The sequence below is a fragment of the Apus apus genome, chromosome 26, assembly GCF_020740795.1.
Source record: "Apus apus isolate bApuApu2 chromosome 26, bApuApu2.pri.cur, whole genome shotgun sequence".
In the NCBI taxonomy this organism is placed as follows: Eukaryota; Metazoa; Chordata; class Aves; order Apodiformes; family Apodidae; genus Apus; species Apus apus.
The window spans coordinates 3,481,582-3,588,188 of NC_067307.1; the positions used below are offsets into that span (position 1 = coordinate 3,481,582).

Here is a 106,607-nt window from a genome sequence, read left to right on the forward strand (position 1 = left end):
CAGGTTTCACACTAGGCAAGAGAACATAGGCCGAACAACAAAACCCCCAAAATATCGTATATCTCAAAGTCTACGCGGCAACATCAAGTCATAATACAGTAATGCCCCGTGGAACATGGCCAGGGAAATTGAACACTACTTCGTTAGTGTCAAGAGCTTCTAGTCAACCTCCAAAAACTCTTAGATATCGACTTCAGTGAATATTGATGCTTTGCTATTAAAGACTCGAGTGATTTCATTAAAATAACATTTCACAGAATCTACAAAGTTTGTTACAGATAAACGAAGTCTACGGAAGTAACGACTCTACAAAGGTCATCCCTACAGATTAGAGTACATGGGAATGGAAACGGAATCCGCAGGGATCTGTGTTGTGCAACGTCACTCGCCTGGAAACACGCGGGTTTCGCTTCCCCAGCAGCCCCTGGAATGCACCAACAAACCCTCATCACCTTCTTGTCTGTGGTTTGTTTGGGAAGGAAAAGTGGCACCAGACAGCTTTGACCAGGGAAGCAGGCAGCAGTTTTCCCATCCGGTCTGTTTCTGACCCCAAAAACGAGGAGGGGCTGCTGAGGACCCACCAACCCACCAGCTCTCCCAGCTGGAGACGCGGCGCTGGGAGAGGCCGCTCGCCCCTCTCTCTGCACAGCCCCCCGGGGACACAGAGAAGGGGTGAGCGAATGGCTTTGGCAAATTCATACGTGTTTTCCCTTTTTGATTTCACATTAATTACACAAGTCTTCCAGGCAAAGCTCAGACAGCTTCAGCTTACCAACTCCCCTCTCCAGAGCAGTGAGACAGCCCCTCACAGGGGTAACACGGACCTGAGCTCGCCACTCAGGAATAGAATATAAGAACAAACAGCCTTTCATTATTATTTTTTTTTGCCCTTTTTTTTTTTTGCCTTTTTTTTTTTCTTCTTTTTTTTCTTTCCTCAGAACAACACTGTGAATACATCCAAAGTGTAGGAGTGTATCGTTAAGTGCAAATGTTTTTGCTACACAAAGATAAATGGAAGGGGAAAGTTGATGGAAAACTGAAAGCAAAAGGGACAGCATCACTCCGAGGTGGCTGTTTCTGGTGCAACAGACTCCTGGAACACACACACATCTGAGACAGCTGCTTGGAAAGACTCTCCCATTTGCCATAAATCACTGTACAGTGGGAGCAGAAAGTAACTTCAGGGAAGTCGACGACATTTTCCATGTAGTATACAAAAAAAGTTACGTATAAATTAAAAAAAAAAAAAAAGCTGTATAAGGAACCGCAGAGCTTCAAGTACATTAAACCCTGAATTCAATGAGGCAGAGGTTTCCATGTTAAAGTGACAACTTCGTACCAGCGCTGGACACCCCCCTCCCACCCTCCTCCCCACCCCACCCACATAGTTCTGTAAAGTTTCAATATATACAGATTTTTATGCTCACTGATAATTACGCCTAAGAATTGTGTCTTTCCTGTTCTCTCCTGAAATTAAGATACAAGAAGCTTTTTAGAAGAAAGGCCAAAATTCAACATTCCAGCCCTATTACTCCATTTTAACCCATTCTCCCAGACCCTGGTGGTGACCAGAGCAGGTCATTTGCCCACACAATTGCCTTTAATGTTATCCTTCCTGAGCTGCAAACGCCTTCAACAGTCTATTGATAGGACAAGTCTACACTAACCATCTGAAAGCTACAAAAGCTAATGCTTGCACCATGTGTTTAAAAAATGGTAGTGAGCAGCCACCGCACCGTCTGGCCACGTCTGCACAGGCCTGTGCTGTGCTGAGGTGCGAAGGGCAGAGAAGAAGCTCCAGTAAACAACAAAATCCTGTTAACTTTGCAGAGCAGCTGGGACGCCGGGGCAGCAGGGCCTTCGCCAGAACGTGGTGCTACCCCCAAAAAACTGACAACAAAAGGAAAAGTGTGACGGTGCATTCCAGTTCAGGAACAAGGGACACTCTTCAACAGCAGATTTCAGTTCAGGGCTGAAATCACCAGCAGTTCTGTGGATTTCTTCCAGGAAATCAGCACGAAACGGCCCAACTACCCAATTTTACCTCATTTTACAGACTGCACAAATTTAATTCAGCAGCTGACTCCCCCTCTGCTGATGCCAGTTATGAAAAACAGCTGTTAAAATCTTTCTCCTTACAAAATAATTCCATTATTGTTCTGTTCAGCTTGCAAAAAAAGTGGGTAGAATGCACACTTCAACATTTTCTGTTTGGCATATAGAGCAAAGCCCCTACAGTTACCAAGATGCTCTGAATTAGATAACTCTCTTATCTCAGAATGTTACAGTTTTTCTGAAGGACTCACTTTCTCTCCAATGCATGAAATCCAGTTCAGACTTTTTGTTCACAGGTATGTACAAGTTATATACCAGTCTTCTACTTTCCCTTTTTTTAAGTCCAAGCCCTGCTGTTGGCTATTACTCTTCTTTTTTTTTTTTTTTTTTTTTTTTAGTGGACAAAAGGAGCACCTGTAAGAAGTTTGAAAACAAAGTTAACCAAGACATCAAGTGGCATGGCACAGGAGTAGCAGCAGGCCTCAATTCACAGCATTTTACAAGGTTTTTTTTTAAGCCTTCTGTGAACCTTCACGTGCTCCGTGACATTCAAGTCAGTTTGTCCCACGTGGTGACCAATGGTCCGTGGCTCCTCTCTGCTCCCAAGGGTGTCCTGGTGCCATCACACCACTTCCCTCTGGCCCACAAGTCACCACGGACACAGAATGAAGAGGAAAACAAAAAAAAAAGCACGTGGGTGCACTCAACCGGGAGCATTCCTGCAATATTCAGAATGCTCTGAGAGAAAATCATCTCAGCATCACCAAGCCTAATAAATAATATAAAGTAAACACATCGGGCCTCACAGACACTGTAGCAAGAGCCTTGTTTGGAATTTCTGAAAAGGTTAAACACCCCCAGTAAGAGCTTAAAAAGAGACATTTATCACACAAAATGTTAAGAAAAATAAAATCCTTTTTGTAAATTTTGTTTTGTAAAAAATACCAAAATAGAGCACTGCTTTCAAGCAAGAGTAGTGTTTCAGACATTCATTGCAGTACGGACCACAAGATGAAGTGCTTTGTAGGTCTGTACCACAAACTGACCCCCAAGATGTCTGCTCAGTTCTGCCACCCGGGACACCCCGAGTCTGTAGGGAAGGCATCTGCAGACCTGCAGAAGATGAACTGCCAGATCAGTTACGTGGCACAGAAGCTGCTTAAAGAGACTGTAGTGTATTCTGTAACTTTACAATTGCACACACAAAAAAGAAATTTCCCCCCTGCACATAAATTTGAGGATGAGAAGGACACCAGCCAGGGCAAGACAGGTTCTAAAATCCCACACCTAATTTTTCAGCCTACTGAGAAATCACCACGTTCCTGCAGTTTTCCAGAGAAAAGGTTCTTATTTCAAAGGCTTAACTTAGCCAGATGCAGCAACACTTGATATGAATTGCTTTCATTCAGGGTTATTTTCAACACCCATTAGCAAACATCTAGCATGAAGCTGGCTAAGACCAGTATGCAATCACAAGCACTCCAGCTACACTGGGGCAGGGGAGATGCAGGGTGCTGGGTCAGACTGGGGGTGAGGGCAGGAGGGTCACCAAAGCCTGACTTCAGCCTGGGGAAACCAGTCTCCTGATCCTCCTGACACAGGGGAAGGAGGGGGATAGGGTTTCAAAAGAAAAATCTGGAGCAGGAGCCTACCAAAGCCACTTCCAAAGCCTCACTGAGGGAGCCCGTGTCTCTGCTGATGAAGAGAGGAAATCCAAGAGAGAACTTCCTCAGGAAGCTGGAGCTGGCTGCTGGGAACACAGCCTGTTACCCAGACACAGAAAATACCCTGTTCACTGAAGAAGTGCTGAGATTCTTCTTAGCTCCATTAACAATGAAGATTAAAGTCAGAAGATCTCTCTCAGCAAAAAAAAAAATACTAACATTCAATCAAATCAGACATGCACATGGGTGGGATTCCTTAAACACTCAAACTTTCCTAGAAGCCAGTGGGAGCCTGAGAAGGCAGCACTGAAGAAACAAACTAATGGAACCACCGCAGGACACGTGCAGACTTGGGAGATGAACAAACACACATGGAATGATCCTCCATCTAAAGGAGCCACAGGCAGAGCTCCCATGGGCAGGTTAAGCCTGAGGTTCTGAGTGTGCTGCAGAACGTGACTGAGGCTGGGAGATCCCCCAGACTAGGAAGGTTTTCCAAATTAGGTGGGAGAAAGAAAGGACCGTTGAGCAATTAAGCTCCTTCTGAATTTCCACCTATCTGCAAACACCAATTATATCTCTTGAGCAAGGAACCATGATTTCTCCCCTCCTTAAACCATGCTAGGTCTCATGCTACAAGCACTTCTGAGGAATCATACACCTGATTTCTCATAGGAAAAGCTTTACAATAATATTCCTAAGTTACCATGATCTACAACCTTCCTTCTCAAAATGCCTTTGACAAGAAGTGCTGGAATGGAGGCATTTCAGTTTCACCTGGTCTGAAACCCACATCTGTTTTTATGGCATCTCAATGTTACACAGAGTGGGGAGGCTTTATTCTTTTCATAAATTAGAAATGAAACTTAATGTTGGCTTTGCTATTTTGTATTAAAAGACAAGTTGACTGATCAAAACCAGATCTTCAAAACCCTTTAAAAATTAAATAAATAAATATGTTGCTATGCTTCGCTTTCTACACTCAAAAGAACGTATTTTAAACAGAATATTCTTTTCACTATCAAAAGGGCTACGTTTTTCTTTGAAGGCCAAGACGTTTCTGGTTCCCAACATTAAGAGCTGCTGTAGCACATTCAAGGGTAAAAGAAAGACCAAACAATAAAAACAAAACCCAAACACCACTGCCTGCTTCTGCTTGCTAGGATTAAATGGTCCCGTTCCCAGCTCACACACGGCGGCTCCGATGACAAAGACTGAATGTGTCACAGCAGCCTCTTCAAGTTCATCACCTGTGTGCTCCTCTTCTCCCCCTCCCTTGTTTGTTTTTAACCAAAATTCACTCCTTTGCTTCTTCTCCAGGATTCTGTGGTTCCAATTTGCACTTTATCTTGCTCCAGTACTCAGGTGCCACAGGAGATTTGGGGTCATGTGCAGAGCAGCAGAGACGGCCATCCAGCGCCGACGCCACCAGGGCTCCCTTCTCGTGATCTTTGCAGAAGGAATGTGGGCAAAACTCACAGAATGAAACTGCAGGATTGCTACAGATGTCACACTGATGCCACGGGCATTCCCACTTTCCTGAGGATGGGAGGGGAAGAAAGAGGAGAGACACAGGAAGCTGAAATCAGCACATCTTAGGGGCAGCACTGGCCTTTAACTCCTACTCTGTGCTGTAACTGCTCAGATGAATGCAAAGAAAGTTCAGGAGAAGCAGCTCTTACTGCAGTTGCTGCTTCTCATGCTGCTGACTGGAAACAATTCTTAGTCGTTCTGCAATGTTTAGGCCTCACTTGGCTCAAAACGTGGCTGCAAGCATAACCAGAGCTTAAAATAGTCAGATCAACCTCCTCTGGCACTGAGACACCAGATGGAGGGTTTGTTTTGTGCATGTCTCTGATTTGTGACCATCTCATATTGATCTGGACGCAGTACTGGCTCAGACAGGTATTTGCAAATGAAGTTTCACTTCCACTGCTCTGTACTTTAATGTAGAAGACTGAATGCAGTGGTTTTGAAAAACAAGAAATGGCTCAGAGAAGAACAAGTTACATATGAATACGTTTTGAGCACAAAACCCCCCCAGCTCCCCAAACCATTCAGACACGTGTGTACGACCATGTGCTGAACTCTGAGTGCAAAGGTATGAACAGAGCAAAAAAGAAAACCCAAAAGCTTCTTGCTGCTGTGTCCAAGCCTCTCTGAACCCCTTTTTGGCTGAGATACTGCTGAGGAACAGCAAACACTCTCCTGCTCAGGGCCAGACCCATGTCCCACAGCAAGACCAGCACCAGCGTGGGACTGCAGAACTCCCAGGAAGTTGTAACCAGCCTGCAGGGCCAGGCTAAAAAAACCCTGAACTTAAGAAAAAAAAACAAACAAAGCCAAACAAAAGCCCTAACTCAAGTTGCTAGCATTGCTTTCTCCAACAAATAAGCTATTTTGGAACATGACAGATTTGACTGCACTCACAGCAGCCTTTTGGTTCATTGAAACAGACTAATCTGGACTTCCAAATATTTTCACTAAAGTCTTTGGAATTGGGACAATTAAAGACATAAGGACTTTTAAAAAAAATCCTACATTTGGATTAAGATGGAGCCCAAGCTACAAAAATATATGCCTTAATATGGAGAAAGTCAAATGGAAAGTGCTTGTCATCAGGATACAGCAGAGAATTTAAACACATTTACTGATTAATTGAGCCCTATACACCACACCACCTATGTCAGTGGTTTGAACAGTCATTTGATTTGCACTTGGTGACCTCGGGACATCAAGGTGATGCTTACATTTCAATTAAAATAAGTGGAGGAAATTTGATTCAAGAAAGAGATGCAACAAGAACAGCACTAAAGGTTTACATAAAGTGTCACATGCCTCTCTGTTCATTAGTTCTCATTAGGAATGGTGCAACCTGATGCATTTCTAAAAAATGAGTGCTTTTGCAAAAGCAAATAAGCTGCAATTACTGTAAATGAGCAATGCTCTTGAGCTCCAACACTGCCTGGCTGCAGGATGGAGGTGAACAGGAATCCACACAACTGCTCTTACCGAAAGGTGGTTGAGTCAGGTTAAGGCATAGGAGGTGGTAAGCTTTGGGACAGTCCTTTTTATCACACATGACTAGTTCTCCCCCATCTCCACACTGGAAACAATTGTCTTCATGCATCTGCTTCTGCTCTGTTTTTATTTTCCTTTTCTTCTGCTTTAACTTTGCATTCTTCACCTTCTCCTCGTTTGCTGTTGCAAATGCTGTCTAGCAATGACAAAGATCACAGCACACAGTCACTTCATAAACCCCCCACATTAAAATTTATCAACTTCAGGTTATCATTTGCATCAGCTGTATGCTTTAATTAAATCCACTCAAAAAAGTTTGGAAGCTGTAAGAGCCAGAAGCAGCCAGCCACGTGTGTCTGAATTAACACAACTTGGTGAATTCACCCCAGACACAACAGCACTTCAGAGCAGAACTGCAAAACCTTTAGAGACTTTCAAGGGTGGAAAATATTACACAGAACAAAGTGAAAAGTTAATAAATCAGAAACCTCTCTTTCCCCTGCTCTCACTACATCTTCAGATTTGGGAAGAGAAGCTTCAGTTTTCACCCATGTACCTTTGGACGTACTCCCAGGAAACCGCTGCAGTTTTCTGCTCCACAGTGACACTCAGTCCTGCCATTGCCCAGGCAATCCAAGTTGTAATTAAATGTTAACTCCATTCCTAAAATTTAAAGAAAAACAATTCACCCACACAGACACTGAGGAAAGACAGGCTGGTGACAATGACATTTCATTAGCATTTATCTCTTCATAGCCTTTGAGATCTAGCAGCAGTGTTTCAAAAGGGCAAGCCTGCAATAGTGCATTGATGTGATAAACTTTGAAAGGAGGAAATTCTGCCCAGAACAGACCCAAAGAGCAGCTAAATTATCATATGGACCCAGTTAAAATGACAGATCAGGTAAAACACTTAACACTGAAAGATAATAACCAAGCAAATATTGGTCAAAGCATCAAGGCTACAGGAGGTGTTTACATGACTCAGAACTAGCCCTGTACAGCAGCAACCCCTGCAGGCAGCTTTAAAACTATTTCTAACTATAAGATCACTGGCAAAACTGGAACTCAAATATTTGTCTTGACTCCAACGAATGACAAAGTTCCTATAAACATCACTGGTATTAAGTAGCTTCAGAGAAAAAAAAAAAGTATACATGCAAAATAGTGCCATCTTCTTACCTGCAGGAATATCACAAAGAGCAAACAGTCCAACTCTAATGTCACCATTCACTGTCCATTTCTGTGTTTCACAGTTTGGATTGCAACTATGGTTCATAAAACGAGAATAATTCCCCTTCGGGCCAGCGTCTATGATCCGGTCCTGCGAACAAGCAGACACACCTGGTGCTGACCAACAGACTGAGGTCTCCTGCTGACAAGTGACTGCTAATGGCTGAGGCAGCAAAACACCTGCTATTTTAAATGAGTTAAAAGTGCTAAGTTTTGCCTGCAGAGTTAAGTTTGTGAAAAAGAGTTAAGTTTGTGAAAAAGAGTTAAGTTTGTGAAAAAGTCTCTGAATGTTTGTGCTGGCAGAGGTGAAATGGGCAGAGTGCACAGCCCCAGGTACAGGCTGCCTCATCTGTTCCCCCCTTCCATTCAAGAGAAACACAGTAGCACCCTAACATCAACCACGCAGTGCTGCTCCTGCCAGCCTTTTGCCCCTAGTTTCAAGCATAAACAGTTGACATTGAAGCAGACGTAATATTTACCTTTGTTACAGTTAACATATAAAAATTGGTCACACTGTTTTCATGTGCACGTTTGATCCGCAGCCTGCACTCTTCCTCGTCGATCAACTCGCCAACATATTCATTCACAAATTCACCCTGAGAAGTGAAAAAAAAAAAAAACACACCACAAAAATAAGAACTCCAGGCTCGCTGCTGCTGACGGTGAGACCGGAGGCAGCGCAGAACAAGCCCTTTCCTATGGAAACGTACTTCTCTGCAAGGATCCCACCTTTTTGATGCTCCTTTTCGTCCTGAGCCCCCAGCCCCGCCGCTCGGTTTTGATGATCTCTGCGTCAGGGTAGAGCCTCTTGGTGAAGCACTGGTTCTGGCAGCGCTCGCCGGCCGGGCACACCTGGGGGTGGCACTCGTACTGCAGCATGCGGTTCAGGCACTGCGACTCCAGCCCGCAGGGGTTCTCATCAGAGGGCTTGCAGTTACAGCGGGGGATCTCCGACAGGTCGGCCACCTGGATCTGAACCTTCCCTATCACCTTGTTGGACTGTGGGATGAAGCGGGGAGGGAATCAGATGGTGCACAAAGAAGACAGTTGGCGGCTCTACTGGAGGGCAACCACCGCCAGAATATAACAAGTGTGTCATCACTTCTCCTCTAGACCCACTGTTCCTTGTCCTGTCACTGGGCACTGTGGAAAAGAGTGGCCCCATCCTCCTGACACCCCCTGTAGATATTGATCAGCACAATGAGACCCTCCTCTCCCCTCTTCCCCAGGCTGAACAGCCCCAGCTCTCCCAGCCTCTGTCACAAGCAGCAGCCCCGGCCACCAGCAGCAGACACACACGTGTGCTTCCACTGATGGCAGCTGTCACTCTGCTGCCAGCTTACCTGGGGACACAGACCCTCCAGACAGACCAACAGCAAGAGATTTAAGCAAGCAACATTACAACTCCTGACTGCAGCCAGTACAGCACCAGCCTCTCCTCAGTAAAATCACTGGTCCAGGAACTCAAAGCACACGATGTTTATCAAGTACATCACTGGGATTTTTTTTTCCATCTAAAACTAAAACCACTAAAGGAACAACACCAAGTCCTGTGTGTCCAAAATCACTGGCAAGAGCCAGACCCTGCAGTAGGATGTTGCTGACACTGAGCTCAGTGCTAACCAGGTTCAGCAAGTGGCAACAGCCAGCATGTGTCTACCACACAGGAGACTAGCTTGCAGTCAGCAAAACTCTTGGATGAAAGGTTCTTCAACCATTAACTGTCCTTCACAAATCCTCTGCTAAAAGATTGTTTTATGGTGCTATGAGACAGAACAAAAGACTCTTGAAAAGAACAGGAAAATTATTTATCTGAATTTCTTTATGCTTGAATTGTTGCAAATACTGGTTTAAATACCTAACTTACTCAAGCACAGAATAAAAACAGAAAAAGAGACCAACTCACTTTAATGTGTTTATAAGGTGGAGGTTTTCTTGAATTCCTTTCAATTTCTAATGCCTCTTTGCTTTCCCTTTGTGCTTTCAGCTCCTGGAAGCGCTTTGCTGCTTCTTCAAGTGCTGTGCAAGGGAGGTCAAAGTAGAAAGCAATTAGCACCAGCTGCTGTTAATCAAATACATACAACTATGTATTTAAATTATTTATTTAAAAAGGTAGGAACAGAACTCTATAAACAAAAACACAAGCTAAAAATGAGTTACTGAATATATCATGGAGGTATCAGCAGGTACCAAGATGCTGAGCAATGATCCCATGCAGCAGAGCCCCAAGTTCCATCTTAACATTTCCCAGTTTGTGGAAGAACCAATCTTGCCCAGAACAGTACACAATGAGTAGGCACTTAAACAAATATATTTTATCTGCAGTCAAGGGATCTACATAATGCTTGCAATTTTATGTGAACACAGAACACTAGTCACATAATATTCCCATGCAGGTTAAGTGGTGATGGAGACACAAACATGTGGAATTTTTGTCATAAGCCACTATAAACTTTGTTTGATTTTACCTTTCTTGAAGGTCTTGTTAATACTAGTTTGCCCCTCAGCAAAGCTTTTATCTCCTTCAACATAAGGGAAAACTCTGCCCTGGTGTACCCAATAGTAGTCATGTGAACCAAAGAAAAATACTGGGAAGTCCCCGATATCATGTTTGAGGCCCTGTATGTTGAGAGGCACAGACCTGGGATTGCAGATCTCTGCTGGCCACCACCTGGGAAGTAGAAGAAAAAAAAAAAAGAGAAGACTAAGTTCCCTGGAGCACAGAATTAGCTTCTGAGTTTGCCCAGCTGGCCTGGGAAATAAAAGCCAGCTTTGCTTTCTTACAGAAATCACCTCCTTCCTGATGCACTCAAGGCTCCCTCTGACAATACCATGTGAAACACAAGGGAAGTGACTCCTTATTTTGGAAAAGTCTTTTAAGAACACATGCCAAAGCGTAGGAGTGGATTTCTAAGATCACCTAGAAGGGCTTGTGTTCCTGCAGGTGACTAACAGCAAACACAAGCTGGGACATCTTGGTGCTAAATGACAACCCCTGGTTTTCCAGATCGCTGTCACTACAGAGTCAATGTAAGCACAAATATCCCTCCCTGGAAAAGCCAGGAAAACTTAATTTCAAGGGTGACATCAATGTCTGACATAAAGCAGATGAATTACTGTATTTCTACTTGTTGTTTAGGGAGACTGAGCTGCTTTGAGTTATCTTCGTGTAATTCTACAGTACATAATAAAGACCCAAAGCCTTAAAAAACAAGAGCAGTGAACTTGCCTGTAATTCCCAAGCTTGACCCAAACAATCTGCTTGTAACGAAGCTTCTTGCCAGCTTTACAGTCATTGCAATTCCAGCATCCTTCAGGCATTTCTATGTTGAGACACTCAGGGTGAAAGGAAGCTGGGCAGGATTCACAGCACAACAGTTTGCCACCTTTAAACAAAGAAACCCTGCTTGGTTTATAGAAGTAAGGATCTGCTTCCCCTGTGCATAGCAACCGAGCTTCATTTTACATCATCCACCCTGCATTCTTGTTTGCCCCACAGAGAAAAAAGGCAAAAGAAAGGGATCAAGTCAAACTTCACAATGTTGGTTAAAAAAGATTGTGCACTGCAACCACCTAGTGTGCAAGTTGTGACTCCTAACTGCACCAAAGGTATACAAAAAGCAGCTGAGTGGTTTTCAAACATGAGGTAGGTTGGCAGGAGAAGCAACATTCCCCACAGAAGCACTGCATCTGAAAGCAGTGCCCCAGGCTTCCCTCCTTTGTGATGGCCAAAGTTTTGCTTTATTTAATTGGTGATGGCTAAAGCAATGACAAATAAGTAAATTTTTAAGACCAACTTTTTCAATCAACATTGTTATGACTGAATCCCCCAGTACCCAGTTAGTGAGCATCAAAAACCCTGCAGCCTATAGGTTGATCAATGCTTTTCTGCACCAAGAACATTATAAAGTAATTGTAATGATAAGCATGTTTATTCCACAAAAACAAAAGTTGACCAGTATGAGCACAGTGCATAATGCAGAATGAGACTCCACACAAATTGTCCCCATCCCAAAAGTTCCTTTTGCACATGAAGGAAACCTCTGTGCAGTGGCTGACATGACTTGCTGAAGGTTGCACTTGGACAGAAGTTGTTTTGGCTGGCTTCTATTTTGGCAGATGTATGACGTGTGGAGAGCCACAGCACATCTGAGCCACCCTCAGCACACAAAGCAGCTCTTACAATCAGACTTTATACATTACACATTGTAATATTTTATATATGTAAGTATATAAAATATATGCACACATTTTTATGGATCTATATTTTTTTAATTAACAAATTTTTGTGTTCCAGATAGAAAATCTGGTAGAGACTTGAGTTTTAAAAAGCAATTTTCAAGCACAATACCAAAAGAAGGGTGAAGAGTAACTTTCAAACATTTACCAGAAAATCTTGTCCACCTATAGACTTTCAAAATATCACTGCATTAATTGTTGCATGTCACAATTAGCATTCCTTAAACAAACCAGGTGCATGACCAATACTGTATTTCCTCTGCTAAAAATAGCAAAATCCAACCACATGTTTTTTTTTACAGAAGTCCCCAAGCCCCTAATAATATTTTAACTTTTCAAATCTTTTTTTGTTGCAAATGTTATTTCAGAGGAAATACAGACCCAGTGTAGATTACTGAAACATTATCCAACATGGTAAAATGTCAAGAGATGCAAAAATCAAATGAAATCAAACGCAAAAATTCCAGTGCTAAGCAAGAAAAAAATAAACCAAGACTTTGCTCTCAGGATGCATTAGTGAGATATTGCTCAAGCTAAGCAGAGGGCTCAAAATAATTTTTGTTCTCAGGAATTACAGTAACTACTGAAAGCCATCAGTCTAGCAACATTCAAAACAACCTAACTTTGGAAGGGTTAATGGGGCACCATTTCTGAACGCTCTTGGGAAATCAAATTTCTGCAGGGAATAAAATATTAGATCTGAGTATTTCACAGAGACAAGAGGTATTGAGCTGCACAGCACCCCCTGCACTGCCTGGCCCGGAGGGGCCTCTCCTGCTGCTCCCAGCCCTGCTCCAGAGACCAGTGCCCTCCCAGTTTTCCAGGTGGGACACAAGGACTAATGGACACAGACACAAAACCTTGCTGCCTTCCCCCTTTCGATGGATACAGGACCCACCTGCCTTCAACCTGAAAAACCCTCTCTTCTCTCAGGCTCTGCATAAGCTGCCTAGAAGATCTGAAACAGAACATCTCCCCTCTTCTTCCATACATAAAACCAATTTAAGAAGCTGTTTCACACCACCCAGGTAGGTACTGAACTGCAAGAATGTCAAGCTCTACCTGCCACCTCTTCACGTTTGGGTGTCAATAGCTTCCCAGAAGCTAGAATAGCCTAGGCCAGGTACAAAGTGATTGGAAGAAGAATTTAGTGACAGCAATTATTTTAAGCCCTTTTGTAATAAACCGCCAACAACATGAACACACGCTCACAATAACCAATGAGTGAAGTTCACTGAAAAGCAATAAGTGGTGCTTGACAGGCAGACATTTCTCGTTTGATTTAGAGAGAGAGAAATAATAGAAAAAGCGAAAGTAAATTAAAGAGAAAGAAACTATTTTGGTTACCTTTCTCACATTTCTTTTTGGAAGCTGACGAAGGAGGAGGAATCATAGGTAATTTCATCAACTCAGCACGATTTGATTCATTCAGAAGGTAGTGGGACTTATAGGCATATGAACTGAACAGGGGGTCTGAATGATCCTGCACTACCAACCCTATACGAAACAAACAGAAAGAGATGAGTTGCAATGAAACTACCCATGATTCCATCAAGGAGAAAATAAAATAAATCAAATGAACACCTCTAATGCATATATGTGGGAATGGAAAAAAAGGATAAAATGAAGAAAAAGAAAAGTCTGACAGAAAGTTTCTTCACTAAGGAAGAGGTTGTGTTTGAAAGACTAAATTAAAATGGAACTGGGAAAACCCATCATGGATAAACTGTTTCTAAGTGGAATTTCAACTGTGCTTTTACCTTTAATTTGTACATTTACAGAAAAGCACAAGAAAAGCAACCAATTTAAGCGCTGTGTGACCCACCCTCCCCTCCCAAATTACAAAAGCAAGCTAATTTGAAGAGCTGGGAGGTGATGGTCACTACATCCAAGGTCATGCTGTTAGTCTGGGCTACAAACTGAAAAAGCAGACACTGTACACAAGAACTCACCATCCCACTTACTATAAATCTGTCTCTAGGATGTACCTATGAAAGCTTTTCCTTTACATTTGTGTAAAAAATAACCAGGGGGGTCAGTGATTCTGCAAGGCAGCAGAGAGGAAAGAACAGATGGAAGTTGTGCCCTACACCATTTGTTTGTAGCTGAAGCTTCACCAGTCCTGCCTTCCCACACTCCTGGAGCAGTCAAGCACTCTGCTCTCCCATGTGTCCTTATTTCTAACAATGTGTTTGCTTTTCTCTGTCTTTCTCCAGCAAGACAAGTTTCTCCTTGTTGCTCCAAAGGGCCAGGCAGCCCCGAGCTCCACAGCCACAGATCAGAAGCATCCAGCCAGTAACTCATGAGAAGAGCAGAGCAGCCCAGACCCAAAAGAGAAGGAAAGCTGAGCCAGCAAGACAGCCACCAATTCCTTCCCCTGGGACACAGGGAGCTGAGTGGTGTGGAGAAGCTTTCCAATGGGGTGCCTAAAGAACTGCTGTAAGGAGAATGGTGCCAGCCTACCTGGACAGTCCTCAGAGGATTCACCAAACAAGTCTGACCTACTTGTGCAGTCAGGTGAACTGTACCATGCCCAGTGAAGGTCATTCCAAGGAGGGTGAACAAGAAGTCTTAAAATATACCATATTTCAAGCACCTCATGATAAGCAGTTTGTATATTTTACAGATTGTCTCACATCTACGTTTTCCTCACTTCAGTGATGTTTTGCATCTAAATACAAAGTTTCTCCTTCTGCTATCAACTAAAACTAAGTAACTGCTCTCACATACAGGTACCCAAGTATCTCTAGAGCGTTCAGTTCGTCCTTCCCTTCTGAGCAGGCACTCCCAGTGCTCCTGCCAGAGGTGCTGTCCTCACCTGACATCCCTCATGCTGATCACTCATGACTAGACAGGACTCAATTCAACCCAGCTGGGGAGTTTGCTAAATTAAAACCTTGCACAGCCTCTGGTTGGTGCAGCACAGGGGCTCCTGACCCCAGCTGTGCCAGCAGAAACAAACCCCACAGACACTTTCTAGAAGAACAAGTACAGAATTGCTGTGAAACAGGGAGGATTCAGTCAGTTTGTAACTTCTCAAGTTCTGGTAACTAAGACTCGGAATACACAAGACAGGAAACACCATCTGTTGGGGTTCAGAGGTTACTTATATTGCCAGGAGAAAATAGACTGCTGCAGTTTCCCCTCTGATGAAGCCAGGTTCAGGTGTAAACAGAATTACTAAAGCAATGTGCAATGAAAAAAAAAAAAAAAGAAAAAAAAAAAGAAAAGCATGAGAATTCTCTTCTGCACTTCATTTATTTTTTTAGAAATAAATGCAGGTTTGCATCTTCAGCAAGCATAAGACTCCTTCACTGTAACTCAGTTTTTGAATTCTACTCCTCAATTCTGATTGCAGTGCTGTGTATACAAGATGGATGTCAAAGAGCAGGAATTCCTCTTCACAAAGCTTTTACACAGGGTCTACCCAAGAGAAGTTGGAGGCCTCTATTTTACACCTGTGTGTATCACACAGTAAGGAGCCAAAACTTGGAGAACAAATTCCCACAGAGACTCACCTTCACATGTATCTGTCACAAACCACCACAGATTTATAATCTAAGTAGGTTCCTCTATCTGATTTGGATCTTAAGGCAGCTTCTGGCACCTGCAGTAGCTGGTTTAATAAAGTCCAGCTTCAAAGACATTTATGTAGCTGTTTCGTAGCCTGCAGTGTGTTTTGAAATTACAGCTTAAAAGTGTTTTGAACTTGAGAGAAAACTAAATATTTAGGGTAAGGCCAGTGGCAGAAGCCTGCCATTGCTTTCCATCCACACCTTGGTACAAACCCAGCTGGAACTCAGATCAGCAGCAGCCCCATGGCCACCTCATGGAGCAGAGAACAGCAGGAGAAGACATCATCCCACTGCACAGAGTCCTTGACTTCAATGCTTGTAGGGGTAGAACAATGCCAAGAGACACTTCTAATCTGCCATTCGAGCCAGGAAAGATCCAAATAAATGCTTCTGTCATCAACCTAGATCTGACCCTGGTACCAGACTGACAACTGAGACAAAAACCAGAACACCAAAGTGCTGAAAATCTTCTGGAATGGCTCTACTAAGCACAGAACTGCTTTTTAATGCTTCTACTCTAGCTCTAGAAAACAAACTACTTATTTCTGTATATTTAGGTTGGGCTTTTGGACTTGGCCATTGGTTACACTGGCAATGCTCTGAGTTTGCATCCAATCTCAGTAAGCTTCATTCCACAGACACAGGCAACTGCCTTGGTTTTGCTGGTCAGAGTGGGCTTTTGTATGTATAATACTATCAACTGAAATGAAACACAAAAGACCCACAAGGCTACCTAAAATAAAAGAGCATAAAGACACACAGTGTCAGCCTGGCCTGTGTACATCTCTGCAGTGCTGGTGTGATTCACATCACACATATTCTGGCTTGGGGTGGCCCCAAAATGTTGAAATAAGCCCACAAAAGGAGAAACACTGGCTCACAACACATTCAGAGCAGCTTTTCTAAAGCTCATTCTAGAATTTATTGTTTCTCTCTGCACTTCTGGATTTTACTTTTTATATTTTATTTTAAACTTGATCCTTTGTGATAACTCCTCGATTACTTGAAAATGAGAAAAGGGGAAAAAAGGAAAAAGAGGCAGAAAGGAAATTATTCTGACAGCTTCTTTCTCCTATTCAAAGGTATTTAATTACTGCTCTGCTTGGAAATTCAAGGCAATCTTTCCCATACTAAACCTCCAAATGAATGAACACAAATGAAAACAAGTAACTTCAGGATTCATCTCCTTTTCACTTTCTTACTAGTGACTTTCAAAGCTGCTGAAAATAATATATCCAACAGAAACTTCTGAAACACTCTGTAAGGCATGTTACTATTATTAAACATCTAACCACATCAGTTTTGATTGATATTTTTTTTGCATCATGAGACTAAAGCAACTAATGCACTGAAACTTTTCAACCTGCTGTCTAGCAGAAGACTAGTGACCTGAGAACCACAAAAGTAACAAGTGGGGAAGAAAAAAAAAAAAAAAAAGGAAAATAAAAGAGAAAAGAAAACTTTGGCATATGGAAAATCCCAGCATGAAACCTGTTTATGCAGTATTACAAATATCTCTCCTTCTAAGTTCTCAAATATGATGGCAGTTATAAAGTAAAATTAATTTTTCTAGGTCATGAGTAAATCCCACCTTTTAGCCTTAAAAATGTAAACAGTTTAAAGTTTGTGAGTGGTGAAAGAATCCCCTTCTGCTTAATGGACAGTGAATAATAAATTACACAGCACCATTCCCAGCTTGCAGTGGCTGGAACTGGGGGGTCCACATCCACTTTCCCTATTGGCAAAACAAGCAGGCCTTCTGGAGACCTGTGGAGGTTCTGAACATCAAATACTACAGCCCAAAAGAGCAAGGGGAAGTCTCATGAGAACTGGTGACCAAAATAAAAATTAAAAAAAAATATAAAATCACAGGCAGTACTTAAATCCCAGAGAGCCCTAAGGGAGGAGTTCTCTATGAAATACATTATTTTTATCACTAAACTGCACAAGTGACCACAGGACTGTAAAACGGGAAGAAACAAGTGTGCTCACCTCTTGCACAAACGAAACAAAAGCCTACATTTACAGCTGATGAGGAGTGATTCCTTTTGGAATGGTTACTACAGATGAGAATGTGGGATGACACAAACAAGCTTCCTGCAGCAATACAGCCATCTCCTGAGTGATAGGCAATGGGACATCTGAAACATCTCACCATGCGACCTGTTCAATATAAATGCAGAAAAATGCACCATGTCACCCTGGAGCCAGGATATGGTAGAGAACACCACAGACAGAGGCAAGACTGACTTTGATTCCAATCTGAGTACTAGAGTAAAAAGAAACATTTACATCTTTAAAACAAAAAAAGGTTTCACAAATGTTAACTCATTTCAGAGTTTACTTGTTTTAAGTGTTTTGGTTCATTTCGAAAAGGATTCTTCTTTTCTTGAAAAACAGAATCATAGAATGCCAGGTTGGAAGGGACCTCAAGGGTCATCTGGTCCAACCTTTCTAGGTAGGAATACAGCTCAGATGAGGGCCCAGCACCATGTCAAGCTGAGTCTTAAAAGCATCTGGTGTTGGGGAATCCATCACTTCCCTGGAACGATTATGTCCATGTCCAACAGTTCTTTTAGAGAATTTTTTTTTTCTGGTGTCAATTCTGGATTTCCCCAGGAGTAACTTGCACCCATTACTCCTTTTCTTTCCCATGTAACTCCTTGTTAAAAGGGAGTCACGATCTTCTTAGGAGTCAACTTGAAGTACTGGAACATTTAAGTACTTTGAACATAATTGTTCTAAATATGTTCTAAATTATCAACTACCAACTGTCTTTGAAAAAAACCCATTCCTTGGCCTTGCACTACTAACCCGTGGCTTCCATTAAACCCAGCAACAAGAGACGATTTAATTGCTCTGGGTTTAGGTCTCTCTCAACAGTGGTCTCCAGGCCATTGGCTGTATTCCCACCCAACACAGATCATAGAATGGTTTGGGTTGGAAGGAACCTCAAAAATCATCTAGTTCCAACACTCCTGCATGAGGAGGGACACCACCCACCAGACCAGGTTGCTCCAAGCCCCATCCAACCTGCCCTTCAACACTTCCAGCAATGGGGCTGTAAGGTAACAACCTCATCAAGAGGAAAAGCCTTGCATTACGGCAGGCAGAGCTGCATTCATTGCGAGATGTCCGAGTCCCCCCTGCTGCTGGAGGCTGGCTCTGCTCTCACCTTTGCTGGCTTTGTGCATGTCCCTGTCCACGGAGCAGGCGGTGCAGCAGTGCTGGGGGCAGCGGAAGCCGCGCGGCTCGAAGAGCGCGGTGCCGAACTGCCGCACGCAGGCCTCGTGGTAGAACTTCCCACACGTGCTGACCGAGCAGCGCTTCACGTCCCTGCCGGGCAGCTTGCACGAGAAGCACGTGTGCTCTCCTGGGGAAAGGAGGAGGAAGGAAGCCCAGCTGTGACAGAAAATTCTTTGAGGTGCGGGTGATGTTAAAAAAATATTTGTATAGCCAAGAGTGATGCTGGTTTGAGCAACACAGGCTACTTCCCTGCACACAGTTCTGGTTGGAAAAGACCTTTAAGTTCATGGAGTCCAACCATAACCCAACTCTACCAACCATTAACTCAGCTCTACCAAGTCCAGTGCTTAAACCATGTTCCCAAGCACCACATCTACATGTCTCTTAAACACCTCTAGGGATGGAGACTTAACCACCTCCCTGGGCAAACGAACAGGCAGGTTGGTTACTATAACTCTCAGTAACTCTGTAATTGCTGTTAACAAAGCCCCTTATTCTGAGTACACCCTCTACAATAAATAATACCATAATAAAAACATACAAATAGAAAAACACCTTAAGCAGCTTATTTCTTGCAAAGTGAGAAATGAGAATCTGACTGCAGAGGTTAAACACAGTGATAGAACCCCAACCCCCTCCCAACAGGCACCCCATTTTTCAGGCAGGGGAACACACCGTTCTTGCACTCAGTGCAGATGAACTTCTCCTCGGGCATCACCTGGAGGCCCAGACATTCCATGTGGAAGACACTGCAGCACTCGCCCTCGCAGGACACCAAGGACTCGCCAGAGCTCTCACAGATCTGAAGGGGCAGACAGCTTGTCAGGGAACACAGGCTGCCTGACAGAGATGCTAACGACTACCTGGTGCTAATGAAGAACAGAAACTGGCTTAGAACCCTTCAGAGGTGAGACAAGGAAGGGGAATCATCCCGCATCCTGCAGCCGGCCTGGGAAGCCTCTGGGCTGAAGACAATCCCAGCTCCTTCTGTGTCCTGCTCTGCATGAGCCTGGACACAGGCAGGAAAGGCACCACAGGATCCATCCCACTCCTGGTTTTCTCACATATCTGAAGAGTGAGAGCAGCTTGTTCCCATAATGTTGACCAGGAAACTGGCCAGAAGATTCCAGGGTTTTCTCTCCAAAATATTGGAAACTTCTCACTCTGCCCTAACCTGAAAGGCCATCTGAAACCTTTGAAGGGCACAGAAAAAGGCATCTACTCGTTCTACTTAAGCCAGCAGGTTTTGCCTTGCTCAAAACCACTTCCTAGGTTTTGAGCTTTCAAGCACACAGGAGGGATTATGAATCATTTCCAGAGCAGAAAAGCTCCCAAAAGCCTTGATATTCTATCTGAGACATCATATCATGAGGCATGGTTAAAACAAAGTAGTGTAATTTGAAAAGTCTGTCAGCTCAAAGTAACAGAAGTGGACAATACATCTTCAGCATTCACTTCTTTCCAGCACCATCACTTACCTGACAAACTGTGTCTTTTTTATTCGTGCCAGTTCCTCTCCTGGATAAGCTGGAGTCTACAGACTGCACATCAGAAGCGTCAGCGTCGGCAGTAGCTGATGGGCTGTCTGAACGTTTTCCAAAACTACCCTACAAAGAGGAAAAATCCAAGGCACTCAAACAAGACACTTCCAAAGCACAGCTACATCCTGAAAAAAACAGTCAGGTCATCCCTGATTCAAACATCATTCAACACAAGAGATTCAAAGGTCCCTGGAAGCTGCTGCACTTCATTACACCGGCACAAGGAGTCCTGCCTTTTGACACATCTTTTACCTGTACAAGCAAAACCCACAGATTTCTATTTTACTTTTTCCAGGCACCTCTCAAATTTACATTGAAATGCAGCAGCATCCCCCAGTTCCCAAAGAATCCAACAACCTTCCAAAGAGCAAACAGAGCTGTTTTGCCAGACAAAGAAGCAGGATAATTTGTAAGGAGAGCATGTATCAATGCAATGGGGTGGGTTAGAAAGAAAAGGACTAGAGTTTATTTTTTACACAGTAACACATGAAATTTGCAGACTGTGCTTGTACATCTAGCAACCTGCAACTGAAAAGTCCATTCTACTAAGATGAAATGAACAAGCAGCTGTGAGAAACAAGAAGCCTTTACCTGCACATCATTGAGTCCTCGTGAATCTGAGTCAGATGTATCCCTGTAAGCTGAGCTGGTCAGTTCCACGTCAGTCGAGGCACGACTCCTTTTCTTCAGGGGTTTACAGGAATCTGAAATCTCGCTGGCACCTTAACACAACATACTGAAATTAGTTTTAATATATGTTCTCAGCTTTTTTCTTGAAATTAATAAAGGAAACAGGAAGATGAGAGGTAGCCTAAAACTGTACTTCGTTCGCTAGCCTTAATTTTCAGTTTGCAATTTTGCTACTAGTTTAATTCTCCCTGAAAAGCCAGTTAAATGAAAACCACCTTAGGAAGATCTTTTGACAAACTTCTGACAGTCCTAAAATAATGGGGGAAGCTACTGAACTGTCTGTAACAGAGGATAAACCTTTAGGTTACTGCTTCATCATTCATCTTTAAATGATGGCTAAGCAAAGACTTTTTATGTCCAGAAGAAGGACTTACAGTTTGTGCTCACAGCACGCTAACAAACACTATTTTTCCAACTAGCAATGCACAAATAAGCAAACAGCAACAAATCTTCAGAAAACCCTCCTCAGAAATTAAGACCAGCATCTAACATGTTCATCACCAAGACCTCTGCACTTTACACAGAACTAAAACCATGGCTGAAGTGTGATGAGCCAGGAACTCTTAATTCAGTTTATTTTCATATGTAACTCACCTTTCTGCAATCCTGTCTTCACTGCTGTCAGTGGAACCATTTCAACCTGTTTGAATAGGAAAATCCAGAGTTAAAACCAGAGGAATTTTTCTCCCTAGTATTAAAAAGAAAACATTCAAGTTTAAGCCATTAGCATCTCTGAACCCAGACGGAGTCTGCCATCCCCTCCTCAGGGTGAGCCTTCTTGTCCTGGGGATTCAGTCCTAGCTGCCTATGCTGAGTGCCAGCAGCCACAGCAGCCACCCGTGCACTGCCCAGGTCCTTCCACTGGCTCCCTTTGGGCACGAAGATGACAGGGAATCTTTATCCGTGTCCAGCAGGCAGGAGCGGGGCTTGTTTTGGCAGCCAACCCTGATCTTTTGCACAACCCCACAGCTCTGGACGCACGAGTTCCCCTCAACAGGCAGGACATGGAGGGTTTAGTGAGGTCCTGGATGGGTGGCCATGGTGGCACGGCCACCACCAAGCCCTGCAGCCCCTGGCCCAGCCTTCCCACTGTCTGGAGCCCTGCAAGGCACTGGGGGCTGTGCTCAGCCTTGCAGAGCTCCCGACAGCTGGAACTCCAGGGCAGGACACACTTAAGCAGACAAGTTTAGGATCTTGCAAAAGCACTTCAAGTTCTCCAGCCTACATCAGGAGGACAAGTTCAGAAACTGTTCTGCCAATGTACAGGTCACACCTGAGAACTTGGCGACTGGATGGTACTTAAGAGAAGAAAGTTGTTGCCTAAAATCCTGTTTTTAAGGTTAAGAATTACATTTCTTTACAATGTGGTTACATATGCATGTAGAAACACATTTAGTAAATATTTAAGGATTAATCTATAATTTTTTTAAAAAATATTTTATTTTGTTGTACAATAGGTAAAAACATACAATAGAAGGATTTGTATAGGATACATTTCGTAATACAAATATAAAATCTAAACAATCACTTTTATTTCTCCACTAGTCACTGTAACAGTAGCATTAACATTTTCTTTTTCCCATTAATTGTACTCGTTCCAGTTATAATTTTATACCAAGTTGTTGCAGACTAATTTGGGAATCAGTTGCAAGAAAACTTGACTTTGGGTAACAAATATTGTTGCATAATTGTAAGTTAGTAATTTTTTTTTCTCTTTTTAAATATAACTTAATACATTCAAGGTTATGTGCATTACAGTGCACCTGTGTTTAATTTTTAGTCCCATACTTTTCCTGAGAAAAGCACTTTAATGTTCATAGTCTTTGTCAGCTAGATAATGTAAGCAAGCAAAGCTAACTGGGATCCTTGAAGTTCATATTGTTGGTTCTTATACCTTTGTTAAATTACAAAACATTTACAAACATAAAATAACTCATTTGAAAACAGGGAGGTTGCAACACCTCCTGACAAGAGGCTGGAGGGACTATGTCAGGCCTCTTATGCCCAACATTTAAGTTGCTTTAAAGTTTCAACAAGAAACTTTTATCTAGAGTTGGAGCTTTCTTCTGCTGAATTCAGCTGTAGATGCTAGAGCATCAAAAAAAAGCCAGAGAAAAAAGAAACGCAACTGGAACTGGGTCCACTTTCAATCTCTGAAGTGAATGAAGTGCAAAACAAAGCATAAAGGGCAAAGAATAAATTAGAGAGATAAAAACAATTTTTCCCCTTCCCATATAAATCTTTAGCCTGACTGTCCCTTTTAAAAATTCTCACTGGTAAAATCTATACTATGAAACATTTTATATAAAAAAATCTCAGGTTTCAAGTGGAGAGGCCCCTGAAGGGTGAAAACCAACCATGTAAGGAAAAGAACCAACAACTTCGACCATCTTGTTAGAAAAGTGTATTCAGGTTTTAATACTAATGTCCATCCACTGAACTTCCCTGCTCATTTCCACACAGAATTTGTTATAATTTTTTTTTTTAAAGCAACAACATTTGTCTGCCTGACATCCAGATTAAAGGAATGCCCTGTACATGTTAGATCTACTTAAGGAAAAAAAAGAACCCTTGTATCCCAGAAGATCTGTTTTGCTGATGTCTGCCAACATAAAAGTCTGACTATTCATCCTTAAGTGAAATAATTCTTAAAGTCCATTTTCAAAAGTGGTCAGATTAATCAGTCTAACTTCATTTGAAAAACAAAACCTCAATACAAACCAGCAGCTAAATCAAGAGCAAAAGGAAGGAACCTGGTGGCAATTCCATCAAATAGAAATTACTGAAACAAGATCATTTTGCTCAGAACAGAAATCTCAGGGTAAACATGGCAGGTTCGTTAGGAGTCTTGCATCAGTGAGTTCCCATTTTCCATAGCCTGACTGACACTGTGAAGATGCCAGTAGCAGAGTCACAGCAATGGCATCGACAGGGGGATTTCATGGAGGATAGTCCAAAACGAAACCCGATGGGGAAAAATGGAGAAAAATAAAAAGGCACCAATATAAGCCACAACATTTATGAATACAATATATTTTAACTCTCTACATGGAGGAAGCCAACCTGCTCCTTTTTGATCTTCTTCTTTGGCACAACTTCAGTGGATTTCTCAGACTCTGAGCGGGTTCGAATCGATCTTCTCTGTTGCTTCTTTTCTACAGAACCTGAAGAAGGAAAAAGGTTTCCATTATATGATTCCTTGTATTTCTGAGGTACAGCAAGAAGCTCAACACCAAATCAACAGATAAATTAATGAAACCAAGACTTTTTCCTCTTTTGAATGTTTTATTTTTCAATTCAGTTCCAAGCTATTTGCCAACTGGTGCTGTGGCTGCAGACAACACGTTCTGATTCCATAGACAGATCAGCTTCAGAAAAAGACACCAGTAACAGAGTGAACAAAAAGCTGGGATCCAGTTTGTGGCAAACATTTCCATGACACACCTCTTAGGCACAGTCTTCACTTGGGTTAATATTTAACCACACAGTCCATCTTTGGTGTTTATGGGAAGGTATCCACAAGCAACTTCTTGAACTAAAACAAGCTAGAGATTTGAGACACAAAACACAGCTTCCACGTTTTCACTCAAAACCTCAGTCCTGTGTCCCTGCTGCAGGGAAAGAGCCTCTCTTAGAACTGACTGACACAAAAACTTACAGCAAGAACCAGGCTGTAGCATGTGCCATCAACATGAAATCTGGACGCTCAACTGAAGATTGCGAGAGGTGAAGAAAAACTCACAAACAGAAGCAGTGATTGTGATGTGTTAATATCATTAATGAAAGTGAAAAACAAGTTTTTGAAAATAATTACCATGGAAAACAAACTGATTAATGAAGGTTATTGTGACATTTCAAGAGATGAAGCTGGAGCTACTGCTTTTCTGACATCTAAGACTGGCAAAACCAGAAGTCCTTTCTAGGCTACAGTACATCCAGAAAGGGCACAATGAGAGACAAGATTGACCACCACGTGTCACTTGGGAAACACAACAAACACACAGAGTTGTGCTGACAGAAAACTGGGATTTGAAGACTATCTGTTGTGAAACATCCTCCTTGTTCTTCAGTTTTGATAGTTTCACTTAGACAACGTAAAATATTATTCTTCCAAGCAAAAATACAAATTCTTGGGGTCAGGAATTAGCTCGCAGTGCCAGAAAGATACACTGTTAGGAGCTGTAAACCTGTGCTGTCTTGTTAGGAGACCAAAATACCCCAAGAGATGGGCAGATGCTCATCAGACACTGAAAACAAGCCTTTCCCAAGGACTTCAGGAAAAAAACATATAACCAAAATTCCTCCCGATAAATGGGATGAGCATTTTTATCAAGGCTGCGTGGCTCAGGAATATCTCAGTAACTGAACTCTCCCTGAAGAAGCAATCGTTTTACAATAACTGTATTTCTGAGGGTGAAAAATTGTTTTTCTTCAAGGGAAAAAAGTTTTACAGCACATGAACCAGTTAATAATAGCAATGAGTTACTAATAATTGAAAATTACTAACTCAGGTCAACACCATCCATGTTAGCACTCAGATCCAGTGAGTCACATCCTCAGAGACACACACACAGCTATGAGGGATCTTGGCACTCAAGCCAGGCGCCATCTTTTATCACCTTTCTGTTTGCACAATATCCTCTGAAACAACTGCAAGTAAATTTCAGCAAGTATCACCAAACAGTTAATGAACCCAACAGTGGATATTCTCCCTGTGCTGCCCCGCTGTAGTAAGGGAAATAAGATGCCAGCCCTGTGCCAGAGGAGGAACTCCACAATCAAACACTGGCTGCAAGCAACACTGATCAATGCAACGGGCACTCCTCCTCTTCCCGCTCTCCAGGGATCCAGTGCATCACCTCCACAAAGCTCCTATCCCGTCTTCGTGCAAACTTTGGTCCAGAGTTTCAGGACAGATTCCAGAATCTACCTTGCTACTGGCCAGGCCAGGCCATTCCTGTTTCAGCTGCATGTGGAGACCAGAGGCACTAGGAATTCTCTCAGGTGCTGTCTTACTGTCAGATTTCAAGTTACAGGCTCATTTTCCCGGCATTATGGAACTCTGGATATCTAACTGCAGGATATCAGTAAGGACTCCCGGTCATTGTGTGAATACTTTACCGTGAAGGTACTCTGACGTTCCGGTCACCTTACATTTGAAAAAAGGGCTTCGCAGTTATGTTCCATGAGAGGGGACCAATAACTGTCTGGACTTTGGAAATGGCTTTGAAAGTGACTGTTTGGAGTGTATACGGAAGTAAAGCTCATGCACTCTATAGGGTGTTACCAGGTGGAGTTTTACGTATCCAAAAAACCTAAGAAAATGAAAAAAGAGAGGCTCAGAATTCTCACCCCCCTATATCTGAAGAGCCATTGTGAAGGTGAAGCCTTTAGTTCCCAGCTGAGAGAAAAAACACAGCGACCACCTCTGCTGCTGCAAGGCAATGCAAGGAGCAAATGCTGGAAAAAACTGAAGAAGCTACAGCAACTCACACTGGCAAGAAGAGCCACTGTCAACAGCAGCAGAGGAAACCCCACTGGCACCAGACTGTCCAAGTACTCAGCCTGCACTGCCAAGTCCCTAGATACAGTCCATAAGACTGTGCATATAAAAATAAATCATCCTAAAAACTATACAAGTCCAAAAAATGAAGAGTGTCTGCAGAGGACAGAGCTCCCAAGCGTGCTGACCACTGAGGTTTTTGATCTAGAGTCTCATTTATTATAAGTTTGGAAATGGAGAAATAACCAGACAGATGGAGAACTAAAGCAGAAGTGACACTTGGCAGCATTGTGAGACTGTCTCAAGAAGAGAGGAGGGGGTTTTAACATGTACTGTAAAAACTCTTCCATCTCTATTTGTTTCCACACCATGAGCATTTGTACATCCCACTGGGAGAGAAAATCAAGGTGTTCTGCTACAACCTAAAATTTACTTTTATAAACTCAATGTAAAAGTATGTTTGAGACTACACCAAGGGTATGATTACAAGCACAGTAACAAACACGCAATGCTGAGTGGATTGTACACGGCCTGTACAAAACCTGTGGCTGAAAAACAGAAGCCACTAGTGGGACTGGAGGAACTTGAAAAGCTCTTGGGTTCAGGATGACTCAAAACTGTCCCTTCTCAGGAACCTCTGTTGTTACACCAAAGGGCATCCAGCTCCTTTTGAGGATGATGAAAGGACACACAGCAGATAAGTTTCTGCTGGTGGGGAAAAATCCCTCAATCCCTTGGAAGAAGTCCCCTTAGCTGCTTCTCAAAAATCAAAACATAAAAAGAACGTTCCAAGTCTAGAAAGCACTCATCCCACTTATCCTCCTCATTCTTCTCTATGACTGTAGTACAAATTAAACTTCAAATAGTGTGTTCCAGGCTTTCCCTTTTCAGTCTCAAGCTCCACTGCTTGCTTCAACAGTTCCTCTCCCTCAGACATAACACTTCCAACCTTAGTGCTTTATGACAGGGCCCCTAAAATGCCTTCAGAAGGCAAGTGCCCTCTCATTTTGCTGATGGATTTAGATGAAGCACTTAAAAAAAAAAAAATCACTATCCTTTACAAAGGTCATGTAGGAACTTGACAACAAAGTCTAGGGAAGCAGCCATCCTGGTTCAGAGCCACTCCTTACTGAACTATGCCACTTCCAGACTCCTTGATCCCAGCTGTTGTATTTTACGCTGGGTGCCAAAATCCATTCCAATACTCTAACACACATCCAGTGTGTTGTCTTCTAAAACAAGTTGCCATCTGCTCTCCACCAGGCATCCGTCCTTCTAACATGGTGGCTTAGACACTGTGTGTTGCAGACACTAGAAGTTCAGAGGCCAAACAGCTAATCCCACCACAGAGACACCCTGCGCTTCTCAAGCACCTGGGCTCGGCGCGTGTGACATGAGCCACACCTGGTACAACTATCATGCAAACAGAAAGATGTTAATAATCATCTTTAGCTAACGAGACAAGATTTGGTATCTGAATTTAAATGCTAGATGGCAGAGAAGGATTCTGCAGTTCTGCCTACCTGTTGACCCAGAAGTTGTTTCAGGAGAGGACACGTTTTGCACTGCTGCTTTTTCGTTTCTCTGGTTTGATGAAGAATTAAGTTTCTCTTGCCCCTTGACGCTTATTTCTGTTTTGTTACCAACTCCCTTGAAATGAAAAAGAAGAAAATATTCTCTTAACCTACTCAGGTATGCATTGTTGCCAACAAGCATACTGATCTACTCTTAAGTCTAAGAGAAACATCCCATGCTCTTCAATGCAACACACACACAATGGTATCTACTACTCAGCTGCTTCCTTGCAGAACTTTCCATCCCTCTCAATCTCCCCTTACACACAAGTTAAAAAAAAAAAAATAATAAAAAAATCCAGACTTTTCTAAACATTACCTTCTCTCTAATGTTTAGGATGAAATAAATACCCTCCAGGTAGAGAGGCAGAAGGAGGCAGAGAAATAGTCCTAAACCTTTTCCTTACACTGACTGTGAGAAGCTGCTGTGCACCTGAAGGAAGCTAGGAGGCAGAACTCATTTTAAAAGTCTGTTACACAACACGTAGTTATTACTTTTTAACACATTATTAGCAGTTTTGTCATCTCATCCATTCCCCACAATTTTAAGATTTACAGAGAATTGCTGGATTGCTTCAACTCAGAAGCTGAGATTAATCAGCTTTAACATTTTGAATGTGTTACGAACAAAAACATGGAGAAGCTCCTCTGCCACCAGTCAAGTGGCGACTGCCAGAGACTTCTGGGAGCACTGAAACTAAGAGGTCAGTGCACTAAAGGATTCTGTTGTCACATCCATCTTTTGTTAGGTTTGGTCTCTCCAACAGAAGGAACATGAATGGTGGACACAAGTTTAAGCTCCACAGCAAGATATTTATGAACAAAAGAGGAGCTACTGCACAAGGGACATACCTTCGTGGAATAAACAAACTGATCGATGAGTTTTCCATCCCCAGCAGCATTCTGAAGGGCAAAAACCTGTTCAATTTTAACAACTGGAGACATGTTACATTTTTGAAGGTCCAAGTTGTGCATGGTGATTGAGGCAGGTAAGGATTTCCGAGCTGCAGCCGTTTTCCAGGCGATTTTGACGGGAGGTGGCTCCTCCTCCTCCAGGCTGGCCTGTCTCCGCTGGCTCTGCCTGCGCCCCTCGGCGCTGGAGGGTGACGCTGCCCCCGGCTCGGCGGGGTCCGGCTGGCTGCTCAGGGCTGGCTTGGGCCGGCGGCTCTTCTTGGTCTCCGATTTGGAAGCAGCAGTCTTTTTGGCTTTGGACAAAGCCTCCTCTGGCTCTTTGTCTATATAAATGAAGGTGTATTGTTCTATCCTTTCTTCCCGAGTCATTTTCAGTGCTTTCTCAGCATGGGCAATACCAATGTCCCACTGAGCGCGCTCCCTTTGTGGCCTTGGTTTGCGAATCTTAAGGAACAAAGACAAGCAGCTAATTACACTGAAGATTTTGCCACGTTTAGCACTTAAAATGCAACCCTGAGATCCTTTAAATCTCTCAGGCAGCAGATTTAAGTTTGCTCTCCATTTACAGGGTATTTTTGAAAGGTGGACAGTGAATCCCCTACGCAGAGCACAAGCAGATACTCCAGGCTGGAACATCACAATTAAAAAGCATCTGCCCTGAGTTACAACTTCAGTGGGGATACGAAAAGGCAGCATTCAAGCCTGTAATTCTATTATGAGACACATAATTAATCCTAGTTTATCTTCTTTTAAAATCCTCCTTAATTTTCTATAAACAGTTTTTTTCTTCCACATGACTATTTTGATTAGCATAAACATTGACTGAAGTACAGTCTGCACAGTAACTCCTGTAGGTAGCACTTCCTTTCCAATAAAACCATGGAAAAGAACATACCCACTAGTATCAGGGGCTCAAAGAATGTCCCGTATAAACCGTATTTTCCAAATAACAGGTTGATACTGAACACACTGTTGACTGTTTTTATTCAGTACGTGCAGGACGACTGCCATCATGAGGAGCTGGCAAAGTAGGGTCAGCTACCAAAAAGTCACAAGAGTATGGACACATTTTTGGTACCTTTGCAAAAAAACACTTCTGCCAGTGAAACACGGACAACCCTTTACAGGGTAAAGGACTCTGCAGTGTCAGAACTGCCCCACCAGAGTTCCACTTACATAGGCACTGCAAGCACCCTCTAGACACATAGTGCTCCCCATACCTTCTGTTTCTCAGAGTGGTTGCTGGCTTGCTTAGCAGCCTCAGCCAGTAACTGCTCATACTGTTTGTGTCCTTTGTACTCTCGGACCCGCTTCTCGTGCACCCACGCCCTCTCTGGCTGGTTGCTAAAGAACTGAACGTGGTATTCACGGGCACCTGGAAATGAAAAACTCTAGTGAGTGGTTTTACCAACATCCCTTTGCTGGCTTAGCTTCTGCTTTCGTCCTCCACATCACTCAATTCCTGCAGCTGGAAGTACCCAAGTAAAGTTTAGAACTAAGACAGGCCTAGGTTTAGAACAGTTTGAGGTGGGAAGAGAAGCACACCCTGCCCACACTGAACACCCTCACACGTATCAGAATCTTCTCATAAACACATTGACTAAAGAACAGTGGGAGTGTCTGTGCACAAGCCTAAATTGCACAGGCTCATCTGTAGAGGTAATTTAGTAAGTAGTTTGATGCTTTTTAGAAATCGTCCTGTTCAGCATCCACACAAGCAGAATTCCTCCCGCAAAGGCCATTCAAAGACAAAGTATTCTCCATAAAGGAACAACTACAAACACTTGATGCATTCTGGCAAAGACCTTCCCCTCTTACCTCTTGTATTAATTTTGGTATGAACATCAAGCTGTGGATCACATGAAACCATGCAAGGCCACCACGGGTACGTTCCCACCTTGGACCAAACCAGATCGCCAACCTGAAACTTGACATCATGGGTGACTTGAGTTGGAAGGGAGGGCAGGAGCTGCTGGACCTACAAAGAAGTGCAAGCTTCAAGCCACAGAAGAGAACTCAGTGCATGGAGAGACACGAACACCATCCATGGGACTTGTTCTTTCAGGTATCCCTGAGGTTTTATAATGCAACACGAGATAAATGTTTCTTAGAAACATGACAGCAAGGAGCTCCATGCAGCTGGGATTCACACACCGTGGTCACTGACTAACCAAGAGACACAACAGCAGCCTCCACCACCCCCCCAGAGTGTCTCTGTTGATGGAGAATGTTGGTTTTGGGATAAAGCAAAAGCAATAAAGTAAATGCAGTACAACAAGAGATGCTCTGGTGCAGTAATGATTATTAAGAATTCAAAGAATTGGCAATTGATTTATCTGACAAATTAAAGAGTCCATGTAATAATTAGCCCCAAAATAGTAACAAACTAGAAGTTCAAAGTGTTAATCAGTACAAGTACTAACCGGGGCTTCCTCCAACACTGTATCTTCTCTTGGCCTTTCTGACAGCATGCCAAGCCTCTCATTTGGTCTCTAGGAAATGGGTAACAATGAAGAGAAAAAAGGAAAACAAACACAAACAAGGTAAGGGGACAATAAAACAAACAAATAAAAAGCATAATAATGAAACCAGGCAGAAAAAAATAATTCACCGAGAGAAAGGCAACCATGAACCCAGAAAATATGAACATGACAACTCCTCATGCCCAGTTCAAAACACTGTAGCATCACAACCAATAAATGACTTTTTTCCCCCTACACTGTTTACATCACCATCATACCCATGGAAAACAATCTTCTCCTGTAACAGGTAATGGAAGAAACAAACTTAGGGACATTAAACCCAAATAACTTTCTACTCAATTAATACACAACTTCAGAGAAACAGAGAAGAACATGTGAATGGTACCCACAGTGACATGATGAGTGTCACTGCAGACCAGTTATTTGCAAAAACTGCATTGCAAGAATCACATTAAGAACACAATATGAAAACTGTAAAATCAGTGTTAAATTGCGTACAGTTGACAATTATACTTGGAGGATCAAAAGTCAACAACATAAATCCTACAGGACATTTGAAAGCCAGGCTGAGGCACGCAGTCTCTCTTGGCAGAGTAGGATAAGGGAAGGTTTTGAGAGAAGAGGGATCATCATTGAGCAGAAGCCACCAGTGGAATGGCTGTGATAGGGAGTGTGATGGCAGCAGGTGGGAAGATAAGAGCTGGGCCCATCTAAACTTGTGCCTATCTTCTGAGACAGAGGCAGACACTTGCTCTTACTAGAGCGGAGGAAAAGTCTTTAGTTAGAGGAGCAGCTTATTCTTCAAACAAGTACTGAGAGCTAAAATTCAATGTTTTCATAACATTTCCATTTCAGATCAGTCTTACAAGTACGAATGTCCCCCCACAGCCAGTGGGTTTCCACAGATTAGTGTGGGAATGATCACCCTGCTTTCTAACAGTCCTGCTGAGTCTACTTGTAAACCAACTGTTATACCACAGATTTTGTTTGTTCCTGTAAGGTGATCCCAAGTGACAAGTCTCCCACCATTCATATCAAGGATGACAAAGTGCACGCAATGAATGTACATAAAGATGAAACCATGCAGTGGAAAGCCAAGAGGTGGGAGGATGAACCTGCAACTGCCCTGGACAAATCATAACAAAAACCACTAACACTGCTCATGTCAGAGGGCTCTACTGTCTGAAACAAGGGTTATTAACATGACGGACTGTATTGCGACATCATCTTTGGAAAAGGAAACTGAAGCTACAGGACAAAAGCCAGACAAAGCTTCCTGGTGAATTCTGGATGACACAAATGAGCTGGAGCTTGGAATCTGCAAGGCAAGATTTTAGTTCAATCTGGGAAAGACAGACAGAAGATTAAGTTCTCATAACAGCCAAGTAACACCAATTAAACAGAGGGAGAGGGACAGAGTAGAACCAGAGTCCCTGGTAAGAAGGACAAAAGGGAAAGGCAAAGCTGACAGCTTGATGTGGGGATGAGGAAAGACAGGCAAAGAGGCCAGAAAACTTGGATAAAGACCATGTCCTTAGCTGAACTCTGAAAGAACCAAAGGTTCTTTCACTAAGGTTTGATTTCAGTTAAACTTGGGGGATAAGTGCATGATGACAGCAGCAAACAAAGGACAGGTGGACAAACAACACAGGAGCAGCAGAGGCATCCTAATTGGATAGTCTGTTTCAAGTTTGCACTACAATGTTTATTAAACTCTTACTGAGCTTTATGAGTCAACCATGGTGATCAAGTTTAGTAGAAGCTCAAAATCTTGATACATCACCACCCTGACCTCTGGAAGAGGTCCATTTACCAGAAGGGAGATAGATGTAACAGTTACAAAACTTGTAAATATTCCTGGTCAGGGCTTTTTTTGTGCGAGTTTGTGTGAAAAATCAGCAAGTCTTCCATTAAAAATAACAACAACTTTATCAAGGGTAAGATCCTGCTGTACCAGATCAGAGTCCTTATCCCTACAGGACAGGATCTTCTCGAGACCTACCAAGAGTAGCAGGTATCAAGGGCTGTCACAGGGACTTACATGAAACTCAGCCAGATACTGGAACAGCCCAGCCATGTCTGGCCTGGCCTGATATGGCAACTTCCCCGTCCCTGGCACTCACCACTCCTCTCTCTGCTACCCTTCCCCTCAGACTGGAACACACAGAAACCAGCAGCTCAGAGCTGGCAGGAAGAAGCAAGAGAAAAGGAAACAGAAGTACTGAAGTGACTTAAAGACCGGAAGAAAAGAGTGGCTGAGAGCACCACAGCCCAGTGATCTGTTTCTGCTTCCTGGAATCCAAGTTAAAACACCACCCCAGATACACACCCTGTGTGGTACAACCATGCTACAAAACCTGACAGAAACAGTAACAAACATCAATACTGAATTTTCCCAAAGTTTTCCAGGTCAAATGGTACTTCTAATTTGCCTATTGGTTTGGGAATACTCATTTCTACTGGCTCCTATATATGCTACACAGCTCTTGGGTTTTATACATCGTCATGGTAATTGGAATATTTTTCAAAAAGGAATTAAAAGCTGCAGTGCTGAACACTCCAAGTAACCTGACTCTCCACTGACCAGCCCAGCCTTATTTTGAGAGGCACTCTGAGGAATGTGGACGCTTGGATGCTTTTGGCCAAAAGCTTCACGTTCAACACTATCTGAAAGAAGTAAACTCTGAACATGTCAGGCACTAAACAATATTAAAACATAATATAGAACCTTTTCTAACATTTATTTTTTACCTGCAGTCTTTTCACCAAAACTGGGTTATCCCAGAAATGCAGCTCCTAGCAACCTAATATCTGACAAGTAAAATCAACCCTTGTGACCTTAAGCATGTACAAAATGACAGGTGAGGGGAAACCAGTGCTGGAGACGCATACTCCACCAACAACATCAGGTAGACAGATGGCTGAAACCGTTATTCCACTTACATTTTGTTCCTCTGGTTCTAATTTTGGAATTTTGTGCGCCTTGCGCTCTTCCGATCGGGAAGAGTCATGCTTGCTACTTTTTTTCCTTTTCTCTTTCCTCCCTTCATGTTTCGCCTTAGCATACTCACTCGCTTGTACTTCATTTAAAAGATCCCCACACAGGGAGGACTCAAACAATTCCCTGCCGTTCTGGATAGTTTTGGTTATTTTTAATTTGATCTCTGGTGAGCCAGTCTTCTTTGGAATCACCGTTTGTGGAACTGAAGGTGGTGGGGGGGGAGGTGGCTGCGGAGGGGAAGGTTTTTCCAGAACTTCGTGCGACCTGGCGTTGGAGTTTTCCACCTGGTAATACTCGGGGGGGCTAAAGGTTCTGACGGTGCCGAAGCCGTTGGCTGAACCATTGGGGTATTGACTGTAGGTCTGGAATTTGGCTTGAGGCTCGTACATGCTGATCGTTGGTGGGTAGCCATTGGTGATGGGTGGAAGGTCCTCCGTGGTGGGCGTGGGGTACTGGAAGCCTTGCTGCAGCGCAGCCTCGTATGGCGTCTGTCCACCATCCTCAGCGATGTCGCTGCTGGCATCAAAGGCATCCTCCTGGCGGATGTTGGCTGAGTCAATGAGTTGAGGTGGTTGCTGAATTGTGTTTCCCATGATCCCTTGCATGAAAGAGAAAGAGAAATCCATTGTTCTGCTCCAGCATCCTTAGCTTTCCCTTTTTCTCATAGGGCCTAAAGGCAGGGGAAGGGAAATAAGAAGTCAGTGTAAATCAAAAGATAATGATTAAGCAAAGTAAATTGTTAAGAAAAAGCAGAGACCAATTTCCCTCTCTCCAGTCAGCAGGCACCCTCTCAAGGATTTAGAGGGGACTGGTATTACCAAATCTTTAAAAAGGGCTCTTTGCATATTTCTGCAAATAGCTTTTCTACATGACCACATTCTTCTACTCCAAGACATTTAAATAAACCTCATAAGCACCCAACAAGTGCTTAAAAACTACGAGCCCAAGTGTTACAAAGTCAGAATAACAGTGCCAAAATTCCAGCTGTTCTCTGTAGCCCTCCTTGTTTGGCTCTACAAGCTTTATTCTAACACAGAGCAGTAAGACAGCAGATCCTCAAGCATGCAGAAGGTACCAGTTTTCATGACAGCAGTCACCACAAACTGAACAAGCCAGAAAACCCACAGGAAGGCCACTCCAACAGGAGAATAGCCTCCTCTCTTCCTCCCCACCTCCTTGCCAAAAATTGAGACAGATAAGCAGCCCTTGGCCAGCGGAAGACCTAAGCCAGGGGCTTTTCTGAACAACGGCACAATTAAAGGGAATAGGTCATTCCACCTTAGCTGCTGGGAAAACCAGTTCACACTGTACGACAGCCTCAGATGGGGGTTCCAAACCTCTTCCGTCAACAGAAAAGCAGAGCAGAGCTTTCACACTCTCAGCACCTACAGGAGGAGGGTTACTCTCCCCAGTCCCTGCCATCCTACCTACTTCAACATTAAGCACTTAGGGCTTAAACACTGCGTGGTTCTGGGGGACAGAAAGAGAGTCTCAGCATCAAAAGATCTTCAAAACCTGAGGTTATTCACAGAAGTAGTTGCAGCTGAGAAAGCTGTCATACACACCTTCAATTTTCCATGGCATATTAAAAGATCAAAATCAAACTAAATCAACTACTGGCGCAGAGAAGGCTGTGCATTCACTTAAATAATCTCATTGTTCAACAAGAAATACAAAGACCTAAATTTCAGGTAAGAAACACAAGTTTGCTTCCAAGCAAGGTCGATTTAGCCCTTCCAAAGCAAACACAGCTCTGGATTATTTATTCTGCTTCAGCGTAGGCACAAAGGAGGGTTACTGTGCTCTTTTGGTCAGGGTTTGAAATGACATTAAGACATCCCACAGACACTTCTCATAATAAGAAACTACATATAACCCTGCCCACATTAAATTCTCACCCTCCTGATGTAACACATCTCGATACCTCATCCAACAGTTTTCAAAGCACTGAGAAAACTTCCCTTCTCTGAGACAGCAAAAAAGAAGTTGAAATTATAACCATAACAAGTAAGAACTTGACCCGAATTTTGCTCCATGTTCAGTGGAGCTCATGCTCAGATTATATTGATGTTTGTATTCATCTCTGCTGCCCTGTGCAATCAACCATGGGCACATTTGTCACTGTAATTAAGTGACTAAGGGAAACAACTTAATAGCACAACGCCATGCAGCAAAATTCACTGATTGCAGTCACTTTTAAATCTTGTGGCTGTAGAACCACCCCTTCCCCCCAGCAGCTCTGCCACAAACCAACACCCAAGTGTTTCTGTGGAGGGGGCAGCACAGGGAGCACACACAGGATTGCGTAGCAGGGTCAAAAACACAAAACCACCACCCCTTCTAGGAAGAGGAAGTGGGACTGCTTGTTCTATTTACCAATTAATTGTTACTTTACATCTGCCAAACTGAAGAGCAAACAGATTTCTCACACTGGCAAGAAACTGCACCTTAGGTTGCTTTTACTTTTGACTAAAATCAGGTTAATTTTATTTTTTTTCCTTCTGAGTATTTTAAAAAACTCCTTATCTTGGGAAGCTGCAACAGCACCTCAGCCACCCTGGCACACCCACTGTTGGACAGAGTCAAAGCAGAAACAGTGTAAGAGATTTTACAATTCCCTGTCTTTTATTGTTGCTGTTTTACTACCAATTAAATCACTTTCATCCCAATAGTCTGAAAACAAGACCATCCGTAACGTTAACTAGGGATCTGCTGAAGTGCATCACACCAAGACCCAAGCTTTGGTGTGGCTGCATCAAACTAGAGGAAGCAAAAAATCAACTTGCAGAAAGTGAAACAACTCTACACATGAACAAAAAAAACTATAGAGGATTCTGTGCTTCACTGAGAATATGACTTTACTAATGTCACATGGTATTTGAATAATTATGCTTTTATTTTCCTGCTTCAAGTCTTACTAGAAGTGGAAGGTTTTTAAGTTTTGGGTCCTGCTGGAGAATGCTAATCTGACATGGTAAAATAATGTTAACACTTCATTTATCCCATGAGAGGGAATAGAAATGACAATAATTTGTTTTAAAAGCATTTTTTCCCCAGGTGTGGGTTCTCTGGCCTTAATTACCGTGCCAAATATCAAGGCAGACTACTGCCTCCACTGGGCAGTACAGCTCCTCTAACGAGCAAGTATCTCATGGTGTGACAGGAAAAGAACCCTCACGGCTACTACCAGAACAACCAATTCTCATCCAGCCAACACCATCACATTCAGAGCCTCCACAAATCCTCATTTCCAAATCAGCAGTGGATACTGACATTCAGGAGCCAGCCTTGAACCTGCATGTCTTTATAACTCATACAATTCAGCAGCTACAGACCAAGAACTTGTGCTTCAACTGCCACAGCAGGGAGAATAAAACCTTCCCTCCTACCACTGCAACCTGTGGGTTACAGGATTTGCTCACTGTTCACTCCTCTGGCAGCAGTTAATTGGCACGTTGCTGGGGGCAGTGTCAGAGAAATCCTGACCTGTTGCCAGGCTGGTGCGTTGAATTCACTTAAGTCTTCCTTAAATTAAAAGGCTTCTCTAAAATTGAGCTACATCAGGTGCACACACAGCACTAGGAATCTGTTCACACAATCCACAGCCAAACACTACAGTTTGAAAAGCACCAAAAATTGTGCAACGGCCTAAGCAAAAGGTTTCTGCCCTAAAAAGCATTACCCAGCCCCAACTCTGATATTGGAGGCTTTTCTATTACACTGGCGACTTTCAGTCTTTCCCTAAAAGAGCTTCCACACTTGAAAAAATTGGAATAAAACCCAAACTGTTTTGTGTAGCTCTCCACCAGGACACCAAGGTGAACTTAAAGGTCTTTTCCAGCCAGAAGGATTCTGCAATTCTGTTTATTTATCCTCTGGGATGTTACCTGCATATATCAGGCTGATTACATGGACTGTATAAGGTTATTTATCTTCACCCCTTCCAAATCCATCGACAAACATGACTCAAAAGTTGATAATCTACAAACTGCTGAGGGATTTAACAAAGGCTGTTTATGAGCCTCAGCCCTGCTCCTAATAGGAAAGATACCCTGTCACAAGGCAGAGCACTAAGCCAGGACAACACCACAGGCTTCTCGTCACGGTCACGTCCCTCTGGGTCTACAGCAAGATGCAACACTTGATCAACACAGCCAGCGAAGAACCTTCCCCAAACACAAACAAAGAATGCTCTTACCAGGACAGCTTGTTTTTCTCAGAAGGGCTGAAATAAGATCTAGCAGCACACATGCAGTTTTGCTAGTGTTGAGAAGTTGTTCCCTGCTGACACCCCAGTACAGCTATCCCACCACAGTGGTACTAAGGACATCCAAATCCACTATTAACAGAATTCAAAAGCTGCACCACAGTGCCTGGCCCCCCTTATCTCCTGCACATCCAGCCCTCCAGGTCAAAGTCTGCCCAGGCTGCATCACTCTCCACAGCAGCCAGTCCCCTCCTAAAGCTGCCCCTGCACCCGCTGCCACCAGCAGGAACTGAGGGTGGGCTGTCAGCATTTTGTTGCCTGACAAGAGCTGTGGATCAGTGAACTTCAAAACTCTGCACGGGCATTGGATTTAGGAGCTACCAGTAAAATAAAATAGATTTTTTTTTTAATTTTTTTAAATTTTTTTTGTAAAAGTAGTTCCCTTCTGGAGGTCACCTGTGTCACACAGACCTGGGTGCCATGACAAGCTCTCCAGCTGCCACACTATCTCCCCGTACAGCCCAGGACTGCTGCTGCACTGACCTGCTCCTCTGAACAGACCTAAAACACAAGGAGTTCTCCTCCCACAGAGATTACATCATCCACAGCTTCTTCCTTCTAAGTCTTTCGCTGTCATCACGGTTAATACACCCAGATTTTCCCACCCTTCCTCCTTCCCAAACCTCTGCACCAGTATGTTCAGTTCTCAGAATTTATTTCAGAATAAATTCTTCTCACTAAAATAGTGATTCTCTAATAAATCAGAGTGTCAGCCTCCTGCAACCTGTAGAATTTAGCTTTGGAAGATAACCCAAAACAGATACCTCACTGATACAACATTGGAACTCAACCAACAGATAAAGAAACAATTTAATTATTTCAAGGGTTATATGAATGGATACTTTATAACACCTTTAAACCACTGATGCTTTCAAAAGGGCAACTGAATTTCCTAATGAGAGAGAAAGAGTTTGTTCTGTACAACCCGGCAGCCAACACTGTACTTGTCCTTTCCCACAGCGGCAGGGGCTTCTGACCGAGCAGCAAAACAGGGCTGGTCACAGACACTGAGCAAATATTTTCATGTTGCCCACAGGAGAGCCACAATTCAAAGTACCAGAGGAAACTGTGAATGAAATACAAGTGGTACAAGATAAGGTAGGTAAACCTAGCAGAGCTCTTGCAGTGCTCTTTCTTACACTAAGTTTGTTTCACTTCCCATCCTGAGCTTCTTGGCTTGACTGAGCGTAACCTGAAAAAGCCAGTTCCACCTTCAGCAGCGAGTGCTCAGCCATGGGAAAGTTTAAAAGAGGAGGAATCCTCTTGGTTCACAGTTTTCACCAGCAATTGCACACACCTAAAGCCATTTTCAGCATAAATATTTTGCAACTTCACTCTCAGAAAACAAGGTACTTAGAAAGTTCTCAGATACCACTGTCATGCTGCAGCAGGCAAAGCAACTGCCTGCTCAGTTATCAAACAGGCCTGCACGCTGCTGAGCCCCTCTGATCAAAGCTTTTCTTCCTCCCACAGAGGGAGTTTTGCAGGTTTGCACAAAACTCAGCAACACGGCAGGACTTTCCTGTAAAATACACAACCCTCCAACTATCCACTGTGTTATTGCTCAACCAGGAAGAGCTCACAGAAAGTGCAAAGATACAGTGACTGTGCAATGCCTGAGAGATGCTTTCTATCCTCAGCACCCGAGAGGAGCCCAAGGTCACGACTCCCAAGGAGGAGGAGGCAGGATTGTCCCCACAGCCTGCTGGAAGCAAGGCCTGGAGGACCTGCCCATGCAAAACAACAACACGTTTCCCCAAGGACAAAGGCTCTGGGGGCTCTGGGACAATCTGCCCCCACTGCTACCTCAGAAGCACAGCTCACCTCAGGCCGCCACCCTGTCGAGCTGACACAAAACCTACTGGTAACAAGTGTAGCGTGCAGGGATCTTCAGCAGAGATTCCACAGAACCTTTTTGAATTCATTTTACCCTTTTCTGTTGACAGCCACGTGGGTGGCCCTGCCTAAAGCAGTTGGGTTGGCACTGTTGGAGGCAAAGCGTTTGACATTGATGGAAAGTATTTGCTGTGGGAACAGAAACTGTCCCACTGGCTCACTGACTGAGTTGAAAAACCACTCGTTTGAGTCAGCCTGATGTGTTCAGAGCCTTGTCACCCTGAGCTGGGCTTTCTAACAGTCTTGAAAGCAGAAGTTCTAGGCCACCTCCACGCACAAATGACAACCCAGCTCCTGTCCACAGAGATTCAACCAGAGATTCAAACATCTGCTGACGTCCTCCCGCCCTTCAGTACCTGTGTCACCACACAGATGTCTGTTTGCTGCCACTTTCTGTGCCATTTCATCCCCGTGCAGGCCTGTACCTGACCTATGCTGGCACTGCCCACCTCAAGGGCCTAGTCCATAAGCAGATGTTCCTGCTCTACGTGTGTTACAGGCAGACAGCTGTTTGGCTGGAACAGGCTAGGTTGGTTGGAATTTTTAAGTGATGCAATCTCCTTCTGTTGTGTTTCCATTCCTCCTCTCCAAACCTTAAGACTGCCCAGCTGGAACCAGGAGAAATACAGATCTTGGCTTCTGCAGGAGCTCAGCAGACACCTGCTGCAAACACCTGACTGGAACCAAACAGACCCACACTGCTCTGACAGACAAGTCAAAATTCACCTTCATCAACTGCAACAGCATCTTGTGCTGTTCTAACTGCACCAGCTGTGGACAGAAATAAAATGATTACCCTCTTCGATTCCTGCTTTCAGTATTTGCAGTCTGCTCTGTCCCGTTCTGGATATCCTTAAGAAATCACACATGGAAAGCTGTATTTACACACGTTAAGACCAGGCCAAGTCCTTCAGCAGCATGTACGTTTGTTAGCAGAGAAACTGTGGTTTCCTACTGACTTCAGCTGGACTGAGCAGCCTCTTCTGGCAGGCACTGATGGTGAATCAGAGGCCTCCTGACAAACTCTGAAGCATGTGGTAAGGCTGACTACTTCCCTGTACACCTTTTTAAAGGTGCTTTCTTTTTTTTTTTTTTTTTTTTAAATGCCAGAAGAAATAGTCACATCTGTAATTTGGTTTTGATAAGGCCAGTTTTAACAAGTTTCCCAGGGTGACATGGAAAGAAACAACTTGGACAGCAGCAAAGAAAATGTTAGGCACTAAAGAAACCAAACAAGAAAAGGGGTTACTCATTTGTTTTTAGAGCCTCTGGATTGGAATAGGAAACGTGGAGGAAAATCTTTTGTTCTTCAGGGAGAGCCACAGATTGATATGCACATAAAACCAGGAGTCAGATCTTTGGCAATACCAAATACTGTTAGAGTCGTGACAAGCTTTCACGTATCAAACCTGCTGTAACAACTGCAACATCTCTCACATACAACACCTCACACTCGGGCAAACTGAACATCACAAACCATGGCTGTACTGAAACAAAACATGCAGTATTTGATCATCACCCTCAGCTCTCAGTTTGCAACTTCATAAAGCACAGGCTCACTTCATGGGGCAAAATCTTTTCAAGCAGCTCATTTTAAAAAACTGAAACAAAAACCAATCTAACTGCCAGAATATTCTCTGTGTGTCTCTACAACAACCCAGCTAAACACTCAAAACAGGCTACAATTTTTTCTTCAAGTAGGATTATAGGCTACTCTATGTTATCTTTTTGGTTGGCTGGTGTATCTGGAACCATGTCATCATTCAGATTTCTTTTTCAACAAGTTGAAAATCTCAGATCTGTATTTAAATTTTGAGTGCATCGATAGTCAATAAAAGAGTGACAGCCCGAACAAAACGAGAGTACGATGCAACAGCACCTCAAACCCCAGCAACAATCCCACAAACGCATCGCTCAGGCAGTCCCGAGGAGCACGCACTGAAAACCTTCTCATCCCAGGAGCTCCTGCCGAGTCCTCAGCCCGGCCCAAGGCAGCTCCGCGGGCCCCGGCCCCGGCCTCTGCCCACCCGCAGCCCCGGGGCCGGCCCAGACCCTCTCCCCGCTCCGCCGCGCCCTGCACAGACCCCCGCGGAAGGCGGGTCCCGGCCTCCCCGAGACGGCGGGCGCCCTGCGGGGCCGGCGCGGGGCTCCGGGCCAGGCCCATCCCGGGGCGGCCCAGCCCGGCGGGCAGGCCGCCCGTCCCCGCCGCAGCAAACATGGCGGCCGCGGCCCCTTTAAGCCCGGGCCGCCCCCGCCAGCGCGGCCGCCCTCACCTTCAGTCTGTTCCATCCTAACTGCCCCCGCCGCGTCCGCCCGGCCCAGCGCAGACAAAGCCCGGCGGGGGCGGCGGCGGCGGCGGCGGCGGCGGGGGCCCCTCTCTCTCTCTCTCTCTCTCTCTCTCTCTCCCCGCAGCACCCGCAGGCCGCCGCACAGCCCCGGCCTCGATTTCCGCGCTCCCGCTCCTCCCCGGGAGGGAAGCAGGGAGGCCGCCCGCCCCGCCACCGCCCGCTCCCGGCCGGGGCGGCCAAGGGGAGGGCGCTCGGCGGGCCCGGGGGCGCTGGCGGCGGGGGAAGGCGGCGCTGGGTGCGCTCTGCCCGCTCCGCTCCCGCGCCCGCCGCCCCCGCCCCCCCCCCCCCCCCCCCGCCGCCGCCACGCACCGCGCGCGCCGCTCCCGCCGGCCCCGCAAAGCACCCTGGGGGCTGTAGTCCCGGGAACCGGGGCAAGCGGCGCCCGCCAGCCCGTCCTGCCCCGCAGCAGGAACATCGGCGTGCGGGGCGGGGGGGGGGGGAAACGGGAAAGCGAGGAGGGAAGCAAAGAAGAAGGGGCCGCACGATGATTCCTGCCGCCGGGAAGCAGAGCCCGCAGCCACCCGCGCGGTGGGCAGAGGGGCACGACCCCGCGGGAACTGCGGGGCCGTTCCTGAACCCCCAGCGTGTCCCAGCGCCGGGCCCAGCACCGGGAGGCGGGTTTCCCGAGGGCGGGAATTGCTACAACGCAGCGGATTTCGGAACCCGTTCTCCCTCAACGCAAGGAAGCAGCGGAAAACACAGAGGAGGGGTTTTCGGCCTCTCCCCTCCCGCCAACCCCGAGAGCCTCGTCTTGAGGTTAATTAATAAGGGGGGGTCCTGATGTTCCTGCAGCTGAAGCAGGCACGGGATGAGAACACCTTTTCCTTCTGATCCCTTCTGGCAGCCAACGAGCAGCATTCCCAGCTGGTGCTCCATTTCTCTCCCCTCTTCCCTCACGTTACCCTTTCCTGCCCCCGACAGTTTTTACGGGAACTGGCCCGTTTGCTGGGAACCCCCAGGCAGGGCTGGGGCTGCTGTGGGACGTGCCAGGACGGCAGCTCTGCCCTTCCCAGCCCCGAGGACACCAGGATGATCCCTGCAAGGAGCCACAACACACCATTCCACCTGTGCCAGGACCACGGGACACAACCCGAACACGCCATCCTGGGAATTAGCCAGGATCCCTGATCAGCCTGTGGGTACTGGACCCCAGCCCTCAGACACGCACATCCGTGGCTCTGCCAGAACTCCAGAGCTCCCCAGCTCCACATCCCCAGCTCCAGGAGACCATTCCACACAATTCAGGCCACAGGAGAGAGCAGCTCCTGCCCCCCTGGGTGCCCACAGGGCACGAGCACCAAAGCAAACCACAATCTTGCACAATCCCAGAGGTGCTGTGCTCTCCCTGGGCAATTAAGCACTGTGTGCTAATTGCTTCCAGGAGCTGTGCCCAGAACTGGGCTCCCTGTGTGTCTCAGCACAGCTCAGAGCTCACACCTGCTCCTGGAGAAACGACCCGAGTCTGGGGCTGTTCCCAAAAGGAAGGGGTGGGATTGCTGAGGGGCTGTGACAGGAGCAGGAGCTGCAGCTCTCCCAGGGGGCTCAGACCCCTCCTGGCTTCAGGGACTTTCCCAAGGGCCAGTGCTCAAACACAGCACGGGAGCATCCACGGGTCAGTCCCCACTAGAACTAGGATGTCTACCCCTCATTCACGCAGGAAAAACTCCTGAAAACATGATGTAAATAGGTTTAAATCAGAGTTTTGAGCAATTGTGACACCTAGAAGCTCCTGACACACAGGCAGGAGCTAAGGGACACCTCAAGCTGAGCCCAGAGGATGGAGCTGGATTTTGCCTACTCCTCTAGTTTTCATTTCTAATTTTGTTACTTCCTCAAGCCAGAGTGTCTCCCAGGGGGAAACAACAACAAACCCTCCTCTGCCACCCCAGGGGATGGGGCTGAGCAGAACCAGCTCTGGCAGAACAAAGCCCACAGGAACAGAATGGTGCCATGGCACAGGCTGCACCAAGGATGCAGAAATGCCTCCGTCAGGAAGATGTGTCTGGATAAATGCTGGGGTGGGGCTTTTCCGGGAACCAACCGATGGGAAGCACAGCTCTGGTGGCAGCCCTCAGCAACTTCACATCCCACTTCTCACCCCTCCTTCCCAATTTTGTTTTCTCCTTTAAACAACACTGTTCATCTGTTCAGGCACCACTGGTGAAGCTGCCAAAGGTTTACAAAGGCTTCTCATTCTGGGCAATAAAATGTTTTCCCTCCTGGTATCTCAATCATAGATGCCATTTTGAGAGGCTGAATCTCCCATCACCTCCTGAGAAGGGCTTGTCCGGCTGCCAACGAGCTCCAGCAGATCCACGGACCCACAGGGATCGTCTCAAACACGTCAGGGCTTGAAATCCTCCCCCGACACCTCGCGCTACACGAAGCTGCTCTTGGGCGATCCCGCACAAAAGGAGGCTCAGCTGCTCCGAGCCTGCCCCGCACGGGGACACGGGAGCTGACACGGGAGCTGACACGGGAGCGGACACGGAGCCTCTCACGGAAGCGCCGGGCCCGAGAAGACGGAGGGGCGGGTCCGTGGACGGCGCGAGCTGCGGGTCCGCCCGGAGAGCCCTCCCGCCCCGCAGCCGGGGCAGCCCCGCGCGCCCTGCCGGCCCCCGCGGGCGCTGCAGCAGCGGGGAGGTGCGGGAGGTGCGGGGAGGTGCGGGGAGCCCCCCCCCCCCCGCTCCCTCTTACGTCACGCGCAGCCCCAGCGCCCCGCGATGGCGTCACGCACCCGCCCGTGACGTCACCGCCAAACCCCGCCCCCTCCACGGCACCGCCCTCCCTGAGGGCGTCTCGGGTCAAGCCACGCCCCCCCGCCCCGCTCCCATTGGCTGGCCCCCCGGCAGGGCCGCAATCCTGGCTTCTGATTGGCTCCCGCGCCGCCGGGGGCGGTGAGGGGTCATCGAGCGCAGCTCGCCGGGCTAGAGCGCCTCGGGCAGGGCGCGATGGGATAGCGGGGGGCTGGGGCCGGGCCCCGCACCGGCACCGCGGGGGGACACCCCGGGGCAGGGAGCGGCGGGAGGGACCGGCCCGGTGCCCGTGCGGGGCCGTCCCCCCGCGCCACGGCGCTCCGCGGCTGCCAGCGGCTCCTGGCCAGAGCCCGGCCCGGGTGAGGGGCGCCGGGCGGGCTCCCGGGGTGCCGGGTCCCCGGGCCGGGCCGGGGAGGCCGCCGGAGCTGCGGGAGCTCCCGGGTGCGGTGGGACGTGGGCGGTTCGCTGGCGGTGCTGCCCCGAGCTGCGGGGCACGGGCCCCCACGGGCTGAGCGCGGCGGGAGCGGCGGGAGCAGCGACCTCTTCTCACTGTTTTATCCACTGCTTGAAGGATCAGAACCTCAGCTCCCGAGGCAGCCGCGGGATCGGTTTCACAGGACTAGTTTTGGCACTAAGAAGGTTAATTTGTGCATAAGACTGAGGTGCCTCAGCCACAATGCACTGCTCCTCCCTGAAATACCTCTCCAGTTTCAGAGGCTCCCACCTTCTGGCACACTCCAGTCCTCTGTGCTCTCCAGCAGCTGCTTTTCTCCATCGAGTGGATCCTCCCTTGGGCTGGGCCGGGCCGAGAGGCCCCAACAAGCAGCCGTGGCTGTGCTGGGCAGGGCTGGGCTCTGGCCAACCTCCCTCCCCAGCTGAAGGTCTTCGGATGCTCCACACATCAGCCCACTCAGCCCAGGAGCTGCAGGATGAACCTTCACCCCACCCAGGTGCTGCAAACCAGGGCACTAAACCTGCTGGAACTCCAGCAAAGCAGGTGGTGGAGACTCCCGGGGGAAAGAAGACTTTAGGCCAGAAAATGGTGGGTGAGCTGAAACATTATTACAAGGGGTTCCACCTGCTCTGGATCGACACCAAGGTGGCTGCCAGGATGGTGTGGAGGCTGCTGCATGGCCAGGTCCTCACTCGGAGGGAGAGGAGGAGGGTGAGCACCAGACACACCAACCCTGGGCTCAGATTTACTCCTTTACTGTGGAATTGTGACCTTCTCTGGAACTCTCCGTGTTTAGTTCAATGATAATTTCTGCTCTGCTCCTCTTCCTGCAGCTGCTGAGAACTTGTGCAGATCTCTTCCGGCTGGTTCCCTTCCTGGTGTTCGTCATCGTGCCCTTCATGGAATTCCTGTTACCTGTCTTCCTGAAACTCTTCCCTGAAATGCTGCCCTCAACGTTTGAGACCGAGTCAAAGAAGGTTTGTATCCTTTCTGGAGGTGTAGCCTGTGGACTGCAGCTCCTCAGAACATCTGTACAGCTGTGTGAGGCTGTGCTTTCCTGCCTGCTGCTGTGGGTACCAGCTCACACAGCCAGGTCAGACATTCCTGCTTATTCCTGGGCAGGACAGAGGAATTTGCTGTAATCAGTAGGAAAGTGCACAGCAGTTTAATCATCTACAGTAACCAGAGTCTGTTTGCTTTCAGTACTGAAGTCTCATTTAATTTCTTGCCTGGAATCTCCTCTGATTTTCAAGTGGAATTTCTAATGGTGTTTTGTTTCCTAAATGAAGGAAGAAAAGCAGAAGAAAAGGTTAAGTGCAAAGCTGGAGCTAGCAAAGTTCCTGCAGGAGACCATTGCAGAGATGGCCAAGAGGAACAAAGCAGACACAGGACAAGGGAAACAATTCTCTTCCTACGTGCACCAGGTAGGGAGGCTGTGCTGGGGGGACAGCAGCAGCACTTACACCAGAGTTCGGGCTGTTGTTTTGGGCAGAGAACATGGGATTTGTGCAAAGATTGCCAGAGGTCTGGCAGCACAGAGCTGTCCTGGCTGGTGTCACTGCCAGCCCTTGCTGACACCAGCTTGGGCTCCCTCTGCCAGGCCTCTCTGTACAGACACACATTTCCATCCTGGGACAGCAGCAGAAGTTTCACCCTGTGGTGACATCCTCAAAGTGGCCACTCAGAAGCAGCTGCACCGTGTTGTGGCCGTGCAGGGAGGGGAGCACCAGTGTGGGAGACAGGGAGGGCTCCTTCCTCAGGGGGGACAGAGGATCCACAGGTGCTGTTCTCCTTGGCTTTGGCCCGTGTCCCTGACGCCTCTGCCTGGCTCAGATCCGTCGCAGTGGCCACCAGCCCAGCACCCAGGAGATCCTGAGCTTCTCCAAGCTCTTTGAGGACGAGCTGACCCTGGAGCAGCTGGAGCGGGCGCAGCTGGTGGCTCTGTGCAAACTGCTGGAGCTGCAGCCCCTGGGCACCAACAACCTGCTCCGCTTCCAGCTCCTGCTGAGGCTCAGGACCATCAAGGCAGACGATGAGGTGAGTGTGGAGCAGCAGAGGTGGGGCTGCTGTGGCACCATACACACCTTCTGCACTCCCCAGTCCTGCCCTCTGAGCCCCTCCTGCTGCACACCAGGCCTGTGTCCCTGCCCAGGGATGTGGTGGTTAGTGTTGGTGGGAGTGGGAGTCTCCTCCTGAGAGATTCCTGAGAAAAAAACAGAGTGACAGTTCATCCTCCTGCACCTTTGGTGAACCCTAATGAGTGTGGCACTGCAGGTGCCATCACCCTTCAGAATACCCTTATATTTTTATCCCAGAGTCATACTTATTTGTAAAAATGGGAGTTTCCAATTCGGGAATAGATACTGTATGGAAACACCAGATTTTAACCAAATGTAAAGAAACCTTTAAGTTAACCTCCTTTTGAACAGGAGGGTGGACTAGGAACTTGCAGAAATCCCTTCCAGCCTACCTTTTATGGCTGTGTAGGAACTGCCATTTGAAATGGTGTTAAGAATCCTAGTAGGACACGGAGGAAAGACTGGAAAACTTGGTGCTCCTAAGAGGTACCTAGTTCTGGAAGGCATGTGCAGCTGACCACTAGTTCAGTGGTAAAGCCTCTGATCCTGATGCATCTCAGGGTCACCTGCCTTTGGGTTAAATCTTTAGACCTGTAGGATCACACATGAAAGTGAAATACTCAGTATCCTGCCTGCTCTGGAGGGTGATCTACAAGGCCAGTTCTGTCTCACCTCTGTGCTGGTGGGACTTCATGCACTTTTACCTGCACTGACAGTTTTTTTGGGCTCAAGCTCATCAGGCACACCAAGGTTTTGGCTCCCTCTGTGCCTGGAGAGGAACGTTGTTGTTCATTCCAGATGATTGCCAAGGAAGGAGTTGGTGGGCTGAGCGTGCCCGAGCTGCAGAGCACCGGCAGAGCCCGGGGGATGCGCTCCCTGGGGCTCTCAGAGGAGCAGCTGAAGGAGCAGCTCCGACAGGCAAGTGAGCTCTCCTCCTCCTGGGACACTGGCACCAATTCCCAGTGACCAGGTGTCTCTGGGGAGATCCTCAGCTGCACCGGTGTGAGGTGTCCAGGTTATGACTTAGGCCGAAGAGAAAACCAAGTCGCACCAGGGACAGCTAGAAGCAGGATGAAGTGGGGGGGCTGGGAGGAGTGGAATATGTTTTAATCTTCTGAAGTAGCCAAGACTGACCTTTTATAAGCATTCAGACAGATGACAGGTCCTGCTGTAGGTGCTGCATTCCAGACAAGCTGTAGATAATTCCAAGGACTTTGCTTTCCCTGTCAGCTGTCATGTTGGTACCTGGGAGCTCCTGTCCCGTGTGTGTCCGTGGTACATTCTTGACTCTTCAGAACTATTTCTTCTCATTGTGGTAACTTAAAACTGGATTAGCCAAACTCAGGATGGCTTTAAGACCTTTAAGGACCAAGGGTGCTTTATAAATAAGTACTGACATAGAGCCAATATGAAATAACTTCCTTCTCTTTTCTTTAACAGTGGCTGGATCTGCATTTGAAAGAGAATGTTCCCCCTTCTCTGCTCCTGCTTTCCCGTGCCTTGTACTTAATAGATGTAAAGCCACAGTCTGTTCCAGTTCCACAAAATAAGGTGAGCTGTTTGAATAAAACTTTGAGGCTAATAGTTTAACCATTAGACATCATAAAAATGAAGCAACGTGACATGAATCTTGTTCTTTGATCCTCCAAGTGGGCTGAAGTTCCAGCTCTACTGAATGATGTGCTCTTTTGTAGATAGGTGAAACTGCTGAAATCATGACGTCCATTCCTGAAGGTCAAGAGACCCTGCTGGATCCTGCCCCCATTGCACAGGGAAGAAAGGTTAGAAACTGGCTGCCTACAAGTAGGAAAATGAATGTGTGATGCTGTAATCTTTGGGAAGAGTGTGTAATCAGAGCTTTCCCAAGCCAGACAAAAACCAGAATTCACATAAATACTGAAGCTTCAATCCAGGTACCTTTAGCTCAGAGAAGCCAGTAAAAACTGCTTGTTTTCAGGTCTCTTGGGTTGAGTTGTCCAGAACTAAAAGCCAAAATATCTGGAGTAAGAAAGCCAGAGCATATGGTTCTCAGCATAAGGCTGAAGTGAATTCCTTAGATTAGTCCATGCTGATGAAAGTAGCCACAGAAATGAAAGGAAAATATTGTGTCAACTGCTAGCAGTATTTCCAGATAGTTCTATTAAATGGCACAGGGGAACAATGGAAGTGCTGAGGTGCAGCTTTCACAGCCACACAGCCCAGGGAACGAGGGGCTGTGCAGGGTCTGGGTAGAGCTTTGTTTTCTGAGAGGGCTCTGGGACTTAAAGCTGCTTTTCCCTTCAAGAGTGAAGAGTTTGTACCTCAGCCAGCAGAGAAATTACCAGTCTCAGAAGTGTCAGGGAAGCCTCCCCCACGAGAGGTAAGCTGCTCCAAAGTCCTAGACTTTCCAAAGGAGGCTGTTCTTCACACACCTTAGAGGTGCACATCTCTTCTGCAAGATCTAGTGAATGTCAGGTTCAAGGAGTGGCTGGAGAAACTGTGGACAAGAACTGCCTTGAGGGCTGTTAAATAAAACCATACCACAAACTGGGGGTGGTAGTGGAGCATTGTGGGGATTCAACAGTGTGTCCTTTCCTTGGACTCTTCCTAAGTAAACTGCTTTGGAGCACCAGGATAGACCAGCCTTCCCTCAGAACCACCAGAGCATGAAGTGCCCTTTTGTATCTGTAAAAATATTTCTAGAGTGACTTACCTTTTGCCCATTTTATTTCTGTGAATATTTGATTTAAACTTAGCTGCTCAGGTATATACATCCAGGATGCCCACTTAGGGGGAATCTGGGAGTCCAGGCTGACTTTTTATCAACAGGAGAATGCTCCTTTACCCTGAAGAAGTTTGAGCTTTTTCAGCTGTTACTCTCCAGAGCAGCTTCCTGGATTAAATGGGAAGACACCTTCTTCACAAAAGGCTTTAATTTTAAGAAGCATTTGCATTGATGCTGCCTACAGCCTGTCTCTCTCTTCCACCCAGCCTAAACTGGAAGCCTCCCAGAGCAACACAGCCAATGGTGTCTAGTCTGGAGCCAGCGAGGACTGTGACCCTGGGAGAGAAGAACTTTCATCTCTGCACCTCCTCACAGGGAAGAGGGGTTTTCCAGAAGGCTGCTTGACAGAAAGAGCTGTCAGCAGTCCTCAGGGGCCTCTCATCTGTTCCAGGTGTATTAGCAGTGGGACCAGGCTAAAGCTACCTGGTTGGCACCAGCCTCACCTTTTGACTGGATTCCCTGCCCCACCACCTTAACTTATCTTGTAAATCTGTTAATAATGATGCTGCTGTCTGTGCAGTTACTGAGCAGGTGTTTGTGCTCCTAAGCCTCAGCAAAGGCACCTGCTCATTGCCAGAAAGCCCTGGGCACAGAACCAGCCAGGCTGAAGGTCCAGCAGAGCCTGTTCTGCAGTTTGAAGTTCTCTACAGGAACATACCCACGTATCCAGGGCTTGCAGCCTGCCCTGCTCTGCAAGCTCTAGCTCTTGATCCTAGTTAGTGTGGTTTAACCAGTAACTCATGCACAGGACAGCCTAGGCAGCTGGTGTGTATCTCACTGTCACATTTGTACCAAGGAGAGTAACTGCAGCACAGGGAGCACCAGCTCCCTCCTCAGTGGGATGGTGCAACTTTCCTGTTCAGAACTTGCTGGAGAAGAGCAGAGCAGTGCAGAGGGCAGCTCTGCTGGGTGAGGGTGTGCATCAGCTGGAGCTGCAGCAGATGCCAGTGACATGAGGCAGAGACTGGCGTTTTGGGGATCCCATGGGGTCCTGTGAGGTGGCCACAAACATTTCCCAAGTTCCAGGTCAGATGTGGTCAAACTCACCAGGCTCAGAACGACACATCAGCAGGTGCTCTTGGACTTGGGTACTGAGCAGAACAATTCTTTGCACACTCCAGCGTTGACTGGCTCTTTGGTGGACTCCACAGGAGGATGCTGAAAAGCTGTTTTTAGCATTTGTTAATAATTTTTTTTTACTTTATGCTATGTAAATGTTCAGGAATTACTGACATGATGGGTTTTAAATACATGTATTTATACTTACTGTAAAACTAAAGTTAGACTTGGTGCTAAGTAGGATGCAATGTCTCCTGTAGGGGTCAAACAGCCTTTAGAACAATCTGAAATAAAAGCCAGTCACCTCCAGGTCAGGCATTACCAGCACTTTAAATGGGACATCAGCAAGGCAGGAACAGCTTGGAGAAGGCAGCAGCCACGGTACTGTGTTAGTCCTGTCCCTGCACCCCTGCCTTGTGTATGCACTGCTGAGTATTTGTATTTAATTGGTGGTTTGTAGATAAAAACAAATGTTATTTCAGTAAAATAACCCCCTTACTCAAGTGTGACTCCTGCCTCTGTGTGGTGGGGGTGGGATGTTGCTGTGCTGAGACAGAAGAGCCTTTGGCTGCTTCTCTGTGAGGCAGGAGCCTTTGGCTACTTGGTGACACCAACAGCTGCCACTGGAACAAAACTGTGACCTCTGCAGAGCCCCCTCATCCAGAACAGGATTTCAGCCCCTAAGGGGATGAGTACAAGTGCTGTTCAGTGCCAGGTTTCCTTGAGCACTGAGTGTGGGGTGCAGAAGGACAAGAATAGATGAAATTCCTGTATTATGGGTACAGCACATAAATGGGGAGGTGGATTCCTGAATTCGAGGGAAGTGAGCTCTGCCAGGGAAACCTCCTGCTTGTTTTAAAGCACACAAAAGGGGTTCACTGAGCCCCATCCAAGCAACAATGTCACAGACAGGAGGAAAGTCTACCTGATAAGGTGAACAAGCCCAGGGTAGCTCTGGATGGGTTTTCTTGAAGTGCAAAAGAAAACAAATGGTGGTGAAAGAAGATTGAGTAACTGCAGCCAAGGTGTGCATGCAGGAGCTCGGTTGTCCCAGGGCACTGGAGCTGCTGTGACAACTGGGAAGCCTGTGCGTGCTTCCCTGGCTTCAGGAGAAGCAGAACAGCAGGGACCCCCATCCCCAGGGTCGCTGCACAGCGCCAGGGGTGGGAACCTGCTGTTTGTTTACAGTGTCAGGTAACAGCAGGTGCCTCTGGGATGGGCGGCTGGGCTCGTACTAGTGCAGTCCCAGGGAACTGATCCCTGTCCCTCGCCAGCAGATGCACACAGCAATTCCGTGAGTACCGGTGCTTTCCCCCCAAGCTCCCTCTCTGCCGGCAGCCGAACCTTCGCACCGGTTACCAAGGGACGTGGCTTTTTTCTAGCACAACCCGAAGCAATTAGTCTGTGGCACAAACAAACCCTGGGCTGCAAACCCCAACAGGGGCCGGGCCGGGCTCCCCGAGCTCTCCAGCCTCACCGGGAATATCATCCCGATCCACCGGGATCCCCGGGGACTGGGGAGGGCTGAGCCCGCCCCGGGCACGGCCAGTACCGAGTCCCACCAGCAGGTGGCAGCACCACCCGCACCGAGCGGCCCCGGGACGGGAGAGGAGCGGCCGGGAAAGGGGGGGGACCCCGGCCGGGAAAGGGGGGGACCCCGGCCGGGAAAGGGGGGGACCCCGGCCGGGAAAGGGGGGGACCCCGGCCGGGAAAGGGGGGGACCCCGGCCGGGAAAAAAAGGGGAGGGAACCCGCAACACCTTTCAGAGCAGATGCAAAACCCTGCGCATCCCGGGCAGCCAGGATCCTGCCTCGGGATCCAGGTGGCATTCAGCAACCAGCTCTAAACCCACTCAAACCGCTCGGATCCTGCAGAAAACAAGCTCGCTGCTCCCGCTGCTCCCCCGGGTGTCCCCAGGCCAGCCCGGAGGGGACAGCCGCGTCTGCTGCTCCCCTCCAGCTCACACCCCGCGGGGCCCGAGCTCCAGCTCCCTGAAAAACACATGAAAGCCCCATGTGAGAGGCACGTTGTGAGCCCCTTCTCATTTTCAAGAGCTGGCTGCAGCCCTGCAACAGCAGAGCAGCACATGGGGAGCCTGGCCCTTGCACGCAACGCTGCGGGAACCAGCCAAGGTCTGTGCCGGGAAGGCAAAGTTGGGCTGAGAAACTGTTTTTATTTCCAGGGGCAATTAAGAGCCACAGGAGGGAGCGTTGCCCAGAACTGCCCTCTCGACCGAGCCCCGGCTGAAGGCACCATCACGACCCAGGAATTTCACATTCCCAGAATCAGCCATTCATTAGCGCAGCGTAATGAAGTGTTCTCAGCACCAACCAGACTTCAAAGGTTTCTGTTTTCCCCGCGCCCGTAGCAGCAGCAGCTGAGCTTCAAAGCCCAGACCCCGGCGCTGCAGCCGAGAGAGGCCAAGCGAAGCCCCTGGGATGGGCTGGGAGACTCGACCCGGCCTCCCCCTGCTCCCGCCCCTTCCACAGCCCCCAGGACAGCACATCCTGGGCACGGGAGTGTTGGGGATGGGTCCCCACGGCTCCCGCACCCCTGCGGGTATCACTGCTCCTGCAGCCTGCCCAGGAGCTGCTGTCAGAGCAGTGTCCTCCCCCAGGCCAGCATCACCAGCACCTACACATGCTCCAAACAGGTTGCTAAGCTGAGCCTGGCAGGTCCCTTCTGCCCAGGAACAATGTATTCATCTTTCCCTTACCCTAAACGCTGTACCCAACATGGACCTATGTGCCTGCAGCACCCACAGCTGAGCAGGATCAGGCCATCAGCTTCTCAGGGCAAACAATCTGACAGGGGCAGGCTTAGGAAAAAAGCTGGTTTCTGAACCAGAAGAAACTCTCTGTTGCAAACCCGAGGAGCTCTGAGCCCTCCTGTTCACATTGCAGGAATGTCTGCTGCTCTGTGGCAGCTGCATCTTGGCTGCCTGGGCAAAGGCAGTGCCAGCCCCTTGGGAAGGGCTGTTGGGAGGAGAGGGTTTCTGACCTTCCTTCTGGAGCTGCAAAATCACTGTCCTGCTTTCTAACCAACCTGCAGGGAGAAGAGTCGCTGAAGTGGGGTTATCTGGGTTGTCTGAACACCTGACTCTGGGAACCAGGGTCTGGGGGAGCAGCACATGCCCACAGCCCTCAGAGAGGCAAGGGTCACACACTGAGTGTCTCACCAACAACACTTCCCAAGAAACCCAGTGGCAGCAGCTGGGGCAGGGGCAAGAGGAGAAGACCCCTCTCAGCCCACTTCACTGTTATGCAAAGCCAAAACCGTTTCCTAGAGAACAACAAGGAGCACAGAGCCCTAGAGCTGGAAGCACTTACTGGTGGTGCTGGGGCTGCTCCAGGGGCTGCAGGCAACAGGATGAGGACAGAGTGAGAGCTCTTCTGCTGCCCGGCTTTAAAGGGCTCCCAAGGGGCGGGGACTCTGTGGGGACGGCTCTGCCTCCCTGGGGGCTTCTGGCAGAGCCAGGAGGGCTGGGGGTTGGCAGGAGACCAGCGCTTTGCTTGTGGAACCATTCCTGCTTTGTGTATGGTGGGGGAGTGGTGTGGAGGGCACAGCATGGGCACCCTGGGGTGCTCCCAGCCCAGGAGCTGGAGGAGTCCCTCCCTGCCAAGCGTCCTGCTCAGGGCACAGGGGTCCGAGACAACATGCAAATCACCCACATCTGGGTCAGGTCACTGAGCAAATGTGGAGCTGCACCCTGGTGCTCCTGCCCTCAGAGAGGGATGAGCAGCTCCATCCTGCCCATGCACACTAAAATCCAGGGGGGGCTTTTTGGGACTACCCCCAGCTGATGCTCTCTGGTCCTTGAACATGTCTCAAAAGTACTCCATAGGCCCTGTCCCTCTGGGATGCTCCTTGGGGATGTTGCACAGCTCAGGCCCTGGCCATCAGCCCCCTCTGTGGCAATCAGCCAGTGCATGGGCATTCCTGGACCCCAGGCACCATCCTGGGACCCCCATACCCTGCAGGCACAAGGAGGGGGGAGTCAGTGGTTTTGCTACATGACCCCCGAGCGAGCAGAGGAAACGAACCCAGCAGAGCCCCATAAATTACTGGATTCTGTTCTGCAACATCAGGCAAATTAAAGGCTGCAGAGACCTGAGGCCGTGTGTGCTTTGGCGTGGGGAGAGCTTTTCCAGCCACGCTGGTGCCAAACACCTTTCAGCCCTCCCCTGGCCTCCAGTTTATTCTTCCCCAGGGCATCCCTGTATTCTTGCTGCTCCCAGCTCCAAGCTGGCTGTTATGGCACCCATGGCCTCTGCCATCCCTCCCTCAGAGGCTGGAGACAGGGGATTTCTGCTGGATTCTGGTTGGAATTGTCTCCCGTGCCACAGCCAGCCCTGGTCCTTGCGTCAGAGAGCTGTTGGGGAAAGATGCACTGGTCAGCACTTTCAGAGTAGATTAATATTCAGAAGGAAAAGCACTGATATAGTGAGGCCCAAGCACAACAAAGGCAGAGATTTACAGCCTCCTGCGTTGGAGCCCTGCATTCCCAGCAGCTTTCTGGCTGCTACACATTTCCAGGGGAGGAGATGAAGGCTCACACCAGCCCCAGGTAACCCAGAACAGGGGCTGGATGGTCAAACCTTGCTTGGGGCACTACAGGGCACAGGCAGTACCATCCAGGGACAGTCCTGTTCTGCCCCTGCCTGTCCTCACACCCCGGGGGGAAGGGCAGGGATATTACCTCACAAGGAAGCAATTCCCAGCTGGAATGCTGCCCCAGGTTCAACACCACAACCTCCCTCCTGCCCCACTGGCCACGGCTGAGCTGCCAGGGGGGCTGTGTGGGACCCTAGGCTGCCGGGGGGGCTGCTGACCCACCCCATCCCCACACACACACACGGCTGCCTCACCTGTCCCACGACCTCCAAGGCACAGCAAGGACCCCCGTGCCCCCTCACAGGTTGTCTCCCCTGCAGCTGGGCACATCTGGCTGCATCTTTGCTCATCTGTGGGTGGCCAAGGGGGCTGGAGCTTCTGCCAGAGCAGCTGAGTGGGACACGGGGGGTGGCCAAGGGGGTTTGCTCCTCAGGCAACCCCTGAGCCACGCTGCGGGGTCAGGGCTGGGGGTCCCTGCCCGCAGGTGGGATTGCAGAGGAGGGTCCTGCCGTGGCTGGCGACAGGACAAAGCGCAGCCCAGCGCCGAGCCCCGCAGCCAGGTCCTGGGCCGGGGCCAAGAGATTGTCTCGGTCCTGCACAGCCGGAGGGCTTTAAAAGGAGAGAAAGAGGAAGGCGAGGAGTGGAAGAGACAAAGGATGCTGCGAGAGCCAAACACGCCGGCGGGGCTGAGCGCTCAGCGGCCGCCAACGCCCGACGCCCCCGGCCCCGCTCGGGGGGCTCCCGCAGGCAGCGGCTCTGGATCCCCCCTTGTTTTGGGGTCTTTTCCCGAGGAAACCCGTTCCAACCACCTGCTAATTTCGATTGCGGCGGGGGGGCCCAGCGCTGGAGGGGCCGCAGGGACCCCCCGGCAGGGACCCGGCAGCGCTGGGCGGTGGGGACCCGCGGGTCCCTGCGCAGCCCCCAGCGGGGCTTGCCAGGGCGTCCCGGCATTGCTGCCGCTTTCAGGCAGGTGTTTCGGGGTCCTGCTCCGTGCCGGGGGGGGGTCTCTGGGTGAAGGATGCTGAGACCGGCCTCAGGGTGTCACCGTCCCCTGGGCTGCCCACATTAAGAGGATGCTGTACCGGGGGGAGCAGAGAGGAGCCCGATCCCCCTGCTCAGGGGCAGTGTCCGGCAGCCCCGTCCCTGTGGATCCCCAGGGCTTCAGCTCGTCGGAGGCAGCGCAGGACACTCAGGGCTCTGTGGGAGGGACCCCAAACTGGGTCCCCGAGGGGATGCCAAGGGGCTGTGGGTGTCCAGCCCACGCCTGGCCCTGCAGCGCGGGTTATCTGCGCTGCTGGAGTTGCTCTGCTTATTATCATATTTAATTGCCCTCCTGGTAACCCCAGGAAATGAGCAGAAGATTGTGATAGCAGCAGTTTCTGATGATGTAAACACGGGCTCCATCTCTCCCCACTGCCTTGCCAAGTCAGTCCCGGGGAGAGCCATGATTTATGGAGACCCCCAGCCCCGCTCCCCCCTGCCTGGGCTGCGAGCTTAATCTAGGGCTGTGGATTCAACATAAATCACTTGATTAAAAGCTCTACTTAATTTAAGCGGGGGGGGGGATTGGAGGGGGGTGGCAGAGCACAGCTGATTTAATTTACACAGGGAAACAGCAACAAGCAGATGCTTTTAAAACAGCCAGTGAGGCCGGTGAAGCAGCCACTTCACCATAAGCATTTCAGTGCCCAGGGAAGGGGCTTCCAACCTCTGTCTGAGCCATCCCCTGGTGCCCCTGCCTGGACCCTCACACTGGAGAAGCTCGGGGGGCAACTCAGGATGTCCTCAGGATGTCCCCAGTTGTGGAGCCTCGGCAGCACCTTTAGCTCCTCGGGACTCGGGTGATGAACATCTCTCCCAGGGCTGGCAGGGTTTCTGGAGGCAGAAGGTCTGTTCAGATGCCAACAGGCTGGGCTGGCACTGGAGGAGGAAAAAAAATAAATGGGAAAAGCAGAGAGATGGAAGCAGAGCAGCAGTGGTTACATCAGGAGGGAAGGGCTGCCCAGCCAGATCCACCCCCCCTCCCCACATCTGTGTCACCCCTTGTCCATGGGACAGTGGCACCTACTGTAGGGTCCTGGTGTGGGGATCAGTGGAACCTGGTCCCTCAGCAGGCAGGTGACACTTTCTGACACTGTCACAGTCACACACATCATTTTGGTAGCAAAAAAAGGAGGCAACGTATTTTGGGTGTGGAATGGGAGAGTGTTTTTATGGGGAATGTTGAAGCCATGAAGAACAGAGCTCCCACAGAGCAGCCACTGCTCCTCCCTGCTCTCTGACCATCTTTTGGATGACCTTCCATGTCCAGCCCCCTTGCAGCCCTTTCCCCATCATCCACCACCCCAAACATCTCCTCCTAACCCCCCCAGGGACAGGGCCATGACTGGCAAAGTCTCGGTTAAAGTCTTTAATAATTACAAGAATTCCAGATTCATTACAGAAGAGTTTACAACAAATAATATTTCTCCATACAAAGGCAAAATAAACTTTTCAAGTAATAGTGTCCTGGCTCTGGAGTCTCAAGGCCAGTGACAGGGAGGGATGAGGGCACAGATGGCCCCTTCCCTGGTGGAGGGGACAGGGAATGCCCCATCCTCCCTGGCACGGCAGAGCTCGGGCAGCTGGACACGGCAATCACCTCCAGGACGGAGACCGGGGGGCACCCCCAGGCACCCTAAGGCACTGGCAGCATCCCCTGGGAGCAGGGGCTGGAGCCGGGCACCCAGCTGGGCTGGAGTTGGTGCCACCAAGTTGGTGCCACATGGAACTGCTCCAAGTGTCCCTGGGGTCTGGCATGGCAGTGGCGTGACCCCAGCCCCCCAAGGAAGCCAACCCCTGGGGCAGAGGCTGCAGCCCCCTCCCCAGCACTGCCTAAAACCCAGGGCAGACCCCTGCCCTGGCCCCCCCAGCACCAATATGGTGTCCCCACCCCAGCCCTGCCACAGCCCAGGGGGTGACAGGGACACGGGGGCCAGGGCAAGGCCAGGCACGTAATGACAACGTATTCCCAAAAGGCATCGACACATTATTATTATTGTTTAATACAACCCCATATAAAACTGAAGCAGCAGCAGCAATTATTGAGGGACCTAAACTGAAATAGGTTTAGAACATAATTTAAAAAAATAAAAACAGCAAAAGTAGCAAAATATATGAACTTTTTTTTTTTTTTATAGCAACTGATATCTACCAGCCACTAGTACCTTACTACCAAACTGGTATATCTCTGGTAACAACCCTTTTAAAAAGACATGTAAATATATATTCATATTTATACATATTTTTAGCTATGTACACAGGACGTTTGTTTTTAGCACTGGGGTATTTGGCTGCCTCTGCCATCAGTGCTGAGCCACGTCTACGCTGCATCTTCCACATCCCAGGGGTTTGGTCAGCAAAGCCTGTTGGTGCTGGCACTGCTGAGCCACAGGATCAGCTCCAGAGCATCCCGGCACTGAGCTCCACGCTGGCAAGACCCAGACACGCTGACATTCCCAGCTGGTGGGGCCGCAGGAGCCCAGCAGTTCTCCAAGCTGCAAGAAAGCCTGGCTCTCCGTGCCCTGTCAGGACACGCATTCCCAGGAAGGGCAGCAGGCTTCCTGGCTGGTCCTGCCCATGGGAAAGGGTTTCAGCTTATCCAAGTGGAAATATTCAAGCACAGACTCCACAGAAAAGAGGTTTTAAAAAAACAGTAAAAAAGGAAACACCAAAAAAAAACCAACACTGGAACAAAAAACCTTTGGGCTGTAGAGAGCTCACAAGAAAGGCAGTGGGAGAAGCTGACATGGGTGGGTTTGGTGACGTGAGAGGCTACAGTTGTCTCTGCAACAGCTCAGCACGCCTGGGTGCGCGGGCAGTGTCCAGTGGCACGGCATGGCACAGCACGGCATGGCAGTCCCTGCTGGCAGTGCCACCCTCAGTGTCGCTTCAGTCCGCCGTTGGTGTGCTGAGGGGGCGGCTTGGGAAGGCACGGCTCGTCTGGGAGAGGGTCGTGGGAAAACACCGAGTCCTCTCCTGAGGAGCAGGTGGAGCTGCGGGTGTCCGGGAAGCCGGGAGAATACTGATCCAGCGGCATGGAGAGGTCCAGGTACTCCTGGGAGGGATGATCCCCAAGGACAGGCTCAGGTGGGGGGTGGGTGCCCCGGGGAGCACCCATCCCAGGCAGGGTGGGTGCCGGCAGGGGCCGGGGGCTGCCACCTCTCCTACCTGGTTGGAGGTCATGGCCACGATCCTATCCAGGTCTTCCACCAGCTGCTTGAAGGTGGGTCTCTGGGAGGGGATGGCGTGCCAGCAATCCCGCATCATCATGTACCTGGGTGGGCAGAGGGGAGGCTCAGTCTGGAGTAGAAGGGCTTGGGACCCCCACCCATGGGAGCCGAGCAGCACTCGGGGCTGCCAGCACTGGGCTGGGACCCATGGCCAGCACAGACACTGTTCCAAGGATTTAGGGCTAATCCCGTGTGGAAGGAAGTGAAATCCCTGCTTGTCTTCCCTGCCACAGACACTGGGAGGGATGTGGAGCTGTTCTGGGAGGATGCACGGGAACTAAGCTAGTCCCTGTTCTGGGGTCACCCTGGGACTGGCTCTGGCTGAGAACGAAGTTGTAACATCTCCCTAACGAAGGGAGGTGTTGATTATTGCAAACAGACAGAGCCGATGGTTTTGCAGGGCTGGGAACTGCTGGGAAAGTCTCTGAACACCCCCCTGTCCCCTGTGCTCCGGGGGCACAGCAGGGGAAGCTGTGCTGGTCCCCAGCTGGGTGGGGGGTGTGGGGATGCCAGCATCACAGGATCACAGAATTACCTGGGTTGGAAAAGATCTTCCGGATCACAGAGTCCAACCTTCAACCTAAAATGGACTAGTCCTTAACTAAACCATCTCCCTCAGTACTTTGTCTATACGACTCTTAAATCCTTCCAGGGATGGTGATGGCACTGCTGCCCTGGGCAGCCTATTCCAATGCCCAAGAACCCCTTCTTCCTAAGATGAATTTCCCCCCTTCCCCCAGCCCCGCACTCACAGCTCGTTGGTGCAGTTGCTGGGCTTGTCCATCCTGTGTCCTTCCTTCAGCAGCTTGAAGAGCTCCTCGACTGGCACGCCGGGGTAGGGCGAGCCACCCAGTGTGAAGATCTCCCAGAGCAGCACGCCAAAGGACCACCTGCCCGGGGCAAGCACAGGCCAGAGGCTGGGCCACCAGCTCCAGGGGGGCTGATTCCCCCAGTACAGAGCTTTGGGAACAGCCAGCAGCTCTTCACTGGGAGGGACAAGCACCAGCAGCTCAGATTTGCTTTGCAAGATGAATGAGTCCCAGCGCCAAATGTAATTTGGATTCAAAGCGTTTGCTCTGCTGATGCCAATTACATTTTCATTAAATTAAGGTGCAGCTACACGAGCTGCAGCAGGGTGGGACGGGACCTGAGCGGGATGCAGGCAGGGATGCAGGATGGGGTGGCCAAGAGCCATGTCCCCAGGTCATGACAGGTGAGTGAGGGTCTCCCCATCACCCCCTCCCCTCCCATTGCTGGCGAAGCTGGGCAGGGAGCTCGTGCCCCCCAGGCACTACTCACACGTCGCTCTGGTGGGTGTATATTCGGTCAAACAGAGCCTCTGGCGCCATCCACTTCACCGGCAGGCGACCCTGCCACACCAGAAAGCCCCATGTTAGCTCCGTGCCACCCAGGAGGAGCCAGGGGACCTGGGGGACCAGCCCTACATCCCTGTGTCATTGCCAGCGTGGGTTGGGGCACCCCCAGCGCCGCTGCCCCTGCCCACCCCGGCGAAGCCCCTTGCCCACCACTCACGTTTGTTGTCTTCTTGTAGTAATCGATGTGGTGGATGTCACGGGCCAGACCAAAGTCAGCGATCTTCATCACGTTGTCCTCGGTCACCAGGACGTTCCTGGCCGCCAGGTCCCTGTGGATGCACTGACCGAGCGCGGGGCCGTCAGGTGGTCCCCGAAGTCCCCAGGGGGTTCCCCATCATGAAAAAGGCCAGGAGGGAAGGATGCACCCCCAGAGCCCAGCCATCAGGCTCCCTAGATGCTCCTCACCTTCTTGGAGGCCAGGTACTCCATGCCTCGGGCCACCTGGTAGGCACAGGAGACCAGGTCCTTGAAGGAGAGCTGCTCCTCGGGGACACGGGTGGGGTTGTAGCAGTACTCCATGCCGGGGGGGCCGCCGGGCTTGCAGGTACTCCCGCAGGTTCCCCTTGCTCGCGTACTCCACGATCACATAGAGGGGTCCTGTGGGGATGGTGGGATGAGGGGCTGGACCACCGTGGGTGTAGGAGCAGCCCCTCCAGTGCAGAGATAGTGGTCAGAGCAGTGGCAGAGGGGACACCTCACCGTCCTGCGTGCAGGCTCCCAGCAGGTTGATGATGTTCTTGTGCTTGCCGATCATCTTCATCATCTCCATCTCGGAGATGAGGTCGGACAAGTCCTTCTCTGTGGCGTCGGCTGAAGCGGCAGAGAAGGCAGAGGTTGGGGGGGGACCAAGCTGAGCCCCCCCAGTTGCACACACCCATCCCCATCCAGGGTACTGTGCTGGGACTCCCCTTCTTGCCACCACTTACACTTGAGCATCTTCACCGCCACCTTGGTCACCCGGTTTGGCTTGTCCTTGTCGAGGCCTATGGCTTCTGCCAGCACCACCTGCCCGAAGCACCCTTCTCCCAGGGGCTTGCCCAGGATCAGCCTGGCGGGACGAGACCCCAAGGTGTGTGGGGGGGAAGCACGTTGGTCACCAGCATTGACATCCATGATGCCACCACCCAGACTGTGCTGAGAGGTGCAGACAGTAGGGATGGGACCTCACCTGTCCCGGGGCAGCTCCCAGCGTGGGTCCTCGGGCAGCTCGTACTCGGAGACACCGGCCAGCATGGGGGTGCCGCTGGAGGAGAGTCGTGAGGGCCGCACCAGCATCACGCCCGAGTTCATGGAGGAGCTGGAGTCGGCCGACACCTGCAGGGACCGTGCGTTACCTTCAAGCAGCGCCGGGCCCCGCGCCTGGCTGGGAGATGCTGACCTGGAACCTTCACCCCCCAACCCTGCCCGCAGCCCCCTCTGCCCCATCAGCGCTGCCTGCACGTTGGACCATTTTTAATTGATTTCTGCCGCGCTGATACCATGAAACACACAGCCTGGGAGTCCTCCTGTCTCCTCAGCGTGTAAAACACACTCTTCTGCTCCAGCGCTGAAGTGCTGCCAATCCTTTGGGTCCTCCTCGTCACCCTGACGGCCACAGCCCACGGACGGTCCCCACCCCGAGCCACAGATGGGCACGAGGTTGAAGAGGGTGGCACAAGCAGCAAGGCAAGATGGTTCTGGGCCTCCCCCCATTCATCCTTATCCAGAAACCACCCCCCCTTGGAAGGGTAGGTCCCCCAGGAGGGGCAGTAGGTGTAAACAAACCCCCTCTCTACTTTCTGTTACCTGTCTGCGCAGGGGGATGCTCTTGGCCAGCTTGTGCACGGCCAGCTGGCTGTTGAAGTCTGTCTTCTTGGTGGTGCTTTTCATCTTGTAGATGATGACGGTCACCACCATGCAGGAGATGAGGAAGGCGCCCGTGCAGTAGATGATGATCTCCAGGTAGAGGGGGGATGTCATCATGGCTGGGGTGTCCTCGATAGCTGGGTTGGTGTGAACAGGACATTAGCACCCGTGAGCCCACGTGGGGCCACGGAGCAGAGCGATGCTGGGGGAGCCCCCGGCTCCCCCCCAGGATCGACAGGGACCTGCCTGGGTGCAGTGAAACTCAGGGGGATGCCTGCCCACCCACCCTGGTGGGGAAGGTGTCTGTGTACCCCCGCAGCCAGGCAGAGCCTCTGCTGCATCCGCAGGGCTGGGCTGGGCCCCTGGGCTGGGAAGGGGCCAATGACAGAGGTGTGAACTTAGGGGACAGTGCCCATGTCCCCTTGGCCAGGTCTCCCACAGGGGCTGCGCTGGGATGCTCCTGCATCACTCCACAGGGCTGTGGCACCCCCGGGGACAGGTCCCCTTCCCCTTTCCTTCTCGGGAGGTCACCCTGAGCACAAGCAGGGTACAGGGGCCATCCAGCAGTGCCTGGGGTGTTACTGATAATGACCGGCAGAGCCCAGGGCAGAGCAGCCAGAAGCACCTCCAGCAGCAGGGATCTGCCATGGGACCCCCTGGCTGGCGAGAAGGAGGGTCCCATCCCTGCAGTGCCACAGGCCAGCCCCTGCTTTGGTGGCCGCTGGTGGCAGAGGAGGTGGCAGTGCCATGCACAGCTGAGAGCAGCTGCAGCCACACAGCACGGTCCAGTGTGGCCACAAGCTCTGGTGAATCTGGCAGGGTGGGAGCTGCCATTGCACCCCCGGCAGCCCCCCAGCCTGACCCCCCTAAAGAACAGAGCCTCAGAGAGAGGTGTAAGAGGGAGTTGAAGGTTTCTGTCCCACCTCCGAGCACACCCGGCTGACAAAGCGGTGGCTGATAACAGGGAAAGTTTTTGGCTGGAAAGCAACAACCACACAGCACCCCAAAAACTTTCCTGGCTGCAGTTATCAGGCTTTGGTCCATGCAGCATTGATGCTTGAGGAGCAGCATCAATGGGGATGGGGACAACCGTCCCCAACAGCGCAGCAGAAGCAACACACAACCCCAGCACGTGTCCTGTGCCACTGGGCAAGGCCAGCTCCCTGGCAGGCAGGGGGGCAGCCCTGCCAGCAACCCCCAGACCCTGCTGCCACCCCGTGCCCCCCTGCGTGGGCAGTGCTGGCCGTGCCCTGGGGTGCAGGACTATCCTGCTCTGGTGGAGCAGCCCCTGGTTAAACTCCCCTGGGTATGCATCGCCTGGGCCAGGGAGAGAGCAGGGAACAGGCCCCAATATGAGGTTGAGGGGGGCTCAGGGTGGGGGGACATGTGCCCCATCCCACTCTGGCTGCAGGGAGTAACCCCACAGCTCTCCAGCTGCTCACCCACCGGCTCCAGGTGGGCAGGGGCTGGCAAGTGCTCTCTCCCGGACCACAATGCATACATTGGAAAGGAGGGAGGAAAGGGAGAGGAAGAGGAGTATATACCTTCGAGAACTGTCAACCATGCAGAGTGATGGGAGATCCCAATAGAATTACCCGCCAAACATGTATACTCCCCAGCATCCTCAAATGAGACATTCCTTAAGTGAAGGACCTCCATTTCTTTGTCTGTTGTGTTAACGCCAGCCGTCTGGAAGGAAAAATGGAAGCAAAAAACGGAGAAGCAAACGACATGAGATCTTCTGGGAAGGAGTCCAGAGAGGAGGGAGAGCCCAGTCTCATTTGCCAGACCCCCGGGGAGCAGACAGAGACCACTGCAGACCTGCTAGAGAGACCCTCAGGATGACCACTCATCCTGGCCAACCTACGGAGATGCTGGTTAAAAACCCTTCACCAAATGGAGTGTCCTGCCCATGTGAACATGCTGGCAATGGGCTAAATGGAAAAATAAACCTCAGGCAGAGCCGGCCAGTGGACTTGACTGACACTAGGAGGCACAAGGATAGAGACAGGAGGAGAAGGACAGGAGTCCAGAGACATGAGGATGAGGACAAAAGATTGGGCACAGGTAGACAGGGAGAGGAGGATGGAGAAGAGAAGATGGAGACAGGAGGATGGGACAAGGAGGACAGTGACATGGAGGATGCTGACAAGGAGGGAGGATGGTCACAGGAGCACGGGGACAGGTGGGGGACAGAGCACAGTGTTGTCCCTAGTCACACACAGACAGACCCCGCAGGCACTTGGTGTCTGCACCTGGGGTTGGGAAGCACACAGGACATCGGGACACACACGGAGCATGAAGCCCAGCCGGCCCTGCTGAGTATTTTTCCATGGCTTGTTGCACCAGAAACAGCAGAAACAAGAGAGCCCCGAGTTTTGTTTTCCACCGCCGGGGACTGACGGTCCGAGGAAACACCCCGCCGGGCGTCCTTCCGATTACCTGGTGCCAGGGGTCTGGTGACAGTGAGCCACGCAGACTGGTTGGCCTCGCCAATATAATTGGAAACCTTACAAACATACTCCCCGCTCTCCGCCTCTGTCACATTATACAGGGTCAGCACCTCCGCATCAGAGCTATTAATCCCCGAGTGCTGGAACAGACCAACAACAGGGAGTCACCCCGCGGTGCTTGGGAACGGCAGCGCCCGGAGCTGCTCCCTCCGGCACCCGCTGCCAGGTGGGAGGGATGGGGCTGCACATGGGGGCGTGGGGGGCAGGCAGTCCTGGGGCTCCCCCCTGCGCCCCGGCTGTGTGTGTTGGGGGGCAGGGACATGGCTGGGGATACTGTGCAGCCCAGGGGTTAGGGCACAGGCGGATGGATGGCTGTGTGTCCTGGGGATCAGGGGCACAGGGGGTGGCTGTGCATCCTAAGGTTAGGGGCATGGGGGGGCACAGCTGTGCACCTGGGGGCCTGGGGGGGCATGGCCGTGCACCGAGGCATTGAGGGCATGGAGGGACAGCTGTGCACCCCAGGGTCAGGGGCACAGGGGGATGGCTGTGCACCCCAGGGGCATGGGGGATAGCTGTGTATCCTGGAGGTCAAGGGCACAGGGACAGCTGTGCACCCCCAGGGCAGAGGCACAGCTCTGCACCCCAGGGTCAGGGACTTGGGGCAGGGATGGCCACACATTCCAGGGGGTGGCACAGCAGCTCATTGTAAGCAGAACCACTGGCATGGAGAGGGAGCTGCTCTCGCCAGGATGGATGAGGGGCTCAGGTCCCCCCCACCAGCACCCTGCTCACCCCCAGGGCCAGCCCACCCAGCCCCACAGCAGGTGCCTGCAGGGCTTCCAAGGGACAGCACTGCCTGGATGTGGCCAAGGGGCCAGGCAGCCCCCCCTGCCCACCTCTCACACTGTGCTGCTCCAGGGCACCCCGGGCAGGTTGGTGACAGCTGCTGGCTGGTGGTCCCCAGCCCCAGGTGGCTCCTCTTGCCCTCCCTGCCCCGTTCCTGCCCCATGGGGGGACGTGGGCTGGGGCAGCCCAGTGTCTGGCTTTACCTTCAGGATCTGCACGTAGGGCAGGTTGTCGGGGCCGATCTTACTGCCGTTGACCTCGATGTGCTTCAGCCACTGGATGTGGGGCTGGGGGTCACTGTAGACCTTGCAGACAAACTCCACGTTGCTGCCCAGGGCCACTGTCTTGTTGGCAGGCAGCCCTGCCTGCAGGATGGGCCGGTGTGGGGAACGCTCTGCAGGACATGGGGCACCTCACCATGGCGCTCGGGGTGCTCAGTGCCCCCAGGCACGAGGACCCCCACTGTGATGGGCACTGATGCACCCAGCAGAACTGCAGCGTGCCCTTCCCCAGAGCCCCCCCTACACTGGGGCAGAGCAGTCAGGAGGGAATGGGGACAGGTGGAAACCTGGTGTGGGGACACGGGGATGTCAGTACCTATTGGGGGGGTCAGAGGTCAAACAAACCAAATGAGGGCCCCAGCCATTAACAAAGCGGCTGCCACTGTGGTGAGTCAGCATTAACAAACCCCTTTGTTCACCTCCCTGACTGTTCCCTTCAGTTTGCTCAGTGTAATCAAATTAAATCACATTTTTAATGGTTCATTTACTGGCATTTAGAGCAGCTCCACATGTGGAACTGCTCAGACCAGCCTTCCCAGCTGGGAATTATGGCTAATAAGGCGATTAGAAAAAGTTTCTGTCTGGTCTATGAAATTATTTCCACCACAATTAAAAACCCCCAGAATGGGTTGAGGTGAACCCTCCACCTCACCTGCTCACAGACCCACTGTACCGTGGAAGTGCACACTCCCCATCCCCACCTCCAGAGGCTGTAGCACCCTTTTCTGCTCGGAGGGGTTTGGGGACCCAGGGTGAGCCCTCCCAGCTCCTCACCCACGACATCCAGCTGGTAGGTGTGGTTGATGCTCCCATATTTGTTCTCCACGATGCAGGTGTAGTTGCCCTTATCGGACGGCACCACCGAGTCCATGATGATGCTCCAGGTCGCGTAGCGGACCTGGGGGCACAGGGATGAGAACGGAGCCCGTGACGTGTCAACACCAGCCCTGGCTCCTGCTCACGTCAGAGCTGGCTCAGCCCCCGCTCCCTGCCACAGGCAGGACATAAATCTCCCTTTGAGGTCACCTTTCCCCTTTCCTACAGAGGGACTGTAATTGCTCCCAGCTGTCCTGGGACAGCCTGGCCACGGAGCCAACTGCGCCGGGAAGCAGATGTTGGGAGCTGAGCGTGATGGGCTGTCCTGGAGTGCAGGGACACCCCTCTCCAGTGGCCCCAGCGAGCAGGGAACAGACCAGCATTGTTCCCCTGCTGCTGCTGCCCGGGAAGAGCTACTTCCCTGGGCTGGCACGGAGCTCAGACCCACAATGCTTCCTGTAGCCAGCCCTGCTGGCGAGAGGGCACAGAGTGTTTTACACCTGGAACACCTCCCTGGGTGCTGCTGAACAGGTACAATTTATCTGGGATGGGTTCAGCTGGGTTGGGAGTGCTCCCCAGGTCCATTCCAGCCACAGGGCAAAGGGATGGCTGTTCCTACACTGTACTGTCCTGCACCCAGCCCCTGCAGCTCCTCCCCGCCAGACCTCCCCAAGCCCTGCTCCCTGCTGGGATGGCTCCATTCCTCCCTCCCAGCTGGAAACTGGTTATTTCCACAGTCCTGCATTTCTACTATCCAAGGCACCAAGCTGTCACCATCTGAAAGCTGCAGCACAGCTGACAACCCCTCTCCTCCCTGCCCATGAGCCTGCATCGCTCCCTGGGACATGATCACCGAGAGCCATGAGGTGACCACATTCCTGTGGGGTGTCCCTGCTGCCTGACTGAAGCCTGTGGCATGGGCAACCTGTGCCAATGTCTCACCATCCTCACAGGAAAGAATTTCTTCCTAATATCTCATCTTGGCCAGAGCCACTGAGACCCCCTCTGCTTGGTGGGGGGATTAGGTGAAGCTGGCAGAGGCTTCCCCCACTGCCCCCTCCCTGGGGGACTGAGCTGCTGCAAACATGACCCAGAAGCAGGTCACTGCAGTGGGGATGTTTCACAACAGGAACATCAGAGGGGATCATCTGTCCCCACGGGGGCTGCATGGGCAGGGGGCTCAGTGGCTCTTAAGCTGCCCAGCTTCTTCCCAAACCTTCCCTTCCTCATCCCAGAGCGAGCCCGCTGGCTCCAGCCCCTTGAGCCTCCCCAGCACCTCCCCACAGCCTCCCCCAGTCTGGTACCTTGTACCCCCCGATGCGGTGGTCGGGTTTGAACTCCTTGCCATTCTTCAGCCAGCGCAGGGTGGGGTTGGGTGTCCCGCTCGACGGACACTTGAACTTCACTGTTTTGGCAGCGGGGACGGCGTGGAGCTTCTTCTCCATCTTCTCAGGATAGGTCCAATAGGGAGCAATAGCCTCTGAGAAGAGGAAGGGGTAGGGATCAGCATCAGCACCCAGCCAAACCCACCAGGCCATCAGTCACAAGGAGCACCCAAGGTACCTGTGCCAGCACCTTCCCTTGTTCTGATCAGGCTGTTTTGCCTTGGTGCACCCAGACGTGCTCCCCGCACTGAGCCCGTGCCAGTGCTGGGTGCCCTGGGCTGGGGCAGGAGCCCCTGCCCACCCGGGTCAGCCTTTCTCCATCCCTGGGTGATGCTTGCACCCCCCAAAGCCAGGAGCAAACCCATCTGGCACGTACGGTTCGGCTTGGTGTTATCCGCCTCCTTCTCCTCCGAGGAGGAATCATCTTCATCGTCATCATCCTCGGCGGAGGGGAGCGCGTCTGCAAGAGAAGAGACGGTCCAGCTGAACATCCGTGTGTGCACCCTTCCCTTCCCCAGCTAGGGACCGGAGCACCGTGGGCTGGTGGTGTGGGATCGTGCTGGGCAGGGAGGTGTGGGGATCCCAGGTGAGCTGTGCATGCCCATCAGCACAGCCAGGGCTGCCGGTGCCTGCTGTCCTGGTGCTCACAGCCCACGGAGACTGTGGAGCAGTTTGCCCCCAGAGGTGATGTTGGAGGTCCACGCCGTGTGTGCAAGCACAGCTCCTCACCTGTCTTTGGGGTCACCAATCCCTATGGGGCAGCAGCCAAGACCCTGTGGGCACAGGGCTGCCCCTGAGCCTTGGCAGACACCTCCTGACCTCGAGCCTGGGTTTTTCTCCAGTCTCATGCTCCACCAACACCACCAGGAACCTCAGCTCACACCCATCACATGCCCCCTCCTGCGGGCAGCCCTGCAGCCCCCAGCCCCATGCAGACAAACAGGCGACAACCATCCAGCTGCTTCTCTCTGCCCTGCAGCCACCAGGATGTCACCGCACCGTGCCGGTAACTCCTCCGGGTGCCCCCAAAACCACAGATCCCTCCTGAACTCACCACGCAGACGGACAGACCCCGCGCGTGGCCAGTGCAGGGGGCATGCAAAGGCGTGGGGGGGCAGCCTGCTCCTGGCCCCGCAGCCCCGGGGCTGCCCCTTCCCTGCACGCCCGGGGCCGCTACGAACCTGAGACGTTCACGGAGAAGTAGGTGGTCTCGCTTCCCGAGGGGCTGTTGGTCATGCAGGCATAGAGCCCTGAGTCCTCGGGCACCGCGTCCCTGACCTCTACCTCCTCCCCAGTAATGCGTGTCCGGTTGTTCTCCGCCAGCTGGACGCCGTCGCGCACCCAGTTGATGCTCTGGACATCATCTCTCAGCCGGCAGCGCAGCTGGAGGAGGTCGCCGGGGTGGGCCGAGTAGGACTCCACTTCAATTTTTGCTTTAGGCAGAGCTGGAGGAGTTAGGAGAGAGGAGAAGAAAAAGGAGAAAAGAAATAGAGACCAAAGGAAACCATGCTGCTGCTGCTGCTACTGCAGCCCGGTGTTAATGAGGCAACATGCGCTGCTGGGATGCTCCCAATGAGCCCAGGGAAGGGGCTGCAGAGCAGGGGGAGGCAGAGGCAGAGAGCACCCCAAGCAGCACCCAGCGCTTCACCCCACTCAGTGGCTGGGGGCTTGAAAGCTTGCACACCCCCATCCCATCTCTTACTGAGCACTGCTCGGCTCAGGGGCAGTATGCCTTGACAGGGGCTGTGAAATGGGAGAGGAACGGGCAACTTGAGAGATCTCAGGCAGTGCCAGCTGGTTGGGCAGGATCTGGCCTCTCCCAGGAGCATCCCACATCCCTGCTCTGCTCTGCCACTGCGCAGAGGTCCCGGGATCCCCACCACCATGAGCAGGCAGCAAAGCGGGCCAGGGGTCCCCATGCCACCAGGACCCTCACCCCGGTTAAGAGAGCTTGGGGGCAGGAAGGGCAGGGGGACGAGGGTCTGCGGCAGGACAGCGCGGAGGGGAGGGAGCGAGGGGCTGCGAGAGCAGCATCGCCGGGAAAGGTCAGCCCGGGGAGCTCCGGCCAAACAGGTGCCGGCCGCGGCGTTCCCCTCTGCAGCTGCTCCCCGACGTGACACTTGTGTGAGCAGCACAAAGATCCTTTCTCTCCATCCTGCTGCTACGTGATCTTGTCTCTCCAGGACCTGGTAGTGTGGGCACAGCTCCATCTTCGAGCGCTGCCCTCTGGGGTGGTGGCCAAGTGGCTCTTCTGGCTCTGGGCTTGGTGCAGATGACTTGGTTTCAAACCACCTCTTCACATTTCGCAGCCCAAGGAAGGGTTCAGGCTGCTGCAGCTCAGAGTGGATGCAAAGTGAGCATCATCCTGGGAATGAGCACCATGGGATGGCATGCCTGGCTCCAGGATCTGAGTGATGCTGTGGATGATGCTCTCAGGGGCTGGAGCTGCTCAGCAGCAACATGATGGAAGCAGGGTGTTCCCATGGCAGCTCCGGGCTGGTGGCAGGCCAGCTTAGGGTGGGCTGAAGGCAAGAGCTGCTGGTGCCACTGGGGCATGGCTGAAAGTCTCCACAGTGCAACTGGGGGTCCAGAGCTGGGGCTGGAAAATCGCAATGAACCCCGCACAGGCAGCCCAGCCAGGCCTGGAAACGTCCCAGCTTCAGCCGATCTGCAGCTTGAGGGCCGTGATCCCCAAGGACCAAGGTGCTTGGCAGGCACCCAGCCCACAGGGTCCATCCTCCGGCCACAGGGGCAAGAGCAAAGCCACAGCTCTCCCTGGGGACTCATCCCAGCAAGGAGCAAGGCAATTTGCAAAGTAGCTGCTAATTATGAATGCCCACAGCATCCGAGCATGTGCTGGAGGAGCACTAATCCGGACTGGTCCAACGTCCCCAGCTGCACCAGCACAGGCAGGGAGCTCAGGCTGGTGGGCAGCAGCACGGGGCCAGGGCCAGGAGCTCCTCTCAGGACCCACCAGCAGCTCTGTACTGCCAAAAATGAAAGCTCAGCTCTCCAGAAACTCCCATGCATCACGATCTGCATTTCACTTTCTGGCCACTTTTCCTCGTACTGATGAGGAGCTTCATGGGGAAAACATCTATGAGCAGTTCCAGAGTTTCTCCTTCTTTTGCTCTAGCACTGGAAGGCAAACAGTGTGGCTGGGGCAGAATTCCCTCTCCTCAGCTGCTAGAAGACCAAAAGCCAGGGTTCCAGATCCGTCAGTAAGAGGATACAAAGTGTTTTAATGTGGCAGGTGAAGGCTGGTGGGAGTCCCTTAGGCAGCAGAGGAAGGGTCTTGCTTTTGCAATCCTGTTTTCCCGATTTTCCCCTGGCAGCCTCACAGGATGGGCCCTTCTAGCAGCTCTGATTTGTGTTTCAAGTGATTAGTCACAGCCATCTCCCAGCGCACACAATGTAGCAGTGATGTCCTGGCTGCCTGAACACCACGGGACTCAGTAACACAACATCCTCCTGTCCCGTTCCCCCCCACCCCCCCGGGTCCCTTCTCAAAACAGAGCAAGGTCAGCAAGCAATAAACAGCCACGAAAACCCAAACCAACACCAAACGTGGAGCTGCAGCCACTGCCTTATCTGCCCTTATCTCGCTCTCTCCACCACCCCCTCCCCACACATCGACAAACATTCCTTATCGAACAGAATAACCTGCAGAAGGTGCCTGGAGCTGCCAAGGACCCCACCACCTGCAAACATCCCCTGATGTCCCCAGTGCCTTTCCCAGGGCACTGGCACACGTGGACCCATGCACAGGTCCAGGGTTGACCAGTGCAGGATCAGTTCTAGCCAGAAAGGTGCTGCTGTGGTCCAAGGGCTTGGACACCCAGCCTGTCTCAGGGACCACCACAGGCTCCTGCCCACCAGCTCACCTGGAAAGGTCTGCAGGACCCGCTGGGGTGGGAGGGAAGTTCCTGCCAGCCCCATGCTTCACAGACACCAGAGCTGCAGGCTGGGAAGGAGGAGGCCCTGGGGGCAGAGAGGGAATTTGGACAGATGGAAAAGTTTGAGCCACTCCAGTCTGACTGGGTTGGAGTGTCTCAGGCAAGTCCCTTCCCATGGGCACAGCACTGCATGGTCCCGGGCACCCTGTGCAAGTGCCACCCCTCCCTCAGGCCATTGAGCTGAGCAGCCTGGGCAGGGGGTCTGCAGGGAGGGCTGCTGGGCGTGTGGCCAGATCACTTTTCAAAGGCAGCAGCCCCTGCCCCCAGCCCCTCCGAGCCAGGGGCTGTTTTGCATTATCAGCATGACCAGGGAGGAGCAGAGGCATCAAGAGTGATGGACAGGAGAGGGGAGGCAGAGGGCAAGGCAGGATTCTGCCCTTTGGTAACCCAAAGCACATCTCTGGCACTCAGGGATAAGGCGGAAAACGTGGCATGGTGGGAACGGCCTGGAAACGAATTCACAGGCTAATGAGCATGTCCAGGTTAGCTCACCCTCCGGCGGGAGCGGGGCTGGGACAGGCTTGGGCAGCAGTGCTGGGGGGCTGCCCCCCCCTGCAGGCATACAGTGCCACAGCCACCAGGACAGCCCCGCTGGCACCAGGATGGCCCAGCTCACATGGCAGCTGATGCACAGAAGTCCCCCTGGAAATGCAGAATCTCTGTCAAACCAGGGATGGCAGAGGGTCCCGGGCTGCCCCTCACAGCCAGCAGCACGAGCTGGATCACCAGCTCCGCGTATGTTAATTACTGCAAAGGCGTTTGATCGCTGGACTCCATCAGTCTGAAGTGTCTCTTTCTCATGTTCTGCTTTTCTGTAACCTAACCCAAGGCACCAGGTGCAGCCCCCGGGCAGAGCCACCGGCCTGGCCGGCCGCTCCAGCAAGGCCCGGCCACGTTAGCAGCAGTTTAATGGGCCAGACAAACGCTTGGCTCTCCTCCCCGCGCCCTGAGCTGCCCCCGCGCTGCACCGCCGGGCTCGGGGTGCTCCCAGCGTCACACAAAGGCAGGTCGCTGCTTTTAGGAGGTGGGATTCCTCCCCCCAACCCTGCTGCAGCTCCGGCGGGGTGTGCAGGGGCACTCACAGCCCCCTCTGAGCACGGGGCAATGGCGAGAAGGGCAAACAAAGCTGCTTGCCTGCCTGCAGAAAGCAGCAAAGGGCACGTGAGATCTGGCACAGCTCAACTATCTGCCGTTCCCTTTTTAACTTAAAACTCTGCAGGCTGGGGGGCAGCTCCAGCTTTCTGGTCTGGATCCCATCCCAGGGTGTCGGGGACGGGAGCACTTAAAGCCTGTGGGGAGCCCTGAGGTCCCGGGCCAGGCGAGGGGCAGCTCCAGCCCCGGGGGTCTCACCTCCTCAAACCAGCCTGAAAAGTAAATGCAGGCTGCGGGGCCGGAGCAGCCCACCACCCCTTTATTGCTTTACTCCAGCTTTGAAAAGGAACGAGAAGAGGAGCCGAGCCCGGCAAGCACCGGCCAGATGGAGAGTGTCACCAAGTGCATTTCACTGTCACCGGCTCCCCCGGGGCTGGCCCCTGCCGGGGACAGGGACACGGCGCAGCCCTGGGGAGAGGAGCGGCACAGATTAACCTTCACACCCCCTCCCCATTCTCCGCGCAGCCCACGGTCCCCCGGGGGAGCCCGGCGCAGCCCCCAGAGCGGCGGGGCCCGGGGCAGTCCCGGCGATGGCAATAAAGCAGCCAACAAAGCGGCGCGGGGACAATGCGGGCGGGGGGCTCGGGGCCGCGGCCGCCGGTTGCCCTGGAGACCCCAGCGGGGCTTTCCGAAGGTATTTCCTGAAGAAAAAGCACACACATGCCCGGCAGCTCCGCTAATCCCAACAGGAAGCGCTTACCGGGACCTGGGGATTGGCGTCTTTCTTATTTAAAAACCTCCTCTCCTTGCTGCAACCCCCTCTCCCTGGGGGCTGCGCCGGGGGGGGGCGGGGATGCCCCCAGCAGCAGCCCTGCAGCTCCCCGCTGCTCCGGGGGGGGATGGACAGCCCCGGTGCCCCTTCCCCAGGGACAGGCTGCAGTAGGGAGATGCCAGCGGGCATGTGTCCGTGCCTCGGGGAACTACTGGCTCTTTCTGGGGGGCTCAAGACACACTTGGCTTTTCCTGGGGGGATCAGGGCACCCCTGGCTCTCACTGGGGGGTTCAGGAGACCCATGGCTCTTCCTGACCAAGCCAGCCCAGGATGCAGCAGCTTCTCCCCATCCTCAGGTCCCCAGATGCCTCCTCTTGCAGGGAAAGGGGGATTTATGTCCTGCTCTGGGCACTCCTGCTCTTCCCAGCCCGCACGTCAAATGAAGCAGCATTTAATTAACAGGCCTGTTGGTAGTTTGCAAAGCTGACAGAATAAATCTCCCTCTTTTCCCCCGGGACACCCCTGGCCATGCACAGAGCTCTGCAGCAGGGAGCAGCTCAGGGTACAGACACTCCCCCCCAGCACAGGATAGCCGGGGGTCCTGCCCAGCCCGGGGGAGCACAAGTGAACGAACACCCCATCCACACACGTGCCTGTGGATATTTGCAATAACCACAGGCTCTGCCTGAGCCCTGGCTCACTGCCGGCACAGGCAGTTTTCCTTCTCCTCCCCACATCATTCTTGAGCAGCCTCAGGCTGCTGCACACTGGGGGGAGGCGGGGGGGGCTGGCAGCCAGGCAGCCCCCAGACGCAGGGACCCCCTCCCCAAAACCCCCCGGCCATGGGGCAGCTCTGCAGCCCAGGCTCCAGCAGAGAACTCCTGCTTTCCTGCTTTTCCCAAAGACTCGTATTACTTTTTTTTTTTTTCCCTCTCCTCAATTAAGGGCTGGAGTGACAGCATCCGAGTGGAAAGGCGGGAGGTGGGAACAATGCCTGCTCCACAGGCTGGGGAGGGGAAGGCCAGTGATGCCCCAGAAGAGACAGCAACGTCCCGGGGAGACAGGGAACTGCAGCAACTGGGGTCTGGGGAAGAGGAAGGCTTGGAGTGTGGGTGGGGGCTGCTGGGCCCCCCGAGCTCTGGTAACAATCCTGGGCTGCTGCCATCAACAGCAAAAGAGCAGGAGGCTCCACGGCTTGGCTGGGGATCTCTAAGTTGCTTAGAAAGCTCCAGCGAGGGGTCAACTGCTCCAAACCTCATCCCTTGGGACAAGGGGTGGGGAGACACACAGAGCTGCCAAAACAAGGAGCGGGGCGCGGGGGGGGCAGCAGGGAAATGGGGAGCAGGGGACAAAGCCAAAAGCCAACAGTCCACCTATGGAGCAACAGGGACAAGCCAAGGACCCTTCCTGTGCCACCTCTGGGGATGCTGTGGCTGGTGACAGCATTCTCCAGGCTACAACACCCCCAAACATCTTTGCTGCTGGGTGGGGGAGGGGGGCAGACTGAAGCCCCCAGGTTCACGTGCCATGCTCCTGCCACCATTGAGTGCATTTTGAGGAGAGGAGCAGCTGGTGGCCTCAAGAAATAGGGAAGCCCCCTGCTCCCAACCCCAAGGGTCGGGGGGCTGCACCCTGGGTTCTGCTACCAGTCCCTCCTGCTTCACAGGGTAGACGGGGAAAGCATCCCCTGCACAGGGGTCTCCATCAGGGCTCAGCATGCCCCAAAACTAGCTGCTCAAGGACCCCCCCCTCCTCCCTCCCCACAAAAACCTGCTTGGCCACTTTGCACCCCCAGCAACCCCCGGGCAGGGATGAGGCAGACCCTGAGTCCTGGAAATGCCTGAACAGCAGGGAGGACAATAGCAGACAAGGAGAGAGGGGAAAAGAAAAAAAATCCCCTCGGCAATTTTCTGCAGGTTTCTATTTAACCTGAAGACAAAGAGAGGCTTTGTGAGGGAAGGGATGGAGGTTGCTCATGGAAATTTCTTGGCTTTTCCCCTTAACTAGGGCTTTTTTTACCACCTCCAAATTTAGGTAACTATAAAATGCAGCAAGCGCCCATTAATATTTTATTTGCTGCAGATTTTTGAGCAACAGGAGCAAGCCCCTGACAAAGGCCGGGCTCCCAAGCCCTCTCCCTATGCCACGAGGAGTGGCTGGAAACCCTCCTGGCAGGCAGGCAGGGGCTGCTGGCCGGGCGCGGGGGATTACTCGCTCCCTGAGAAGGGAGTTGAGCTGCCTCAGAGCCCGAGTAAACTGAAACCCCATAAACATCCCGAACAAAGTCCAGGAAAGCTGCTGCCTCCGTCATGGAGGGGACCTGAGCGCGGCCACCACTGTCCCCAGACAGGGCTTTGAACCGGTGGGGACATGGGGGGAAGGAGAGGGAGCCCAGCCCTGGGGACACGATGCCCCACAGCACAGGAGTGACCCCCATCTACACCCTGTGGGACCCTAAACTCCCCAGAGGCTGGAGCTGGAGCTCATGGCGGCAGGTGACCCGCAAGGTGCTGGTGACACAGCCCCACCGAGTGGCCTGGCCCAGGGCCAGCTCTTCCCATCCCGCATGTCCTGCTGGGAACATTTTGTTCCCACCAGCTGGCCCTAGAGCCAAGGGATGGACTCTGCCCCAGCCAGGCTCCTGCTGTGGCACTAATTGGGCTGCCCTGGTGAGAACCGTGTCGGGAAACATTTCCAGTGGTTATTGTTAGCCCTGGCATGAGGTTGGCGAGGAACCAGCTCCCTCCTCTCCAACCTCTTCCACTGCCTGACGCTGCTTCCCAAACCCCCCGGAGGCTGCAGGGCTCCCTAAGCACCCCAAAATCCACCACTGCTCAAGTTAGCACCGGGTCTGAACACCCAGACAGTCTTCTCAGTGTCACAGCCAGGGCTGGGGCATCTCCTGGCAGCACAAGAGCCATCCTTAACTGAAACGCCACCAGGAAAGATCTTCCAGGAAGAGCAATCTCCTGAGAAAAACATGTTTACTGCTGCCAACCACTTTATTTACAAAAACAGGGACTGAGCACGCCAATGGAAAAATCTGAGATGGTGCCTGCAAGCAATGCTTTGCCCAGGCTCCTCTCTGGAGCCCGCAGCTCCCTGGGGACCACTCACAGCTCCAGCCATCCCACGGGATCTATCCAAAACCAGGGAACCTGCTGCTTACACTGGACGCACCAGCCCTAGCCCCCTGCCTGCATCCCAGCATGCTTCCAGCTTCCAGCCTGGATCTCCCAGCCAAACCTCACCACAGTGGGTTTGCTCACCGGTGCCAGCTCCTGCCCCATCCCAATCCCTGAGCTGTGATGGGGCCACAGGGAGCTCTGCTGCTCACCCAGGGCACTGTGCAGCACCGTGCCCACAACAGCACCCAGGTCTGGGTGGGAGGAAGAGGGAAGGGGGCCAGCCTTGAAAAGAAAAGCTGTACCCCACAGCCCAGACATTCTTGGGTAATTAAAACCAAAAGGCAGGAGTCCTGCACGGTGGTTCCTGGTCTGGTTATTCTCTGCCTCACCGAGGGGAAGACCAAGGCTTTGAAATGCCAGAGCAGTGCTTTCTGAGTCTGCTGTCTCAGGGGCTAGGTCACCCACCCAGCCCATCCACTGCATCCCAGGCTGCTGCTGGGCTCCAGAGCTTTGTTGGGCTGGGACAGGACCAAACCCCCAGCCTTCTCACTGCGGGTCATGAGCCCTTGCAAGGCTTTTAGAGGACAGCAGGGATGCAAAGTGAGCAGGATTGCCTGGGCTGTGCTCTCCAGCCCCAATGATGCCTCACAGTGCTGCAGAGACCAGGGCTGCAGGAACCAACAGTCAGACCGAGCATCAGGGTGGAGGACGGTCAGTGTGTGGGGCTGCAACAAGCAGGGATCCCCCCATGCAAGACAACAAACCCACCCCCCATGGGCATTCCCCGGCTGGGGGCAACACCAGAGCATCCTGAGGGTCTCCACGGGGTGAGTTCATCCCATGTGCTGGCAGAGACAGTGCTGTTGCCCTGCCCCCAAATCCTCATCCCCACCGAGTGCAGGATGACCCAGCACCAGAGGCTGCAGAGCTTGATCAAGGCTTCACACGGGCCTCGGGGTGCAGGTTGAAACAGGGAAGCAAGTGCCACAACACACAGTAGACCCCCCCGCTGGGGACACAGCCCCTGGGGCTCTGTATCCTTCTCCAAACAAACACCCTGGACTTTTGCCACAATTCCCCTCCAGGTTTAAGACGCCCACAGGCGCCGCGGAGCCCACACCCGCACAGACTGCTCTTGGCAGACCAGAAACACCACGTCCCCACCAGCAGCTGCAGGTGGATGTACCTGTGCTGGGCCTGGCACCAGCCTCTGCCTCTCTTGCAGGGGAGGGTGGTTATCTTATCACCAGGAAACACGAAGGAAGAGGGACCAGGCGCTTTGCTGCTCTTACCTTGGTCGGGCAGGGTTGGGGCCGGCCGGGCAGCGGAGAGCGCGGCTGTGACCAGCACAGCCCAAAGGATGAGGCACCGCCAGGTAAACATCCCACTGCTGCAGCTACTGCTCGGCGACTGCCATCTGCAACTCCCACTCCATGGGGACCCCGGGCTGGCCCTGGGCGGGCACAGGGGGGGTCTCCGCTGGGCTGTCGGCCCCTCTGAGCTGCCAAAGAGGAAAGAAGAGTCAGGGCAGGGCGAGATGGACCCTCACATCCCAACACTCACCCCAACCCCCGTGCACAGCACTGGATGTGCTTGCCACCACAGGCCACACTCCTCCAGCATCCAACCCAGACAGGGAGATACCCTGGACCTGTGGTGGCAGGTCCCCTGGACCCATCACAGCCTGATGTGACCCAGTGCTGACTGGCAGGGTTACGTTTTCCTGCATAAAAGTGCTGATGTGTGGAGAGCAAAAACGCTGGCCAAGCAGAACCGAGTGCAGCAACATCTCCCCAAACTGGGAGAAATTTTCAAATGCCTGTTAAAGAACTGGAGATTTCTGTTCTCCTCTTCCTGCACTTAGTTTGTGCTGCACAGAGGAACTCCCAAGCAGCTCAAAATGCCCAGCACTCCAGGACTAGCTGTTCCAAGACTTGGCTACAGCAAATCCCACATATTGAAACCCAAATCTAATGTCCACATCTCCATGCACCCCCAGTGAAGCAGATACTGCTGCAAACTCCAGACCCTCCATTCCCTACAAGACCTATAGAGCAAGTCTGCAGCCTTCCCTATGGAACCACCTTCCCGAGCCGAAGGGGTTACCCGGCGCCTTGGCCCTGCTCCCACGTGTGCAGATCCCCTTCCACCAACAGCTGTTTTCAGAGCAGCCGTTTGGGGAGAAATCCCCTGGCTTCCACAGCCAGCACTGCAATTTGCTCTCGGCCCTGCCAGCTCTCACGCTGGGCTCTCCAGCTGCCCATCCCCTCGGGTCCCCATCCCCTTCCCAGGCCAGGGAAGGGCACCGCACAGGGAGGTATCAGAGCCAGGCTCTGGCACAGGGAGACTCAGCATCTCTGATCCTGGCTCAGGGGGCCCCAGGGTTGTCACCTCATCCCTCCTTCCCTCTGACCGTCCCTCCTTCCCGCCACGCTGGGAGAGTGGAGCTCTGCCAAACACATTTTAGGGGAATGCTGGAGCCAAAGCCCAGACCCAGCCACCCCTGGCCAACTGCTCCCAGCAGCCTGGATGCGAGCAAGCCCCCCCTGCTCCACCCCCGCAACACATCTGCAGCCCCACAGCAGCCTGGGATGGAGGTCCTGACACTGGTCATCACTAATTGTCCATCGGGAGCTCGCCAGTGAGATCCCTGCCCAGAGAATTGCACAACCCTGCCGGTCCGGCTGGCGGCAGATCCTCCGGGAGAAGAGCAAGGACCAGGGTGTGGACAGGATGATACCACCCCAAAACCCTCTTCCAGGCTCCAGCAGAGCCCCGGGGTGCAGCTGGTCCTTCGTGCCCCACAGCCCTGGCCGAGTATCCTGAGCTCACCCTGCTCTTCTCCCAATCAACTCGTGCTCTCCAAAGCCCCGTGCTGAGCTGTTCCCAACCTGCCTCAGGAACAAGCACTTCCTTCTGCCGTAAGATGCCTGGCTAAAGTATGAGCTGTTAAAAACAGTGAGCAATAATTGTAGTGAGTAATAAGGCACTACTCATCCTCCCCACACACTTGAGCACTTGGCCACTGCCTCTCCTGTCCCAGAGGGGGAGCAAGACACTTTGCTCCCCTTTTCCGAAAGTGCCAGCTTTTCCTCATGGATGGGCTGAGCAACTGCCAGATCCAGCCCCAAAGGGCTTCAGTCTAACACCAGGTTCTGCCTGGAGAACTCAGAACCTCCGAACCACCTCTGCAGCTCGAGGAAATCCTGGCTGCGGGGTTGGGGGCTCTGGCTGCCTCCTCCCTGCCCCAACTGCTCCAGCTTTGGTTTGCACAGGGACATTTGGGATCCAAAACATTGACCCAAGCAGCCAGGCAGGGAAAAGCAGCACCCAGCAAACACCAACGTTATCTCCAAGCGCCAGCACTCCCAGGCGCCAGGCAGCGTGCCTTAAAACAGTTACTGAATGTTAACAATTTATCAGGGTTTGGAGGGGGGAGGTGGAATTCTTTGTGGGAAAAAAAAAAAAAAAGTCCTCAGTATTTCTGGAAATTATTTTCTGTCTCTAAGTGGTTTTGTTTATTGACAGCACATGCTCCCCGGAACATGCCCTAATGCGGAGTGTCTGCGTGGGCCTCCCGAGCTGAGGGGAGGGATGGAGGGAGGGATGGGAGCACAGTGCCTCCAGAAGTGGCAGTTCCTGACAAATGAGTCAGTGCTGGCTTGGTGCACCACGAAGCCCTTCTCCAGATACACCTCAGAGCAGGCGCCTTCCAGCTGATTCAGGGGCTCGACAGCAGCATATTTCCATGGCGTATGGATCACTCAGCAGCCAAGAGCTGCCCTGTGTCTGGGAGAGTCCCTGGGAAGGAGAGGGAGGGACGAGTGCCAAGATCCAGAGGGAGGGCACGGCCGATGCTCGGCTCCCAGGGCAGACAGGGGAGGTGGCAGCAGCCACGGCTTTGCTAGGAGGCAGACAGTGCAGGACAGGGACACAGCCTGTGCACAGGGGCAAAAGAAACATCCTGCTGGCTCCCAGACAGGCTCAGCAGCACCACAGAAAATCCTGGTGTTTAGAGGATTGGATGCTGAAGGGAAGGGACAGCGCAGACCCTTCCCCCCCAGGGGAAAAGGGAGCCCCATGACCCCCCCAGGGCTCCTCTGCCCCAGCTCGGGAAGGAGGCAAGTAAGTGGGGAGTGTGCTCCTACCTGTGCAAGCACCAGCATGGCTCCTCTCCGTGTTTATACAGCTTTTATAGAAAGCCCAAAAGGAAACCGCTCGCCCGGGAGGACGGCAGCTCGAGCAGGGTGGGTCTGCAGCTCCCGCCAGGCACCGTCCCCGCTCCCCCAGCACACTGCAATTTACTGCTCAGGGGTGGACTCAAAACTAAAAACAGCAGCAGTGAGAGACCTGCCGCCGAGGCTGCAATTTCAACTGGCCATTACACCCACAGAGCTATTTTGGAGCAGCACCAGGACAGCCCTGCACCCACCTGGGCACCCCCTGGGCACTCGCTCCTGCACACCCGTGTGTTGGGGAGGGAGCCCTCACATCATGTCTGCACACCCCTCTGCTCAGGAGCACCAGACTGGTGCAACCTGTCCCCTCGGGGACCCCAAAGGCTGCACTTTTGCCTTTCTCCTCTCCCACACCCATGAGTCACTCGTGAGCTGTCTCAGGGACACCGCACAAGATGGGACCTTCCACGCTCAGGCAGCAGCTGATGTCAAACATTTCTGAGCTGAGTGTAGTGGGGAAGCCCCTTCCCGTCCTGTGGCTCATGCCCAGGAATGCATTCAAGGTGCCAAAAGCAGGCACCGGTGCCAGAGCAAGGTGCCTGGTTGGTGCACCTGGCGATGAAGCCCAGACTCAAGCTAGTGCTTCTTGAAACACCATCCTGCAGGGGAGTCCTTGATCTGAGCCCTGGGAGCAGGATGATGGCAACGGTGGTGGGGCTGGGGCGCTCTGGGCTGGGGCAGTTTCACCTCAGCTCATGCAGCCCCCATCTCCCTGCTAAAGCAGAGCTGGACTGATCATCATTCACCAAGTCAGAGTGTCCCACAGGCAGCCAAGTGCCAGGGTGTCTCAGAGCCAGACACCAGCGTGTGAAGCCACAGGCAGAACAACAGGGCAAGGCCAGACACAACAGGGAGAAGAGTCTGAGCTTGGCTCCCAGGTCTGCAAGGATCCAGGAGCCCAGGGTGGGGGCTGCACCCAGCACAGGGACACACATCCCTCAGGGTGGAGAGGTGGTGGCTGCCAATGGGAGATCTCGCCTGGCACAGATATTCTCCAGCTCCAAAATACAGAAAGGAGACTCGATTTTTCCCCGAAGACTCAACACAAGCAGCCCTCCAGGGGAAGACGGGGACGCCAAAGGCAGAATCTGTGGGTGATGCAGAGAAAAGCCTTTCCCTTGCCCAGCACTCCTAGCTCCAGCCTGCAGCTCAGGTCAGGAAACAAGTATTTGCTGAAATAAAAAGCAAACACAACTGCAAATGTAACTATAGGGAAAAACTATAATGCCTAAAGCAGATGCACACTTGGAAAAATAAATATCCAACTGTGCAGCACAAATCCTGCATTAACCCTTCCCAGCCACAGCCTGCAGTGAGGCCTTACAGCTCTGGAGATGACTCCAGCACTGAGCTCACCGCACACTGTGGGCATCCAGCAGCAGGGGAGCCAGGCATGTGGGGTGGGAAGGATGAGGAAAGGCCCATTCTTACCTGTGGATCTCTGTAAACCCAGTTCAGTTGAAGGAGTACCCTCAAATTCAGGGATCCCTATCCAAGGGCTTGATTTTCAGACCTGCAGAGTATCCACTGGTATCTGAAAATCTCCACTGGGCTGGTACCACTCACTGCTCTGGCAGTGGACTGTTCCAGGACAGGGACACTGGGACACAGCCACAGCCTGCCATCCCCTGGAAGGGCATAGACCTGTTATCTAGTCCACAAAGGAGCGGGATACAGCTACATTCAGTTCTTCCAAGGAAAGCTGCTGGGAGGGGAAGGACACACTCTCCAGCACACATATCCCCAGCTATCTGTATCTGCTTTTGTGTCCAGAAGCAGCAGGTCCACAATGCAAGAGAAATCTGAATTGCAGGGATGGGATGAGCATCTGTGACCAGCCCAGCTGAGTGGCCCCTTCGAACAGCCAGAGTTTTGAGGGGCTGGAGCATCAGGGGGAAACCAGCTGGGGCTCAGTTTAGGATTTTAGGTAGATAAACAATCAGGGAGCTCCAGTTCACACCTGGAAGGAACGTGGGCTCCTTCCCAGCATGTCCGGGGGCAGAGAGGGCTCCCAAGGAGGCACCATTTGCAGCAAAGCCCGGAGCCAGGGGATGCACACGAGGTGCCTTTCTCCCGCCAGGGCAGGGACTATTTATTTTAATCCCCTCCAAAGCAACACAACGCAAAGGCAACAGTGCATGCCAGCCACACGGAGATTAGGGGAGGAAGTGCTCCTGTGGGGGGAAAATGGCTGCTAGCCAGCGCGGTGTGCGGGGGCCGCGCTCCGGCAGCGTCCCCGGGCTGGGCAGGGGGGCTGCCCCCCGCGCCCCCGCACGCACACCCGCATCCAGCTGGTCGGCACCCAGAGATCTCCAGCCAGAGCAAATCGCCGCCTCCGCCTGAACACAAATCCCGATTTTCGGCCTGGCTGGGACCCTGAGCCGAGCAGCCGCCGAGCCCGTCGGGTGTATTAACCCAAGCAGTTGGGCGAAGGTTTAAACACTGCCGGGAAGGAAGGGTGCTGCGCCAGCCGTGACGCTCGGGGCACGGGGCAATAACGCAGCAATCCGGGCAGAGGAGGGAACGGCGAGGAGCTACAGCTCCTTCGTGAACCCTGAACGCGGCCACTACTCTGCTCTGCTCCCTCCTCGCCCAAAGCCAGCCGGCTGCTACCGCGGCTCACGGACCCAACCGCAAAAATCGCCACCGCCGCAGCCAAAACCCGCAGCCGAACCCCGGCCCGGTGCCGGGGGCTGCGCACACCAGCCGCGCTCCCGCATCCTTCGCCACGTATAAACCAGAGCGATTCCCAGAGCCCCGCGGGGAGTTTGGATAAAGGAGGCTCTCGAGTTCCCACCTCCCCGCGGGCAGCTCGCAAACACAAAGGGAAACGTAAACTCAAGGATCGCGTTATCCCGAGAACCTCCGTCCCCGTCGACCACCGCAACGCCCCAGGAGTCGAGATCTTAAACAAAACCAAATCCAGCACCTTCTCCACCTTCTTCGGGAAGCCGCGAGGCTCCCGCTCAGCCACTCTTCGGAAAAAGGGGCCCGCCAGCAACTCGCAGAAGAGCCCCCAGCCGGGCTCGCTCACAGCTCGGAGGGGCCTCGTCCCCCCCCGCGCCGGGGCTTCCAGCCTGGGCTCGGCCCGAACGACGGGCTCGGACCCGCCGCGTTTCAAAACTGCCGCTGGCGGAGGGGCTGCAAGCCGGGACCCCCCCTACTTGCCCCCCCGGGGGCTGCAAACTGGAGTCTCCGACCCAGGCACCCCAGACGGCCCCGGTATCCGCAAACCCCCAGCACCCCCAAACCGACGCCCTCCCCCAGTGTCCCAAAGCTCCCAGCTCCCGCAAACCGGATCCCCCCGCGGTGTTCGCAAACCCCCCAGAGTCCACAAACCGAAGCCCCCCCGCCCAGTGCCCGCGGCCGTCGTCGAGTCGCCCCGTTACGAGCGCACTCGAGGGGGCGAGGGGTGGTCTGAGCCCCAGTTCCCGGCTCGGGCCCCCGCCGCACAGAGCACAAAGCCATGCCCCGGTGCCCCGCCGGCCGTTACTCACCGGAGCCCCGCGCGGTGCCCGCCGCTGCCGGGAACAATGGCGGGGAGCCCCGGCCGGGGCGAGAGGCGCAGCCCCGCCGCCGCCGCGCTCACAGCGGCCGCCCCATGGCGGGGCCGGCCCCGAGGTGGCGGCGGGAGCAGCTCCCGGAGGCGCGGCCGCCCCGACGGCCGCCGCTGCGCAGCCCGTCCCCGCCGTGCGCCTGCCGCCGCCGGACTGAGCCGCTCCCGCACCGCCCCGCCGCCTCCCCCCGGCTCCTCCCCCGCCTTCCTCACACCCTCCTCCTCCTCAGCGGCCTGATGGGGCTTGTAGTCACTGCTGGGCCGCCCCCCGCATACCCCGGCAGCCTCCCACCGGGTTTTGCAGGCGGTTGTGGCCCCGCAACCGGCCCCGGCTACGAGAGCAGGAGCTCGCCGTGCACTGCGGGATGCTCGTCTCCGCACTCTCACCCTGTTCCTTCCTGGGAAGCCTCGGGCCCAGGCAGGGGTTCACCTGCACCCCACAGCTTCCCTGCCCTCAGCCCAGAGGCAGCAGGTGAGGGCAGAGCTTTGGGCAGCCCTGATCCCTGCCCCTCTGCAAAGCAAGGCCTCAGGGCACCCACCTTCTGTGAGCAGGTTGGTAAAGGGTTGCCAGACCCAAATCCTTCCCGGGAGCCATCCTGGAACTGCTGCTGCCTTTCCCAAACTTACGCCAAGGTTTGGAGCAGGAACACAGCAGCTGTAACACAAAGCACCCCAAGACCTCTCCACATGCACAGGCAGCACGCACACCTTCTGCTCAATCTCAGCCAGGCCCATGCTGGGTTCCCAAGCCAGAGGGCAAAGTGGGATATTGCCAGGCTGGTGATCCCAGCCTGTTGTCTGCACCCACTCCCCCTGTGGGAACCCACCCACCCCAGGGAGTCCCAGTTTTTGCAGCTCAGCTGAGGTCCCCCAAAGCCTCTGTGCTGGAAGCACAAGCCCAGGAGCAGCCCCAAGTCGGACTCCAAGTCAGGGCAACCCCAAATGAAGACATCTCTACTGGCAGTGAGATCTGCATGAGGCAACGTGCAAGTGATTAAGTTATAAGAGGGGAGAGGACAGGCTGAATTAGCCCTGTCAATCACTAGAGTTAGATTTGAACCAAATGCTGGCATCCATCTCCAGGAGCAGCCTCTTGCTGGTTCAGGCAACTGTTCAGCTTGCCATGCCAAGACCCACTGAAGATTTTCTTTCCAGATATGTGGGCAGGGAGAAGAGGGAAGGTAAGGCACCTGCTGGGACACTATTCCCCCAGGGCAGCAGCTCCCAGCCCCCCTCATGCTGCTGGGGTGCAGGCTGGGCACCCACACAGATTCAGGGAGCTGCCCTGCACAGCAGCTGTGCATCCCACTGAGCTTGTGTCCCAGACTCATTCATGTTGGCCCTGAAATGGACCTTATGGAATCACATCCTCCTGATGGAAAGGGGACGGCCTCACACCTCTGCTGCTGCTCCTCAGGGATGGCTTTCTGCTTGGTGGGCTGTATCAACAGAACACAAGTTCTTGGGGCTTTAGAAGTTAAAGTCTTTGCAAATGGCAGAAAATAGGGAAAATCACCTGCTGCACTGCAGAAGCACAAGGATTTGGCTGCATCCTGGTTTCAGCATCTCACTGGGGCTCAGTGCAGGAATGACCACAAGCTGTCACCATCTGATATCATCAGCAAAGCATGAGCAGGTCCTCCAGGATGGACAGGGAGACAAATGCTCCCTCCAAATGCATGTCAAGGGCCATGGCTGAGACTGGGAAGCTACAGGACCCAAGGACCAAGCTGCAGACAGGCAGAGATGGAGGAAGAAAGAGGCCTGCGAGGCTGGGGCTTGCAGGGTTTTGTCGTGACTGCAGAGAAACAAAGGCACTTGGGAAGCAGCTCCCTGGGGACTGTGCTCCCAAAGCCTGCAGCTTCCACCACCACCCTGCAAGTCTAGGGCAGGGTGTCCCTGCTGGCATGCACACACCCTGGTACCCAGCACTGTCCCAGATGCATCCCTGCACAGGGTCACACACAGATGTGCACATCTGCACCCTCCAGGTGTGCACACCTGCACACTCAGCACCGTCGCTGCCGCTCCCCGGCCCAAGGCTGCGCCGTGTCCTTCCTCTGCCCCCGCACACCAGCTCCCTGCAGCAGCATCACCAGGCACCAAAACCCACCACGAGGGCAACACCACCCCAAAACCCAACACAGGAGCAAACCAGCAGCATTCCTGGAACAGAGCAGTGGTGCCGATGGGCACCAGCACAGCCCCAGGGCGGGCTGGGGGAGCAGCCCGTCCTCTCTTGCCCACCCAGGCAGGTTTTCCTGCATCTCCAGAGTGGTTCCAGTGGGAACCAGAGTGTGAAGAGGGGGCACAGAAAGGGCTGAGCTGGAGGAGGACAGTCCCAGCACAATGGAGCAGCTCCCCCCTGACCTTGCCTTCCCAGTTAAAGATTTGCAGCTCTCCCCTCCTCCCCACTACAAAGGGGCTCTTTTCAGTCCCTAATTCTGCATTTAGAAAACAAAAGCAGATGCATCTAGTTTAGGGTGGGGGGGGCTCGAGGGGCGGGGGGGGGAAGGCAAGAGCAAATGCTGAAGAACAAAGAGCTTTCCCTGACAGATCCGACTGACAAAGACTTTGTCAGCTCCATCCCTCCCTGAAGAGGCCAGAGCCCATCAGGGTGCGGGCTCCTTGCAGGCAGCTGGGCTGGCATGTGGCTCCCAGCCCGCGCGGGAGGCAGCGCAGAGCACACGTGTGGGACGTGCACCGTGGTGAGCACCGAGTGTGCACAACAAGCATGTACCCGGGTTAAGGAGCTCACTGCAGGATGCAGCCTGGCCCCAGGGTTCAACAGGACACCCATGTCTGTGTCTGGATGGGTGCTGGCACCCAGGGCAGGCTGTGCCTGTGCTGCCCTCCCTTCTGATCCCCAAGACACAGCCCCCTCCTTCCCCCTGCTCTCTCATCCCAACAGGCAGAAAGGCTCTGTGCTTTGTAGGGACTTCCAGGTGCATTGTCTGACCTTGAGAAACCATTTCCCATCAGCCAGAACATCTGAGTCATGGAGTACACAACTCAGATGCACTGCTCCAAGGCCAGCAGCTCTCTGGTTGGTAGCTGGGATGCATGGATGCAGTTTGCCTACACCACCTTACAGAAGCTGAGTCTCTCAAGAGCCAGGAGCTGGCCAGGCCACCCAGACCCTGCAGGGAGCTCCCAGAACACCAGCTTTCCCAGGGAAACATGGCAATTGAAAAAAATCAGCAACACTAGAAATATCACATCAGCTCCCAGCACCACTCAGCTGCACACAGCCCCATCCTGGTCCACACTGCACCTGCACAGGAGCAGCAACTCTTGGATGCTACTGTGCCAGGGTAAAACCTTGGCACAGGCAAAGCCCTGGCTGCAGGGCTGCTGGCTGGCTGCCCAGCACTCTCCTTACTCAGAGGTTTCTCTGCTATCAGCATAGACCCAAACTGGCTTTTTCCTTCCTTGGTTGCACCCCAGCAGCACCATGATACTGCCCATCCACTGCTACTTGGCTGCTCTGCCAGGGGTGGTGAAGGGAAATGCATCTTTTGGGAGCCCCTGCCAGCCAGACTGCTCGAGCATCCTCTCACTCACAGAGATAACACCAGCTCCAGGGCCACAGATGCTCAGGGCACCCTCAGTCACATCCAGGTCTGACACAGACATGGCATTTAGGAGACTGAGTGGGAGCTGCCTGGACCAAGCTTAGCCAGGGAGAGGGAAGCACAGACACCATCCTGCCTCCCTTCACAGGGCTGCACCCACCTTTTTTTTATTGCCACTTCCCTGACATCAGCACCTTATCTCCTTCTAAAGAACAGCTGATAAGAGCTCTCTGCCCTGCCTACAACGTGCTCTAGCAAGGCAGAGCCAAGGCTTGTGGTCCCAGCTGAGTCCCCTGTGGAGCCCTCGCCAGGCTCAGGTCCCCACACGGAGCTGTTCCCCAGCAGAGGAGCACAGTGCTGGGAGCCAGGTGGGGTCCAGCCCCTCCTGCAGGGCAGCGAGCTCTGCTACCCTGCAATTGGCAACTCTCAAGGAGCTCATTAAGACATCACACGGTATTTTATTGTCTGCAGACAACAATTGGGGCAGAGAATTGCACAGCAGTGTCTGCAGCCAGACTGGTGGCCCTCCAAGGACAGACTCCCACTGCCACCCCAGGTCACTCAAAGAGGAGGTGGGGGGTGAAGGATGATCAGGTGCTCCCAGCACAGAGCTGCAGCCTCCCTCTGCTGCCAGAGCCACACAGTAAAGGTCTGAAACATCCACCCAAGAAACATGACCCAGAGAGACCTAACAGGATGGGGTCAGGCAGCCTGGGCTCCTCTCCAGGGAAGTTCCCTGGATACCTCTGGTCAGAAGCTCAGCCCTGCAGTAACTGACAGTGGCAGAGAATCCCTCACAGAGGCCCTGCAGCCTCATCTTGCCCTCAGCCCAAGGAGGAGGCTCTAATTTGCTGGAAGGAGAGCCCTCAGAAGCAAGGCAGGGATCAGACATCTGCGAGGATGATCACTCACTGCAGTGTATCTCCTGTACCAGGCAGGCTTGACTTCTGCCTCCCCCCAAATTGATTTGCAGAGGGAAATTAATTATGTCTGTTTGACATTGCCCCTCTCACTCTGAAGCTGAGCTGGTGAACAACTGCCATGCTGCTCCAGCCAGGATCTCACAGGGCTGTGATGTTTAATAGCCTATCCCAGGGGACACCCAGCACTTCCCATTAGCTGCACTGATGCTCTGTTCATCCCAAGGCTGCTCTGGCTCCAGGGATGTGCCCACATTCCCAGGCAGGCTCAGAGACCTGGGGACAGAACAGTTCAAACCTGGGTTAGCCCCCTATGAGGGGGGAAGGGACTGAGCTCTCCAGGGGCAGTGGCTGCTCAGCTGCCCTGGGGACATTGAGTCAGGACACAGAGTGGCTGCCCAGGATAACTGCTATCTCCAGAGCTCTGGCAGGGACAGGGCACTGCCCATCCCCTCCCCACCCTGAGAAATGTTTCTGCTGTTTTTGGATCAGGCCCAGATAATCTCCGGGGTAGATAAAGGTGCTGAAGTTGATCAGAACAGTAACAGCAACCTCCTCCAGCTGTTATCTTGCCTTAGCAGCAGCAGGAAGCTCCAGATAACAAGTGCCTGTAATTTACAACATCTACAGTGATACAGGCAAAGAGCATCCCAGGGGCAGATTTTCTCTGGCCCTCACTCCCCATCACAGCCCAGGTGCTGGCCCCCAAGGGCTGCTGTAGCCCCTCTGCTTGCTGGGAACTGGGGACACAGGGGTGGGTTCCTTGAGCTGGTGGGACTGGTGCAAGTTTCTCAAGGCAGGAAACAGCCTGGGCTCCAGGATTTGCTTCTTGGGCTCTTGCACCCCATGCAGGCTGGGGCCAAGGATGGTGCTGGCTGCTCTTCCTCCCCAGGACCAGACACATTTTGCCTTCTTGTTGCTGCAAAGATTTTACCACTCCATCTGATAATAGCATTTTCTGCACACTGTCATTTAGGAGCCCAGTGGCAGCTCCTTTCATCAGGAAAAAGGCTGTAATTATGTGTCATTACCCATGGGCTATGATTTTTCTCCCACTACCTAGAGCTGTTTTTTTGTTTCAAGCAGTGCCTGGATATTTATAGTGAAAAAAGCCACAGCCAGCAACAAAACAACCAGGACAAGGACTTTCCCCTGCAAGGGTATAAAAGGAAAACAATGCAAAGCAAACCCTAGCAGGTTCAGAGACTGGAAGGAAGGACCCAGGCAATCAGATCCTTGCATTGTTTCCCAGGCTCTGGTGAATGAGGGATGCAGTGGATCCAGTCCCTAGAGCTGCTCTTGGATGTGTGGCTTTGCAGAGCTCAGTGTAAGGATGGGGGGGCAGAGGGGTGACTGGGAGGGAGGTGGGATGGAGGGGGTGGGTTGGGCTGCCCAATGGAAGTGCTGCACAGCATGGCCCTGCTGCCCCCCTGCTCCTCTACCTCCTCACCCAGGACCCTGGGTTTAGCAGGAAGGTTCTCAGTGCAGGACTCTCCCCATTCCCAGTCATGGGAAGAAGGAAGTTTTTCAGGACAAGACAGGGACACAAAAGGCAGGAGGAGCTTGGCACTGCCTGCAGCAGCAGGGCATGGAACACAGGCAGCAGCTCCTGCTCATCAGCCTCAGGCCAGGACCTCACCACATGCAGGCAGCCTGGCAGTGAAGGGGCTCCCAGGGCCTGCAGCCCCTTTTGGAGGGGATTCTTGGGCACATCTGAGTATTTCAGAGGCTGATTATCCCTGGGCTGCAAGGAGTTTTCTCCCAGTTCATAGGCTGTTTCCTGTCTAGACAGCCCTGGAGAAGCTGCTGTATTTATAGACCAGGGCAGAGAGCTGTGCCCACTTGCTTTGCCAAACCCACACGAGCCCGAAGCTGCTGGTGAGGCCGGATGAAGATGCCTCCCACACACTGGAAACAGGAGGAGGAGGAAAGCAAAGCAAACCACAGACAGACCCTAAACTCTCCAGCCCCCTCTGGATTGCAAACAGCTCCTCTCTCCTTCCCATCCAGGACCTCTGGGCTCCTCTTGCCCTTTCCTCACTTCTCAAGCAGCCAAGTTTCTCCAGCACTCCCTGGAGGAACATCATCCTAAGGCAGAGCCAGGATTCCCATTGGGCCAATACACCCCCTGCCTAGAACAGCTTCCCCAAACACCACCAGAACGTGCCTGTCCCCCCCACAGACACCCCTCCTCCAGAACCAAGCCCCCCTCACCTCTGAGGTCACAGGCTCCTGCAGCAGCTCCACAGCCTCACACAGGAACATGCAGGTTGGAAAGTCTCCTTCAGGGTTGCAGGTGCTGGAAACCTTCACACACACCTGAGGCCTTCTCAACAAGGCATCTAAAAAGCAATAAATGCCTCATATTAAACAATATAGAAAGGGGTGTTAGCACAGATTTTAAGACCAAGATTGATCATACAGGACCTCAGGGAATATCTGCAGGGGTGTCCTCACCCTGCCCACTGAAGAGCACCCAGCTAGAAGCAGGTCCTGATGATTATATTTAGGTTTTTTTTCAGCTCACTTATTTTTCAACCCTTCCTGCCTTGCTCACCCTGCCCTGAGCAGCCCCAGCCCCTGCTGACCCTCCCCATCACCCCTCTGACCCCCCTGCCTCTCCTGCTGCAGCAGCCTGGGTCCCACAGCTCCTGCAGTGGCCACAGCCCTGAGTTGCCATCCCCAGGCTTCCTGCAGAGCCCAGGGCTTCTAGATCACATTTCCCATCGCACAGGAATGCAAACCCAGGAGCAGGCTTAACCCCTTGGGAGGGGCAGAAGACACATGCCTGCTCTGACATCCCCCCAGACACCAGCCCCCCCCATGTCCCTGTCCTTACCTGCAGTGTCCCCAGGGAGGGGAAAGGTTTAGCACAGTCCCTTCAGCCAGAGAACCAACAACCCCTCCAGGACTCCAACACCTGAAGTGCTGGGTGGGCGAGTGCTTATACAGGAGATCAGCAGCTGCACAGGTGCATAAAATCTTCCTCAATTTGACTCAGATTGATTAACTCCTTCGGGCTCAGTGTGTGGGGTAGGAAGCACCTTCTAGTACATTCACCCACTGATGTTGGACTTTAAAATATTTACCCTTCTCTTTTCTGATTTGCAAGGAGGCTTTAAATCCTCTTTTAAGTGTCTGGTGCTAAAGGAGATGGAGCTGAGCACAGCCTGGCTCGGGAGGTGGCCCTGGACAGCTCATGGGGAGCCACTGCAGAGGGGTTTGGTGCCCAAAGGGTGGGAGCTGTCATCCCCACTGCTGAGCACTGAGAAGGTGACACTGGGGGGACATGGCCAGGCAGGAGGCAGAGGTGTGGTGTGTAAAGCCCCTTCAGCTTGTCCTGCCTCTGTGCTGGCAGTGGCAGGAGGAGTTAGAGGAACAGAAGCTGAACTGGGCTTCCAGGAAGCTTCCCTGTGATGGATTTATAGGCACGGTGCCCTTTTTACAGGAGTTCATGCTGGAAACAAGCTGCAGATGCTCTCCTTGGGGTCTGCAGCAACCAGCCCAGATTTACTGCTGCAGTCTTGCCGTGAGCAACCGACGGCAACTGGGCTCTGGGGGTGCTCTGGGGGACTCTGGGCTGCACCCACCCCTCTCTGCAGCTCCTGGGGCAGCTTCACAGAGCCTGGCTCCAGCCCGGCAGCCCCTGTGGTGGGAGGCTTGTCCTGTCCCCCCTCAGCAGCCTTGTCCCCATGCTGGGAGTGTGGCCTCCGTTGGGCCCAGGCACTGCCAGGGAGCACAAGGGTGTCTCTGTGCTGAACCCAGCCCTGTGCCTGTGCTGGGGGGCAGAGGTTTTCCTTGTTGCTCCTGAGAGACCTCAAGGTCAGGCATTTCCTGGGGGAGCGTGCCGGGCGGCTGCGGGTCGGATTCGGCACCTTGAGGGGGGCCCTTTGCCCAGGGGTGTCTGTCTGCTTCCAGGTCTGCCAGACTCCTGGGACTGTCCTTTCCCTTATTCCTCAGGGAATCAGCACGTGGCTCTGTGCCTACCATGGCACTGGGGAATCTCAGCAAGGACACAATGAACTGAGACTTGCTAGACCCTGCTTCCCAGCAGCCCTTACTCCCAGCAAGCCATCCTTCCATCCGTGTCTCTGTGCACCCTCAAGCCCTCGTCCCCTGGTCCCAGCACAGTGCAGGGCTGGGGTGACTGAGCATGGCTCGAAATGCCAGCTGTCCTTGTCACAGCAGCCTGAGGGGTGACCCCGTGGCTGGGGGTGTCAGGCAGCTGCTGACCCGCTGTGGCCCCATCTCCAGCAGCTCAGAAACTGTCACCTCGGCTGTGCCCTGCTCTGTAATGAAGGCAAATTCATGCTGAATTGTCATGCAAATCACTAGCCCGGGAGCCTGGAAGGGTGCTCACACAAGGGACTCTAGTTGACAGTCACTGGGCAAAACAGTTCCTACCTCTAGCTGGACAATCCCCAGCCCAGAAAATGTAATGTAACAACCTGCTGATGCCAAGTGGCCCAAACCTTCCTGTGGATGCCCCTTCCCCTGAGCTGCCTGGCCACAGCTCTGCAGGATGCTGGGCCACCTCAGGTGACAGGGCAAGTCGGGACAGTGTCTGCCAAGCCCAGTTCCCATGGCTGCTTGTCCTGCTTGAGGCTTTTGCTTCTCCAGAATCACCCATTCCATGGCTCCCAGCAGTGGGGATGCCCAGCTGCCTGTGCCTGAAGCTGCCCTGGCACAGCTACAGAAGGGCTGAGATGTGGAACAGCTGCTGGGAGCAGAGGTGGCAGCCAACCTCTGTCCTTGTGTCCCCACACTCCCAAGCCAGCCCGAGGGGCAGTCACCCAGGCTGCAGCACCACCCCAGTGGATCCCAATGCTTGGAAGCTCTTGGCTGAAACACCTGGGGATAGGCTTCATCCCAGGCTGGCACTTCCCACGCTCCAGCCATGCCCTGCCCTGCCTACCCTGCCTGTGAGTGGAGCTGACAGCGGGCTGGGGAAAATAAGGAGATTAGTGCCAGGATTGGAGCTGGTGTGAAAAATGACTCCTGTTCTGAATGGATAAAGCTGCTTTTCTCTCCTGTGCACCAGGACTGCGGAAGCAGATTCAATGTTTAATCCCTTCCGCCTGATCCTTCTCGTTAGACATAATGTAATTAACGGGACGACCAGGCGGCTGCAAAGCTGTTTGTGCTCCAGGGTCACGTTGGAGAACAACAGGGCACCAACTGCCGCTGGGGCAGGGCAGCCAGAGCAGGAATTCGGGGGGACTTGGCACACACGGAGCCTTGGACACGGGGGGCTGCTGGGCTGGGCCACCAAACCCTCCTGGGGCTGCCCTGGGGGTCCCAGCACCGAGGGCCCCTCGGGGCACAAAGTGCCTTCTCCTCCCTCAACAGAGCAAAGAGGGAAAGGTCCGGCCCTGGCAGGGAGTCCCTGGCCCCCCGGGGCTGTCCCCATCGTGCTGGCCCCTCCCCACCTGTCACCCTCTGGCTCCGTGGCCCCCGCTGGAATAAAAGGGTCCATTTATTTGAGCCTTGCTAAATAACTCGGCACGGCCCCGCTGGCCTGGCTGAAGACACCCCTGGCTGTCCTCGGGAATGCTCCCGGGGTGCCAGCTCCAAAGGCAGCTGTGGTGGACCTTAGATCTTTATGGCCAGTAAAGGGGTCCGTGCCTAATTTATGCCCCTCCTATAATTTACAGCCTCTTTACAGCTGCTGTAAAGTGACCTATAAATCATGGGCAACATCATAGGCCAGAGACAAAGCCCAGCATCGTCACCTGCCAGCTGGCCCCAAGCAGGGGACGGTGGCTGTCTGGGGACAGAGAGGGGCTGAGCCCGTGGCAGGTACATCCAGGCAGCAGCCAGGCACTGGGAGCACTGGTCGGGGTTTATAGCTGCAATCTGGACAGCTTGGTGAGAGGGGGTGTCTGGAGACGTGGCAACACGGGCTGCCCAAGGTCTTGTCCACCTGCACGGTGCCCCTGCGCAGGGACACATGGTCCTCAGGATGCTGCAGCTGCATCCCACAGAATGCCAGCAGTGAGCTTCCCAGAGGGGCTCTGGGGGGGCCCAGGCAGCAGGGAATTCAATCCCCAGAAGCAGCAGAGGTCCAGCCCCACAGCCTAAGGCTGGGGCACGTGGAGCACGACGGCCAGACAAGCAGCACCCATCCCACCCTGCAGCTTCTCGCAGGACCCTGCTGTTCCCCTCATCAGCCCCTCTCCTCATTTGGCCAGTGCTCTGCAGGCTGGGGCCAGCAGCTCCTGTGCCCCCCCGGCTGCCTGTGGTGGGCAGGGGGGTGGGCAGGAGCCCAGCTGCTCTCTCACCCCCCACAGCAGGGCTGGGATGGGGCCCCACTGACCCCCGGGCAGGGATGGCAGATGTGGCCTCAGGGGTCACTCGGGTCCTTGCGGGGTCCGGGGTGGGACCGAAGGGGAACTCGGTGGCTTTGTGTGGAGGTGCTTGTGGAGGCTTTTTCTGCCAGAAAGGGCTGACTCAAAGGCTGGTGGGGAGGAAGCAAAAACCCCCGAGGCCGCCGCATCCGAGCTGGCAGGAGGTGGTTTATGCAAAGGCTCTGGGCTCGGCTCTGCCCGCAGCCTGTGTGTGCTTTGGCAGGGCTGGGGTTCCTGTTGTGCAAATCCCAGGGGAGGAAGGGGCTCGGCCAGTCATCACATTCCCGGCACAGTGGCTGCCTTGGTGCCCGGGGTACGGGCAGAGCAGGTGCTGCCAGGGTACTCCCAGTTCTGGCATCAGCCTTTGCTAACGCTAAAAATGCCCGTGGCTGGAGCTGTGTGAGCCCCTTCTGCTCCTGGCTCCGGGGCAGCCGTGTCCATTGAGACCTCCTGCAGCAAGGAGGCTGCAGGATCCCACAGGATGCAGGAGGGAGGCTGGGACATGGGGATGCCTGCAGCTCTGCCCCTCACAGGGCAGATGCCACATGGCTGGACTCTGGTGTTTATTTAAGCTTCCTCCAGCCCCTCTGTAGGCTCCTATTTTTGCCAGGTGACGGGTCCATGACCCGGGAGTGCACCCCTGGGGCTGGGTCTGTGCCCTTGGTTTGCACTGATGCCTGTTCCTAAAAATCCAGCTTGGCACTAGTCCTGCTCCTTGCCTGGGCTGTAAATAGCAGCCCTGCCCAGCTGTGTGTCTGTTTATATAGATACACGTGTATATTTATATCCACCGATTACAAGCTACAACAGTGCACGGGAAAACACACGTGGTATTTTTAGGTGACAAACATCCTAAAGGGACAACGGCCCAAGTTTACATCTGGAGGCACTTGGCTGCTGCCTGCTGGGGTTCAACCCCAGGCTGTGCAAAGAAGCAGAGGATGGGGGGGTGCCCCCCCAGGCCTTGGGAGAGCAGGAGCCAGAGGTGCCAGCTGCCCCAGGGACAAGGGGAGTCAGGTAACATCATCTCCCAGCTGCACTAAAGCTGCCAGTGGCTCTGGCAGTGATGCTGAAACCAGCAGCAGCAGGAAGAGGTTTTGCTCTCAACTGTGTGACTATGGAAATATTGGGTGGGCAGGAGGGGACTGCCTGGCCGTGTCCAGCACCCTTGGAGCAGGTCGCATCCGGAGAGCAGGGTGAGGCCACATGCCAGGACGCTGTGCGGTGGGAAGGGGCCTGTGGCCGGGGCTGCTGGGGTGAAGATGCTGTTAGGCATCTGGGGCTGGGCTACAGAGCACATTTCTGAAATGTTTTCAGGTTATTTTGGTTAAAAAACAACAAACCAGAAAGTGAAATTTTATCTGCAAGAGAGAATGTGAGGTTTCAGTTTAAAAAAAAATCTGTGGGTTTTCTGTTCTGCTTTGTTCTGACAAGGGGCCAGCTCTGAAAGCCTCTGGGTGCCTTCTCACTGCTGCTGTACCTGCAGCAGCCTCCACAGCTGTGCCAGGACCCACCAGCACCACTGATTCACCAGATCAGCCCCGGGTGCTGCTGCCCTGGACCCCAGCTCAGCTCAGATGCCCCCCTGCTCCCCCCTGCCCACATCGCTGTGTCCCCCAGCGAGGCACAGCAGTGCTGGGGTTGCACGGGGCAGGAATCCAGCACAAGGTGCTGGGCAGTGTCACCTGTCCTGCCCCTGCCACTCTGCACTGGGTGACAGCTGCAGTTCGAGGGCAGGATGGGGCCCCTCTGCCTCTGCTTCCCCCAGGAAGCAGCGTGTGCAGGGTGTTCATGGCAGGGATGTGCTTTCAGAGCAAAGCTCCTAATTACAAGGGCCACTCCACACTGTAATTTCAGATGAACTCCACAGACACATCTAATTTGTGGCTGGCGACAGATTTAACCTGCAGGACAAGTGCCAGGAACCTGCTGCCTCATGCCCCCCTTGTCTGGACATGGATCACTTGGCTGTGGAGAGGAGCCACTGTCTGGGCATCAGGAGCCCAAGGTTTGGCACTGAGGGGGCAGCTGCTGCTCAGGGGGTGTCTGGGTTCCCCCTGGGGGTGTCTGGCTCCCCAGATGCTGAGCGAGGTGGGTGCTGAGGGACGGCTCAGCTGATTGCAGGCTGGGCTGGCTCAGCCTCTCCCAGGGATGCTCTGGGGTGCAGTGGAGTTTGAGCTGTGCCCTTAGAGGTCCTGCTGCTCTCCTTCCTCCCCTTGGTCTGAAATAGAATGCAAAAGAGGGATATAAGGGGAAAATGATGTCACAAAAGTTGCTGGAGGGATGGAGGGAAAATCAGCGGGTGTGTTGCTGGAAGTGAAGCCACCCAGAGTTTTCCAAGCAGCTCTTGCCAGCAGAGACCTCACTGCTGAGTGGATGCCACGCTGCAGCCCTGGTGCTCAGGGCCTGCCTGCGTATTTACTCTGTTCGGCTGCTCTTACCACTGGCTTTTGTTTGGCCTTTTCTGATGAATTATTTAGCAATTACACTCTCTGCCACTCTGACAGCTCCGGGACACGCTGTCTCTGGCAGATGGGTGCTGATGAGCTGACGTGTCCTGATCTCTGGGCTAGAAGGTTGCGGTTTCCAAAAGCAGAACCTGTTTTCCCTTCTCTGCCTTCTCTCTTACCAACAGACAGCTGAAAACACTGTTTTCCCTGGAGCATGACCCATGGTTCTGGGAACATCTGTGTTTCCCCAGGTGAAGGTTTCTCTGGTTCGTGCAGTGTCTTGCACCAGTGGGCAGAGCTGCTCAGGTGTTTTGTGGATCCAGGGATGTGCAGGTCCCCAGGAAGGGCCAGCACCAGGACCCCAGAACACTCAGAGAGCTTCCATCCCTGGGGAGAAGACAGAGCTGCCTGGGGCAGGCTGTCCCTTGGGACCCCAGCCTGGTTAGGATAGCATGCATGGAGCCAGGCTTGCTGGCCTGCTCCTGACAGGATCAGCTCTCCTCTACATCAGGCATCTCATGCATTGGTGCCAAGAACCTTGCAGGCAGGAGCAAGGTCCCCAAAAGCCCTGCAGGCAGAAGATGCATCCGTGGGCACATTCCCCTTTCTGGAGCAGACGTGCAGCCTTGCACTCTAGATCTAGGTCCCTCCTGCAACACTTGGTGCTCTGGCCCTTGTCCAGGGAAGCACTTAAGAGCATCTCTCTCTTTAAATACAGGAAGTTCTTTGAAAATACATGAAGTCCCTTGATTCACAGATTCGGAGACCAGAAGCAGCCATCAGCTACCAGGTCTGCAGCAGCCCCAGGGTGTGCTCAGCACCACCCATGTGCCCCAATGCCTTGGGATGGAGATGGCACTGTTCCTTGTCATCCTCCCCTCCTCAGCCTCACTGGCATGAGTGTGTGCTGGTCCCCAGGCCAGCCCCCAGTGCTCCTGGCTGCTGGTTCTTGCTGTGCCACCCTCGGTGTGGTTTGATTGAAGAGCTCTCCAGCACTTGGCATTTTCTGCCTGTGAAGGTACTTAGTCACTGCAATCAAGTCAGCTATTAGTCTAGTTTTGATTAGCTGAGCAGACAGTGCTCTGTGAGGCTTGGGGGTGCTTGGGCTGATCAGGCTGCCTGCAGCACCCTGTGGAGATGCAGCACCCTGTGGAGATGCAGCACCTATTGGAGTTGCAGCATTCTGAAGAGATGCAGCACAAACATTGCTCGTACACAGCACCCAGAGATAGCCCTGACCCCAGAAACCCAGGAGTCCCAGAACCCCCTCCCCAGGAGCTGGCAGCCCTTGGCTTGCCCATCCCCACCGGGCAATCCAGCAGGGCAAACCCTGGGAGCACAGGGAAGGGGCTGTGGGCAGCTGACAGCCATGAGCTTCTCCAGCCCTGGAATCACTGAAAAGCAGGAAAGGTTTAAACTCTGCTCTCAGAACAAACACAGGCGGCCTCTGGGTGCTGCCGAGACATGTTGCCTATAAATCAGGGAGATTAGTGGGGTTTGTAAAGCTGGGGAGCATCGATCCAGGCTGGAACACGCAGCTTCCACACCGGCAGCCAACCCACCAAGCGGGTGAGGAGCTGCTTGGGCCTCATGGACACTGATGGATCTGCAGAAATGCCTTATTAGGTTGTTGCTGTGGTTTTATTTTTGCTTTTCCAGAATTATTGAATCAATTGCCCTGGCCTGACCTCCCTGTCCCCAAGCCCAGGGTCCCACGCTGCCCTATCCTGGCCTTGCTGGGCTCTCCCCAGCAGTGGGATACAGAGATGGCTGCTTCTCACCAGGAAATGGGACACTTAGGACTTTTATATTTACCTTCTAACTTTTTTATAGAGCAACATCTTCTGCTGGAGAAAGACCAGGGTGGGTGGCACCAACACTGTCCTTTCCCGCATCCCAGCTGGAAGCCCTTGATAGGGATATTGAGGTCCAGGAGCTCCGAGCAGGGACCTCAGCCAACCCCTGCCAAACCCGGGAGCTCTGCTGGGGCCCTTCAGTGAGCACCCAGCCCGTTACCTCGGCAGCACCATTTCCTTTCCTGAGGCTTAATTAGGGCCTGAAATCAAAAGCATGACGACCCTATTTCCTCTTGCTCGATGGAGCTGTAAGTGGGAGAAATGGAGCCTCCCAGTTAAAGTGCCCGGGTGAGGAAGGGCAGCCCCAGGCTGCTGCACCACCCACCAGCGCCTGTACCTCACATTTCTGTCTGGGCTGTGTTTGGTCACCTAAATAAGGAGCAGGTTTCCCAACACAATCGGGGCTGCTGCTGCTCAGAGTTGGAAGGAAATGGCTGTGTGCTAATGGCACTGGAAACCTGAGCCCATCCGACTGGGAATATGCTGGCAATGACATAAAACAAAGGCTCTGTCCCGGGAAGTCAGAACGCCGGCAGAATGATTGAGATGAATGCTTCAGATCGTCTTCAAGAGACTCTTTGCAGGGCCCAGCCGGACATGCAAATCAGGCTGATAAATATGCAGTAGGACGGAAAGGCGACAAAAGGTGTCTGCTCTGCCAGGAGGGAGGAAAAGCTGCCCTGGCATATGGTGTGTCCTGGAGGGGGCTCATCCCAGACACTCAGCTGCCATGGCCACAGGGTGCTCCTCTGCAGCCCCCCAGCACACAGTCCTGCAGGAGCATCTTTTTCACCCCTGGGGGCTGGAAGGGGATGTGAGCAGGGTCAGGCTCCAGTGCCCTGTGTCACCAGCATCTGCTGCTCTGCCAACATTCCTGCTGCTGGAACGTTTTGGATTTTGCTGCAGGAGAATTGCCCTGTCTTAGAAACCCCACCTTGAACTTCTCCTGCACAACAAAATGTCTGTCAAAAACCAGCCAGGGGTGGAGGAAAAAGTCATGCAAACAGTGACTGGATGCTGGGAGAGGATGCAGATGCTGGCTGGGAATGGTGATGCCAGACAGTGTGGGGAGAGGCCGAGTGCTGCCAGCACCAGAGCTTTTGAGAGGAAAGCACTGCTGGCTGAGCCTGCCACAGCCAGCTCTCCTGCTGTATTTCTTCCAGTAACCTGCTAAAATGACCCGAATAAATCAATAGCTGCATGCTGCATCTCCCCATCCTGCCCCAGGCTCTGCCAAGGGATGGCTGTGCTGGCACGGTGCTGCCTGGGGGCTGGGAGCGTGGGTGGCTTCCAGGGGACATGGAAAGCAAAGTGAGCATCCTCCACATTCCTCCATGGGCACTGACAGCCCAGTCTAACCCAAACCCTCCCCCCTGGAGGCTGCACAGTGCTGCAGGAGGTGGAGGAGGAAGCCAAAGTTTCTCCTTCCTTCCAGCTACCTGCCATGAGGCCACGGGGAAGGGCTGCAGGGAAGGGCTGTGGGGAAGGGTTGCAGGAGGGTTTGTGTGCTTCCTGCAGCCTGTGTAGTGCTGCCTGATTCCCTGTCTGTGTTATCATCTCAGTTAGGAAAGGGCTTTTGTTCCATTTGCCTCCTTGCCTCATTTCACTGTCTCTGTTTTCCTTGCAAAGGCAGAGTTCTTGATTTATGCTAAATTCAGCTGGATGGGTAACAGCAAGTGTGTTTGCATCAGTTATCACCTCCCAGACTCACACCCAGAGGGCTGGGAGCTCAGGAAGGCTTCCAGCTCAAAGCAGCCCCCATTCCTACAGCAGGCCAGAGAAAACACGTCTCCCTCACCGGAGAGTGCTGGTGTTAGCAGGTTTTGCTGATCATAAATCAGAGTTTCCCCAGCAATGGCCCATCTGGTATGTGGCCCCTGTTCCCACGGGCCGGTGAGTGGTGGGGGGGGGGTCCTGAGCCCCCCAGTCATGGTGAGCATCAGTGCACAAGCAGCACCGTGGGCCCATCCCAGTGTGGAGCTCCGGGGGCACCACCTGAAACCTGCAGTATGAATTCACTCATGATCTAGGGCACGAGGCTCTGGCAGCTGCATGCACCCCAACCAGCTTCTCCCACCGCCCTGGGCACCCAAAATGTCCCCCTTGTTCCCCACTTCGCCCTCCACTTGCTCAGACATTTGATGAAAACAAGTGGCACGAGAGCGTCTCCAAAACCAGCCCCAGTGTCGTTTTCTCCACGGTGCTTCCCCCGACAATGTATGGCTGCCTTGTGGGCTTTGACACCCCGATCACTCCAGATAAGAATTCCCCAGCATTATTATGCAGATGAGCTTATGAAAGCCCCTGAGTGCTTCTTGCCTGGGCAGAGAGGGGGTTTAAAACAAAGCGGTGCTTATTCCTGAGACGTGGGGGGAATGCCAAGTGGCAGTGCCTGGATGAGCAGCCTCTACCCACACCCCGGCACCCCCAGCCCCCCTGGGGCTGCTGGAAGGGGCCAAAAATACCTTTTTCCTTTACTGCCAGCTGCTGTGCCCAGGCAAGTGGGCAATTCTGCACAGCCTTTCAGTTTGGCGACTTGTCTCAGAGGAGTCTAGGGCAGCCTGGAGGGGTTTGGGTCCCAGCAAAGCTGTGATCCCACGAAGGTGTCTGCAGGCAAGGGGCTGGGAGAGAAAACAGATTCCCAGTGTGGAGAGGTCGGAGAGAGACGATGGAGCACGAGGTGAACAAGACTGTTTTCTCCTGGCTGGTATGTCCCTGTCTTTGAATTCACGTGGATCACCTCGAGTGCTGATAAATAAAAGAGAAATATGGTTCCTGCTGGGCACGGGTGATTGCAGCATCCATCAGCATCCCGTGGTGCTGGCAGGCAGAGCGGGGAGCGGCGCTGACAGATCCTGCCCGGAGACGGATGGGATGGCTGGGCACTTCATTGGGGAAAGATGGAAGAAGTGAAAGAAGTGTTAAATGGCAATAACCCCTCCATGAAGTATTTCACCCTGTCAGGCACCAGTAAATGATGGCAGTGGTATCCAGCCTGGATGATTGCACGTCTGCTTCCAGCCCTCCATTTGAAAACAGAGACGCCCTCGTTCAGCTCCCCTGCCCATATATTACCTGTGTGGTCAATGCTCTACACAAATGCCTCAGATAATGAAATTATAAGCAGGAGGAAATCACATTTTAATAGAAATCCTATCAGGCAACAGGCCATGCCAGAATCACATTAGCAGGGCAAATTTTGTGGGGGAGTTCATTTCTCATATTAGGCTGGAAAAAACCAGCCCTGGGCAGAGAGGAGCTGCCTTTCCTCCAGCCCACAGCAGGGATGTGCTGGGAACAGGCTGGGGAAGCAGCTCCAGCCACTGGCACAGCTGGGATGGTCCTGCTGGTGCTGGGCTGGGAGGATGAAATGCCACTTTCGAGGGTTTTTTGCTTTGTTGCAGCATTCAGATCATTTTCATGGAAAGTTTAGCCCCAGCACACACGTTCTCCTAGAATCAACCTGAGCCTATTTTCCAATTTTCCATTGAAAAATTGGGCTGCTTTTCAAAGAGAACAAAGCCCATTTCCAAGCAAGTATGGGCTAGGCTTTGGCCTGTTTTCCAAGGAAAAGGGGATTTTTACCACAAAAACATGCCAAAAGATTCTTTTCTCAAGGCTTTTTTTTTTTTTTTTTTAATGCACAAAAAATTGCAGTTTCATTGAAATTGGAGGATGGAGGGAGTGAAAATCCTCACTCGAGGCTCTTTGAAAGAGGAGCTGTGGTGTGGGGGGCTCATCCTGCCCAGCAGCAGGGCCACCCTTGGTGCTGGCTCTGGCCCCAGGGACACAGGGCATTTTCATCGTCTCTCTCCCAGTGGAATCTTCAAGAGCTGCCCAAGGAACTGCAGAAAATAACTAAGGATGAGCATCCCACTGCACAGTGTGCAGCAGCCTCTGGATAACAGGGATCAGGATGAATTATTATGGCAGATTATTCTGTAATTCCAGGATCACTTCACTTTTCCCTGAGGTGTCTGGCTAGGCCATAGGGCAGCTGGAATATGGGGTGGATGAACCCTGTCCTGCTCCCTGTGGATACTCCTAGACTCCATCACTGGGGTGGTGAGAGGGGGCTGGGGCAGGGTGCAGGGGGTGCTGCAGGTGGGTGCTGTGGGTGGGTGCAGTGGGATCCACAGGACAAGCAAGGAAAAGCTGCCCTGGGCCTGATCTCAGTGTTCCCCCCCGCAGCCGGTCACTCTCTACTGATTTAATAAGAAAGATATTTCTCTGTTTGCTTTGTTTTCTCTGAGGAGCCCAAAACAAGCCAGAGCTGCTCCCTGGGGGACTGAGGCTCCCCTACAACACAGGAGTTGAAAGGGATTGAGGCTGGAGCTGAATTTAGTGGCTCCATTTTCCCGGTGAAGCGTTTAAAGTGGGCAGGGCTGGCAGCAGAGCGAGGGGCTCTTGCGCTAATGGGAAACATCAACCGAGCTCCCCCCCCTGCCACGAGTTACATCAGCAGTGAAATT

At 52.4% G+C, this 106,607-nt stretch overlaps 3 protein-coding genes across 12 annotated transcripts; 1 reads left to right on the forward strand and 2 right to left on the reverse strand.

Moving 5' to 3' along the window:
* Positions 1–2,862: 2,862 nt before the first annotated feature.
* NSD3 (nuclear receptor binding SET domain protein 3) lies at positions 2,863–45,607 on the reverse strand. 8 transcript variants are annotated; one of them, XM_051640660.1, is made up of 24 exons: positions 45,517–45,607; positions 34,679–35,406; positions 31,676–31,744; positions 31,071–31,230; positions 30,473–30,627; positions 29,193–29,696; positions 28,290–28,416; positions 24,327–24,427; positions 21,858–21,903; positions 21,165–21,295; positions 20,511–20,639; positions 19,708–19,834; positions 18,962–19,159; positions 17,779–17,949; positions 13,559–13,708; positions 11,202–11,358; positions 10,441–10,643; positions 9,879–9,991; positions 8,702–8,971; positions 8,452–8,568; positions 7,922–8,063; positions 7,297–7,403; positions 6,732–6,936; positions 2,863–5,258 (listed from the first exon to the last, which is right to left on the reverse strand). In XM_051640660.1, the coding sequence occupies exons 2-24, from the start codon at positions 35,360–35,362 to the stop codon at positions 5,017–5,019; spliced, it is 4,308 nt and encodes a 1,435-aa protein (XP_051496620.1). In that variant the 5' UTR covers positions 35,363–35,406; positions 45,517–45,607; the 3' UTR covers positions 2,863–5,016. The 8 variants fall into 8 exon arrangements, with proteins under 8 accessions (XP_051496620.1, XP_051496621.1, XP_051496618.1 ...); XM_051640661.1 differs by lacking the exon at positions 45,517–45,607 and adding an exon at positions 43,173–43,288 and having other exon boundaries at positions 13,559–13,582; XM_051640658.1 differs by lacking the exon at positions 45,517–45,607 and adding an exon at positions 43,173–43,288.
* A 657-nt stretch (positions 45,608–46,264) lies between these two features.
* On the forward strand, positions 46,265–52,861 carry LETM2 (leucine zipper and EF-hand containing transmembrane protein 2). 3 transcript variants are annotated; one of them, XM_051640880.1, is made up of 9 exons: positions 46,265–47,168; positions 47,291–47,434; positions 47,747–47,881; positions 48,291–48,494; positions 49,334–49,453; positions 49,976–50,086; positions 50,230–50,316; positions 50,820–50,894; positions 51,506–52,861. In XM_051640880.1, the coding sequence occupies exons 1-9, from the start codon at positions 46,680–46,682 to the stop codon at positions 51,548–51,550; spliced, it is 1,410 nt and encodes a 469-aa protein (XP_051496840.1). In that variant the 5' UTR covers positions 46,265–46,679; the 3' UTR covers positions 51,551–52,861. The 3 variants fall into 3 exon arrangements, with proteins under 3 accessions (XP_051496840.1, XP_051496841.1, XP_051496842.1); XM_051640881.1 differs by lacking the exon at positions 50,820–50,894; XM_051640882.1 differs by lacking the exon at positions 49,334–49,453.
* A 6,506-nt stretch (positions 52,862–59,367) lies between these two features.
* On the reverse strand, positions 59,368–87,123 carry FGFR1 (fibroblast growth factor receptor 1). The gene is given in 19 exon segments (XM_051640829.1): positions 59,368–61,068; positions 61,182–61,287; positions 61,996–62,133; positions 62,543–62,613; positions 62,777–62,899; positions 63,025–63,147; positions 63,149–63,216; positions 63,319–63,429; positions 63,546–63,667; positions 63,788–63,933; positions 64,405–64,601; positions 66,009–66,153; positions 67,967–68,157; positions 68,819–68,942; positions 70,165–70,340; positions 70,622–70,705; positions 71,427–71,690; positions 80,486–80,694; positions 86,929–87,123. Coding segments are annotated over 18 exon segments (2,457 nt in total). The 5' UTR covers positions 80,577–80,694; positions 86,929–87,123; the 3' UTR covers positions 59,368–60,891.
* Positions 87,124–106,607: the final 19,484 nt, after the last annotated feature.

Bases quoted from the DNA above. Each gene is read 5' to 3' on its own strand.
- NSD3 (XM_051640660.1), bottom strand. From the start codon at position 35,362: ATGGATTTCTCTTTCTCTTTCATGCAAGGGATCATGGGAAACACAATT. The intron at 30,628-31,070 runs GTAAGAGGGGAA...TTTCATTTCCAG, and splicing joins TACCAAAATTAATACAAGAG to GTGCCCGTGAATACCACGTT. The intron at 9,992-10,440 runs GTAAAATCAAAC...TCCCTTGCACAG, and splicing joins TAACAAGACCTTCAAGAAAG to CACTTGAAGAAGCAGCAAAG.
- LETM2 (XM_051640880.1), top strand. From the start codon at position 46,680: ATGCACTGCTCCTCCCTGAAATACCTCTCCAGTTTCAGAGGCTCCCAC. The intron at 47,169-47,290 runs GTGAGCACCAGA...CTCTTCCTGCAG, and splicing joins CTCGGAGGGAGAGGAGGAGG to CTGCTGAGAACTTGTGCAGA. The intron at 49,454-49,975 runs GCAAGTGAGCTC...TTTCTTTAACAG, and splicing joins TGAAGGAGCAGCTCCGACAG to TGGCTGGATCTGCATTTGAA.